The 122,890-nt window shown below is 34.6% G+C and overlaps 1 protein-coding gene across 2 annotated transcripts; it reads right to left on the bottom strand.

Moving 5' to 3' along the window:
- Positions 1 to 10,240: 10,240 nt before the first annotated feature.
- LRRIQ1 (leucine rich repeats and IQ motif containing 1) lies at positions 10,241 to 115,381 on the bottom strand. 2 transcript variants are annotated; one of them, XM_019006833.1, is made up of 27 exons: positions 115,226 to 115,381; positions 114,302 to 114,464; positions 113,011 to 113,122; positions 111,984 to 112,054; positions 110,706 to 110,808; positions 109,835 to 110,043; positions 107,883 to 107,957; positions 106,447 to 107,697; positions 105,528 to 105,680; positions 104,198 to 104,348; positions 100,256 to 100,449; positions 99,241 to 99,368; positions 93,108 to 93,181; positions 92,718 to 92,811; positions 89,824 to 90,000; positions 82,352 to 82,828; positions 80,237 to 80,375; positions 77,676 to 77,795; positions 62,257 to 62,346; positions 61,420 to 61,544; positions 60,668 to 60,763; positions 60,245 to 60,330; positions 50,993 to 51,094; positions 30,562 to 30,685; positions 28,942 to 29,002; positions 23,992 to 24,112; positions 10,241 to 12,268 (listed from the first exon to the last, which is right to left on the bottom strand). In XM_019006833.1, exons 2-27 carry the CDS (start codon positions 114,428 to 114,430, stop codon positions 12,129 to 12,131), a joined length of 4,602 nt encoding a protein of 1,533 aa, XP_018862378.1. In that variant the 5' UTR covers positions 114,431 to 114,464; positions 115,226 to 115,381; the 3' UTR covers positions 10,241 to 12,128. The 2 variants fall into 2 exon arrangements, with proteins under 2 accessions (XP_018862378.1, XP_018862380.1); XM_019006835.1 differs by lacking the exon at positions 62,257 to 62,346.
- Between the last annotated feature and the right edge of the window lie 7,509 nt (positions 115,382 to 122,890).

Here is a 122,890-nt window from a genome sequence, read left to right as displayed (position 1 = left end):
AAGAAGCGAGGCTTTAATGAGTGGTTGAAGTACCGGGGCAACACTGGCCAGCCGGGGCTGCGGAGCGGCTTAGAGACCCTTCCTGTGAACCCAGTCAAAGGTGAAGGGAAGGCCAGTTCGGGTCCAGCATATTTCCCGGCAGGCAGCTCCTCTTCCTTCTTCAGCTGGTCTCTAATTCGTTGTTTTCCCGGAGAAAGGGGTAGAGGGTTATTTTGTTTTTTTCTTTTTTCGGGTATCACTGTCGAGTAGCTGAGGGCACCATCCGCCGCACTCACAGTCTGCCCTTCCCTGGCATCTGTCCGGGCCGGGCTGTGCCGCACGGCTCCGTCCCGATTGCCGGCGTTACCTGCTGCCATCAAGCGAGCTGGGGCTGCGGGAGCCCCGCCGTGACAGAGCGCAGAGGTGGTGCTCGGGGACTTGCGGTGGGACGGGTTTTTTGGGGGATGCCGCTTTGGAGGGGAGGGAGAGGTGGAGGAGGTTTTTGTAATCCCCCGGGAGAAGAGGAATTGAAGGAGGACGAGCGGTGCCCGCGGTGAGCGGCCAGGTGCGGCCGGGCCAGCTCGCTGTCTGCCCCGGGAGAGAGGCTGCAGCCTGCCCCAGGGGCCGCTCCAAGGGCAGCTCCCATCCCCGGATTTCTCATGAAAAACGACACGTTTCCTCCTTGCACCTTCTGGAACAACTCCTGCTCCGGACCCGGGGAAATAGATCCTGTCCCTGCCCCCGCATCTCCGTGCGCTGGCACTTCGGCAGCGTGTTTATAACTGTGCCTTAAAAGCACTAAATGCCTTGGGGAAGGGGAAAAAAAAAAAAAAGAGGGGAGGGCAGGGGGGGAAGAGAGAGACAGAGAAAGGGAGAGAGAGGAAGAGGGGAAAAAATGGAGCTCTGGATGTCTTTTAAATGAAAGACACATGCAAAGTTTTTGCAGCCCGCAATCCACTTTTATCCCAATAAATGTCCCTCTTTAAAGACAACTATTAAACACCGGGAAAGCCGAGGACAAGGAGCATCTCCTATGACCGTAAACCCCCACAAGAGCTGCCAACAGCAGCAGGGCTCTTTCCAAGGAGGCTGGAAGGAGCGCGGTTCCCTCCGCGGGGCTCAGCGTGTCCCGCTGGCCGGAGGAGCCGCCTCGGCGAGGGCAGTCCTCGCTCCCCAGCGATCTGCCCGGCACCACGGCAGCCCCTCCACCCCTTCCCTCCCGGGAGGGTCGGGCCACTCCGGCGGCGGCTGACCCGCGGGGCCGTGGAAGCGCCGGCCTCGCCTGGGGACCGAGCTGGGGACGGGCTGTGGTGTCCTCTGTGCTCTTCACCCCTGCTCCTCTGAGAAAACACGAGCCTCCTGCAGCATCTTCCACCCAGCGGGGACTCCTGTCTCTGAATACCTCGTCTCTGCGAAGCTCTCCCCGCAGAGATTAGCGCCGGCATTTATATATATGAACATATATATTTGCAATATCAAAAGTATTAAACATAGAGCGCGATATAAATTCTAACCGGGTCCTAAAATCCGTCCTTCCTCAACAGGAAATAATAAATGAATAAATAAAAATCAGAGCGATTTCACATCACTGTTAGCTCCAGGGACCAAATTCTACTCTTATTTACCTCTGTGCAACCCAGAGGACTTCAAAGGGAAGGAGAGATGTAACCTAGGGGAGAATTGGCGCCACGTATGGCATCCGTTCTCCTTAAAAGCTTGAAAACAGAAAGCCGACTTTAGCGGGCTAAAACCATTTGAGAGGGCTTGGACACATCCCGGGGGACAAGGCGGCAAAAGGAAAAAAAATTCTGTGCTGAGGTGAGACAGCTTTGAAAAGCATCTTTCTTCAGGGACCTACTCCCTCCGCCAGGCAGCCCCGTTATTAAGAGCTGCGTGCAGATGTGCCGCTGTGTTTCCAGAGATGGAGTATCTCCCAGACCTTCTGTGAAAGGGTGTTACGTGTGATGGAGAGACGTTTCGTGACCAGAGGTGGTGTGAAGGAGCTCACCCCTGCAGTGCATAGGAGCTCCCTGGGGGAAGCCTGCCCGCGGGGACGAGCCGGGCGCGAACACCGCGGGACGCCCCCCGGTACCGCTGAGCTCTTCTGGGCTGCCTTCCCCCCGCCGTCCTGGCATCCCTCCCCGAGATCTGAAGCTACAGACCAAGCGTAGGAACGAGGATCCCGCCTAAATTTCAAACGTCTCGCTGCCGAAGTCAAAGAATTTGGGAAGAAAAATGTGCGTCTGCTGTTCGGACCTCCGTTGCTGGGTCCGCAGCCGCTGCTGCTCGTAATGGCAATTTCCAGCCGAAACACGGCTCCTGCATGTTGAAGGCATCTCCTCACACCCTTGCGTTTGTTTAAATAAAGTGAGAACGGCAGCAATATGGGCGATGATCTCTCTTTCAAATGTCCAGGAATCCCTATCGCCTCCCGTCCCTCCTCCCCATTTCTAATATGATTTTAACTATGGATGATAGCACAGAAAGATTATTAATTTTTAATCTTTTTACACCAACGCTTATCTTCCCTCCAGAAGAGTTAAAGCCCGAAATTTATTTAAGGATTGAAGGGGAGGAAATTCGCGCTACCTGGGACTCGGCTAAACGAATTTTGGGGTTCTATACAATTCCTTCCACATACGCACACTCCAGTTGTCTGGGAAGATGGAAGGCGAAGCTATGGAGATAAGGGCTGGGTGTTCCCGTGGGAGGGCTGGCCCCGCAGTGAGCGGGGCTGAGGGATGGCTATAGGGGAAGAAGGGAAGTGTATATGTTTTCTTGAATGGGATCAAGCACCCCAATAGACGCCGGGGTGGGGGGGCGGGTGGGAGGATGTGTAAAACACGAAGAGAGCTTTCGTGAAAAACAGGTGCTCAAATGGTTCACTACTTCCACAAGACTTCTGTTTTCTTTACTGAGGCTTTACCTAGGCGTCCTTCCATGTTCAGACACAGAGATTTTATTGCATAAGATGGGCGTAGGCTCCAGAGAGACCCTCTGAGAAATTAGCCTCTCGGTCTCTGCCACTCGGTCTGGGAACCGACCTGACGCGCAGAAGCAAAAAAATGTGAAAAATGGCTCTCTGCGACTCGTTCCATAACTCTCTTCCAGCGGAATGTGGCGAATTGCAACTTAAAATCCAAAACCTAGCTTGGCTGAGTAATAATTTTCCAGACGTCGTGTTTGTGAGAAGAATCATGTGAAATATTCTTATTGCCATCAAAAAAAAGTGCATTGCCTCTCAAAGAACACTGAAAGAAGTTGAGTTTTGGGACTGTTTGATTTATTTATTTATTTATTTATTTTTGTGTGTGTGTGTGTGTGTGTTTCATTTTGTATGTGAAGCATCACTATTTTAATCCCTGAAAATAAAGATTGTGTTTCAGATTTCCGCAGCCAGGCTGCAAAAGGTCCCAATCCAAGCCCCCTTTAACGAAGTTTCTTCCTAACAGGCAGGTTTTGTTCACCTGAGCAAACACAAATCTGTTCTGGTGTACGTGGATAGCTTTAAGATTTTCCGTTCGGAGAGGAAATGTTTAATTGACACTGTTTGGAGTGACTTTACCAGAAACCTGTAGGTTCAGAGATCATTGAAAGTGTAGGAGCAAATCAACTACACTTCTACTCGGTAACTTGATGTTAATTCTGCGTGGGCAGCGGACTGGTCTATTGAGCCCGACTCACCTCACACAGGGAAAGTGGTGTCACCTCTCATTAGGCTGGGCCCGAGCCGGGAGCCTTTCCCACTTTCCCAGCCACTCTCGAGGTTCAGACGTTTCCAGGTCTAGTCCACAAAACAGCCCCAAAGTAACGACAGCAACCATTTCACGGTTCCTGCAGTTTGGCGCTTTGACAGTGCCTCAGCTGCTCGGGAGATATCCTGTGTGGCACCTGCACAGATAAAATGAAGATTCCATGTGCCTCAAAGGCATATTCAGGGGACAGGCAAGGAATTTGGTGAATGGGAAAATTACCCCGTTAGGAAAGCAGGATTGCTGTCAGGACTGGATGAACTTCGACTATTTTCTTCTTGCAACAGGTAGTGACATCTCTTCAACTTTTTTTTAATTATTATTATTAATTTTTTTTTTTTAAAGCAGAATGGAATGAGATAATATTTAGTGTGTTGATTTAATCTTAGCCCCATAGGAAATCTCTGCAGAGATGCTCTAGAAAAGCATTAATCTCTTATCTTGATCTAGTTCAAATTATAATGAATCCTACTTACATATGTGTTATAAAAACAAATCCTACATGAAATTAATCTGTGCTTCATCGGACTGCTATTGTAGCCCTTTATCGAGTTTAGAAAGGATTTGAAAGCTGGGTCGTGGGACTCAAAGCCCCGTGCAGTCTGGCACCGCCAGAAAGAGGTTTGCTCCTAAAGATGCTTCTCAGGTCCGATACACATATTTATTCCCCTCCACTTCCCCCCGCAGCGTTCTATTGAGAGTAGGGTCTGGCTTCTCCTCGGGATGCCGGGTAAGGCGAGCACGGAGTTGCTGTGTGTGCAGCCCCGGAGGAGGCGGCTGTCCCTCCGCCCTTCCCGGGGGACAAAGCTTCTGGCGGCTTCGGCCGAGCCGGGCTCCAGCAGCCGGAGCGACACTTCAGAGCCAAATCCTTGCCCCCTCCCCCTCCGCCAAGCTTTCCAACAAATTATAGACATATTCGCAAGGCAAAAGACAAACACCGTTCCTCGTATCACAGAAAAAGACGCCTTAAAAGAAAAATCTAGACGTCGAAAAGCACGCTACTAGGTTTTTGCGGGTGAACATTTGCTTCTCCTCCCATCCTTACCCCTGGAATTTATTTCCAAGGAGCGGGCCGTCCCCCCAAAGGAGCTGATTGCGAGTTTTTGGTGAACAATTCTGTCTAAATTACCTTTTTTTTTTTTTTTTTTTTTTTTTTTTTACCATCGCGAACAGACTCTGGGCTGTAGGGCGCTGAGCATTAGCGTACCTATGCAAGGGAGCAAATTAAAAGCAAAGCCTTCCTTTGCAAGTCACACAGCCTTCCCTGATGGCAGCTTGATTGGTACTGGGACAATTCCGAAAATATAAGGGCTACATTACCGGAGCGACCCGAGGCTCTGAATGTATCGAGAGGCCTGGAGAGTGTGTGGGGGGCTGCCTTGTCATCTCAGATGAATTGATTTCTTCTAAGGCATGAAATATGGGTCGACATTGTGGTTTCTAAGCACGAAGGTAAAGGAAGGTGTGAGACAGAAGGGGCAGGGTCTAAGAAATAGATCCCTGTTCAAGTTGGAGGTACTAACAAATGGATGCATTGAGCTGCTTTGACAAGGACTGCCGGTTTTCAAGGCTACCTCGTTTGAAAGAACCCTTGCTTTTTTTGCATTTTTTTTTTCCCCTAATGCGATGTGTGCTAGATGCGATTAAAAATGTGTAATTCAGCGATGCTGAAAGCCACAGAGCAATTTTATTCCGGTCTTTCAGCACCGCCTCTGTACAGCCTCAGCCTTATTTTGTCATTTGCTGAGAGCTGCCTGTATCTTTTGAAACGCTAGTCTGCATTAAGGAGCATCTATCCCCTGCCCTTCTTACCAGAAACGGCTAGATGGATACAAAAAAGAACTTAGTGGTTAACCGATATGCTGCTAATATTTCATCCACCGACCTCCTTCTCCTCCTTCACCCCTCCACCCCCCCACGGCTTTAAAACTTCAACTCTTGGAAAAACAACATATTTTAAGCTTTCCACGCAAATATTGATATTGGCAAATAAAGCCAGCCCCCAGCCTTTGGTTCGAGACAGTCTTCTTTTTGTTTCTACCCCGGGCAATCCAAATTAATCCACTGTATTACAAATTGCCTCGAAATATTTGACTTTTCCTGACAAAACCCATACCCGGCATATGTCACCACCAGAGACATTTTTCCTAGCCCATCTGTGTGCTGGCTCTTTTTAGAATGTATCAGGCTGCGATGGGCAGCGAGGAGATGACATGACCCAGCAGGAAATTCTCTTATTTCTGTTTGCGTTTGTGCTGTGGCAAGACACAAAACGTTTCATGTTATCAAGTAACCAGGTAAAGCGGAACTGCGCAAGCTTGGATCTTTGCCTCGCCCCCTGTTCGCAGGGCAAGAGGTGCCCACCAGGTGAAAGCAGGTCCCCCACTTGGACCATTTACCAGCACAGCCAGAGCATCTCTCCCGAGCAGGGACAAGTCCTTCCCACATCTCCCTGGCCGAGGCTCTGAGCCTCACCCGGCACTTTACATGAAAAGCAACAGCTTTCCGAGCCATTACCTGAAATTAAATGCGAATGAAAACGGTACAAACGTGAAGGGGCCGTGTAAAAACGCAGCCATTTCCTGTTGGTTTTATTTGTTTGTTTCGTTTTTTGTTTGTTCGATGCTTTTAAAGAATTTATTTTCGGTGAAATGTGGCAGAGAAATCCATGGGGCTGTACCCCCATGCGCTGGAGAGCGGAGCTGTCGCTCGTGGACTGGAAGGCAGGATCTGTGCCGCTGTCCCGGCCACAGCCCCTCGGCGTCGCTCCGGAGCGGGCATAAGCTCCGGCCGCACCTCTCACAGAACCTGCGAATTATAAAGTAAACCGCGAGGCAGCAGAAAAAGCCACCAGAAACGGACACTTCTTGAGACTGCGAGGCCGATATTTTTACTTTCTTATCGCCTAGCCGTGCTTTTCTAATCCCGCAATAATCTTTCTTTTTTCATGTACGTTTACACCATCGTTTAAAAGAAAAACTGCTGGAGAACCTGTATTCAATCGCACAAATAGCAACGTATTAACAAACGAGCCAAGCTTACGGCTGACCTGTGTTCTTGCATAGAATAACCTCTCGAACCTCCCCTAGCCTGAAATGGTAAAAAAAACCCCACACTATTTGGACAGGAGAGCTCTCATCTCATGATCAGAATGTAGCAGGAATATACAACCCATTTTATTTGTGTACGTTCCTTTTTATTTCAGATCACAGCTCACAAGCACAGAAAATTGTGCCGATTTGAAATACAGGCATTTATCCTTTATTAGAATTTAACTAGTTATAGCACTCTCTCCTAAAAAGCTGTCTTCCATCTCGGGATATATGTGGAATATCTTGGCTGTGGCTCAACTACTTGGGTGTGCTTATTTGCATTCAGAATTGAAGTAGTGCTTCGCAAAAAAAAAAATTTTCTAACCTCTGGTTTCTTTGTAAAAGCGTAATTTAACAAATGAATACGTTAGAAATAAAGAAAACCTGACCCTTAGCTATTAACAAATATGTCTTTTATCATTTCTTAACTTTGTGAAATAGGCATTTGTTGTTCCCACATAAAATGCTGTTACCTGCTTTATTAAATAACTATCAATTGCATCTCACTCAGAAGTAATTTTATATCTTCCTAGATATTTGGCTTATTTAGTGTTTTACGGTGTGTGTGTGGGGGGGAGCACTATATAAGTAGCAATCAACCAACTAAGAAGAGGCTACTAATTCCAAAACAAATCTATTTAACCAGGGTCTTTGAATGAAGACCAGGGAAGAATAAATGCTAGTCCTTGTAGCTGGTTAGGTACTAACCTAATGTGTCATCAGCATCTGTCACCAAAATGACAGAGGAAGTGCTCATAAAGGACAATCCACTTGTCTAAATGACCTTTAGATAACCGTGTAGCTCATAGTGTCATTAATTTCAACTTCCAGTCTGTGTAAGGATGGTCAGTCTGGGGAAGTTAGGCAATACTTCCACTAAAAATCTCTTTGGAAATTCAGCCCCTGTTCTTTTGGCATCATGGAACTTCTCTCCAATAGCTATTTTATTGCTAACAAACCTTCAGCACAACTTGACAGCAGCAAGCACCAGAAAGTGTCTTCAGCATGCAGCCAAGGGCATGTGGTCAACATTTTTCTGTCCATCATCTACCTTGAAAACTAGGAGAGCAGTTCTCCACAAGACCCTGCTTTGTTTATGTATACTGTTACTTGCAGGCCATACCTATCTCCTTCCTTACACTTGGCATATTTTCCTGACTTTGTGTGAGAAGAGATTCCCATTCCTATTGAACCATACCTACATCCCTGTCCAGCTGACATCCCAATCTCATATCTGTATAAATACAGATATATGAAAGCATATGCAAAAGTATATATGAAACTTTATATACATGTATAGATAGACATTTCTCATGCAGACTAAAAACTTCAGCGACTGACAGAGTAATATTCAAACAGCTATTTCACAACTGCTATAATAGTTAATTTATTTTTCACTCATGACTGTAGAAAGAAATAAACAAAACACTAAAACCCCAAGTTGCTGGGGCTTGGTTTGTTTGGTTGTTTTTCTTCTCCAGCTAGTACAGCTAAGTACCAACTGCTTGGAACTCAGACGTAACATCAGGCAATTCAATCTTTTTTAATATAATTAAGAGTTCTATTCCTGCATTTTTGGGGCCATGTGGTAATAGCTACTTTTCATATGTGTTTTTCTGACAAAAGAAAAGCATACTAAGATTACACAGTATCCCAGAATATTAGTCTGGCTTCCATGAATGCTATTAGAAGGAATTTCAGTATGTATAAAGGAAAGATTGTACCTTCATAAACACACATTGCCATTATCATAAGAATCCAAAATTAAAATCAAAGAGATATTAATCCAATGTATTGCTCATTGTGCTTTTAACAATTGTAAGGGAAGACCAAGAGACAGTTTTGCAGCCATGTGTCTGAAACCAGATTTGGATGTCACCTGGGGCAAGTTTTTTAAAAATGTAAACACTATGTACAGTGGACATGCCTTTAATGAATGCATGTTCGAATAACAAGATTATCAATAATTAATGATTTATTTACTACATCAAAGTGTAACACCAACGCACCCTGCACCAAAGCAATGTCTATGCTACACATGGGCTATTTGCATATCTGCTAAAACACAAAATGCCTTTGAACAATTATCTTTCTGATCAGCATGGGTACTGTGTCAGAAGTAGGGAAATCTGCCCTTTATTCAGAGAGAAATATTTCATCTCAGACTTTTGTCATTCAGGTGTGGATGATCTGACATTAGCACCTCATTAACATGAATACTACTGCCTTTTGGGGAGGTTATTTTTCTCTTTTCTGTTGTTGCTGGTGTTTTTTTCCTGATGCCCCAGCTGAAACAACAAAGGGCTTAAAGAAGTACTGAGCACACCTTCAGGTAAGTTGCACAGGAAAAGACAGCCCAGGCATCTGTTCAGGAGAGCTGGTAGAAAGCTCCTCAGTTTTCTTTGGTGAGTAACACATTCAACGCTTCAACGCATAAGTGTACCCTGTTGTTTTCCTCTTTGTTTCAAATGAATGCTTTTCTACACCCCAGAGTCTCAAGCTTCATACATGCAAGGAAGATTTTTTTTAAAGGAGCTCATGCATACAAAGGAAGTCCCTCCTTCATGTTAAAGGATCATAATGGAATGGAAAAAAGGATCAAGGAGATGATGCTAGTGAGCCTGGAAGAAATGTGAAGCACTGCAAAGGCAGCAGCACATCCAGGATGCAGTTTCAGGGTTCTGTGATGTAAGTTTTGCTGGACTGTCACTGACTCACAGCCACTCCAAATCAGAACAGATTGACAGAAAACTTTACTTTTAAGAATATGTTCTTGTCCTAAATGGGAGTTACTGCATCAGGGGGTAGGTGTGGAGGGGACAAAGAAAAGTGGAAAAAAAAAAAAAAAGAAAAAGAAGAAAAAAGCCCAAAATAAACAAAATGAAAAAGAGAGAACAAAAATAAAATCCCCAAAAGACACAAAAACCTGATAAAACTTCTTTCAGAGTAGGGCTTGAAAAATTAATGTCATAAATACCCACCAAGTGTATCATTTGTGTTACCTCTGACCTTACCTACTCTAAGATGTGACCATGAACACCAAGGCATGTTGGTTGCTTCACCTTATCTCTGAGTGCAATAAAGGTCTTCTGCTAGCTTGAACAGAAGCTGCACCTTGCATGTTTTCTGCATTTGGTCAGACATACTTTGAACATTGCAATTCTGAGAAAAATTTGCTGGATACAAGAAGACCTCATCTTATTACACATTGCAATGTTATGTAATGAAAACAGCATACTTTATACATTAATTTATCTGGGGCATATTACTTAACTTATGCAGACTAAGCATATTATGAACCTAAAAGGCTTGTCAGTGAATATTGTCACTCCAATTTATAATTTAGTAAACTGTATATTAAATAGCTACCATTTATCTTTGCAAAATAAAAGACAAAAAAAAAAAAATGTTGCCAAACCATTTTATTCAAGCTGGGAGGTATTTCTCATTCAGAAATACCCTGAAAACAAAGAGATTAAGTCTAATAATTTTTATACAGCAGATATTTTTTTTGATATAGATGTAGATACAGACAGATATAGAAAGACCCATAAAATCTGAAAGAGCCTTATTTACAGTTTTGGTGATGTACAGTATATTATGGATACTCTAGACAAATAGAGGGAACAATCTGCAAGGAGTGTTAAGCCATGAACCTCTTGATTTTGCATTTTGATTTCCAGTTAATACCTGTAACAGTGGCTACACAAACTACCAGGTGCAATGTTGAAATAACAAAGTTTTCCATAAAAAATTTAGAACCTTGATGTTAAAAGCAAACCCACAAAAGCTCCACTATTTGCTGATGACAGTTAAAAGTCATTATATTGCAGATCCTGAAATCAAGCTGAGCACTAACTTCATACATTTGGAAACTAACTAGGCGAAATAAACATCTACTGACAATTTATACCCTGTTGCCAACCACAGCATTTCTATAGTCAGGTTAAGCAACCTGACCATAATTCCCCAGAAAGGCAAAGAAATATTTTCTGAAATAGGGTGCACTGACTTTTCATAAGCAAAGTGATAATAAAAACAGGACAGTTGTTCAAACAAGTAAAATTATTTACTGGAGGTTTTCCATGAGGTCAATCATCTTTTTACCTGAAAATGAATGCAAGTATTCACAAAAATGGAGATAAACGCTTTTAACTCATAGTTAGATATACGTTAGCATAAAAAACACTTTACAAAATAACAACACATGTTAATTTAAATAAATTTTAAAAACAGCCACAATGCAAGAATTTATGTTTTTACTGACTGAAGTTTCAAGCCCTATTACCCTTTCCACCTCTTTCTCCATCTACAGGAGGTTGCAGCTTACAAAGACAAGGAAATACCAAAGACAGCCTTTTCTTAGATCCAATTAGCAACTTATACCCTCAAATATTAAAAATATTAAAATAATGTTAGGCTTTGAAATCAAGGAACATTTTCTGTCCTCTATGCTCACGGATAAAGCATTGACTAGAAGTAATGCATTAGAAACCCATGAACAGTTGAAACAGTATTTCTTTTTCTCTAGGTTTCCTTGCACCACAAAACATTTACACACGAGTCTGAAAAAATTAAATTGGGTTAACAGTGACATATAGATCTAATTTTACATTATCCCAGAATGAAATGAGAACCTTTTATTATTTTTTTTTAAATCCTCCAGGAAACAGTATTTGCAAGTATAAAACCATAACAGGTTGCTTTATTATATTATGACAATAATTTATGATGTAAGATCTAGAGGACTACTTATATTCCTAATAAAAGTGCATGCTCCTCATTTGTATACTGGTTCAGTAAAATATTCTAAACAGACTTCTCTAAGAATGGCATTGCCAGCTGTTATAGCTCACAACACAGTTTGCAAGCATGTATTTTATTTTGTGAGAAAATGAGAATTCAGTGTTTCAATATGTGACATACATCACATGAATCCTTATTATATTTGGACTCATCCAGTTCTTATAAGCAAGCTTAGCTTAGCTAAACTTAGTCACTGCACAACAAACCTTGTAAAGTTAATCAGTTCTGCATTCTATACCACATGAACATATAAGCAATTGGAAACACAAACTATGATAACTTACTGACAGGTATAAAATACTTTGACCAAAAAATCCCACAAAACCCAAACCACTGTAACCATGTATAATGAAGTAAGTCAAAAGTAGTTAACTGAAACTGGTTTATTGGTAATAAATGAAATGTACAACAATCCAATTACAACAATACAACAATTGATATTCAGAGGTGTCCATATGTGTGTCTGTGTTTGATTAAATCAACTAGTTATCTCAAATATTCAGCTAGTATTTTTAAGCTTTTGCCTTTTTTTGCCTGCTCCCCATCCTCCACTTAGCTCCACTGGATGGTCTCGAAATGATATCCGTTCTCTATGAGATGGACCCAAACATGATTTTTCTGGAGTAGAAATATTCTTTTCTAAACAGCAAAACAGACATGAAATTAAAAACCAACCAACCAACCAGAACTCCCTAAATTTCACTGTATTATATTCTTTCCGAGGCAATATGATATTCTTTCCAAGGCAATACTATTTCTAGGTCTAATTGACAGCACACAATTTTTATAGTTACGTATGGCTCACCATTTAAAAGAAATACATTTTCACAAATTAGTACTTTAAAAAGCAATAAACTCCTTATCTAAAAGACAGTAAAATTAATAAACAAGATGATCATATTTTTAGAAGTGCCATTATCTCTCCATTCTGAACTTAAACACTTACAGAGATACTCAATGCTTTTGACACAGAAACTCATCCTTCAAGTGGATGAAGAACTAGTTCAGAAGACATAGCTAATTAACAAGTTTTTGTGGCTATATTAGACCAAATAAAAGAGATTTATTTTGTTCAAAGCTCAGGAATACTTAAACTTAGATGCTGGATGGTGCCACAGAAAAATTTAAGAACACATAGGAGTATGTGAAACAATCACTTTCATTGTCATGCATACAGAGGCTTGAGTAATTTAGTTTCTAAAAAATTCTTCAGACAATTATTTAAATAAAATAACCAGTAGGCATGACCAAAGGTATAGTATTTCTTTAACATAAATGAACACCTGATAATATTTTTCTTTGGCATCTATAAGAAAGAAAATATCTGTGGAAGACAATCAAAACTTTGCAAGAGAATGATATGATGTTCACAATGCAGCAGTTCATGTCTGTCAGTATATGTATGTATATAAAATCCTAGCTTATAAAATAATATTTTATGAACTTTTTTCCACTTACCAAAGGAAAATATTATTACATAGTTTCAGTATCTTAGATATTTAAAATTTTTAGTACTTCTCAGTAGAAAAATTAAATTTCTCAGAATACATAGTGACAAAAAAGTAGAACATCATTCTATGTACCAATATATAAAACACACCTACAAATTTCAAAGAGTAAGAGTTTCTTTGTTTTCTCATAGATGCTTCCCTGTAGCCTGCTAGATCTAAATGTCAGGAGGTTTTCCCAGATCATAGTTTCCTTTCTTATGAATCCTTAAATTATTGCAATTGTATTTATTGTATCTATTAAACAGTTGTCTCTTTTGGCAACCAAGAGGTTTCAAGTATTTTTAACATTATCTCCATTCATCTTCTTATGGCTCTACAGATGTAGTAATTTGTTCTTTTTTACTTAAAATGTATAATTTACTCTAGATATATCTCCTAAAGATTTAAAATTCTGATATTTTGCCTTTACAGCATTCCCAGTTTCCTTGCCTTTGGATTATTTTATTTAACACCTCAAATGGTAGCAGATCTCCTTAGTACAGAAAGACTTCTGTTAAAGAGCAAAGAAAATATTTAATTAAGCTGTAAACTTTCCATTAATTATTTTGCCTGGGAACCATAATGTATTCACTGAAATTGAAACCCTCAAATTAGTAAATTAAGTGATTAATTAGTGAAACTTCAAAATAAATCCAACATGGTAATACTGTTTTTTAAATTGGATGCCTTTAATTTCAAGAAATATTTTAGGAAATTGGAAACATTGTTAAACAACAAAAATAATTAAGACTGGAATTTTTTGTTAAAATAAAAACAAAAAGGAAATAGTTATTGCACATTTAAAGCAGAAAACAAAACTGGGGCTAATTTATGCTTTTTCTGTGCCCTCATCTTCAACATGGTATCCACAGCATAGGTAAAAAAGACGTATGAATTCTTTTTTCCTATATTTTGACAAAAAATTAATTACATTATTTGTAAAACAGAGTAAAAACAGAGACTACAAAGAGCCTATCAATAATGAATTTGAAAACTAGTCTAGTAGTGATTGAGTCAATCTAGGAAGACAGTCAGTCAACCTAATCCTAACTGCCTGATCTAGATTATTTGTGGGTGAACTACCTCACTTGTTTATGAACCTCTGTGTACTGCTAAATAGTATTTTCATGGTGGATTTCAGTAATCTGTACATGTAGGGTTTTTCCCTCTCCATTTGTAATTATATACAATGTATTGGAAGGAATATATTGCCCTTACATGAATACGAAATATGTATTGTTCTTCCATTACAAAATCCAAAAGACCTGCTATATGCAGGTTTAACAAATCTCTCCCAATGAGGCTCTCCCAACATCTGACAGTCATGGGTCTCTTTTTTTTTATCTGGTCTCAGACTTCATAGCATCTGCTTTAAACTTTATTATACAATTGTGACCTAGACAAACTGAATTGAAGCACAGACTAACTGTATTCTTTCTTTCCATCCTTTACACAGTTCTCAGCACTATTCAGCCAAAGAAAAGGAAAGCCATTGCAGAGAATGATCAACTGATTTGGAATGAAATATCTACAGAGGGGTTCGTTGTAAATCACTGTAAATCATTCCCTTCATACATCCCATCTTTCCATCTTTGAAATTGGCATAATTATGTTTGCACTTCTGATAAAGCACTTTTGATATCTACTAAATAGATAAGTAGATGGGTATTATTATCAGCTCTGGTCTTACTGAAGTGATGAAAGACAGAGCTGGCATGGAGAACCAACAGACTATTCCCTGAAGAAAAATTCTCAAGGACAGATAAATCACACCAGCACAGTGCAGTTTGCTTACTTCTATTCATGTCACAGCTATTTCTCAGATGTTACACTGGTGGCTATTGTAACTGCTAGTGGCTTTAATATTACTTATGATGTAAAAATTGTGTCCTAAAGCAAAGAAACCTCATTTATAAAGAAAGTATTAATCAAATATGAGAAAGGGTTTTGCTGTAATTCTTTCTCCTAGAGTTTAATGCAAGACCAAATAGAAAGATTAAGGAAAACATTAGAATAGGACCACAGATTCATGCAAGTTGGAAAGGACCTCTCAGATCACGGAGTCCAACCATTAACTCAGCACTGCCAAGTCCACCACTAAACCATGTCTCTAAGCATCACATCCACATGTTTTTTGAACATTTCCAGGGATGGTGATTCCAGCACTTCTCTGGTCAGCCTGCTCTAATGGTTGACCACATCTTCAGTGAAAAAAAAAAAATAATATCTAATCCAATAATGATAATCCAATAATGAATGGAATGCATTGCAAATATAGGATTTACTGATTGATCATACATATGCCCAAAAATGACTGTGCTTTCTTTTACTTCATGTCTTTTTACTACTCTAGTGAAAATCTAGGTATGAGTATTTCATGTATGCTCAAGTAAAAGCAGCTTTGCACTTAAGTGTAAAGTAAGCATCTAGGTAGAATCTTGTAAGAAGTAAAAAGAGTTACATATAAACCAAAAAAAATCCACGACTTGGTTGTTAATATCTGTGTTTACAACAGATTTTCTGATTCTGATTTTCAAACAGGCAATTTTCTTCAGAAATACTCATTAAAGATACCTCAATTAGGAAATGGTTAGAATTTTGTCAAGACCAAGGGAATGAGAGAAGACAAGAGAGTCTGGTAAGGGATGACCATGGCCCTTTGAATTAATAGACTGAACCTATAAATGTTCCTTAAAAACATAGTCTTGTTAAAAAAACAAAACAAAACACAACAAAAAACAAAACAAAAAAACACCCAACACACACACAGAAAACCCAACCAGCAAACCCAATTTCCTGAAAATCCCCAAAACATATCAAAATGAATCCTTATTATATTTTTTCTTATATTTATTGATTTGGGTTTTTCTTTGAGGGACCTTACATACTTCTCTTATAGCATTACTAATGATGTGAACAGTTTTTATGGCATGCTTGCATTTGCAATCTCCCTAAACTGCAATGTGTCCTGCAAATGAATGGTTCACATACTAGCATATGAGTGAATCATATTACTACTATAATAATTTCTTAATTGGTAAAATAAAGGTGACATTTATAGGCATATTTTGCTATAAAGAGGCAAATATTTCATTAATATGCATACATACACACATAGGTATGTACGTGTGAATTTATGATTTATGAATAATTGTAAGCATAATCAATAGTTTTATTTCATGTTATGTTCCTTAAGTGTATTTTTAGTGGGTCTTGCCCAAAGGCAGCAAGAGAAAGAGTCACACAATTTCAAGATACTATCTTGAGTATCTTTACTAAATAGAATTAGATATATATTAAATGTAAACTAACATGTTTACTAAATACAAATTAGAACAATTATATTTGGTTTACTATATACAGTACTGATATTTTTGACAACTATTATTATTACCATTACTTGTACTAGAATTAAATAGAACCTGGCAAGTATATTAAGTATAACTTAACGTGGTACATGGTTATTCTAATACCCACTGATGTGGGAACTAATCTCAGCCAAGAAAAGCAATTTAACTTCTCCTATACTAAAGCAGGCTTTGGAAGACAGGCTTTAACACTTTTTTACTGTACATTCATTTACTTCTAACAATTTAATATATGAAGCTCCAGCACGGTCTGGGAGACTTTCAGATCCCTGTATATATCAAAAAACTATTTTGAGTATGTGTTGAAAGCTTGTCTTGGCATAATGTCACATGCTTCTATTTCCAAGCAGTCACTTTTTGGTTGTTTAATCTGTATTCTGCTATCGATTTGTTCTGGTCTTTTTTTGGTTAAAGCCTGGGTCTTTTAACAAATGTCAAGGTTTACATATCCACTGTTTTGATAAGTAATGCAATATGTAATATGCTTTGAATGAAATTCTTGGTGTCCAAGAAGAAAAGCTTTGTTAAAAAGGTTATGATAGAATTTTATGATGCATAGTAGACGTCATAGGACATTTATCGATCCACCTAACATTGTGTGTCTGGAGATATAATTTATTCCAAAGTCCTTAACATATTGTATTACTTAAAAGCAAATATGGCATAAGAAGGCATGGAGAAAAAAGCCTCAAGATTTTAATGAAAGTGACCAGAACGAATCCTTAGCAGCAAAGCATTTACATCAATTTAAGCTCTGGAAAGACGGTAGGTTCAGCAGGTCTGTGAAAAAGGTAAATGTTACAATATCAGAAAAGTTAACTTTTTAATAATGTTATTTACGGCTATCTTAAAGTTGGATTTTTTTTTTTTTAGTTGCACTGTTTGCATAAAAATATGTATTGTGATGCAATTTTACATTATATTTTTTAAATTTCAAAATTATATTTAAATAGCATTGAAAAGTCTGGGGAACAATTTATATTAAATAAAACACGATATGTAAAAATATATCTCCTTTTTGTATGGAGATCTGCAGAAAAAATATAATCATGATTAATTCTTTTTAGGTAAATGGTGAATTTTGTTTGTAAATCTGCATGATTTCATGCTGCTAGGACTAGAGATTAGTTTTAAAATTTTATAGAAACAATTAATTTAAATTTCTTTGTTTACCAAACAATGATGCTCTTCTAACTAGATCATGCTGACAATTACATACTTGAATAATCTGAACTCTAAAATGTGACTCAGTCACATGGAGTTGAAAGAGATAACCATTTACAAGAATATATTAAAAACATTTATTAATTAACATTCCACACAGTTAAAATAAACATAATAAACATAGTGTTCCAAATACATTCCTGTAAAATACAGTTCTTTTCTAATTAAAAGGAAGACTTTCAGCACCACTGCTTATTAAAGCTCAATATCTATTTTTTGTACCAGCTCATCTATTTCCCCAGTTTTGATCATTTAGGATGAAATTGAGCATCTGCTTGAAATTTTCCGCAAGGTTGGTTACTTCTAAGAAAATATGTAAAATATTTATGTTGTCCTTTGCAAAGGAGATCTGAAACCTACCAAATAAAAGAGCCTTCCTTTTAGGATATGTCCAAATTTGGATCAAGTATATACAAATTGAAGTTTTCCCATGATCAGAGAAGGAATTCTTGATCTTTTGGACTACATTCACTAAAATAACAGTCAGCATGGAAACATTCTTTACCATGATATTACACGGAGCTAAGCAAGGCTATTCCTACAGATAATGTTGAAGATCGTGCTAAGTCAGGGAACTTAAAAGCCTGCTCATTTCATGCTGTCTGTGGCAGATGGAGAATAGCTGCAGGAACCATGAAGAGGGTAAGAATCCAAACTCCTACAGGAAGAAGACTGAGAGAAGAGGCAAAGGGCTGCAACTAAAATCCAAGAAAGAAATGAGACTGACTCAGAATCAAGGTGAGAGAAACTAAAGCTGACTTGGTAAACAGTACCCTGGCACAGCTGGCACAAGAGACTAGAATGACTTGACAAAGAGACTGACACAGAGCAGGGATTAAAACATGGGGAAGAAGAAAATTGTGAATTGGCACAGGAGAGCTGTGTAAGAATAAAGAAGATGGTTCCTAACTCTTGGAATTAACATAACTAAAAGAAGTGAAAATACAGGTAATAATAAGAAAGAACACAAAGGAAAAGTCCATTAAGAGACTGGGCTCAAGATCTGCCTAAACAGTACACTAAACCAGGCCATATTTGGAGGAGGTCTAAACTAGATAATGAATCTGAGGAATACTGTCAAGAATAATCTGGCTTCAAAAGGAAACACAGAGTGAGAGGAAAAAAAGTAATCAGACTGGGATCTGTAGAAACAAACAGAAGACTTGATGGCATGTGTGGGAAGGAAGAGTGGATGGGAGAGGAAGCTTATGCTGCAATAAGCTGGAGGACAGAAACAAGAATCAGTCATAGTAAAAGAAGGAATTACGGAACACAGATGTGGAAAAAACAGCAATGAAAAAGAGACAAATTAGAAGGAAAAGAAACAAGGACAGAAAGAGTGCCTTGGGAAAGAAGATCTTATAGACACATCTTTACCATCCAGTGCAACAATCTGAAGTAGCCCAACATAAATTACTGGATCTTTCAGTGCACTGACTTGAGAAATATTTTTTAATCTACTTAACAAACATCCCACAGCAAAGGAAAAATAAAACTGTTATTATTTACTCAAATCATAAGACATAAGAAATCCTTATCACTGGTCTAATGGGCCCATGGTTCTAAGTGGAAAAGTGAACTATAAACCAGTGTCTCAAAATTGAATTTGTTTGTTAAGCTGATTTCTCTTAAAAAAACCCCCACACTGAAGAACTCCCAAACCTTAGCAGAAGAGTATGAGGCTGTAAAAAACCACTTAAAATTTAGAATGTGTCTCTGTGTATCTGTTCTTGAATTATTTTCATAACTGGAAACACAGATGATGAAAATACATGAGACCATGTATCATTTTTTCTCCCTAGCCTTTTAAATTCAATGAAAGCAAATTCTACATGCCTTTTAAAATTTGCATTTAGGTAATTTTTTAATATGCAACCTCAAAGTGAATTAAGCAGTATTCTGTAAGATGTCATTCTGTAGTGTGTTCAAAAAGATTAGGTATATATTGTTTGATAGTTAACCAATACATAGAAAAATATGTATGCAGGAAAGAAATATGCACAAGAAACCCCTTGGTAAAATATGCGCAAATTCATAGAGAGCTTAAAAATGAGATACTGATTACACAGAGAGTTTTTACAAATCCTGAATGATAGACAACAAAACTAGAATATATAGACAATAGTGATGCTAGGAAGAAAGGAACAGGAAAGAAGGAATTTTGTAAAGTGAATCTGTACCATACATTGCTTATGACAAAGCTGAAGGGTTTCTAACAATACTCATTATGAAAGGGAGGCAAAAAAACCAAAACAAGGTGGGGGTTTCTGTCAAGAGCAAAAAGAATTGAGTAAGATTTGAAAAGAAAGTGAAATAAAAGTTACTGGTTTTTTTTCTGAGATGGAAGACTTTACACTGTAAGAAAGGCATAATTAAACTTCATTAATTCATTTTCACTGACTAGCAGAATGTAAAGTTTTGTTTACTGGAGAGCAAAAACTGACAAATGTTTTTTACCGGAGATATACATGGGCCTACTTTTTGAACTAAGGGTAACAAAGGAATGAGGAGGTTCAGTTTCTAATTAATTGAATTTTTTTTTTCCTGGAAAGCAGTTTTACTGATATCAGAGGCTTCCTGAAAAGCTAGAGTTCAGGTAGGAAAAGAATTAAGAATTCTGAGCAGTATTTTAAGTAGCAGATGCACAGCTCCCATTGCATTTCCCTTTCAAATTTTGGTCAGAAGACTGCAGTTCCCAAGGCAAATATAATGAACATAAAGTTTAAATTTGCAGAGAAAAGAAAACCCCAAAATTGTGATGACAGTTAGACAATGTAAATATGTAGGAGACTCATTTATATGTCCAACATTGGTTGGCCAGAAACAGATTAGGATGATAGAAGGTAGTTGATTATCATAGCCTACTCACAAATTGGATATTAGGATATACAAAGAATCATACTTTCTAGCTGGGTATAAAAATGCTAAACTTCTAACTCTTGCAAAATATTTCTATGCTCATCTTGCAACTTAATAATGACTACAATTCTACTGTTCAGGAAAGTATTAAAACAAAAAATGCAACCAGAAATTCACACCAATGTTTATGAAGTTAATAAAAATGGTAAAGAATGGTCAGACCCGCCTGCCTCCCAACCAGCCTCACCTCAAAAAAGTAACATCAAGAAATAGAAAAGAAAAACTCGTTACAAGGGAGAAAAAAGCAGTCACTATGAAGGAATATTATATTCCTTCTAGAACATAATATAAGTATGTTCTTAGATCATAATGTACTGGCCATTGCCAGAAGCAAAGTCTGAAATTAGACAGATAACTATTTACTCCAGCTGAACAATGGCTACTCTTTCTTTAGGTTATACATTTTTTTTTTTTAAAACATTTGGCCAATTTAATGAACAGTTAGTTTTCCGTTTGAACATGTAACAGGGAAGCAAATCAAATACTTTTAAGTAAACAAACGCTTTCCTTAAACTGAGATATACTATGTTAAAAGCATTCCTTTTATTACTAAATTAATTTATCTTTGTCAAGGCACAGAATTAAGTTAGTTTAGGATTAATCTATCCCATACAAATTTTTCAGAAAAAATAGGAAATTTGGCTTTTAAAAAACTTAAAATTGTTTAATCCAGAATTCAAAGAACCTGCCTTTGGAAAAAGAGATCTACAGAAAAAAAATAAAAGTTGGGAAGTTCACAGAAATATTTCTTAAAATCTTCACTTAACCTTTTTAAAATCCCCTGTGAATTAAAAGTTAATAACTTTTAAGTGTTGTATGTTTTGCCCTAAAAAACACATGATAATTCATATATCCCTATACATATGAAAGGTATTTTATATCAGTATCACACGAATTTGAGAGGGTTTTTTTAGTAAATATATTTAAGAATCCATTATTTTGTATTTCTAGACTTTCCAGCCTGTAAGATCTCAACAATTTATTGATACAATTTCTAAATTACAATTTATATATAAGGAACATGTATGATACACCCAAAAAACAGCTCTTGATCCCTAACAATAATTGAATTCTGAGGAGCAACCACAACCATGGATGTTGGAAAGTGAACTCAGTGACACTTCATTAATTAAAGCTTGTCAAATCATTGAGGTTGAGATCTCCTGAAAACATGGCACAAGAACTTGATTTAAGAATTTATTGAAATGACAGCACATCTAAGGTCACAGCATCTTTATAATAGTCTGCAATACAACTGCAGGTTAAATCAAAGGGAACACGCCTACTAAAGCACTGAAACAGCTCATAGGCATCTTCATTTAATATTTCAGAAGGCAAAACCAAGAGAGACTATAGAACAAGGAAGCATTTAATAACAAATACATTCTCAGTAAAGGTAAATTTATAGTGTTTTCAGATTCAGGATATCATGGGGCTAAATGATTTATTCTGATCATTGAGAAGCAACAGTCTGGCAAACAGAAATAATGTAGTAAACATGTTTCTATACTGCATATGAAATGTACAAAGGTGACAGCAATGTTTGGTTTTATATATCATAAGCAATGCAACTGAATGTATGATCACTGTTGAATTTCTTAAATCCACAATGATAAAAGTTATATATACACATATGCAGAAATATATTTAAAAAGACATAAAATCTGGGCTTTTTTTTTTTCCTTAGTTCCTGGACTACTGAAATAAGAATGAATACATAGGTATGGTGGAGTAGAGGTGTGTTTTTTTAAAGTATACCAATATTAGCAGACATTGTAAACTCTCTCCCTCTCTGTACCCCTGCCCTCCCACATTTATGACTCTGCCTTTTGGTTGTTCTTTCCTGCTCCTTTCCTAATCACTCCTTTTTGAAGGTCTAATGAAATGATACTTTTTTCTTTTCCAAAGAAAAATCTGTTCCCAAGATCCACACAGGCAAGTTCCACATGTCGAAAGAGTTCATATTAATTTATTTTTGAATGGAGTTACAGTATAGATTACAGTCTGAGTTATACACTAATATGAATGAAGTGGATACTATTTAACCCAATTATTCAAGATACCGACACATTCTATTCTGGATGTATGAATATAATGATAATTTTGTCATTGACATCAGTAATTTTGAGTTGTCTCACCTAAATTCAGGATCTCAGAAGTTAGGAATCTCATCTAATTTAAATGTCATCACCAGCCAATGGAGAAAAACAAGAAAACTAAAGACATAATTTTTTCTTTTCTAAGATGGCAGGCACAAAGACAGAATTATGTTCTTTCTCCACTGGTACAATTAAACTATTATGATGAATTTTATGTAATCTAATTTTATGAATGTAAATCAAATGAATAAGCATAAACATATTGAGTCACCATTAATTTTTGCTTGTGGTGAAGTAATGTAAATAAACCTTTATTCTAAAGCCTTTACAAAGTATGTCAGGAAAATAGAGATTTCAGGTATTTTTACATGTTTTTCTTGAATTTTATTTTTTTTTTATTGAAAGTGGAAATTCAGAATATATGAAAACATAATCAAAAAGTAAATCCAGCAATTTATATAAATAAATTATATGAAGTACCCGATTTCTATTTTGACAACATTTCAAGAATGAAGAAACATTACTTAAAAAGTTTTAGGAATTTTGATAATTTTCCAGAAGTTACTTTGTACAATTTATGTTTTCTGTAATGTGCTTATGGGAGGTTTATGTTTTTCCTTATTTGAAAAAAATAGTACATTATATTATCAGAATCAGCATTTCTTCAGTTATATTACACAAAATAGGACATGAAACTCAATATTCTATAATTTTATAACATTCAAGAATTATTTTTTTTTTTTCTCTCTATAGATTCTTTTGTTACCTTCCATGGTATTAGAGTGATAAAACTATAAGGCTTTCAAAGGATCCTCTACTACTGAGTATAATAAGTTCAGTGGGATCATATACTACAGCATAACTGGTAATCAACATGGCAGAAATCTGTGCCGTGATTTGTGATATGTGTTTTGGGGCTCAGGTAACAAAACATGCATTTTCCAAAGCTCTTTTGAAAAAAAAAAATTAGACAAAGATTAAAAAAAAATCTTTTTTCATACTTGAGGGAAAATTTCTCAGGACTCAGATATGAGAGGAGCTACAATACAATCACAAGGAACTTCCAATTAAAATCACAAGAGGAAAGTCTACTGATCTAAAGTTTTTAAACAGAACTCTAGCAAATGTATGAAAAGGCTTTAGATAAAAAAAGAAACAGAAAGATAAGCAGCATGTGTTATTAAGGATTCCAAGCATGTTCAGTTCTACTTAGCATTTTAAAGTGATCTTTAATACTGATATTGAGAAGAACCATAACTTACTTGAGGATCTTGCTGAGTGTCTGTGTGGCGGCTTATTTTTTTCTCTGTTCTCAGTCAAAGCACTTCCACCGGCCATGGAAACAAGGTCTAAATCCATGTCTTCTCTGCTTACAGGGCTTGCCTGGAAGCAGTGGGAGAGAATGTACACAATCATGAAACAAAATATAACATTTTCTGAATGTAGCTCACATTACTCCAAATAAACAAACAGGGTCTGTCAAACAACCTTCTTCAAAATGATACCACAATCCTTTTTTGTTGCCTAGGCTGAACAAATGCACTATGTCAAAGCATTTTTGTAAATAAGAGCCGATCTTAAAATTGTGGTTTGTGATCTGAGTCAATGCAACAACAAAAGAAAACATTTTAGTACAGTAATTTTGAAGAAAATCAATCTAGCAGAGGGCTGATGAAACCTTAAACAGCTTAAGATCATTTACTGACCAGTCTATAATTTAAGTTATAGTTGAATGTCAGAGATGTCATATTGGATTATTTCCTGCAATATTTATGCTTTATCCAGGACACTTCAATCAGTCATGGGCCCAGTGAGTAATTTAATCTTTTAGGTTTTTTGCTAATTAACCATAACCATCAGACAGCATTTTAATTATACTTTAGGCAAGAGTATTATATTAATTATAAACTTCTAACATCCAGCGGTGGCATGTTTTGGCATGAGGCATGTTACCTGCACACAAATATGCCAAAAGAAAAACGAAAATCATATTTCATTTTAGCAATGCTGTTTGGGAACATGTAGGGCAAAGTTTAAAAACTGACCTGGAAGATACCACCCACTGTAAATTGAAGATTGTTATTTTTGCAGAAACAACTTCACATTTACTGAAGAATGTAATGAAAAGCTATTCAGCACCAAAAGCAGCCTCTAACAATAACTAGATACTGAGGGCCAGTAACAATGATGGAGAAAAATCAGACACTGCTGATGAACAATCTACAAAATCCAAACTGTAGAGTCAGACAACTGGAAGTACTTAATGTAAGGGTATACTTCTCTTGTCTCTGGATCTTCAGAAGTGAAGTCCAGAAAAGCAGATTAAGTCTTTCCCCTTGTTGGAGTGAAGAGCTAGGTGTCTTTCAGAAGCTAGGTGTTTAACTGGGTATTTCTTTTTTAACATAAAAACAAACTATAGAAAAGGAAAGACTCTGCTAGTGGTAATGTAACTAAACTTTTGCCTAACATTGTAGTAGCAAGACTGCTCAACCAGGTATCAAGAGACTGGGTCTCAACTCCTTCTTCAGGGGGCTAAAGCCCACAGCTCCCTTTTTCTCAGGAAAGTGCTGTTACCATGAAGTTGTAGGCCATTCTGGAGGAGACAATTTCCAGACTTCCTGTTCAAACTACCTCACTGTACCAAAAGCAGCACTGCACCAGTGCAGACAGGCTTTGTAGTCCAGTCTAACTGAGAGAACTCAGATGAAATGGAGACCTGTTTCATTTCCTTGTCTTTACTCAGTCACTGTTTAATGTAAAATTCATTAAAAAGTCCATGCATTTTCAAACCAAAAACCCTAAAGATACAGAGATTTTACACTCTTCCTTAGTGATTGTATACCCTTTGTGTCTGCACAGAAAGTTTATCCCTTGTTTTCTGATGCTTACTTTTATATGTTTAATGATGAGGAATTTAAAGTTTTGCTTTGCACAGCTAGTCTTTATTATTGCTGTAAACATCAATATTTTATTTTCTCTTCCATAGCAGAGCCAAGAAACTTTGAAAAAAAAAGTTTTACCCTGCCAATTATTTCTCTTTCTTTTGGCCTTAATATTTACAGTTGCTTTAAGCTTGTGAGAGCTTCCTATGTTCAAAATCTTTAAACTAAAAGCTTTTAGTCTTTCACTAGTAGAAATAATCCAATGATTGTGATGCTCAAAGAGATTCAAACCAAGGGAACTGATCATTCTTATTTCTATCTATCATATTTATTTATATCTACTTGTTTCAACACACAAAAGAAGTTTTTTAATGTCCCAATTCCCAAAGACCCAGGAGACCACAGAATTTTATACATCTAGCCTTTCCATGATTTTATTATCCCATCCCTACCATCCTAGAAACTAAGGCTTCATTGTCTTGTAGACAATATTCAGGTTATATGCTAGATTTTAATAAGGCTGTCTTGATCTCTGATGTAAAATATTTGTTATTTTATTTCAAATAAAGATAAGTGTTTTCACTCAATTACAGTCAGAGTAATATTTAAGGTTGTATTAATTACTGAAGCAAACTTAATTCTGGCCTTTTAAGAAGCTGACTGAAAGTCCTCTGAAGTTAATTAAAACCTTCCCAATTTTATTTATGACTTAGAACCAAAATTTGGAAGAAATTTAGGATACTGGCAGTTTTTTGCAGTCCTTAGTATTGGACTTCCATCTGTAGTGATCATCACAGTTAACTCTTCACACTTTTTGCTATTTTTTTTATTACCACAAACCTTTCTTATTAAGTAATTGAAAATTAATATCAATCAGGAGGAATCTTTGCCTTGAAGACAGCTTTGCATTTGTATATTTGTCTAGGTAAAATTATCAAGAAGTTCCGTAACCTTCAGAGATAAAAGATGTTTTGAATTCAATTTGCACCTAAATGATTGGACAGACTGATCAATAGTGAAAGGGTTTAACCCTGTAGGTAACTTAAACTTCATAAAAAAAGAATCAATAAGTCTATCTGACCTGCCATTCCACAAAATCATATTAATTTAAAATAGTTTAAACTGTAAGTCAGCATGCCTTCCTGAGCACTGCTATGGTATTACTAGTGAGAAAAATCACCAAAATGACCAAGATTAACATAATAAGGTATAAGATTTACTGCAGGTTGCTACACAGCAATAATCCCCAGTGAGAAGACTTTACTCTTTTATACAACCATTGAAATCCAATTTTGTATCCATGAAAAAGAAAGACTTAAATTACTGGAATGTGCAAAAATATCATTTAGAAAATTATATGAAGCTTTCAGAATGCAGGGAACACTTATGGAACATATAAAAAGAAGGGATTGTATAGCACATCAGAAAACTTCATGATTGAGCATATGGCATCGGAATAAACTAATGGAAATGCCAAGGAATGCTTTCCTCTTCTTAAACTTGCTCTCTCTCTCTGTCTCTCATTTTGCTTTTAATATATATTTTCCACTTTCAGTTTACAATAACTTTTTTGATAATGATTGCAGCTGTTAACTTGATTTTTATCATGATTTCATAGCTTTTAAATAAGCTACTGTGCCAAAGCAGTAGGAGTATGTTCACATTTCAACCTTTAAGAGAGAACTCATATAAATTTTAAAACCAAAATTCTCCAGCTGTCTGTGTGTACAAACCACATCATTATTTCCTGCCTGTATAGTACTGGTTTCTGCATTAGAGATACATTTTATTCCATTTTCTATTTTCTGAACACTCTATTGCATTTTTCTCTGTATTTCATTCATGTGGAACAGCTATGTTATTATGTGGCACAGGCTGTGACAATTCCATAACTTTGCCAGTTATGTGGGCACACCACATAATACCATTGTGGGATTGCAGCAGTATTTTGTGGACAGAACTGCTTAGTGTAAATAACATACAATCTACCTATGCGCACATATGCTTACCAATAATTACATAATATGTAATTTAGATAACATTATTAAATTATGATTTGCTCAATTTTCTGTTTTAGACTCCACCTAACAAATAACTATTGGTGCTGCTGCAATCAAACCCTACAACAGACATTTGGTTCATGATTTCAGCCATTTAAATTTTAGAAGAACCTAAGAATTGGACACACTTGCCAGAGAAAAATATTTGACAAAATCTGTCTTAAAGAAAACAGCAACAGTAACATGTAGGGCTTAAAAGGATTACATTTTCTTCAAAGGTTAATTTTATGAGAACCATATATTTGAGAATTTTATGGAATCATTTCCAAAAGGTATAAATTGCATGGGTTGTGAAGCTAAAGAGGGAAGAGGGTAGAAAGGGGCAAGATTGCTCAGAGAACAAATGAGGCACATCATCTAACTGGGAAGTACTTCTTATGCAGTATTTTACATCATCTATATGAGTATAAAATACTAATTCTGCCAGGCTTCTAAATTTTTTCCCCATTTTTTAAACTGTACAAAATTTTATCCATAAGAATATTGCTAATTTGCCAAAATGTAAAGTCTATACATATGGAAATGGAGTGAGTATATATTGGCCTGTAGGTATCACAACTGCTTGCTGTTAAAGGAACTTTTGGGCATCTCTGACACAGTCTTTCAATTTCGTAAATCTTCAAACTGTTAAATTGCTCATATTTCCCTTCCTGCCAATTTACTGAACTACCTGTTTCAGAAAATCCCCTTTTTTAAAATACTGCAAAAAGAATGAATCATGAAAAGAGCAGAGACCATTTTAATATCTAAAAAAGTTTTAAAAAGAAATTGTAGGAATAAGTCTGACTTCACACAATGTTTTTAATAATGTCACCATATTAATATACAATTCCAACTCACTGTATTTCAATAAATGACATTGAAGGCATATTAGAATGATTTAGGGATGTTATACACAGAATTGGAGAATATTTAAAGTTGTTCAATTGACAAGAATACATATTTTCAGTAAATAATGTAGCTGGTACTGATTTATTTTTTTAAATCTTTTTTTTGCAAATGCAGATTTAGAAGCTTTAAAAAACATACAGTAGCATTTGATGTCTTAAAAACAAACTCAGTGTCAGATCATGAAGCTAGAACCCAATGCACCTCCACGGGCTTCTGTGCTAAAATATTTTCTTCTTATCTCCATCAGGGGATGGCTTGATTGTCAAACAGACATAACACTACAGAATTATATTAATCCAAAAATTTTTCTGTTTTTACACCTGGTATGGACATGAATTACCTGAATTCTGCAAAATCCCACAAAGAAACAAGTTCTTACCACAAGTTGTACTTGTCTATTGTCACATATCGCAGGATCTATCTTAGGCAAAAAATGACAGCTGGGAAAAATGTAGAACAAAAATTTCAGTAACTCCCACTGTACTGGCCTCACTAAAATACCTGCACAAAATCTTTGCAGGAAAAATCCTGCTTAATTATTTAAAACAATTCCATGATTAAGATGTATCAGAGAAATTAATATTAACTGATAAAGTATCAGAACAATTACTATTAATTTTCTTGTACTTGATTAAAAAAATAATTAACAAGTGTTTATTCAAATAATAGAATATTAAGTTAAACCATTCTAACCAGCATCACTCTTTGTATGTGCTCACATAAATTGTAGAAAAGCCAGGTTTCATGTTACTTTTTGTAGGAATAAAATTGTTTTCAGTTGAATAAGTATGTCAGCTGTTCTAAATTGTCTACCAATGAAGTTTGAATGGAGATCGGTTGGACTTTTGGCACATTAAAAAAATGATATCATGACCCTTAAAAAAGTCAGAACAAATACTACCACATAGCATACACCTGCAGAGGTAGCACAATAATAGTTAAGAAAATTCTTTTATAAATTTCTGTGTCTTACTTTCAAACATCATTTTGTTGAATACATGTTGTATTCCAGTGTTTTCATTCAAATTAAAAGTCATGGAAGTTATCTTAAACAAACACTTTGAGTATTTCTCTACAATGGACCATGGCTGAAAGATAAATATTTCTGCAAAGTCAGATAGATATTTCCTAAGGAATATATCTGTCATATAGTTTCTACAGTCATTGATACAAGCAGGATATGTGCCATATTTTTCTGCACAAGACAGAAAAATTTGCAGCCCATTTAATTATAAATACATTTTAAATGAAAACAATAATAAAATTAATATACTAAACCCATTGCTTGCTTACTGACACTTTGTTTGGTTTTCTTAGAGATGCTTGGCATTGTGTCTACTAATGACTTCATTAAGATACTAATGCCTTATATTGAATTTATGACCAAAATTTACCTACAATGTTCTTCATGTTAGTTTAGGCAACATGAACCTTTCCTTTAACTGTATTGACATTTTACCTGTTTAATAACCAAAACTGAACATAGAAGGAACATGTTTACAATGTTTTAGTACAATGTAGTATAAAGATGTAAACACCAGGTTTATATTTTGAAGACAAAATATAAATACCCATTATTTAGCTAAAAAGAAAAGTATTTTTTTTAACTTTCTTAATCAAATCTAACAATATAGCTAATGTTACAGTTGATTTAATTACATAAAACCATAATGTATATCAATAACATTATAAAATATATGATGAATAAGCACCTTTTTCTACACTCTTTGCAGTCAAAAACCCACTGCATTGCTAAAGTAAAACTAAGTAGTTATTTGTTATAAGATTCTGAACATTTTATAATTTCAATTTCTATGTGGAAGAAGTATCTATACAATGACTGCCAGTTCTAAAGGGTGCCATATTTGGGACCTGGAAATATGGTGCATTGTCTGCTAGCTGCAAAGTCATGTTTATTTTAGAACCATTAACTTAGGTTTCACTTTACAAGACAAATTTAAAATAAAAAAAAAATCTAATTTAAAGGCGATGACCTCACCACTTCGTATTTCTGGAACTGGCTGCTTCATAATCCAAAAGCTGTGCATGAAGCCATTGATATGTGAAGCCTTTACTCTGTAATTTCTCATCTAAAGTAGTATCCAGCTGAGAAATTTCTTTACCTGGGGAAGAAGAGAGATACTTCTGTCTTTCATCATTATTTTAAAATATATTTTCTTTAAGATTTCCTAGATAAACTTGGAACCTATGGCTTCTTGGAAAAGAAAAAAGGCAATTACTTCACTTTCATGAAGAGTACTACTATTCAAAATGTCTTCAGATATATTTAAGAAATAATTTTGTATTAGTTTTAACTTTATGGTTTGTTTTTTCTTTTGGGATGTAATATCAGCCTTCTGAAAAAATTTATTTTATTGGGAAATAAATCTATCCTTTGTGACGAAATTCATGTTGAAGTATATATTATGCATAAATTGCTTGTTATGGCTGCCACGAATGTTGCTTATTGTGCTATCTCCATAATTAAAAATATGCAATCATTTATACTTACAATTCTAATTAGCAATCTATAAGGTTAAAAAAACAAATCACCATTATATGCAAGAGTCGACACACGGAAATCTTATTACCCTTATCTGTCTTTTACTGATATTATCTATTAAAACATTTAGGACATCTTAATGGCAATTTCTGATTTGGATTCCAAAGCAGTTGAATCTATGATATTATTTTTCAGAAAATACTACCTACTTCTGGATCACAGAAGACATCTAAAGATAGAGAATAAAACAGTGGCATTATGGGAAAAAAATAAAACGTACAGTTCTGGAGATCCTTCAGTTTTGGGACCATACTGCTGAATAACAAACCCGGTTAGAAGCATCAGGAAGAGGATGCCAGAATTGGAAGAGTGGCCAGAGGCACCATCATTGTTGCATGGTGATGTTCATGGATTAGAATAATTTTTTATTTTCTACCCTCATACATCAACTTTTAAAGTTGTATTTTTTTAGCATCTTCAACTCAGGGCTTTTATGAGACATTTGAAAGCTTTTTTCTTTTTTTTTTGGTACAAATATTTTTTGTTTTTCTCTTTGAAATTTCAGATAACACTGATAACATATCAGTTATCAAATAATTTATTAACATAATTTCAGATAACACTGAGTTATCACCTCTGTTACTAATTATTCCCTTATTTTTTTTTTTCTTTCAAAGATTCTTCTTTCATCACTGACAGGAGAATATGGTAGGTGCTAGAAGGTTTTTAGTAAACTGCAGGAACGTTTGAACCAGCAAAGACCACTTAACATCAAGTCCATTTGCTCGCTGTGGATGATTTAACTTTCAGTAACTGCAAAGGGATGGCAGGGGATGGGGACAGAGATATCAAAAGTGACATAATTTTCATTCATGTTTTGACTTTATAAACTGAAATTATAGGATAATCACCAATTCACCTTTTAAGGGGTTTGGTACATTACCTGTAGTATTTTTTAAACTTATAATTTACTTTGCATAAACTGCAAAATATAGCTCCTCACTGGCATTTTACCTAGCTTTGCCACGAGCTCATTGCTTTCTAATTTTATCTCTAAGTCAAAGTATCAAAGCTGCTTATTTCATAGTCTGAAATACAAATGTTTTTCGTTTATTTGTCTTAATATAGGGAATCTCTATTCAAACCAAATCCACTTCTTAGGCTGAATGTGTTCAAGGCAAGGTCCTGGTCAAGAATATAAAGTCACATATGTCTTGCTAGCCACCCACAGACTAGAATGCAGGCAGAATTGATCCTTATTTGATGTAAAGAACTCTCATTTAGCTCCCTAAGAAGCCAGAAAATTAAAATCTTGGATGGACAGCCACTATATCTATGCAAATGAGGGTGTGAGGGCTGACTAAAAAACTTAAGCAGTGAATTACTTAATCGGTGCCAAATATTAAAAGACTGATAATTACACTGTTCATCAGCTTCCTTTATTAAAGCAGGAACAACTTATTTTTATCTAAATTTATGATATTACCTTCCTGGTTCAAGAGTACAGTTATCTAACCTTTACATTTTGTAAATGTATAGGTTCCAAGTCCACAGCTACACTGCTATCCTTACAGCCCTTCATTCAAAGACAGATGCTGATTTATTACTAGAGTAAGACACATTGTGAGTGACCTCATAAGAGCACTTCATCTGGAGAATAAACCTTCCACATATGTTCTCCAATGAGAAACAATTTCCCAAGAAAGCATATTTAGTTTTATTCTTATCTGTATTTCCAGAAAAGTTGCCCCAGTGTTACTATATTTCTAAGGATAAATATGACTTGCAATTAAAATGATTTGCATTATTTATGTATTCACTAAAGTGTTTTTATCTTTTTCTCTATTAGAAGGAAAATCAATATAGAGGATAAACCACTATTAGAAGCTCATGTCTGAGTCTGTGTGTCAGCAATGGTTGAAAGAAGATGAACGTACAATAAGCCATAATAAAGATTGCAAAGAATATGAATACTTTTAATTCAGTCTTTTATTTTCCAAAATTATTTTTAATAATTTTCATCAGTTGCAGTTTCTATTTTTGATTTATTTATGTTTGAAACACAATTGGTTTTATTAAAAAACATTTTAATTTATTTTTTATTTTTTCATCTTTATTGAAACATGACTGAAACAAAAATTTTGCCAAGATAAAACTGCAAACAATAAGGTTTTCCTCCTTATACTTACATATTCTATTAGACAGAATATTCTTCTTCATATTAGTGTTAATAGTGCCTTTTTCAAATGGGCAGATGATCTTCAATAATTCGTTTATAATGTTCCAGAAAACTGTATTCTATTTTCTTATTTGGAACATACTCATATCCTTGCTTTTTAAAAGTAATATCTAGGTTTTTAATTCTTACAAAAAAAAAAAAAATCTGTGTTATGAATTAAAACACTGCATTATCACTTTTCTATTCCACTTATGAACATCATGTGCTCAAGAATATCGTGTACCAGTATCATTAACATGCATTTGCTTGGTAGCTTTGTTAAATTAGAGCTATGTGTTTTGGAAAAACCTGGACCTGATTTTGTGGGAGTATTAGCACTCATAGAAGTTCCAAAGAGCTGTAAGCTTTCTGCATCTTTGAAATGGATCAGACCCATAATCTTTAATTGTTAAATGTGGACAACTCCAAGACTATCAAAGAAAACAGAAATACATCAAAGAAGGCATCAAAACCCAAATTAATTACAGAGGTATTTAAAGTATCATACCGTCATTAGATTATCACTCTAAGACTTCAATCTTTTTGAGCTTTCATTTTTTAATTTTTGTATGACACACATGTTAATAATTTAAGGTTGGAATTGTCAATATTAATGCCAATACACTTGGCATTAATACAGTAATGATTTTTAGGTGTTGCCAAATAATCATCCACACAGATACAGCGCACTTAGGCCAGATACATGCAGTAGTCAGGGCCACCTACTGGCAATTTCCTACAAAATTAGAGCATCCAAATAGGGAGAATTTAGAAAAGCCCTGGCATATGAAAAATCTTTGGAACTGCATATTATAGGAAAGTAACAAATTCTTTTCTGGGTTGCCAAATCCACATGTAAACCTAAGGACCTGAACTTTGGTATCCAGAAAAATGTCATCCTTAATCAGTCAAATTTGTTTCCTGAGTTTGCTCTGAGAGAGTATGACTCATGTTCAGTTTAAAAAATGGATCCTACGATGTACTTTAAATTACACTACCTCTGGGTAACCCGTTAAGTGAACTAAAGGAAACAGGCAAAGAATCTATGAACTACTTCAGGTGAAGTGCCCTAAATTCTACATGGAGTCAGTTTTCTTTCTCTCCTTCAAGATATCTGGATATTGTGCCCTCAGCTCTAACTGTCACTGCTAAAAGAGGACTGAAACACAGCCAAAGGAACAGCTTGGCATGTGGAAGCTGGAGATTCAAATCTCATCAGGGTAAGGGGTACTTGAAACCCATGTTCCCCAGTGCTAGGACAAGCATTGTTAACATACCAGCATACAAAAGGAAGGAGGATGGTTACACAATGTCTGCATTCAGGGAGAGCCCAAGTTCTGAGCCTGGAAAACACCAATCCTGGTTGCTGTAAATAACAGTTATTCCACTCTTCATCAATTCTTATGTCAGAGGATTAAAGAACCTGATTCAACACAGTAATGTTTTTTCCAAATTTACTTGTTGATGATGGGAAGATAAAAGGTCGAACTTTAGTATGTCATACTTGATTAATATATGGAGAAGCTTGCCCTGTATTGAACCTTTCAAATCTTGTGTTTAGAAAGTGATTGAAATAATTTCAAACCTTGCTTCATAGGGAGTACAATACAAATAAAAGACTAAGAAACCTAAGACCTACAATGTGAAGGAAGGGCTTGAAAATTCTTCAGCATTCTAAGTTTTCCTCTCTTAATTAAAAAATCTGTGACCAGAGTTAATTTTCTCAATAGGTATTCTGGAATTGGTGTTCTTAATACAGGAATTAGGTAGCTGAACTTGGGCATAAAATTATTGTCTATGCTATTAATACATTATATTTTTCTTCTCTGTCAGTATTGTGGCATAAAGTACTGCTCAAAAATACATAATATGAGGGCATATGTGTGCAAGTATGTGTATGAATGCACAAAATCTAAAAAAAAACCAATATTCTTATTGAAAATTGAAATTATCTACCCTGTGAGGATTTATAATTTCTACTGTTTTCTATACAGTTATATAATGTGTGTATTAGGCATTTATAAATTACCTTGAAATCTCAGATCTAAAATCCAACTTTTTTATCTCATTTTTTTTCATGTTAAAACAACAATTACATAAAAGCCTTATTTTTGACACAATCTGTATAATATACACAGAACAGAAAGATGGATGAGTTGTTCCTGCTATTAAGGCAAAAAAGTGAAGTATTTGGAAACAGATAAGAAAACAACAAGAATTAAAAAATTACAAGCCTCACTGCCCTTCACACCCAAAATCCACCTATATAGTAGAATGTAAGAGAAATGAGAGGAATTTTTTTTCCCACAGAGCACTTAAAACATTTGTCAGAAGTGTACTTTGTCAGGAGTCACTAAATACTGCCATCCCTTACACAGCAATCACAACAGGCCCCAAATTGTTTTGGAAGAAGAATGGTATTTAGAGTGGTCTTTAGCAGCATGCTTACAGGTATTCCGTGAACAATTTTATAGTAGAAACATAAACGTGACTTCCAGACAGTTGGCAGCATCATGTGGCAGAAATTGGCACAGAGTTCTTGCTGAACCTTATAGCATCCCTAGATAATGTTTATCTACAACTCAGGTCTGGAATTTTCAGATAATGGGGTAGATACATTTTTACCTTGAAAACATTTTCTTTTGACACATTAGTTAATTTTAGAAAGTGTTTTTTCATCTGAGTGACTTCTGACTATATAGACTTCCATCTCTAGGACCAGAATGAATGAAATAAAAGTATTTATAGTAGTGTCTGAGTCAGTTCACAGATGAGCAAAAAATGAAATAGAATTTCAACACAATAATACTATCACAGGTTATGACCTATGTAATTTTTGATGCCTAAAAATGCTTTATCAAGTTCTTTATCAATTATCAATCAATAAGGAGTCTTGAACATGGGAGTGCTGATCAATGTACAAGAGAATGTCTTTCATACATTATAAAAGTAGCTACTGAAAGGAAAAAAAAAACCCAGAGTTTTTCCTAAAACTTGAGTCCTTTTCCTCTTTTTACCAGGTATTTTGGGTTTTTTCCAAACTACAAATAAGGCCTACTATATTATTATTTGATCTGCAAACCTCCTCTTCTTGTCTAATGTCTTCACCAAATAGTCAATTCCGTTTCAACAGTTATCATATTTCAGACTGTGCTTTCTGTGTTCTCTCTTTGATGTCTCATAATTAGATTATGCAAAATCTGAGTCCTTTAGCTGAGATTTCTAAACCACTGAAAAAGTACAAATTTCAGCTTCTGAATTCAAGGAAAACAGGATTTCATACTTGCACTTTTTCATTATTTTCTATTTTGCTACTTGTTCCTGCCCCTGCAGAATATACCACTACTATTTATCTGTCCCTAGCTTTCTGTTTAAACTCCATGTTTTCTTTTTCCCACACTGAGGCAAATCTAAGTCTTATTTCATCCTCAATGGTGTACTTTTAAAACACATCATTTATTTATCTCTATTTATATCCCAGTAGTATCAAAGAATTTCTTCCAGTATCTCATAATTACTTAGCTTCTTCTATTGCAACCCTCTGATCATACAAATACATTGCAAACTACCACTCTATATTAAAAATTTCCCATCTTCTACTCTTGTAACATAGTACATTTCCACTTGAACTGCTTCATAAGGTTCATTTTCCTAGTACTGACATCAAGGCATCATTAAACACTGTTCCTTACAATTTGATCAGCTCTTGAAAATTTTATGGGTTGTTATCTCTTCCTGTACTATTCAATTTACATTAAATACCCTTTCTAATTTATCTTCTATAATTTTCTTCGTAACAAGCAGCAGTTTCATATTGTGATATTTCCTAAGACATATGACATTTTTCTGCATTGATGTATAAACCAAAACAACTATTTCACCTAGTATGTACAGGAAGCTGTAACACAATCAACTGTTCATCTCAATTTTTTTTGCTAATTAATTACTGTTTGAATATTGAATTGCTTTATGTTTGAAATACTGAGCTGATTCTTAAAAAAAACCAAACAAACCCTGCCAAACCAAAAAAGAAGAAACTACAGAGGTGATACTCCATCCACATGGAGAGAAAGAGAAGAGTTCCTGATGTAAACTACTTCTACCTGCAGTCAGCATGCTTCAGGATCCGCTCGGAGGTTTACAAATTCAAAAAGAACATGAAATACTTTACAGTGCTATACCACACTTTCTCATTATTCTTTTGTGCAGTCTTCTACGAACACAGTGTTCTGGAGTCTATACAGTACCCGCTTCAGCCATTCTGCACAGGCAAATTTCATCAACAGCACTGCTGAGAAATGAATCTGGAGTACAGCCAAGAGTTACCAAGAGTTCTTTGCATAGTCAAGACTCTTGAAGAACTGAAGAAATCAACAGGAGTAAAAAAAGTATTTTGGAATAGTATGTTCAGCATTTCAATGCTTATTTATTCATCAGTAAATGTAAGGTATAAGATGGAGATAGACTGAACCTGTTTTGTTTACCCTTGGTGCCTACAGTCTCACATAGTTTCTTGTCTCAAATTTCAAATCTGCCTAGTACACACTCTATCTCTAGTTTTTCTCATAAACTTTGGAAATTAATAAACCCCTTAATGATGGATGTTCTGTACTGAATAGAGGATATTTTACTGTCGAGGAGAAAAATAAGAGATGCATAACATAAACCACCCTTTTTTTACAGAATATTTTGATAGATTTTATTTCTATCCATTCCCACTTCTTAAAATGATATGACAGAAAAAATCAGAATTTCAATACAAGTGATTAGTTGCTCAGTGATGAAATGGTATTTCCAAGCAAGAAGAGACACCACTTTATATGTAGTCCAAACCAGAAGAATAGCTTTCTCTAAATTCAATAAACCGAGTAAAATTATTTAAGACATAAGATCTTCCAAAGGAATTCTCAAAATAGCAAGTACAAAGGAACATTTTGTAGGAGTGCAGGAGGTCTAACTACTATGTTGTTCCCTATAAAGAGGGCAAAACCTACACAATACAACCAATTTTGAGTGTAACAAAAGTTAAGGTAGGTTTTGCTTGTAGTGAAGAACTTGAAAGTATAAGAAAGGGACAGAAAAATTCAAACCAAATAAAACTTTTGCTCAAAATAAAAATTGGAGGCTTCCAATTGGCAAGATGATACATATATCAAGTGTTAAAAGAAACAAAAGAACCATCATTACTCAGGAGCAGAATGAATTTAATCAGTAAAGCAGACTTGTATCACATTAATAATCATCTTATACTTTCTACGAATAATTAAAGCATGTAATTTTGTGTCACAGCTTCAGAATTTTAATTTCAAAAAAGTCTTTTTTATGTTTACTCTTAAGAATATACAATTTTTCCAGAAAGTTATCTGAATAATAGAAGAACTTGTTTTAAGATCTCATGCTCATCAATACATATGATGTGCCCAAGTACCATGCATGATCTTAATGTACTTAATGCAGAGTAACACTGTAAGTGAAATAATGAAATTATTGTACTAATGTCAATACATAGTTTAGTTGTGAATGCCTCTGGATTTATTATCCATTCTACTTATATAATATACTTAATATATATATGATAGATCAATATATATTTTTCAATTTAAAAGTGTTTTCTTTTGTTTGAGAACAGAACTTTTTCTGGCTTAATTTCTGATGTTGACTTGAAATACCTATTGGTATTCAAGTTGATGAACACACCATGACAACAATTCACAGCTCTGTCAGCACAGTAATGTGTAACAGCAGAACTATTCTCCATTGTCAAATACACACACAAAGTCTACACTGAGTGCAAGGCTGCTGTTTCATTTACCTCATAGCAAAACCAAGAGGTAGCACGGAAGATCAGGCCTATCATTATGCCAAACATTGTATAAACAAGACTTGATTTTATGTTCATTGAATTAAATGGAAAAAAAGTCTCAGACTGAGAGTCTTTTCTTTTTCTTAAGAATACATCTAAAATTAGTTAATCCCCAATTGTGTGTAATTTTTATATATTTATATCCAGCTTAAAAACAACCATAAACACTAAACTTATCAGTGTCTATAAATAAATACAGTCATAAAAGGACTAATTATTCTTATTGAGTTATATTTAATTGGTTGATACATCATGGAAGACAATAAACAATATGAAATTCCAGGGTCTTGTAGATATATTTAATAAAAACCAAAAACCTTCCATTTGTAAAGAAGGTCAGGCAAGAAAGCAAAAGAAAACCACAATTTGTCTACGAGTTGCCCCAGGATAATTCTCAATACATATGTCTCCAGGAGCTTAGTATCCATATAGATTTCTTCACTAATTAAACTGTGATTTTCAGCTGGTAAACACAGGAAAACAAAAAAGAATCAAAACACTGCATATATTTATAGAGAAACCAAAATATATTCAATTGTATCCTCAGGTATGGAACTGACTTAATTATATTGATTTTGGATCAGTTATAGTTGCAATGGCACAGGTTTTCTCTATCCATGCAAAGATGGTTTGAATGATTTACCTACTGAATGAAGAAATCAGTTAAAAAAGGAATAAATTACCCCTGACTCCTCCTGTTCTTTTACAAAATTTTGTTTAGAACTTTATTCAAATTCTTTTTTAGCAGGAAGATGAACACAAACCCCTCAGTTCTATTTGTGAATAATTTAACTGTTCCCTAATCTTGAGTTTAAACAGTTTATGCTTATTTTAGGTGTATTTAAATTAGTTTATTTTTACTGCACTTTTCATCTAAACTTGCTATCAAACTCTCCTACTCACTGGCTTTACATATGTATTTCTATTTACATATATATACAATTTGTTTGAAAGGGAGGGAACAACCTAAATACCATGATGATTCCAAATAGGTGAAGTTACCTCATATGCATTCTGTTTATATTTGCAATAGCTTTTAACACAGCCATAACTAATGAATTTAAAAGTGTAATTTGTTTTACCAGTTGTCTAACAACAGGTTAAAACAGTTGTTCACTTATAACTTTGCTTGTTTGCAGCTGATGATCTAATCTCCTGCCAATAGCACAGGAATTTACAGAGCATTAAGGTCTGATCCAGAGAGGAGTGAAATCCCATAAATTTCAATTAGGTAGGCAAACTTTCACTTAAAATTAAGGAAATTTAGCAACTTATCTTATACTATTTACTCCAGAAGAAGGAAACAGATGATTATACTATGACTTTTAAAAGCTTAGAGACTAAATTGAGTTATTAAAATTCCATAATCTTACATGAGAATTTGTCTACCAAAAAAAAAAAAAAAAAAAAAAAAAAAAAAAAGAAAAACCTGGCCGAAAACAAGATTTTACTTGATTTTACTTCACTGTAAACAGTCACTGCTGTCATGAAGAAAGAATAGAATTTCATTGCCAGGTTTGAGTGTAACAAGAAAATACCCACTTTCTGCCTTATACAGAACTTGTTTCATAAGATCCTGATATAGTTTTAATACAAAATAAACAATTTTAATAAAAATCAATCTGATTGAAAAGGTCAAATTAATTCCTTAAAGCACTTAAAGAAATAAAGAATAATTAAATGGTAATATTTACAGGAAAAATTAATGTAACTACAAAAGTAAGCCCAAAGCATTATTTTGTTTAGCAATATTTTTCTGCTCTTCTGAAACAGTAATTCTTTTAGAAGCACTAAGTTACAGGTACTGATACAGAGGCTAGAAAATTGGGTACATATCTGCAATGAGAATACAGAAAATGCATGTAAGTAAATACAGAAACTCATCTGTAACTTGTACCACAGTTCTTGAAACTTTCAATCTTTAAACTTCTCCATATTCTGGTTCAGTGAGTGCAAAAATTTGGAGAAATAGCTGAACAGCATCATCACCCCCAAGGCATCCAGGTCTCAGAACAGACTCTTCTTCAGCATTCTGGCTAGATGAGGAGGAAAACGGGAGAAAAGAATGCAATGATGTAGAAAAATTGTCACTAAACCAAATATAACTTATTTTCAATGGCATTTAAAATGTCTTAATTCTACTCACCTTCTCCTGGATTCCAAACAGATTCTTCAGCTTTCACGTGACTGGTCCTGGGTCACTACATCTTACAATGCTCTGGATGCTTATCAGTAATGTCCTGTTGTGTGACTGTACCAATTATACAATGAGAAAAAGGGATTTGCCCCTAATATTTCTATAATGAACAAACATACTGTATGGGAAGTCATAAAAATATACAACACTCTCATAGAGGAAATAAAATTTGGATGCAAGAAATTAGTATGATGCATGGATAACACACATGCTTAGTGATTTAGTGGAAGAGTAGTATCTGCACAAAGGTATAAAACCCAAAAATCCCAAGCAGCCATAAATGTGAAAGAAACAACTTCGAAAATTTATTCCAAGAAAGATTTTATAAACATTTGCATTTGCAATAAATGAAAGATGTTCGAAAGAGAATTTTGAATACGGTACACACAACTCACATAGCATGATGACAGCCTATGCAGTGTTTTAGCATATGTAGACCAGACTACAAGTAGAGTCTGACAAAACCTAAGAAGGCAGACCTGGCTAAGAGTCAGGAGTCACGCTTATTAAATTGAACTCTCAGGGGTATCGTGCAATCAGAGGTCACAATCGAGGCAACAGAAGCAATGTCACGATATCAGAGAAAGGGCCAATTCAGACCTGCTCCCCGACAGGCAGTGAGGTCACGGCTTGCGGCAAATAACTGTATTAAAAGGGAATATTCTCTGCACACTTTTAGAACTGTCATCTGAACAAACAAAGCCAGGTCATTGGTAGGTTAAATCAGAACTTTCTGGCTTACTGGCACATAGCTTCCTTTCTTCTTACACTGACTGCTAATTTCTCAATTACAAAATATACATCAGGTACTAAAGCAAATACTCAGCAAATTTAACTTAAAAATACACAGTGGAGTTTAAATTCCTCCTTTTTGAAAGTCACATTCTATCTTTCACAAGAGATATCACCGGTCTCCTCATAAAGTGAAAACTGCTGAGCTTGCTTCTTATCAGAAAACAAAAAACATACATGTGTTTGAGAGAAAAGTCTTTCCAACAGTCAGGGTCTTAGTAAGCCTGATACTCAATATGCATTTAGAAACCATTAAAAAAATACAGTTATTCATAATGTACTTGCTTAATGATGACTGTGAAAGTGAAGTTCTTTTGTTTGGGTCCTTGGATTTCTTTATCTCATTGCCTGGTCTGGGTTATCTACAACATTCTATAAATGTGCTAATTTATGAAGTTATAACGATGTTGGATTGGGAACCAGACAATAAACCTGCCAAGACAGAACAATTCTAGAATGTCATGTAAACAAAATTGTATTCAAAAATATTATCTTAAAATGAAGCCTTTCTTACCAACATGAAAAAAAAATATGTAACTGCAAAATTCGGTATTTCTACCTTTTTTATACTCACAAGCCAGATAAAAAATCTGCAGTGCATGCATCAAACTAGCACAAACCTACAAATTTCCAGAAACTGCTGACATGTTTCGATAAGAATTGAACTGCAGAGTTATGAAGTAGGAAGATTTACATTACGGAAATAACACATCATAAAAGTTACATAGGTATCACTGCATGATTGTACATTTTCAGTAAAATATTTGAGTTACTTGGAATTCCTTCTAAAATTATGTAGGTCCACCAAACATTCAATTCTAGATTACATGAAACCTACAAAAGCTATAGAACTTTGCTGTAAGAGTTATAATTGAACAGCAAAAGATTTTAGGTTCCTCTATTTAAATTTTTAGTGTTATTTTGATATTTTGCTTGAAAAATGTATCTGAACAACAAAGTTATTAGTTATAAAAACAGAAAGCTAATTCAATGTGTGTTTAATATTAAACTTGCAAAAATGGCCTCTTTGGAATGCTGTAGATCTCTGACCTCATTGATAAGACTAATTCTCCATAACACCATTACAGAATAGAAAAAAAAAAAAAAAAGACATTTCTTTAAAGCAAACTTTTAATAAATTGCATTTTAAAATTAATTAACAGCTCCAGTGTGAAGGCCTTTTACTTCATCTCTGAAAGTACTTAGAATAATGCAATTATTAAAATCTATAGCTACAGGAAACATTCCTTTAATTGTGATTTAAAATGTGCCATGGATTCCAATTGAAGTAAGATTTATACCTATAAAATATTTCTAAGACTACATTATAGTCCTTATTCATATCATCATACCAAATGGAAATTCTTTTGCAAGAAGAGCATTTGTGTGATGTAACATTCGTGGCACTTTTACAGACACCGAGTCTGCGGCCTATGTTTAAAAACCATTCTCATACTAATATGATTTTAGTGCTTGAAACACTCATTTTGGAAAGCACTTTGAATATATCTGAATATGCCCTTTTGATGACCACTTCTTTAGCAATTGTTTTTTGAAGTGTAAAAAAATGTATTGGGTACTATTCAGTGAAAGCAAAGCAAATAAACAAACCACTCCAATATTGACCACTGTCCCCTGGCAGCCAAACAAGACAGCAACAAATTCAACAAACACTTTTAACAGGACATGCTAAATACAAGTTTTGTAACACTTTATTTTAAAGGAAATTAACCAAACCTATTCTCCTTTACCCCCTCCAACCAAATCCATTTGGATTTAACTTGTTGCTAAAATTATCTGTCTTTTGCACTCTAAGACCTGGGTCATGACCTTTCTTAGGGACAGGAAATAGTTATCAGGTCACTGAATGGTCAAATGAAAAAGGATTTGAAATGCTTCGGTACTCAGGCATCTATTCATCTAAAATGATTGCCTTATGCAGTATTAAAACCTGTGGATCTGAATGTGGAATCACCTTGTTTACTTTGACACTGGCTGAGATAGCACATATAGTGCATATAGTGCAGAGAGCACGCTACAAAGATTTTGAACATAAAAGATCAAGAAAAGGAGGAAAAAGAAATGCAAAATTGAAGGGCATGCAAGTAAAACTACCTGAACTATTATATCATCTTATTCAACAATGAGAAAAAGTAGTTTCTCAATCTCTGATGACATTTTAGATGAGAGCTCCCTTCTACTGAAGTCATCACTGGGTCCTTATTAGCAAAAGAACAGTAAATATTTGTGTGTGTGTGTGCAGTTCCTTTTAGGTTGATAAAAACTGGTAAATACGTATGTTATGAAAGCACAGGTAACCACCTATACATTGTATGAAATCCTAGTTTTGGAAGTTTATTGGAACAAACAAACACACTCTCTAGCTCAGAGACCACATTCATATCTGAAGCACTAATAAAATCCTTATGCCACCACAAATTACAACAGTCTGCAAAATAGCAGAGTCAGGAACAAAGAGAAAGTACAGAGGCAGGTGAAATATTTGGCCAGAAACCTTGAATATATGAATACAGAAACCCTGAAGACTAGAACCATAAAAAGAATTCATAAATTAGTTGGTATTTATCTAGGGCAAGTACCTCCTGTTCACAAACTTCAGGCAAATAGAATTTTTTTTTTGGTAGTTGAATGTGAAAACCAAGAATATTAATAAAAATGTCACATGTCTAAATAATTTATAAATATTCAGACACTGAAGTGCACAGCATAAATGCACAAAAATTATGTTTTACATATTTATTTTTAAACATAATTTCAGGATTGCTTCATCCCATGAATACTGAAAAAATCCTACGCTATTATTGACAGACGGGAGGCTAGAAAATTAGGCACAGATTTTATTTTTCAGTTTTATTTTATAATAAGAAACTGGACCAGTAGAACTATGTAACTGAAGCTTGAGTGCGTGCACTGTAAGGCCCCTGCAGTCCTTTACAAGTTTTCAGCGTACCGCTGTTGTGAACTGGGTTTGCACTCTGCCAGCAGAGCAGCTCTGACCCATGGAGAGCACTCCTTCAGATCAACACTGCCTCAGGCTTTACTGCTTTCTCCAAGAAGTCTTACATTTCAGGCATCAAGTTGAATTTCTTCTGGAGATGATTAACCCAAACCCATGACAGATTTTTTCCAAGATATCCAACTCCTTATGTTTATTTTATCCTGGCTCTTTTTGGATGTACTGGACACAAGTAACCTACTCATTTTACATGTTGAAGGGCTGGTGGAGAGCCATTAATTCCTTAAAATGAGAAAATATTTCAATGCAAGGGTTCTGTTGTGTGAGCTCAAACTAAATAATAAGAATCAAAGCCATAGAATTATGATTTTAAAAGATAGACCCCCTTCTGCAATGCAAGTTTCTGTAACACATAACATAAATTTTCTTTACATTTCAGGACAGATGTTACATTCTCTGAAAATGAAGTATTTTGTCATTTTTGTCAGTGCTGTATGGATTAGAAACTGCTTCCCCAATGTGGCACTACAAATTTAGAGCCTGGGAGATATGCAATAGTTACATTTTACTGTAAACATGGCAATTCAACTCAGAATTGCAGCAAGGCCAGATTTCAAATGTGGTTATTAATCCTTTTAAGACAACAGATTCAATAAAAGATGACTTGCTTTAGAAATTAATGTTTACAAACACTGTGATTCTTGAGAGTTGATGCCATTTTCTCCATCAAAAATAGCTAATTTCTAAAAGATGAAATACAACACAAATTATCACTTATAGTTCAGTATAATTTAAAATGCTCATAAATAACAAACAACAAAATATTTAAAGCCGATATAAAGATGAATATTAGCATTTCAGCTCAGTAACTGTCATGTAAATGTGATTTGTCAAGCATCAGTGATTTGAATCAATATAAATTCTATTAAATATCACACACAGTCTTTTAAAAATGTATTCATATTTTATAATACAGATAATCTAAGTTGATCAAGTGAAACAATATTTTAATAAACTCACAGAATTAACTAATAGCTAATCTTAAATTTCAACTTTCCTAAGTCTTACATTTGCACTTTCAATTATCACTAGTAATAATCTATAAGAATGTTCTACAATAATCTTCACTTGAGATTATAAGGAGTTTCATAATTAGCAGAAAGTTGGAAAACAGTTGACTAAATGAGTCCCTTGATATTTATCTTCCAATCATATGACATAATCACAAGCTCACTTTACTTCTTATTCTTGAAAAATAAATATTATTTCTACTGACAATTTCAAGAGAAATAAATAAATATTGGCAAAATTAAAAGTCACCTGAGAAAGCATAATCGACTCATTATCAAATTTGTATTGGTGTACTCAGTCTTAACACTATAGCCATTACATTTTCCTTGGTCACCATGAGCACAAAATGACAGGAAATACAGTACTGCCAGTTAGAACTACAGGTTCCCAAACTGCAGCAAACATGTCTTGTCAACACAGCCCAGTGCACTTTTAATATAGTTAAACTTTCAGACATAAATCATTGTTCACACTTTTAGGTGAAGTCACATTGCACTGTTTTCACTTTGAAGTGCATGGTATAGATGTGTTGGTGATGGATATGACTAAAATAATATACTATATATGCCAATAAATTATGTAGCCTGCAAAATTAAATAGATCATAGTCTATGAAATTCTGCGAACTAAAGTGAATCATATCCAAATAATACTTGGATAGTTTGAATGGATTTTCAGCTGATCTACTGCATTCTTCCAACTTGCTCTACAGATTGGAATTCACTTCCCATTCCACTGAACAAAAATTATTTGGATAACCCACCAAAACCGTTGAGGAAACTGGATTAAAGAGGACCCAAAAAGACACACACTGTTTGCAAAGCTTGTAGCAAAAAAATGTGCTTGGCCTTAGGGCTCATTCTTTAGTTTTCAGCTGCTGTACTGGGACTAAGTATTCACACTGTTGGCTAGAAAAGTATCCTTCCTCTATGTAAATGAAATTACAGATCCTGTAATTACAGACCCACAGATGGCAGAGATGGTCTGTTACACGTTCAGCCAGGACTAATTGGAACTTCCCAAGAGGAGTCAAGGATAGATTTTTCCTCCAGTTCCTGATATACTTTACCCAAAGCAGTCAAGACTATTTTACATTAAATTAACAACTGAAATAGTCTCAGACAAAAAGAGGATAAGAAGTCATAAAGCTTTCTAAAAAATATGCTTTGATGCAAAATAGGAAATTATGACAATTATCTGTGTGCCTTATAAAGTTTCCAAAATTTTGAGATCTTTGAAATTTCACTATCTACAAACCACAAAAATACCTCCAAGAATATTCATTGAACCAGAATATTCATTAAAAAAGGCATATTTTTTTTGTCAGCTACCTGACCCTAAATGAAACTCAACAACCATGATGGAAGCATAACCTTATCTCACTAAAGAAAGCAGTGTAAGATACATAGTCCAAGAAAACATCCAGCAGATCATCAGGAGTACATCAAGTCAGGCTTTCATCTGTCTTCAGGCTTTTGATCAGGTTATAATTTATTACGAGAATCAATAAATACATATTTATATCTCCATATTCAAATTCTATGGCTTACTTTATGAGCTACTCAAGTTACTGTCAGAATAACGATTCAAACATATTTTTATTTAACTAATAGTTTTTATATATCTCTAATACAATGACTACATGCACTAAACTAATTTTAAAGAAACTGAAACTGTCTGACAGAAAGTGTTAGGATTACAAAATGCATGTTGATACTAGCAATTATACCAGAGAGTAATTGTTCATAATTGATTTTCCTTTCAAAATATATAAATAAAAAGTCATAAGCAGTACATTTGTTATTATACATTCTTAGGGTATATGCTTATATATTTGTGTGACTATAGACACATGTATGTAAATGTATTAACACATAAAGATACATATACAGAAATGCACAGAATTACATTCCCATGGTTTGTGCCCTCACATGCTGCTTGTATTTTTAAATGGTAAGATCTTCTCTGTGAGATTAATATCTCCTCATGCTGTTGTCATGGTGTGTGTATTACAAAGAGGTTTATTTCTGACTAACTTCTGTGTGCTGCTGTGATTCAAATGTTAAATAATGGTCCCTTGTGGGTATTTGTCTAATATCAGTGAGTAAAGCATGATGACTCATCCAAAATTTAATAAAAATTATTAATACATTTTGAATATTTATGAATAAGCAAGTTTTGAAAATGTATTTTCCTACATGTATGTCAATTTAGAGATGTGTGCATTATCCTATGGGATTAAAATTATACACAAGTTTTCAAAATTTGTTATCAGCATATTGCATATCAGCTTATCAAAATTTTTGTAACAGGAAAACAGGAAGGCAAATTATGACAGAACAATAATCTCAGGAAAACAAAAGCATCAGATATTAACCTCATTTTTTTTCATTATTTTTATATCCCTTATGCTTTTATTCATTTTTGCCTTCTTTGTACTCTCACACACAAAACCACAAGGAAGACAAAAGACATTCAACATACATTTTAACTAGATTTCTTCTTAAATATTCATTAGCATGATGTGTTCCAGTTTGAAAATCTAAAACTATTCTAATTGTTTCACTTCCTAGGGCATCCCCTTTCAAAAGTAGTGATTCTGTTATTTAACAGATAACACGTGTGTACTTGCTGTTTTGCTATTGATGTTGACTTCTCCACTCCATTTCCCAATGTAAAGAAATAAAGAAGGAATATATAGAATGTGGGTTGTTGGTTTTTGTTTTTTTTTTTATTTAGTTGTTTATGAAGAAGATGGTTTGGAGCTCAGATTTTCTACCCAAGGACTCGCAAGTCTGTGAAAGTAAAAGGATTTGAATGGAGGAAGTTTATTTTCACCACGCAAAGGACAGGTCTGGGTTCTATCGACTTAAAATACAATGACCACAAGATTTATGGATACAGAGTGAAAACATTCCACCTTCTTGTTACAGAAAGAACTCCAATGACAGAACAGACCAAAAGAGATCTATTGTAGGCAAAAGAGGAAGAAAGCCTTAAAAGGTAAGAGGGGAGATGGGAAAAGAGAAGACATGTCTGATAACACAGCTCTGTGAAGTTATTATGCAGGTGCAAAGCGTTACTAATTCTAAATTCAGAAATTCCTAGTTCTGTCTGATGATACCTCACATACCTATAAATAAATGCTCTGTGTTGCACTCTCTAATTCGTAACCTACAATTTTCTGGACATAACGTCTGAAGTAGCAGTGCCTCTGGCAGAAGGACAAATTTATATTCTGGTCAAGCAGAAAAGTATTGCTTGTCTTCTTGAAGGCTCAGCAGATTGCATGTAGGCAGCCACAAGTGGTAAAAAAGTTTCTTTTTATTAGCCTGCTAGAGGAGTAAAACTGTTCTTGAAATGAAAGATAATTAAGAGAGCCATCACTACGCTTGCCTTTTGATATCCAATCTGCCTTGGTACCTTCTCTCCATAAATTCAAAAAGTAATTTCAGTAATATTTAGAATGTGTTCATCTGCTTTCCAAAACAAAGGGAAATGTTTTCAGGCAGGAGCAAATAAAGCGGTGGCAGGAAAGCTAGGCTAAACCTATACTGACTTTAGGGTACAGAACTTGTAATCAGGCTTATCTCTAACATGGTTTTGAACACTCCTACTGTTTTTTCTTTCACTGGACATTCACTTTTTCACAGGCAGCCTGCATGGCCTGTTTCCTCAGCATATGATACATTCTGACCTAAATAAGCATAGGCCACAGAAACATATATGAGGTAATGAGAATGTTCAATCAAGTGCAGTACACACAGACTTTCTACAGTCAAGGTAAATTCATGCTTGGATCCAAGGCAAATTATAGTGCAAAAATATTTCCTTTTCAGAATTCACCAGGAATTGTTTAAAAACAAATTTGAGCATGGACTCATGAATGTGAGGCAAATTGAGGCTTTCATACAGCTAATTGATTGAATTGCAATTCACGTACACTCAAATTTATTTCACACCTGTTTCAGACGTTACAGTTTTTAACCTCATACAGAGAATGTTAATACAGTGTCATTTGTAATTTTACTTTGTGAAACCGGGAATAGATCAGATAGCATATGACTATGTCTTTGAAATAGATAAAAAGTTAGAAGTGAGAACTTTCTGAGTACACTATTGAACTGCAAAAAGAATCAAAACAATATAAAAACAATGTGTCTGGAGATGATTGTTGTCTTACAACAAGGGCATTTTAAATAGACTTGGCCTTATTTTAATTGTACGGAAACCAAGGAGTGTTTTAAAATGAATTTCAACAGTAAAAGAGCTACATCAATATTTAAGTATTTGTGAAATAATGAAAAATAATTCCATATTTACATATTGAATGTTCTTTCCTTGCCTTCTGTCAAATGGTGGATTTCTGGGGAATATTTATGGAAGTACTTTCCAAAAACATGTTAAGAATTTTTAGGAGTTAATGTCTAGCTTCAGAAAAGATGGCAATTAAATGAAGAGTTTGAAGTGATATTTCATTTATGAAGTTTTATTCTAGTACTTTCTATTTTATATCTCTCTGACATGCTCTGACATTTTTCATTATGAAGATTTAATAATAAAACAATAAATAAATAAATTAGGCTCCATCTCTCTATGAATCAAGCTCTAGGAGCACCTCCTTCTCTCCACAATGAATTGAAATTGAAATGTTTCACTGCTGTAACTTGAGATACCCAGGAACAGATTAGGTCCTTAAACTTCTGCCTTTTTTATTTGTGCATATTGTTTTATACTTAGAGTAGGCCTGTTTAAAAGACATTGCAAGATATATATGCTTATATGCATAAAATGAAATACTTGTTCATACCTTCAAAGTATTCAGCATTTATAGGCTGTGTCTTCCCTGGTGGTTTCACAGAAAGATGTTTATTTTCATTGTTTTTGAACAACGCCAGGCGCACAGCTGGGTCTAGATGACAAGAACAAGTTAAAATCAAAGGTCAGACCTGGCTCATTCATTCCTTCAAGCAGTTTTTCACCTTTTTGCCACTTAATAAGTGAAAATACCTTTAAAAGAAGGTTTTATATTCACAAAGGATTACACTTTCTAAAATAAAGCCATATAAATACACATGTAACTGAGAATCAAAGTCATTGTTCTGCAGTTTTAATACTGTTGATCTTTCAGCTCAACCATCTACAAATTAAAAATAAACTCTGAAGCATGTATTTGCAGAAAATATTTTTTTCAAAATCTGGATTTTAAGCTAGAAATTAAAGCAGAAATATTAACAGGATACATATCAAGCATATCTAAAAGCTTTTGGTCAGAATTATTCAGCAGTCCAAATCAAGACATTCACACCTAAAAAATGTTAACAGGAGGCAGTTAATTTTTGAGGCTACAATTGTAGATAATAAGCTAGTTTTCCTCTATCTTCCATCTTACCTGAACTTAAAAATACCCCAGAAGTCTGTATGCTGAAGTATGAAATCTTGAATAGTTTCTTAACTGTTACTTTTAAAGGTTTGCAAAGAAGTTTGCAAAGATGAGCAGATAATTTTATATAAATCTATATAAGCCATGTTCCTAGACTGGCAAAAAAAAAGTTTAATTAACAAAAGCTAAATTGATGCAAAAAACACACAAGTCAGGAGAGGTAATTTTCCCATGTTATTTACAATGTGAAGGAAGAATTTTTTGCTTGGCACAGGAGGAAAGTAAGAGTTTGAGGGAAACTGCATTAGAAGAAATGTGAAAATTCTGGGCACAATGCAGAATAAACCATCAGTGATACTAAAAAAAACCAATATGGACTTAAAAGAATGAAGAAACAAAAGCAGATACACTATGATGAGCAAAGTATAAAGAGTTTTGTAGGTATGCCATGGAGCAAGGCAACATGAGTAACAGAATGCCCAACAGAAAATAAAAGAAATATGTTTGACACGGTTAAAAGAACACAGTAGCCCAAGCAGATATATCCACTCTCGGGAATATATGAGAAACAATGAGGCAGAATGAAGCTTGTCTACAAAGAGATGAAAAACTGTCTGAAAAGTGTAGAAATTAGTAACAAGGAGAAAAAAAAAGCAATGGAGCTTATCAAGAAAGTAGAAATGGCTAGTGACGGATCTAAATTTTCTCAAAGAATGTGCGTGTAGCAAAAATGAATATGTGAGACACTGCCAGAAGAGTCAGAGCAGGAAAACAGGTTATGGAAAGACTCCAAGAGCATTCAGAATACATTGAAATTGCTATTTATGTCTGCTGCTTCATTCTGAGTCCGTTACTTGATCTCATTAGTGTTTACTGAGAGACTTTATAAGACTATGATAATACTGAAGCAATGTAAATAGCTTTTTTGTTTGTCAGTTTTCTTATTTCAGAATGATCAGAACATCCTGTTAAGATGGTGGGCAACTTGTAATGAATTTTAACAATTTGTAAAGTTGGTTTTGACTAGCCCTCTACAGGTGTAGTAGACACTTCATTTACAAATGAATGGAACATAAAGGCATCCTAAGAGCTCAGCTTTTTCCCAGAGAATGGGAAAATCAACTACAAGCCTGGAGAAGATCTCTGATGGGGTGTGGCACTCTAAGAGATAATGTATTAGCAAAGCACATCAAGATGTACAGTGTTCTTGGTCACCTCACACTGCAGCAGCATGTGGTTGACAGAACGTTCAACCTCTCACAAAGCAGCAAACTTGACACATAAAGGAATCCTAGCAAGTGGGGAGGGAGTGAATTAGGCCATGCCTTCTTCACAAGGCAGAATCAGTGATACCTTACAGTTTGTTATCTCAAATTGGCTAAGAGTCTCTCTCATGTGGTTGTAGGATGATTATGGCTTTCAGATTAATTCAGAGGATGTCGTATTTTAAGTAATTTTAACTCGCTTTTACTTATCCAAGAAGCAAAGTAAATAATGATCAGCTCCATTAGTTTCAAAGGCAGGTTACTATAATTATTATGATAATGGGATAATTTTATTCACAAACTGTATTGCCAGGTTTATAGATTTTTTTTCACTCTGTATAAATGGATAACAAAGCCTTCCAACTAAAAAAAATATTGTATCAGACTAATGTTTGTTAGGGTAGCAAATATTTGGGACAGTGAATCACAGTAAGACTTGTGATCAAAATACCTTAAAATTGTATTACATTATACTTAAAAAATTCTCTTTGAAATTTTAGATAATAGAAGCTATAAAAGATATTTTAAGTATGAATTATTGTTGTCTGTTGTATAGTTCTAAGACACATGGCATACAAGTCCTCCACATGGATAAAAATGGACAAATAAAATTTTTTATCGTTGTAGTTTTTCCAATATCTAGCATACAGACAAAAAGACTTCTAATTTCTAACTTCTTCCAGCTTTATGCTAATTACAAAAAACAGTGTTTTTGTTCAATAGAAGACAAAGTGACAAAATCAAATAAAACATCTTAAGGCAAAATGTAATTGAAAATTTCCAAAGTAATTTTGATTAATTTAACAAAATTCCTTAAATAATATAATTTTTCCTAAGTGGGTCTATTAACCTTGTTCCAAAATATTTTAAAAATATAATCTTTCCTTAATTCAACCTCCCACCCAATTCTGTGAAAACACCAAGTCCAAAGTTAGACTACACTAAAGATTTTTGATGAAGTTACTCAGTTATTAGTCCCAAGTTAGATTTCTCAAACATTTACTTGTGCACAAAGATATCAGCAGCAAACTCTTCCATGGACTGAGAAGAAGAGCAAATAATGAAAATTGCTCCTCTATGAGATTTCCATCAGAAGATTTATCTTTGAATCTTTGTAAAATAACTTAAAGAATCTACATGGATTTAACACAGTGCCAGACTACTTGAATTTGTACCTACCTGGATCACCTCAACCATTGCCTACAGCTCTTCTGTTATTAAAAATGAGTCCTTTCCTTTATCTAGTCCCAAATGTAAGCAATATTACATAGATTACTTCATAATACTAGTGCTTTTCAGTCTCCGAGTGAGCTAGGGAAATGAACTGCATGTATGCTTTGATGACAAGCAATCAAATGTTTTAGATTTCACACAGAGAACTGTGAAAGAGTCCAATAGTTCAAAATCATAGAAATATCTTCCTGGATTCTGGCATACTCATTTAAATGTGGCTTATCAGATGATGATCTGTGCTCTCAGTCCAGAAACCAGGAAGGTAATTTAATGTACATTCCTTGGCTGCCTCCAAATATAGAAGTTAAGTTGGACAAACACAAGATATGTTATAGAAACAATATGGAATGAGTAGTTATTGCCTGATCTGGTGACACATTCCTAAGCTTCTCGTTAATATGTGAAACTGAAAAATTAAACTGTTTGCCATCCATTTTTGTTGTGCAATACCTGTAATTAGGAAAACATAAACATAACGTGACAGCTTTAAAGAGATGATAAGACAAAATTGAACACAGCAACAGATGCTTATCTATAATGTAAATTCATTTGGAAGAAAAACCAGATGTTCCATAACAGCATAGCAACTCATCCATGGCTGGAGTTCCCAGAAGATACTTCTGCACAGAATTGACAATCACAACAAAAGCAGATTTTTTCCCGTTACTAAGAAAATATAGATCAACGATCATTCATGTAATGTGTAATAAGGAATAATAACACACCTCGAATTTTCATTCTATTAAGACGGATTATGTTTTGTGGTTGTGCATTTGAGAAAGGTGGGTTGAATTTTTTACTAGTGGTTTTTTTTTCATTTTCTTACTAGTATTGCATTGCTGTCTAAAATTCTAAACTCAAACTAAAAATCTTTGCTGACCTCTAAGAAATATCTTTATCATTGTGTTCTGGTTCTAGTGATCAAGGTCCACTTCAGCTGCATTTTACCTTTTAAAATTTCTTTTCCTACCTATGTTGCATCAAGTATTTCCATAGAATCATAGAACCATTAAGGTTGGAAAAGACCTCCAACACCATTAAGTACAATGTTTGCCCAAACACCACCATGTCAACTAAAGCATAATACTAAGTGTCACATCCAGTCATTTTCTGAATACTTCCAGGGAAGGTGACTCCACCATCTCCCTAGGCAGCCTGTTCCAATGCTTAAATACACTTTCAACAAAAAAAATTCTTCCTGATGTCAAATGTGAACCTCCCCTGGTACTCTGGCTTGAGGCTATTTCTTCTTGTCCTGTCACTGGTTGCCTGGGAGAAGAGACCAACCCTCACTTGGCTACAGCCTCCTTTTAGGGAGCTGTACAGAGCAAGATCTCCCCTAAGGTTCCTCTCCTCCTGGCTAAACAACCCCAGCTCCCTCAGACACTCTTCATAGGACCTGTACTCCTGACCCTTCCCCAGCCTTGCTGCCCTTCTCTGGGCATTCCCAGCACTTCGATGTCTTTCCTGCAGTCATGGGCCCAGAACTGGACACAGCACCCAAGGACTCAGTCTCACCAGTGCCAAATACAAGGGGACAATCCCTGCCCTGCTCCTGCTGGCCTCACCATTGCTGATCCAGGCCAGGATGCCATTGGCCTTGGCCATGTGGGCACACTCTGGCTCATCAGCTGCTGTCAACCAGCATCCCCAGCTTCTTTTCCTTTGCACTGCTCTCCAGTCACTGTTTCCTAAACCTGCAGCACTGCCTGGAGCTTTTTCTGATCCAAGTGCAGGACCCAGCACTTCACCTTGTAGAACCTCATGCAATTGGCCTTGACCCATCAATCCAGCCTGTCCAGATCCCCCTACAGAGCCTTTCTGCTCTCCAGCAGATCAAATCAGTGGCATCTGCAAATTTACTGAGAGTAAATTTCAATTCTGCCCCCATCCCCATCATCAATTAGGAGATGGAACAGGCCCAGCCCCCATACTGAGCTCTGGGGAAGCCCACTAATCACCAGTTGCCAATGGGATTGAGCACAATTCACTACCACTCTGTGGGCCTGGCCATCCAGACAGTTTTTAATCCAGTAAAGAGTACACCTGTCCAAGTCAGCTTCTCCAGGACAATGCTGTGGGAGGAAGTATCAAAGGCTTCACCAAAGTCCAGGTAGACAACATCCACAACCTTTCCCTCCTCCACCAGGTGAGTCACCTGGTCATAAAATGAGATCAGGTTGGTCAAAGCAGGACCTGCTTTTTCTGAACCCATGCTGGCTGGGCCTGATCCACTGACACAATAACTTTTTTTGGAGATTAAAAGGTTAAACAAGTAATACACTAGTGTAGGAGAGACAAGTTTTCAGCTATCTTGAAAGAAAAATAAGTTAACTGAGAGGCTAATATAAAATCCACAGGATGAGGGAAATTCCAAGTTAAGCAAGAAACTTGGTACTATTGTGCCAAGACATTTTTAGGAAGCTAAGATTGTTATGAGTCACAGCCACTTAAGCACAGTGAGGCGCAATCATGTCTACTGTATTTAGATTTTGAATTAGAATTCTTATAGAATATTATTCATCCAGGTTAAAAGAATATTTTTGACATTATGCCAGTTTTACTTGGCTGCAAATTTTCTGGTTTCTTGCCCACACTTTTTGTATTATCTTACTGTATAGTACAAATATATAGAAGCAGACACAGCATACATTTAGTATCATTAAAATGCAGGCCACAACTTTTTTTAACTATATCAACAAGCATACATAATAGCAGTGGATTAGGGCATACAGGCCTTAAGGCCATTAGCTGTTGGGACTGGTCTGCTGCAATATAAGCCTTTCTTGAATCACTCCCTGTTATAAGGTTATGCTACTTTAAGTTCTCTCTGCCTTGCAATACAAACCACAGGATTCGGTGCACTTGCTAGTATTTTCCATCTTTTTTTCTTTACTGAGAAAATATGTGGCTAGACATATGAGGTAAGATACTTCTCAGTTACTTCTACATATCTAGAGTTTAACTTTGTATTTCAGCAAGTCACTCCAGCTTTTGTGTCTAGGCAATGGAGAACTATAAGTGCTTTTACAGTGAGACTCAAGTAGCCTGTTTTTGAATTATGTTTTAAGAAGAAATTTCTTTCCATAAAACAATGCAGATGACTAACTCAGACGTGGACTTCTATAATTATCAAATGGATACCATCACTGTTGCACCTGTAGAAGGCAAATCTTTTATATGGAAAATAAAAAGGAATAAATTTCCAGACCTGAATATATTAAGGATCACAGCTGTTCAGAGCTGTCCAGTCCAGGTTCCAACCCAGCAGACATCTTGACAATATTAAAGAGCAACTGTATAACTCTCTGAATGTAAGCTGGTTTAACACTTTGCATTTGTGAATCACAGGTGTAAGGCAAAGGACTTTGACAGTATATGGAATGAGAAAACAAACTCTGACAGCTAGTTTGTTCCGAGAAGATCCATCAATGCCTGCAAGTAATTAGGTAATTATCATTACCTGCAAGTAATGAGATCCTTACATGGAATGATCAATAGTATATAAAAGATGTTTGGGATTATACTGCAATCTCAATATAAAAACTATAGGTTTAAGGCGAAGAGGTTACAATTTATTTGTATATAGAATCTCTAGAGTTGTTGTTGCTTTACATTTTCTCAAAGCTTTAAGTTTTGCTTCTAAGTCAGAGGTGTAAGTAGATATAACATCAAAAATTGCTTCTTTAGACCTTAAAATTTCCACTTCTAAGTGGCTGCTGATTACTTACTGTCTGGTGGGTATGAATGTTTATCACAAACAAAATTATTTTCTTCTAGTTGGCACTTCCACTACTTTAAATTAGAAAGCTAAAAAGGAAACAGTTGCAATTGTAACACTGAAGACCTGGAAATCCAAAAGAACGAACAGAAATTGTATTGCTAAAACTAAATCCTACAACTTTCCACATGCAGCATCACAAAGCACAAGATAGATGAACATCATTTCAGTGGAGATGAAGGCAATGGGATGGTAATTTCTATGGGAGCATTAAAAGACAATGTTGACATCTACTTATTCAGATGAATTTCAGTCTGCTCTTGAATACTACAAGGAATAAAATCTCTCTTGTAATTCCTGCTTCAGTAGGGTTAAACTCAAAGCAATTGCAGAAGAGTGTGAACTGTCTCTCCATGGTTACACTGAAATTGCTATGAGTAACCTAACATGGGCTGTACTACACAGAGATCTGGGAAAGATACTCGCAGCCTAATGGATCTGGTTTCCTGATCTGGAACTGGCTAGCCTCAGGATAAGGTGTATCCACTCTAATTTAAATGCTGAAAAGTCCCTCTGTTCTAGCAGACCCTCAAAAAGACCATGATTTACTTTCACCACTTTCAGAGGATGTACCTGATGGAAAACATAATTATATATGTGGAAATTCTTTCCACATAGAGAATATTTTATCAGGATCTTTTTTTTTTTTAGTGTAAGATCAGAGCTTTAAGATCAATTAAATATAAAAATACTTGTTTTGATTGATAATTTCCATTATCAATTTCCATTATTAATTTCCATACTGACCAAGGAAGGACTGACTGTCAGTGTGTTGTATGAGACAGAATATTCAGCTTGATAACCTTTTTACTGAAAAGGGATGGAGTGAAATATTTTCAGTCAATTTTTTTTTGGTATTGGAAACTATGCTTTCTGTTCATCTAAAAAAAAACCCTCTGATTTTAATGACTGACAAAGAAACCCATACAGGAAAATTATATACACAGGTTATTTTTGTGTTTGATGTAATAGTCAGAAAGACAAAAAAATTCTATATGAGGTAGTGTCAAGAGGAGAAAATTTGAAACTATAAAAACATTAGGCAAAAGTTTTTTCAATGTACTTTTTAGCAATGTACTTTGAGAATATTCCAAGCACTACATTAAAAAGCTCAACATCCATACATCATATTGAATAATCTGAACAAAGTGAACATAAACATATCCAAGGAATCCATTAGAACTACAACAAAAATGGGATAGCAAATTTGATATGCTCAATCAGACATCTATGACTGGATTAATTACTAACATAAGACAGACAGCATATGGATAAAAGAAGATATAACCTACTAAGTTTTATTCATTGAAAAATTATACAAAGGACAGAAAATGGAATATATATAAAAAATGTCAGCTGCACACCAGACACTTTTTTTTTTTAATAAGGTAACATGCTAGGGCACCATGGAATGCTATGAAGAGTTCAATATAATAGCCTCTTATCCATATACTCCTTTCCACAAAGCATGGTTTGCTGATTATATGTCTTTCTGTTGCCTACCCCTTTTATTATTTTTTTAACTATAGATCATTTTGTCATATTTAGTCTTACTCATGGGCATGGTATTTAGAGCAGAAAAAAATATACATAAAAAAACTTTGCCTAAAAATATCTGTAGGCTGATTCCCTTCAAAGAGGAAGACTTCTTTTGATATTTTCAACACTTAATATAGAACACTTAATATAGAATTTGCAAAGCGATGCAGAAGAGCGTAACTTGTGATACAAATTAGAAGTAAATAAAGGTGCATTTTCTAAAGATCATTTAGTGTTAGGTCTTACTGTCAACTAAATTAAATGTTTAAATGGTTTTTGTATTATCAGTATTTGACTAATATGTTTATTAATATATGCCAGCAACATTTCTATTAGCATATCATATTCACAATTAATGATTCTAAGAAAGGTTCATTGACATTAGAAGTACCTGAGAACCAGAACACAACTGGATGAGAAGCTGGATAAGCTTTACCTATTTCCAGAGTTACTATATAATTTAAAAAAATTAATGATTTACTTTCATGCATATCAAACTGTTGTCTTCATGAATAGATCTTGCATAAGTCAAAATTTTTAACCTAAGATTTTCCAAAGAAGAAAATAAGAAGCACAACATGCAGAAATACCAATTCCACAGATAGAAAAAGAGATACATGAAGAGGGAGAAATAAAATTTCTGTTTTCCATAGCTGTCAAATATTCAATTTCAAAATCCAGTAAAATGGTTTTTAAAATCTAAATATGTTGATTTAAACTGAGTTGTTTTTACTGAATCACACTTCACCTTTATTCAAATTAATGTTTAATGCTGTACAAGCAAAGTTTTTAAAAGAGAAACACTATTTTAAGAATGGAAAAACTATATCAACATAACTATTATTTTAATTGTTGACTTACCTAAACTTTTATTACTGTATTTTTTAGGTTTCATTCTATGGGCCCTCTTCAGCATTAGCTGCACAGTAGAAATATTCTTAAAACCCCTAAGGGAAGAAAATAACTTACTAAATATTTCACATGTATTATGTTACACCAGCTGCATATTATTGTATAATACACTTTTCAAAAAGAATACTGGTGTGTAGTACTGATCCACAGTATGAAACTTTCTGAGTTACAGAGATAGCTGCAATTCTTTTCTTAATATTACATTATTGCAACTTATTAAGATAGTTTCTCAGACACTTAAAAAAATAATTACAATAATTTTTACTTTGGTAGAAAACAGAGATTGTTCAAAAGTGAAACTTACAAAAAGCAAGCAACAACAGCCAACCATGCTATACCTATTCTTGGAATATCACAGTGTAAATAACATACCATTCTTCTGATATTTTCTTTTCTTTTTCAGACATAAATAAAAATTCCTTTTTTTCTTTACAGTTAGAAAGCTCTGACATTATTTCCTTCCCTGACCTGGAAACAAAGTAAAAGAGATGTTCTGAAAAGCAAGTAAATAAAAAAAGGTCTGGAGTTACACTATTTTGCAGCCTTTGTTATTCTGCAACTTGTTTGTGCCTTTTTAAAGCACTTTTAAAGCTTGGAAATGATACAAAAACAAAAAAATCCATTTTAATACTCCATGAAGGTTTTATCTTGGAAAGTAATAAAATCTGCCATCAATTTGAAATGTTTACATTTCAATTACTTGAAGCATATTTCAGTTCTTTCACAGAATGCAGCTGTTTAAGAAATCTCTTTTAATCTTTATCTAGTCTTAAAGATCTCAATTTCAACATCTATTTAATAACATATGAAAAAATAGAAGTTCTATGATTTATAGTCAAACCTAAATAAATAAAACTACACATATATATTCTTATATTCCTAATTATGAAGGTAGTCAATGAAAAAATAACAAATAAACTTAATATTTTTATTTTTAGTTTATTTATTTATAATTTATTATTATATTATTTATAATAGTTTTAGAAAGTAAATACATTTTAACTCCAGTAATATCACACTAATCAAAAGTAGCAAAAGCATAAGAAAATAGTCTCTTCTTTTTTTTATTTTTTGTCAAATCCAAATGAACTAAATACAATTTAAAACAATATCATTTAACTTACCTGCTATGAAAATGGATTTTTTCTGCTGAATATGAATGTGGCCTATTAGCACACTGCCAAATCTCTTGTGGTGTTAATGGCAAACTATTTGAATGTCCACTGGAATCTGAAGGCCTAGAAAACTTCTTAGAGAAAGAAAAGGAATGCAGCTGATTATCCCCATAAGTTTGAGTTTAAAATGTGCAGAAAAACCTGCACCAGGGTTTGCAGAGTTTATCACTATAACTGAAAGGAGTCTTAATGGTGATATGCTCATTCCATTACAGACATTACTTTCAACCAACTAAATAGGACAAAAAGGTGACTTTAGTTACACTTAACATCCCCAAATATAATTGTATATTTATAAGACTCCTTTCTCTTAATTGTAGGAAACAAAACATTAGTAATACAATGCTCGAAAAAAGAATACAAAACCCTACAAAAACAAAAAGCCAAAACTTCAAAGTTTATCAAATATCTAGTAGACATTACAGTTCGATGACCTTTAGCTGTTTTGAAAACATTCAGCTGTTGTCATATAATGCAGATCTTAGTATTTTTAGTTTGTCAACTAGCAATTTTTAATCCATTGCCAAATGTGCAGATGAAGCACATCATCTTTTTTTCTGCTACTGTGAAGTAAAGTGTTGAAATAAATCCAAAATAAAGAAAAAAATAAGCAAATGAAAGAAAATTTAAAAGAAAAATTGCATCTGGAGATGAGGAGGAAGTCTGAGACTTCTGAAAGTAATTGTGTTTTTAAGTCACTAAATTGTCATATTAATCACCCCAGAATAGCATATCCTTAAGGAATGAATAAAGACTGAAGACTAAGTTGTTTCTGTGACATGTTACCTTTGGCCAGTGCAGCTGGTTTGAGAGCAGGAGTGTTTTTGAAGGGAAACGGGTGGAATCTAGAGTTAGCCATTCCTTCTCTAATGCAGCCTGCATGAATGAGCAAAGTCAAATAGTGCACTGATAAAATCAGTTCAGTTTTGATAACTCTTGCAAAGTCTCTTTTAAATTGTCTTACATACTTTGTGCATCTTTTCAAGTTGTATATAAGAACAGCCACCTGCAGAACAATGACACTCAAAGCACCTTTGGAGATGCTGTATTGTTTTATTTTAAACAAATCAGATCAACAATATTTGTGGGTTGGGAAGGTCCTTTCTGGGTTTTGGTTTTGCAAAAGATGCAACCCCTGTTTCTCAAATTCCTGCGACTTTATTCAAACATTGTTAGTAAACCCAAGTTACTATAAAATACTGATAAACTTTGAAAAAATACAGACCTAAGATATTTGAAGGCATAAAGAACATGAAGAGCTTTGTGTGCTGTTTTTAGTAACTATTTTATGTCCAGATGTAGGTGCCCGATTCTGTCAAACTTGTTTCTGTTAAACTGAATTGCTTAACAATTTTCATTGAAATTTGGGGTCAAAATAATAAATTCTATATAATGCTATATGCTTCAATTACATAGTTTTATTTCTGATGTAATGGATTAAATAGGAAATTAAAATAATGGTTGGAATGAGGAAGGGTTACAGAATTAGTTGCTAACAAGTGTCCTTAGCACTTTGAGGCAGAATTCAGTTGTCTTTCATAAAAACAAACTCTAGACTTTGCTTCCAACCCAAACTTGCTTTTCTTATAGGTCCTTGAGGTTTTTACCACACCTTTTCAAAATATTCTGATAAATGAGAGAATCAAATCACTCCCACACAGTAAGTAAATACCACTGAAGAATTTGGCTTGTCTTACAGTCATTCAGGTTCTTCTTACTTCAATAGCAAAGAGCCTGGGGTTCAATCTTTTGAAAATGTTTGTTTTAAAAAACTGGGCTTTCTTTCTCCCATTCATAAAAGATTTCGGATTGTACTCTTTACTGACCCTGAGAAATGATCCTAAGTTTGGATGCTTTACTGTGTAGTTTGTGTAAACAGGACTTTGTACAGCCTTAGACAGGTGAACAAGATTTTGCAAGACCTTTGAAATTCACAGAGACAAAAGAATCATATTCCAGGTATTTTGAAAGGTTAGTCTAGGTACTGGTCAAAGGACTTGGTGGCTCTAAGATCAATCTTTTTGCATACATACTGACCAAACTTTGAAAAATAATGTTTGATTTTTATGTCTTAAGAAGAATGAATTCCTACATCTGATTGTTTTCCTGCTTCTGGAATTCCTTGTTATTTGATTACAGTATGTTTTGGGTTTCATTCCCTTATTTAATAAATCTAGAAAAATTCTATGTCCTCATTATTAACAGATAGCCACTCTTCCCCTCCTCAACATTTCAATTCATGATAAATATATAACCTTATCCATTTTATCATACCTCCTCTTTTGGGTAGTTGTATATGTTAAGAAATCTATGTAAATGAACTGCAGAGGCATGCGAAAAATAAAATGTATCACATTATTTAACTTTTACAGTTATTGACAACCCACAATTTATCTCTCCTCAGTGATGTGATTTCTGTTATGCTGATAACCACTGAGTGGTTGATTCACACCATTTTTATTAAAAAAAAATCCATTCCATAAAGCAAACTGTAAATCAAATCCCAAAGATGATCAATTAAATATGTGACATTGGTACAATTTGAACATAGAAGACTGACAAGTTCATATCTCAGCAGAGATGAAGTTACAACAATTCAAGATTTACAATTGCCTGGGTGCTATGAGTAGAATGGTCAAAAGTAAAAGCTATGAAAAAGTTACATCTGACTGAAAACTTCCTGTAAAAGTAGTTATTATTCATCCTTGTGCTCTTTAAATTTACTTCTCAATTGCACTATACAAATAATATTTTTATTTTGTCAGATGAGAATTTTTCACTTATTTTTCAGGACGGGGCATACAATCCAGTCGAAAGTTCTGGTATATACAAGTATATGAAAATAGCAAATTTTGGAAATTTTTCTTCGTCTATTTGCAAAGAATCAGTAAGATGGGAGAGAGAGGTAGATTTCCACTTGTACAATTTGAATGTCAATTAACTTAATTGGTGTGTACAATGATGTGTCCATTATTTACCTGAGTACTTAAATATTTTACAGTAGCAGGGAATGTTATCCAAGCTCTAATGGCAGATTTCAGGCCAAGTGTCCACACTGGCTAGTTGAATTTTTACCTCTCTGATGAAACAGTATGTAAAAGAAAAAAAAAAACCAACCAAACAAAACAAACAATTCCCTCAAACAAACAAACAAAAAGCCAAACCAAACCAAAAATCCCCATGAGAAATAACACTGCAAAGGTGTAGCAAATTTTTTGGAGCAAGAATCACTTAAAAGTATACTGACTGAATCCTTTTGCTTCATAGTTGTACCATAATCCAATTAAAGTTCTCTACTCTTAATATTCATGTTGAAACTTTTCTCACTAACATTCTGTTAGCCCAGCATTTGACATTTATTAACTTAGTACTACTAGTGGTTTTATTTCTTTTAGTCTATAAAATATATTTCAGTGTCCTAAATGTTGAAAAGAAATATCAGTAAAAATATAAAAGTATGAATCAAAGGTATAAATATGCACAACAATGAAAAAATGACAACTAATTAACCATTAAGTAAATCTTTTACTCCTATGAAGGTACAGCATATCAGAAAAATATACCACACTAATGTTTGCTTTGTCCACAAAAATAAACACATAATTGATTTTCAAACACTCTCACTACGTTTTCCCTGGACATTTTCACAGCACTAAGCTCAAGAAATCTCTGTCCACACCTTCCCTGTAAACAGCCCTAATGAAAAGTTTATGTCAGATTTACCAACACCTAAGGCTTAAAACTAGATCTGTTTGTACTAATATTGTTCACTATGATTAAAAAACAACAATCTGATGACTTACAAAGCAAATAAAATTAAGAGGTTTTGATTGTATGGTCTACACAAACAGCTAAAACAGCTATAGGGGTGGTGTATTTGTATTTATTTCTAAAGCCAAATTAAGCAGTTACCTAAACACTGAGGCTTTACACATATGTGCAAATCACATACAGTTGATTTAATACATATTAGCTCATCTGAAGATATCTTTTATGCTTTTGTATGCTCTATACTTTATTTCCAGTGTTTGTTTCAAAAAAGTCTGTATTAAATAAGTCAAGTTTCACAAACACACAAAACATACATAGAGCTTTTTATTTTTTGTTGCACCTATTTTTTTGTTACCCCATTTGAAACAGTTTTTTAGATTTTTAAACCCAATACAATTACCCATGATAGCACTCATCAGGAAGGAGGAGGTGTGAATCTATTTGATATTAGGGTTTTCTTACTGAATTTTAAGAATGAAACTTTCATATTATTAGCTATTTTCATTTATCCATTAGGATCAAGAACTTTTTATCCTGATTCACTACACATTTTTTATCTTTTGAGACAGTACTACTACAGGGTTCCTCCTTTGATTGTGCAGCTCATTAACAAACATTGGAGGCTTAGGGATTTTTTTTTTTCATGGCATATTATACATATTTCATTTTGTTCCTCCTTCATTTTTCAAGTATTGACTCAATTGCTTCCTTTGCAAAATGTAATAACTATTCACATCAAGCAATGAACTTCTGCAGTTTCAGAAACGTAATTCAATCCTACAGTGAGCAGAGTGAGAATGGTTCTGCTAACTTTAATTGGGTCTGAATGAGCTGCTGAGAAGTCGAGTTTAAGTGCAAATATTATTTACACAATCTAATCCTAAGCATTTTTTATATGCTCTGGATTACATTCTGGATCTAAATAATCTTTTAAAATATATCATGACTATACATGTAATTAGGGCTGCTCTGAGTCATATTTACACCATGAACAAAAAGTAGCTCTCAGGACAGTGTCAAACTTACACTCAGCTTTGAAGCACTTCTACAAGTCTCTGTCCAAACTGTGAATAATGCCATCACATATTGCCTTTCATCTCTCTGAGATCAAGGAGGATCACAAGAGCATAATAAAAACCAAACCAATTCCTGAAACTGTACTGTGGTTTGAAGCAGAGGATGCAAAAAAGCATTAACAATACAGGCTGAAAAGAAAGGCCAGCATCTGACATCTAACAACTCTGTTAAGGTCAGAGCAGATATCCATCTACATCAGTACTCTGCTTCCAGAAGAGTTCAGTAGCAGTTGCTTATGGAAAGAATGAAAAAAGCTGGACATGATGAGGACAATCCTTCCTTTAATACTTTATTTTAGACCTTGGAAACTGGTGATTAAGGACTTTCTGCTAAAATCTAGGGAAATATGCCTCACCCTAAAATAGTAATCTAATTCCTAATGACAAATGTAACTATATAGTCAGCATGTTTGCAATGACATGCCTACGTCAACCTACAAAGAATGCAAATCATGTATACAGCTCATAGGATGTAACTGCTGAAGTGGTGTGGATTAACTTTGAAAGGGCATCATGTTGGGTGCCACGGGAGCTGAAACTACCTCAGGTTTCCAAGCACGGTGGACCTCAGAGTCACTACCTAAGAAAAAAGTGAAACTATCTTTGAAAATAAGGGAATATTAACTCTTTATACCTTTTTTCCTTTCCTTTTTCATCTCTTCATTGAATCATTCAGTGTTTTGAGGACAGCAATGGTTTAGTCAGAAAAGAATTATTTACTGGTATTTATGTAGTGCATTTATTTATATGGTATTTTAAGATCAAAACAAGTAAATGACCCAACAATATAGACAAGCAGAAGAAAGCTAACATCCAAAACACACCATGAACTGAGTAATGACTGGCTCCTGATCATTACAACCTAACAGGAAGAGAGGCAAGTAAAAAAGAAAAAGGGTCTTCTATTAGAAACAGTATTTCCACATTAGAATTTCATAGAAATACTGGGCGAAATCCTGTGCTTTGAAAAAAGATTCACACTTCAAAAAAAAGATGCAGTTCACCTGCCTGGTTTTATCCAACATGTTTTTTCTGTACTTCTGTTCTCCTCTGTGAGGTAGGTCATTAATATCATCCAAAGAAGGAATGACCCCTTTTCAACTAGATGCTACAAAGTATCTGCCCTCTCCACATTCAAATTTGTTTTAAATAATAATACTATGTAATTAAAATAAACAAATAAATTAATCAAAATTAAGCTTTCCATTAGTCTTCTCTATATAACAGAAATTTGAATTAAGTTCTTCAGGCTGGTGATGTCCTTAATTTCTAGTTTATGGTGAGCATATTTGAATAGTGCACTTAAAGTCTTGTTCACTGAAAGACAATAAAATGGGTAAAAACAAAGACAAATGAAAGGCAGAACCTTCAACATCATTCTATGACCATTTTAAACAATTAAAATATTTATTTTAATTCCTCATGAAGAACTACTTTTCCTAATGTTAAACATCCTGTAGGTTAAATACTTGCTTAGACTGGGAGGGGGTGTGGCGAGGCAGAAGTATCTTATGCTGAAGGTTAACCCTCTGATACTCACAGCCAGCCCACTGAATTGTCTTTCATCTGGCAGAAAGCTGTAACTTTCTCTCTTGGCTCCTGGCAAACATATTTCACTCTGTAGGTTATTTCATTTAAATATCATGCTAGTCCAGGACAACATATTTAATTTCTTTTTAAACTAAACTTATTTCTGCCAAGGCCTGAGTATTTGCTGGGAATTTCTTCTCTTAAATACTAAGTAAGTTTTAACAAATCTCTTAAGAAATCATGATTTTTTAGCTCTTATAGCTAAACAGAAGAACCAGATCACTTTTCTATGCTCTTTTGTATAATGTTGATAGACTGTGATTGAAAACTTCCTTTGAAATTAAAGAACTGAATATATTTGTGTATTTAGCCTTTTCTTTCATCCAGTCCTTTGAGGAATCAGATTACTCTATAGACTAGTTTTTCTGTGGAACTCCAGTTCATGTGTAAAGCTTAGTTCAATGTTAGGAAGTTGAACATCAGTTCAGATCCAGACTTTATAAATAACTTCCAAAAGCTAAGAAAATGTCAGGCACGAACACCCTCAGCTGAATCTTCTATTAGCTGTAATATTATTCCACTTAAAGTACTACACAAATTCAGTCTAAACTCTGCCATTTTAAATCAGTTATGTAAACGCATTTAACAGTGTTATAAAAAAAACGTGGACAATCTTTAATTACATAGCTTAGAGGATACATATTTTACAGAAAATATATATCTGAACTTCAAGCAGTATGAAAAATAGTCCTTTTCTCTGAGTTTGTCTTCCAGTATTTTTCACATATTTTATGCGCTGAAGATAAATTGATTAGCACCCTAACAAAGGTTATTTTAACCTTTGGCAATGGTTCTTTTCCAATCCTGTCTTTATATAAGACAATATATGTACATTAGAAATCTGGGTACAACTGCAATCTTATGGCTGCAAAAACCAAACAGTTTCAAGACAAAAAAGTAGTGAGAATCACATGAATTCCAGAGAAACACTGCAATGATTAATTGACCTCAAGAGATTTTATAGACTTATAAAAACTGGTTAATTATTAGAATACATTCTTGTAGGAAAATAAGAGGACAAGGAGATTTGTCCATTTCTAAGAAAGATATATTGATGATTACTGGAAAAATCACATTCTGTTAAGAAAAAAAATTAAGAAAATTTTATTGTAGAATGTCTTCTCCAAATGTAGTATTTTCTAACTTTTTATTAAGTTTGGAAAACTAGCTGTTCTCTAAAATTCAAATGCATATATATATATATATATATATTTACATTTAATACATGTACCAATGTGTTTGCACTACACAAATGCAAATAAAATGAGAAGAATTTATTGTGGAAAAGTAAATGAACAATGAAAATTTCAAGGACAACGGAAGTTTTCTTTCAAATAAAAGGTTGAATGTCTTCATACATAATTAACTCTCCAAAAGTCTGAATCTTATTGCAGTTCATGTCAGTTATTCATGACCTATAAGACCAAAAATTTTCTAAAAATTAATTTTCGCCTTATGTCTGACAGAGTTCAAAAGAAGCTCTGTGTCCTTTCTTTGAATACAGGAATAAAAAATACAGACTACCACAGATGGGTAAATGGTAGCCTCAACTTCAGAGCTTAGACATGATTCAAGTAAGCACCAGGAAGGTATGCCTGAAAAATCTTTTGAGATATAAACCCCCACCCATCTCAATAAACATCATGTTCCTGGAACCTTCAAGGAACCCCTCAAAATGTTCTAAGACCCTAGATATCATTTTTCCCCATTAAAATGACAAAAATCTTCAGGACTTACCCTCTCTGACTCTGGCACATGACACAAATTTTTTGCTGCAATGTCTCTATAAACCTTTTCCCAAGTTTTTCTACTTTCATGAAAACATAGAAACAAAGCTTTCAAGGGAAAATGAGTTAAAAACTTAAAAAAACAAAACAGACAAGGAACCCCCCCTCAGCCCTACCCCTTAAATACTGGGCATTCAAAGAACTTTGAAGGAACATAACCCAAAATGTTCTACCCAGCTTAGATAATGGATACTAAAATACTATAGAAAAGAAAACTGTGCTTCAGCTTGCAGTTTTGTCTAAAGAAAAGTCATGCAGAAGCACAGCGTAATAAAAAATAGACTAGTCATAAGTTTATAGTCATTTAACCTTTAACATGTTTCAAAGTTCAGGTCACATGAAAGATTAGATTCAATTTCAAGACAACTTTTCCTTTTTGCTTAAAAGTCCCTATTTCAGAAACAAGGACAAAAATAAAAGGATTTTCAAGATAAAGAGCAAAGAAAGGCTAAGTTATAAACATAGTTTTAGATGGAATTTATGTTAACAAACCTCTAATTGCACTACAAAATCCTTAATTCTAAAGAGGTATGTCTAAATCATCTCTCAGCTTCACTTTTACTGTCTTCCTTATATGTCTTTAGCACTGTCTCTTCTATTTGAAATAAATTATCCACAAATGAATCTGCAAGTTGAAATTTGTTCATTCACACCTGTATTCTCAACACCTTAAATCTTTTGGGACATGTAATGATACTCAAGAAAGAAGCTGATTCTTTGGGATGTTTTCCTGGTTTATGAAATGATCAATAGCTACTCCTATATCCATATGAAAAAAAAGGTTTTAAGTATTTTTCATGCCAAAATAATACTAGACTGAGTAGTAGGACAGTATTTAGCATTTAAGATTCCTTAGCCCACTCTATTCTAAGACAACCTAGACATAAACTTAAATAGATTTTAGCTAAATTAAGACTGTATTTTAGCATATGAGGTGTTTGGGGTCTTTCATCATTCTTTGTTTACACTGTTAGAAACTAAAACATTGCATGAAAATCCGTTATGACTACACATCCTTTTCTGTGGGACTGCTTCCCAGCAAGTCAGACCCTGACCAACAGTATTGCCCATATATTGGACTTTGCACTTGCTCTTGGCAAGCATTACGAGGCTCTGGTCAGCCTGTCTATCTAGCCTGTGCAGGCTGCTCTGAAGAACTCCCTGATCCTCCAAGCATGCCAGCCACTGCCCTCAATACAGCACCATCTGCACACTTGAGACTGCATTCTGCTCCATCATACAGGTAGCTAATAATTTTTTTTACTATTTTGGTCTCCCTACCATCCATGAAGGGCTCCATTAATTATTGTCCACCAGTAATTATGACTCTGAAATTTTCCCCCACAAAATGCAACTATTTGAGCCTGGTACTGCAGCCAATTTGCCAATGACCTTATTGTCTACTTTCCCAGCCCATATCTCAATAAATTTTGGGGATAAGACTCTAGGAGATAGTCAACAGCCTTCCTAAAATAAAGGCATGCCATATGCACTGCACTCCCCTTACTCATAGTGCCAGTCACCTTGTGACAGAAAACAATCAAGGTGACGAGTCCTTGGTAAACCCACGCTAGATTCTCACAATCACTTTTTTTCATGGATTTAAAATTGGCTTCTGAATACATTTACTCCAAGCATTCCCAGAAAATGAGATAATGTTAATGGCTTCTAGTTCCCTGGATTTTCTTCAATTTTCTGAAGATGGGTGTGATGTCTGCCCTTTTCCAGTCAGCTCCCCAGTTGCTGTGATTTTTCAAAGATGATAGAGAGTAAACTCAAAATTATTTCAGACAACTTGTTCAACCTCCTTGGATGCATCCTATCTGTTCCCTTGGACTTGCATATGTTCAGGGGAGTTAAGATGTGCTGCAATTGGATAGCATCTGCTTTCCTCTAAACCCAAAGGATTTCAAGCTCCAGGCAATAAGACAAGGAGAGATTTAAGTGCAGAGCATCACATAAGCTGACATCTCATGTTCCTCTTCAGTTCCTCCATAAGAACTGCAATTTAACTCAATAACAATATTCACAGAATCAATGGCTTCTTCTCACAGAGTACAGACAAATCAAATAGGTTAGCTCCTGAAATTTGTAAATAGGGACTACTAAAAAATCTTTTTTAATGGAAATCTATGTATGTGGACATGCGTAATATTAGACATTTAACTACATATTTTAACCACAACCTATCTATCTATCTATCTATCTATCTATCTATCTATCTATCTATCTATCTATCCCAAAACATCAGTTTCAACATTACACAAGAATTAAAGAACTTAGAGAAGATATATTCAATGATTAGAGATCCCTCTAAAAGCTCAGCTTTCAAAAGACTCCAGATGGAGATGTAGTCATTGAGAAGAATCTGTGACTGTATTATTGCTTCCATTTATAATGATGCTTTTGGCTTAGAACAATTTTCCTTTGAGGCTACAGTAGTGAATAGAAACTTTAAAAAATTAAAGTTTTTTTTTCCACTTACATACATTTTTCCATTGCTTGCTTTGCTTATTCAATTTTGACGCTTTACTTTGTCTTTAGAGATATAATAAGAATTATAATTAATGATATAGCTATCCTTTGCTATATGTTATATAGCTATCCTATGCTATATGTATATATGGAACAAAATGTAACTTAGAAAAATACTACACCATTTGCTCCATATACGCTCCAAATTTGCAGTGCTATGCATCAGTAGTAGGCTTTCCTTTGGGAAATATTTGTTTGAATCTGACTATTTAACCAAGAACTGGATAGAGGCAAGTGATGAAAATAGGTTTTGTTAGCAGCATTTCAGGAGGTAGGAAGAATCAAGATGTCATGGTGGAAAGCCAGAAAACAACCAGAGCACATCCTGCCTGAGCTGTGAAGCTGGAGTGCTAGTGACAGCCTTTAGTAGCTGTGCTTGTGTTTATTTTTTCAGGTACTGACTGCAACAACCCACTTCCAAGTCCAGAACACCTGAGACAACTAGAAAATGAGATAAGCAGTACTGCTGAAAAACGTAGAAGTTTTATGCATCTGCAGATGCCACAAACTATGAATGGCATGCAATCCACTAACACAGCAGCTAAAGCAACAGGAACATATCAAAAGATTATTGATAAACACTCACTGAAAAAAGATTGATCCTCCAATATATTGCCTAGGAGAGAGTTTTTTCCTCCTTTTTAAAAGAAGAGTGTGGATCTAATGAAATTTTCAACAGGCACTTTTTTGCTTTTCTACAACACTGTAACTTTACCTGAAATTTGATGAAAAAAGGATCATATTCTTTCCAGCAAATAATGCAGAAAAGCTGGATGCTAATCTGACATTTATAAGCAATTAAAGGAATTAGACATATATAAGAATGTCAAGATGCAACAAATGTTATGGGGACCTTCTAATCCATGGGCAACATTTATTTCCTGGCACTAGCCAGAAAACAGCAATCACTGTCACAAACTCACAATCACAATCCCAGTCTGAGACAAACCACATTATGAAGGATTATCAGAAAAGAAAACAAAACACATCATATGGGTCTAGTTTGGACATGTGATAAGAAAATTAAAGATGGGAGACATGAGGAAATGCTTTTTCTAATTACCATTTACTTATTAACAGTTAGCACACATGAGCTAGTTCTTATTCTTTCCAGCCCTCAGAAAAGAAAAAATGAGAAGAAAAATAAAACTGCTACCTACCCTATTTGGAAGGTTAGCAAAAAAATTGGGAATGGCTATGTGTCTGAGTGTGGATATGGAAAAAAAAAAAAAAAAAGAGAGAGAAGGAAATTCCTGAACAATAATTTCAAAAGCTGTCAAAAACCCTGGAATTTAAAAAATTTACATAAACAAGCTCAGAACAAGAACAACACTCTGTCTCAGGGCAACAGTTCATCTTCTTTGATGAACAAAGCAGTGATGGATTTCTTTTTAACTCGATTGCAACTTATAAAGTGATTTTCTTTATGAAAAAGAATGACTAAAGTGATTTAAATTAAATTTAAAATGCAGTTAAATACAGTTTTAAAATAGAGTACTTTGTGCGCCATTTAATCATAAATATTGATATTTCTCTTGATGAAAATAAGATGGGTCCATATACTTATTCAGTGGTCATTGCTCAGGGTAAACAATTGTCTAAAAACTCATCATATTTAACTTATGCAGCTTTCTATGACCTTGGCCAGTTTAGACATTTTGCATTTGGCTCACATCATATTTACATCAAGAAAACAACAATACTGATATTTAGATGGTACAGAAGTAAGAGCTATGTCAAGCAAATGTGCTGTCAGATTTCATCCACCAGAGGTAAAGTGAGCTCTGCCTTGTAGATAATTTGCTACATGGATGGACTGCTGATGAATGGTTGCCTTAAGATCAGCCTTCTGGCGCATGTAGGCTGGAATTCTCCAAAGTCCACATGAAAGACGTGAAGATATCACTAAATACCAGGCTCATACTTTGTGAAACATCTGCTGGCCAGATCTTTCATGTCATCTGGGACAGCCTGTTTGACATCGCACAACCAGACACAAAACACTACTGCCACCAGTCGCCTCTGAATGGCTTTGGCAATGGATGGGAGCTGATATGGATACAAGAAGGTATCAGCAATGGTTCAGGTGAAATGACTACTTTTCATGCTATTGTTAGATAAAGCCCATTCCTCTAGCCCAATCACATGCAATCCTTTTTTCATGTAATAAGGTGTTTAACTTGTACTAAAAATATACTACTGTTCAATGGGAATAAACAAAGTTAAGATCTTTGTCAAAGACTAGGGTTTCCCTCCCCATGCTGTTTCAAGTCTCACCTTCCACGGAACACTGGGTACACAGAGCTTATAATGAAGATATAAAACATTTTTTTGTTAAGACTGGTGCCTAATGACTTATTGCACAGTGATATTTACAAATGGTTTAGATAGGTGCTTGCACGGTAGTGATTTTGTAGAATGTTAGATAGCACCAAATAAAATCATAATGACTCAAACCTACATAACAGTATAAGAAAAAAACAAAACCACCACAACACAAAATAGTGAACTATTCAAAAAGCTTTTAGACAAGATTTAAGACATTTGTATCAGTTTCCAATAAGGAAAGATTTTTCTTCCCTTCTCTCTCATTTCACTCACCCTATACAACAAAATACTGAAATCTGCAGTACAAAATTGTATCCAAATATTTTCCTCTTCCTTGAAACCCTAGCATATGGGATCTCTTAGCCAAGCAATATGTACTCCTCCCTACACACTTGTTTGAGACACAACAGATAGCCACTGATACCATGTGTCATTATTTGGCTCTGCTTCAGCACTTTGCTATAAAACACTGAGACCAGAAAAGAAGGAATAGGAAGTATAGACTGTTCCAAGTTTCTGATGCTTGTTTCTCCAGGAGTAGGAAGTCCACATGATTTGGTATTACCAACTGCAGAGAAAGACACAGCTACAGACATATGGAAACAGACAGCCTAGTAGTGAGTAGCCAGTCTGGGCTAGACAGAGCAGAGTGTATGCCTAGTATAGTTTTGCCACACATTTCTCAAAATCAACAGCATGGACAACATATATATACTTGAAAAAAAAAACAAATATTGCAGGTTATCATTCTAGTTACAGTCATCAACGTTAAACATAGAAATATTCATTTACTGAAAAAAAATATCCTTCACAGACATATAAACTATAAATTTATCATATACACTGCTCTGTAGAAAACAGATGTTATATTTTTCAACACAAGAAGTTATGGGCTTGAGTAACTTATTTGACATCAGTTCACAGTTCAGCCTTTGAGCCTGCTGTGCAAATTTAAAATGTCAGCTCGTGGTTCACCTGTCATCATCTGAACCTAAACACTTCCTGAGAATTTTTCCCAAAATCCATGTTTTACTTCATTCCTGATAAACTCATTAATAATTTGTGAAAAAGAAATAAAAAAGAAAAAAAATAAATAAATAGTTGTGTGGCAACACCAGAAGGTGATACGCTACAAATCTGTCTGAAATCAGCTGGGTTTCTTTCTCCTGCCTTCTCCATCCCTTCCTTTTCTCCCTGGCCTCAGGAACACCTGCCCAAATATGATTGTCTTGTTGACAGAAAGGTGGAACAAAATTGTCTGTGTAGTTTTCAGTTAAGCAATTAAAAACCGCAAAACCAAACATGACAGGGTTATTTGGGCCAGACAGAAAGAAACAAGAATGGTTCAACTGAATTATTGTGTGTAAAACTCCAGCCTACTGGCTGACTAGTTCAAGACAGGGTATTTTCCTTCTTTAATATACGAACAGACACTTCCTTCCTGTGTGAAGAAATAAAACCTTCAATGTTCTGCTTTTTATTATTTTAGAAAGAAGCCAGGGATCAGAGAACATCAACTAATGAAACTGTTTTGTATATGTATTTCAAATTAAAATGAAAAAAAATCCTAAAATTTAATCCAGATCTCTGTGTTTACACACACACATTTCCTGTCTACCAAATGATTCTTGGAACTTCTGCCTCAAACCTTTTGCATGCTCTTAAATAAAGCAGTAATTCTGAAAATATACCTTAAAATAGTTGCTAAAAAGGAGAAGAAAAAAATAAAATTACCCTAAGTCATCAACTCATTGGTAATAATTTCACAGAAAGCCCAGCTATTTTCTTTGAGGAGGACTTGGAAAAATAAGGCTGGTATCAGATGAACTGATCAACTGTAAACTGCACCACACCAACCAACAGCATACTTGGTTTCATAACTCCATGATCCACACGAACACCTACTTATAAATGGGACTATGTCCTGCCAGTAGCAGGGCTATTGCATCAATCTCCTTTGCAACATTACAGTGGAATATTGATAAATGGCTCTTGCAAAGACACAGCAGCTGAATAAGCACATTCAGAGACAAGGATTCATGAAAACAATCTTAGTTATATCCTCTTAGGTCTCAAAAGGCTAAAGTGCTGTTAGTTGGGTTGTTTTTTTTTTGCTTTACCTGAAAGGATTAATAAAAAATAAAAAAAAAGAAAAGCGGCCAATGAATGTGAACAATTAGAGAAAGAGTCCTCCAGACAAGTACATAGGTGACTCATCAATTACTACTATTTAATATGCATACTAGGTCTAGGACTTCCCATATAGATTATCTTTTGAGGCTATAAAGAAAAAAATATTCTTTTTCTTGTTTACTGAATAACAATATTGATCCCATAGACATTTTTTATTTTTTACCTACATATAGCTAAATTCAGTTTTGAATGTCATGTTATTCCTCATATTCCTCTGGAGCCACTTTTATTTCTTAGAATGGAAGCTTCTCATCCAATTTCAACCCTTTTGAAACTGAAAGAGTATTTCTAACTCTATATAACTTGTAAAAATAAGCAGTAATTTCTGGTTATAAGGCATAACAGAATTGCTAAGTGTGGGTTTTATTTTTTTCTGATTTAAGCGTACTCCTCTTCATAATTTACTACTGTATTTAAACTTCTGATCTTTTTAGCACACTACATATAAGAGAATAAACCTGCTTCACTTTTTGCTTTGGGGATATGTTATTTTTACTGGAATATAGCTGACATTCAGTGTTGCAGTATTTTCTAATTTGGTCTCATTCTACCATAAAAATGAACAAAATACACATTAAAATATTACTGAAATTATAATTTGTTATTAAAATACTGAAAATATAAATATTTGGACTAAAAGAAACTGTTTCCTTACTCTCATTTGATTGCCCTTTAGCTGTAAAAATATATGGCATTCTACAGTGGGTGTGACATTAATAGATCAGTAAGTACCAGAGCATCTCAAATAGCAGGAATCCAAGAAAAATACATCTAAATCAGCTATAAATAAGAAATGCTTCTTTATTTCTGGACATCCAACATGTTAATCCCAGCCTTGGTAGTGATTTCTATTTTTCTTATTTCCAACACCTTCATGATAGCTTATGAAGAATAGTGAAGACTTTATGCTAATTACTGTGCTTACTTCAGAAAGCGTGAAAGCATCCACATTTATTTCTTCATATTCATCTTCCACTTCATCACTTTTAACATCTGCAAGAGCACTGGCCAGTTTCTTTCGCAAAAGAAAACCCTTCCAAAATGCCTAAACAAAATATTTAAAGCATGTTATACACAGCCATAGATCAAGCCCAAATCCAGATTCTCTAAGTTATCCCATTAGGAAGATAAAACATCTTGGGCCTTTGTTTAATAGCTCAATGATCTGTTTTTTGAACTTTATGTGACATTTAAAACTACAAGACAAATTAAATGCCAGCATATGTCTAAAGCATAGAGTACTCAAGAGGCTCTCCACAAGTAAGCAGAAAGGAATCCTGCAACTCCCTCAACTACAAACCTGGGTCAACTAATTAATTATTTGACAATTCCTTCAGGGACTATTTTAAACTGAAAGGAAAGGCTACATAGGGAAAGCCTGAGTGCCAACTTTCAAACTACTGAGAATAAAAATACAGATGTACTAAATGTCTTCAGGTTTATAAGCAGCAATTCTTGGAAACATCTCTTGTATTTCACCTAGGTCAATAACTCTTTCTTAACTGTCTAAGATCTTTATTTTAAAAAAATATTACCAGTAAGCATAATCATCTCTAAGAAAAATAAGCACATTAAAATTAAAGTGCTAGAAAACTAGAAAGGGTGTCAGAAAGATATGCCAAGCATAGAATCATGTCCAGAAAAAACACTTCAGAGATCAAAATGAGTTAGATGAAATTAAGAAAACTACATACAACACAGCAACTTCCCCCCAAATCAGTATTTGACATCATTAGAATTCAAGATGCCCCAAGTGTTTGAAACACCATGCAAAATATTGTCACTGTCATAAAAGAAGAGGTGGTGCACACCTTTAATGACTCTGCAATGAAAACACTAAAACAGAAAGGGTAAATCTCATATTCTGGCTTAACATTTAGATTATTAATTTTTAGAAAAGGTTTTTCTAATCACATAAATTATTGGAAATGTTACTATTTTACACACATATTTCCTGATTATTACAAAATGATTAAATGCTTTAGAGTTGCTTTCTTATAACTTCATTGTTGTTATTTTTCTGCAGGCCTTCATAAGCATCAAGATAAAATATCCTGATATTAATGAGTTATCAAATGACAAATATATTTCATTCAAGAAAGACAATTAGTTTTGACAGATTTAAAGGAGAAAACTAATCCTAATGATATACGCAGAAGCCTAAATTTTGAGGCAGCTGCTAATAGAAACCTATGAAAGCACCAGGTCTGTGCTCAGTCATGATCAAAAAGAAAAATTACATGTAGTAGTTTTTAAGAAATAAAATAAAAACTTTCTTACTGTACAAATTCATTCATATGGAATTCAGATCTTGTTGCTCCTTTAAAAAAGATTGTAACAGATTGTGGCAAAGGTTCAGAGAGGAACAAAAAGATAAAGAGAATTACAGAGAAATGTGAAAATAGACCAAACAGACTAAAATTTTATTTACAAAAAGTGGTTATAAGGATGGGTGTATGAGAGATCTAAGTATCTGTAATATGCACAGAAGATAAATAATAAATTACTTCTATTTTCATACTCATTTTGGGAGTTACCATGTTTGAAACAAATGAAAGGAAGCGCATATTAATCACTATATAGATTTGTTAAAAGCACTACTTTAATATACGGTAGAGGCTAAATAACTAAGTCAAAAAATGGATTAAATAAGTTTATGGAAATCAATTGTTAATATGCTAGCTCCACATTATACTCCAAAAAGAAATTTTTACTTCTAAATCACTTTGTCATTTTTGAAATTTGTGTATAAGACTTTATGGAATGTTTCCAAGTAAACTTGAAAATATAAAAAAATTATGAAATTGACAGCACTGACTTGCTTCAAAATGTAAAAAATACCCCCATGAACCTTGTCAACTTGGCAGGCAAATGCTGGTTACCAAACTAAACAGAGTCAAGGTATGGACTTCAACTCCTGCCTGTGGTAATCCATTCTGTTTAACTGTTATTAGCTCAGTACCTACCATAGGACAGCCTAGGCCATGGTCTGTTCCCAAGGACAATATGGATAAAGCAATCCTGGGTTTTGGAGATGGGAACAGAAGGAAAGAAATGGAAAGGTAGAATAGAAGAGACAGGAAGATTATTTAGTCACATAGATATCTGACACAACAGATTAGTTACACAGCATCCATCAGTTTCATAGCACAGACAGGCCCCAGTAAGAGCACAGGCACAGTATCTCTTAAGCATGATATTAGAATTAAATCAAGTAAAAATAATTCTGAGAAATACTTGGTGAAAAAGGGAAAATATTTTCATGTATAAAAAATATATGTATCATATTCTATAATGGTTTTTTTTGGTAATGAAGTATCTGTTTAAGAAACAAGAAGCTTATGCTGATTAAATAAAACAAAAATGTTTAATTATGAAACTTAAAATGATAATAAGCAAAAATAGATTAAAGATGACAATTACAGAAAACTAGAAAGATTTTTTTTGTTATTAAACTGACAAAATAAGAAAATATCATCAACCAACCTGGATTACTGTGGCAGCTTCATGCTTCTGTCTCAAAGCTCCTACAAACTGATGATTTTCTGTTCTACTGCAATCATTTTTCCTCTGAGCATGGTACTGCCGCCAAAAGGACTGGATCAAGGATGCTGCTGTATGTAGTCTCATGGAGAAATAAATACATTTATGACTCACATATCCTCACCAAAACATCTGGATCACCATATCTGCCAAACTTCAGCCATAAAATATAGGACTGTGCTTTAAGAAAAATGTAAAGTTGTGCCACTAAACAAGAAATTACAATCCAGATATGACATATATGTTCAGAAACACTGGAGGATATTCACATCATCTAACTTCTGAATCCAATTATCTAAGGACTAATCTCCACTGGGTTCTATTCTGCAAATAATCTCAGTAGAGGAAAAGTCCTCAAAGGAAGGATTAGGAGCAGAAGTGGTGTGAAAATGACCAAATAAAGTCATTGAATAAGTACTGATTAAGTACTGAATAAATGTACAAATAAACAACAACAAACAAATAAATAAACAAAACAAATAATTAAAAAAAAAACACCTACCAAAAAACAAACACCAAGCACTAAAGAGGAATAAGTACTCAAAATATGAGACACCTATTTTTAATGGAACAGACAGGAAAAACACAGAAAGTGCAACTTCATCTTTTGCCTGAGTTTAAGACTTCTTTAGACTTTAAGACTTCTGACCACTGATTATATGAGTACATTTTCTAACCTGCTTATTTTTTAAGAAGCACTAAGTACAGAATATTTAGATCTGTTCAGTGACTCATATTTCTAAATATATGTTCAAATAATTCATACTGATGGAGAAAAAGTATAATGTCAGCTCTGCATTGTGACTTTACTATATTTATTATCTTGGAATTCTTTTCTCCACAAAATACTCATTTCAATTGGACAGTGTATTAAAGAAAAGACATCTAAATTTCCCATCTCTACATAATTCCTTTCCTTGTGTAGTGCATCTATTTAAATAGAGGACTACTAGTCAGCAAAAAATAAAAAAATAATCACACTTCAGAGGTCAAGACAAATACAAAAAAATGGTTTGCATTCTGTTTTGAAGAGAACTCTCCAAAATCACATTTACAGAATTAATTCAAAACATTAATGAAAAACTAAAGGAACCATTTCAGAAAAAATTTTGAAGTATTCATCTCATGCAAGAGACTAATGTATTCTTGCTCTCAGCTTGCTGATGCATGGTCTTCCTTAATCATAAATTTTATGAAAAATTATTAGTGTCTTAAGTACCTACTGTCCTATTTACCATAAACCTAAACAGCTCAAAGAAGCACATCCACCATGCTTGCTTTCCATACTGTTCTCAATACATGTTTTTGAAACTGAATTCTTATGAAATTTCAACTCAATTCTTGAGTATTTACTGCAAAAAAAATCAGCTTCTGTTTTCCTCGTATGTACATCCAGAACTATACAAATCAGCAGCAAACACATTTCAAAGAGTTAATAAACCAGCCTTTTTCATGCAGGATAAAATTTGGGGACACATAAGTTGAACTGTCCTCTCACCCCTGCCTCTAATTTTAAGAAGAAGGTTAAGGCGTTTTGGAGGAGTATTGAAAGCAGGGCAGGCCATTAGCTCTTCAGTCATCACAACAGCACAAGACTGGCCTAAATCAAGGGATTAGGATTGTAGATTTAAGCAATTTTCCCTCTTGCTTTTTTAATGGTACTGACTGTAAAGTTTACACAGATGAATCTTGAATGTCTAATTAATAATTCTGGCAAAAAAACCTTATACTAGTTTCTAGTTAATCTCCTCCAAACTTTCTACAAAACATTTGGCATTTGTATTCCTAACTCTGCATGTGTCATTAAATTGGTGTCTTAACCTTATTTGAAGTATGTAAATATCTATATCCTAATATACCAACTGGGAGAATACCACAGAGGATTCTTACTTGTTAATATATAAAAATAGTGTGCAACACTTGAATATAACTCTTTCTTGTCTAATAAACTTAAAAATATTATCTTACAAGTTCTGTGCCTCTGTTTTAAACAAAAAATCCTCACTCCTATTATCTCTCTATATAATCAACTTGAAAGCAACACGACATCCATCTCACCTTTCTGTATCATCACCAAAGTGCTGGAGATTTCTTCCCGTATCACTTGCTACTATCACTGACTTTTGCAATGTGAGTTGGCTTGACATGTTATTGTTGCCTTTTCTCTCCCCACTGTAATTAAGACAAGATTCAGTACTCTCCTGCTTCACTCTCTGATCTCCTCTATTTTCCTTCTGATGCACAGGTATGGAGGAGTTAATGAATGTGGCCTGAATATCACCAGTAGTAATCCATCTTTTGGAAGGATCCAACAAGACCTGTTTATTTTCTGTCACACCCATGATAAAGAGGTTATTTTCCTGTAGGCAGCCAGTGGATGTTTGTTTTAAATAATTTTGAAGTGCTTCTGGTCCATCTCTTTCAGTAATGTTCCGTTCACCATACTCGTGTACATATCGATGTTTAATACTTAGTTTCATCAACTGATTAAAATACCAGCATTGTCCCAGTGCAGAATCAATAGAAGAAGCAATTCTGGGAAAAAAAAAAATAAAAAAAAAAAAATGTTGGCATGTCTGTTAGAATGCTTTAAAAAGAAAAAATCCGTCTATTATTTCCTAAAATAGCTTGTATTTTCAAGTATTTTTACATGTTTCCATATTCTTACAACAAATAGCAATTACTCTGATTGGAAATCCAGTTTCAGTAATTATAAATTTTAATAGCTTTTGTCTTTCTTTGGACATATTTAAAATACAATCACACAGATTTTTTATTTTACTCTGAGTTTTTCTAAAAGAGAAAGTTTTCAGTCCTTTTAAAATAGCCATTACAGCATACATTTCACTATTAACTTTCTGTGTGGTTAGTGGCATGTGAAGCACAAATTTTTAGAGGGTTTGAGGCAATTTTGCCTTAATCAATCTTATCTGGCAACTATGAAAGCTCATATAAAAATAACAGTAATTTTAAATTTTAGATAGCACAGCAACAAACCCCAAACTTAGATTCAAACCAATAAATTACAATATCTAAATAAAATTCAGGATAACAAACTTTCAAGTACAGATCTTTTTATCAATATAAGGCAAAGTGCTAGATTGAAGCGACTGTAGCCTATGAAGTCTGGCTCTCATTAGTTCTTTGTGTTAAACTATCTAAATGATGAGGTTAAGTAAGAGTAAATATGAACTAATTGTTACAGATTCAGACAGATGTCTGTACTTTGAATGGTGTTTGTTCATTTTATTAGGTAGCAGGTACTTCTGGAATCATGAAAACATTTTTCTTTAATAGAACAGATAAATGCAGAGATCTGTAATCTGGTGCTAATTCCAAAGGAGTAAAAAGTCAATTTCAGGTCAGCAATCCAAGAGAAAAAGTAGAAATAAGACAAATTTTCTTGTTAGTCTGGAAAAATTAGGTCCTAAAATTATAGTTAGAATAACAGAAATTTCCTTCCTGTTCATCATTCTGGAAAGGTAAAATTTTTAAAAGGTTTTACTGGGGACTCTTTACCATTATAATTATATTCTCAGTGAAGTTCAACTAAGAACATTTTAGATTTTCAAGAACATAATCAATCAGACCCTAGAAGAGTAAAAAGTATCCCAACTCTCCCTCTGCTAATGCAACTTCAGTGCTATTGGACAAAATCTGAATGGGTAAATTGATCCACACAATTTAACTCATTGTGCAATAGCTGTACATTTAATTGTCCACTACAAAACATTATTCCTACTCCTGTTAATTCCATACATATGACAAGCTTTAAAAATATTTAAACCAATTTTATTTGCTTAAGGATCTAATTCACTACATAGTAAGAATAACAACTTCTTTAACATAAAATACTTAAAGCATTAGTGAAATTTTTTAGTTAAATATATAGAATTGTGTTAATGTTAAAATATTAAAAAAACATAAATCTGGTAAAAGATCATTACCGAATTTCTACATACAATAATATAGTGAGAAGACAAAAACAAAAAACAAAAAAAAAGGAAAAATTGTTTTCCTTTTCTTTGCTTTATTTTGTTGGTTTATTTGTTTATAAAAATTAAAATATTGCAGAAAACCCCAGAATGTTTTATATATTGAACAAAAAAAATTACCTGTGAAAACCATATGCTAAGTATCCTTGCTCATGGTAAAAAAAACCAGAAAGAAAGAAAAACTAACCACCATAAGAAAGAAAAACTAACCACCATAACAGTGAATCCTCTCCTTTGACAGGTGCAGGGGTATCTCAAGCAGCTATTTCACCCTTCCAGTGGCTATGAATAAGTCAAGCAGAAATGGAAAGGGAGATTGAGGAAGCTAAAATTCAGGCAGGGAATAATTTTGTGGTCATCAGGGAATGTGTGCTCGTTTTTTTTTTTTATAGAGGCTGGTTTTTGGGCAGTTTTTCCAAGCAGTGGCTGCAAAATATCATCTTGTCATTGTGGACATGCATTCTCTCCCATACCTTCCCCAGCAATCCACCATTATACTTTGATTTTGCAGGATTTTTAGGCTGCCCTCTGTACCAACAAGTTTTTGATTTAGGCAGTCACAGTAGCCTAAATTTAAAGAAACTACAAAGGAAGCTGAAGTGATATCAGAGGCTATGAAGTGGCAGGGTATGTCTGAGGCTCTCCAGTGCACAGACACCAAAGGTCACAATGGGACCTAGTACTAACATGGCAGTCAGCTTGGTGCTTCCCTTCAGTGAACAGGGATTTCAGGCATCCTATCAACACACTGCAACTTTCTCAGTGTCTCAGTAGCACTGCACTCTTGATACCAGAGATGTGCTCCTGAAGATTGCTTATTCAAACCACAGAAAAGAAATTGCTGTAATGGAAAATAGGCAGGACTGGTTTACTTCTTTAATGATAAAAGAAAAAACAAAACAAAAAACGTACAAGGAAAGAGAGAAGACACAGTAAAAATTATGTCAATATAAAGACTTTTGATACCACAATATTTACTTTTCAATTAATGGAAATTCATCGCCTTTCAGACCTTTTGCAGTGTTATTTGTCACACTTAACCTGGAATTGCTTCTTGGTTAAGATCTGACCAAGATTTTAAGTATAAACTAGCATTGAGACAAAACAAGAAATTAAATTATCCTATGGAAACACCAGTATCCATAGTGTCTGGCTGCTTAGTATGCAATGAAATATAAATATGGTGGCCTTGCAACAGCAAATTTTTTATGGCTTTCAGCTTTGACCAGCACATTCCTTCATGCTTAGTTGCTGCCAGGCTACCCACAGCTTTATTTTGATCATAACAAGTGAAAGTGATTTATGCCATATGCAAATTTTAGCATAACCACAAAGCATAACCACTGCTTTTGCCGTGGGAGAAAGGGGTAAGAAGCCAGAAGAACAAGGGATGAGTCTTGCAGTACTGCACAAATATGCTAAACTAGCAGCCTTGATACTAAAGACCAAGATATTATTTTTACAAAAAAAATACTAAGAGCAAAAAGCTGCTTGTAGGTTGTTTTGGTTTGGTTTTTTTTTTTTGTTTGTTTGTTTGTTGGTTTTTTTGTTGCTGTCACCAGATACCTCTCTATTTGTGCCAGCATTTTCCAGGGGCTTTGAGGTAAGATAAAAGCATTAGAAACAGATTTTAATCTATTTGGAAATTTAAGTCAGGCATTTATTAAGGACTGTTACAACTTCAGTCCTCACATCAATTCACAAAGAGTATCCATGACTGTCCTGGTTAATTTAGACCAAACCCTGCTCAATTCCCATGCAATGGAGGAGTAGAGGGAGGAGGAATAAACCCCACTGGCAGCACCTAGGAAGCCTAAGGATCCATGCACAGATTGACTTAACAGATATAGAAAAGGACAGATTATTCATGCTTAAAGGTCTTCCAGTGGAGTTCAAATCAACGAAAATGTTGCAACTTAAGAAATTTAAAGAGGTGGCAGAGGCTTGCTTAGAGAGCTAAACACATTTTGTATAGAATTTTCTACTGCAATCACACCTGCAATGGCTGCCTGGTTATTCAAAGAGCATAATTTTGTCAGAATGAGCCAGTAAATCTGGAAAAGTCAGCAGAGCAAATGCCTAAGAGGCAAAAGGGACAGGCTTGGAAAAAACAAGCCCATTCTGATCATGAATGGCAGTTTTCTCCTGGTCCTTGCAGTTAAATCATAATATTCTACCCCTTCATATGTTAGTGTTTGCTAGTTAAAACCTCACTTAGTATCATGTTTTTCCCATCTCTTTCATAATTATAATACATGGAATATTCAAATAGTAAACCTCTGTTTATGTGAGCTTTTGTTTGCAATGGAGTGGGATAAAATCTAATGTCTTCAGAAAAACTTCAATAAGCATCATTACTGATGTTCAACTGCACTTTACCAAAGTCCCTTACAAACATGAAATAGGTCACTGTTGGCATAGTCTCTCCTTGCAACACCATTTATGAAATTCCTATCATTTTCACTGTAATATAGATACACTAAAGTTTGTAAAGTTCAAGCTCCACTAGCCAGAAAACTGCACATTTGATGGCTGAAAACAAATTGCTGCAGCACAGGTATCATATTATTTCTTTACATGATTACTTATTACAAGTCATCTAGAGGTTATGTGACAGAAAACATTTTGTATAATTGATAAATTCAATTGAAAAGTAATTTTTATTCTTAAGCATGGCAACAACAGAGAAGTTTCATGAAGAAACAGCACAGAGAATTTAACTGGGCAGCAGTGGTGTATGAAACAGATTAGGGAAGCAAGCAGTGATTACTTTTGGCAGCTTACATACTTGAGGTCGCACCTACAGGGGCTCATAACTTAGCAACATGTGAAACAGATAGAAGCTTGATCTATTGTTGGCCTGTTGTTTAGCAATGTCACATTAATTCAGTCAAAGTATTGCAATATGTACATATAATAGCTATGCTGTTAAGGCTTATATACAAACAAGTTGTTTAGAGTTCCTTTTATGAACTGCAGTTTGCAATGGTTTTCAAGTCATCCATAAATTTTACTTCAGTCAAAATAAAAGATAGATGGCTTTAACACACAAGAAATTAATTTTAAGACCAAATTTGATACATGCCATGGTTACTGATTTAAAAAATCATGAATGAATTCTCAAAAGCTTAAAAACTCCACAACCCTCCCTCCTCTGCATTCCCCACCTTCCCTCCACCCAAACCAGACATTCAGCAAAGAGATGTTTACATAATCACCTCTTTCCACTACTGTTCTCAAACATCTGCAGGCTCTTTCAAACATTTATCTTTCAAAATTTACATAGAATCATAATAAAATTCTCAATTGAAGGAACCTCAGGAGGTCTCTGGTCCAACCTTCTGCTTCAAAGCTGGGTTAGCTCTCAAATCAGACCAGTTTGCTCAGGTTTTCATCCAGTCAGGTCTTGCAAATCTCCACAAACAAGACTGCACAACTACTCCAGGCAGCCTATTGCAATTCATCACTGTCCCACACTGAAAAGGTTTCTCCTTATGTCCAGTTGTACTACTTCTGGCTGGAATGAATTAACTCTCACTACAGTTTCCCATTTAATGCCATGATTTAGATTTGTAACCGAAACTATATCAATCAAACACTAATGTTTTGCTGAACAGTGCTTGGACAGAGTCAAGGCCTCCTCTCTTCCACTCAGCAAGTAGCCTGGGAGTGGGCAGAAGGCCTCCTGTCTTTACCTCCTTCCTAGATAAAGGACTTTGCACTTGTCCTTGTTGAATCTACAAAGCTCCTGGTGATCTGTCCTCCCATCTTGCCTGTGGTCTGATTGGTAGCCCTCCCCTCAACAACTGCCTTTGAATACTTGTGGTCTGCAAGCACAGTAAGCCTGCGCTCCGTCTCCTGCTCCCAGTCTTTGATAAGACATTAGAAGTACAAGTCAGCTTCCAGAAAGTAGTGTGAGCCACATGCTCCTCATAATTAATGGATGGTCTGAGCCTGATGACCCAACAATATATTTCTTATTTATCTTTCTTCTGTTCATTCATACAGAATTAAAAAACCCTAAATTTTAGGAATATCTTCTTTTCCTCTCATTTTTTACCATCCTGCAGGAATGTATATGAAAGGTCTCTAGATTCTGCTACAGCTTGCTCATGAGTCATATCCTAATTACAAACCGGCTTTTTTTCTGCAAAAGGATAATGATGAAATATCTAAATATCAGACATGGAGAATTTTCTCAGTCATGGAAAAGGAGAGCTTTACTTTCCTTTAAGGAAAATGAAGGTGAGAACACCATTTCAGGATGGTAAACAGATTAGGAAATATCAGCTTCCCACCTGCAAACCAGAAGCCAAAAATCACAAAAGTGGAGAAGACATATCTTGATGGTGTAATGGAGAAACATATAACTTTTAGAAGCCACTTACACATTACATCTGCCATAGAACAATGCACTATATAATTTCTCCCAACTAATTTCAATCTAATTCTTAATACAAACCTCTTTTCAAGTTAATCTGATTCTAAGCTATGAAGATTTTATTGCACCTTAGTAAAAACTGCAATAATACAACAATGTAATAAACTGTTAGCTAGTAACAAGATACCAAGGATATACAGGCTTACATGGAAACACAAAATAGCTAGATTCTGAAAAAAAACTGCATGCTTTTCCTGAACCAACAAAGTATGCAAGGCAAACTTCAAACTAAAATAATGTAAAACATTACGTGCTTTACCTGCTCTGGGGTAATGTTCAGTACCTGGTAGAATCAAGAAAACTAGTTTTCCAAAAATTAAAACATTAGTTGGATATTCAAAGGACTATAAGGATTTTCTGAACCTGCTAGGAAATTAAAAGGAACTACGCAAGAAAAAACCATGCAGTATTACTAAGTGCAGAAATGAGAAGTTTGAGATAGTTAGATATTTTAAAACAATTAAAACATAGCATGTGTAAGTGATAAATAACCACTTGCATGGTCTAAGCTGAAGCTACTGGACAACAAACCACGGTAACAGTGATAGAGGTAGCAAGTATGACAAAATTAAAGACCTGTACATAGATTCATCTAACTCACTACCTTAAGAGAAAAGAGGTCAAATTTTTTCAATTATTTAGAATGTGAATAATTTACACATGGAAAATAAATGCAGAAATGCAAATAGAGCATATTGTACCAAATTAGAGCAGAATTAGAGCTGATTAAGCTAAAGTTGGAAATCATGTTAATATGTTTATATGTTGTTAATATGATTATACAACTTTCAGGATTTAAACTACAATTCCTGCATAGCACTGTACTATGTTGTGTGCATAAATTCATTTAACTACTTCTAACTGCAGGTTTTTGAACCATTTGTTTTCTCAAAGAAACAAAACTCAAGGCATTCATAACTTAATATCTGTCTAAAACAGACTTTGCTCTGAAGTCAGTGATTCTAATCACTTTCTTATTCTAATACATTTCCAGGCAAAAAACCCTAAGTAAAATTCATATGCCAGCCAGAACTTCAGTAATAATACGTAAAAAAATATTTCTGAATATAATTTATATTCACATAAATACGTACTCCAATTCAGCGGCCTTTTTTTTCAGTTGAATAGTTTCTGCAATTTGAACTTGACAAAGTTCCAGAAAACTTCCCAATTCTGATGCTTTGATTTTTTCAGTTGTGGGTAAAGTATGATGGATTAAGACTTCACCATTAAGCAACTGTAAACTAGGAAGGATCTCCAACATGGAAGACCTTAAGAAAAAAAAAAACATAATTAGTTTTTGAAAAAATCCTTATGCTAAAACACCCATTTTATTGATACAATTATGTAGCAATACAGAACATGAAGACAGCTCTCTAAATTTTTGCATACATTTCTCCTTATTTCATATGTTAACATATTAACTAAGAATTTATACTTAAACTAAAGAATAATATAAAGAATAAAACACAGAATGTAGCAAGACTTAGTACTTAATTGGTATAAAGAACACTGATGAAATACTGACACCAAGAAAGTCAATGGCAATAGTCTCAATTCACTAGAGCTAGAATTTTACCTGTACAAACCTTAATGGGAAAATATGACACACTTGTGCATAGGCACCTGTAATTCATTTGATTAGTAGGCAACACAGCAAAATAAAACATAGGATTATGATACAGAGCTGATTATGTTGACACATTAAAAAACTTAAATTTTTAAACTGCACAAAATACTAAACCTTGCCAATTCTAGTCCCTTTATCATTTGCATATACCACATATAATGACTGACAAGTATGCAGTATGCCTGACAAGAAAAAAACAAACTACTTTAGAAATACTGAAATCAAGGCAGTGAAAAGAATGAGAGCAAAGATGAAATTTCCTTGCTATAAAAAGGACAGTAATGGCCACTGATGTAAGAAAAGATATGTATGAGAAATTTACCTAATCAAAGAGAAGAAAACACAAAAAAACCCCAAAAAACATTAAAAAAATGTACCACCCATGCGGTTTCGTTTAGGCTATTGAGAGATGTAAGCTGCTACTGCAATCTTGTTTCACATATTTCTTGTACCAGAACAATTTGTTGAAAGTTTGAAGACTGCAAAATTATATCAACTCACAATATTTTCATTAACTCAGTTTTAAGTAACACTAACTCTTGAAAGAATACTAATTGTATGCTGTAAATCCCCTTATTATTAAAAAAGAGTATTGTTTTCAAAATTTTGGAGCTCCCTGACTAATCCCAGTGAAGGTAAAGGACTACTACTCAGTTCAAACAACATACACTAAGTTGAAAATCAGAGTTTTTATGACCGTGTTATAATATTCCAAAAAACAGAACAGAACATCAGTTTTTGCAAGTAGAAAACATTCCTTCTCTACTGCCCATTAAGGAAGGCTAAGACCATCTGAAGTACATTTGGAATAAAATTATGGATTTAGATCAACAATTCCTGAACACATAGAGAGAAATTACCAACGTTGATGTTGAACAGAAATACACCAAAACAGTGACATATCAAAGTTGATCAATGATGGAAGTTTTGTCTCTTAGAGCTGTGGGCTCTCGACACTCATTTTTCCAGCTGGGTTCCTCCTGGTGAAGGGCTGAGTCAATATTTCATTTAGTGAAAACTTCCTGGTGAATATTCTGTCACTTAAGAGGCTCTATTAATCATTTCAGCATTGAAACATATTCCCCTAGGAGTAGTCAGACTGATCCCAGGGTTTAATTTTTAGAAAGAGATTTCTTACTACTTCACTTTTGTTGGTGTTATCGCTGGCTGGACATGAAAGTACAAAACTGATTGGGAAATTTTACAACTAATTCCTTTGTTGGTATCAAGGGGTTATGTAAAGTTCACTGGAACATATTGTCTGAAGTTACAGTCAATGCTATATTCACCAAATCCATACTTCATAGTATCCCATACTTTAAATCCTTTAGAAAAATTCATCTCTTGTCTAACCATAAAAACTCTATTAGTTTAGCAATCTGAAGTGTCAGTTCTCATAGTTAAACTGAAATTCAGAAACCTTTTCCCTCCAGATTACTAGTGAAATAACAGTTTTGTAAAATAGTGGGAATTCAAACAATGGAAATGGAAATTCAAAACATTCTGTCACAATCACAGAATTTTATGAATGAAATTACCTGCAGGAATCATGAGGTGCAAATAAGTCTGTTTATGAAAAAAATCAAACAAATCAATCAAGAATGTACTTGCATAGCTATCTTTTAAACTACTCAAACACTTCTAATGAAAAGTTAGAAATAGTTGAGTATTTTCTTTTGATCAACAATCCTAAATTTGTACAAGAATCTTCAAATGGAAGATATAAATGTAATGTAAGGGTGATTTTGTTTTTTTTAGATTCTAATGAGGCCAGCAGGAGTAGGGTAGTGATCATACCCCTAGGCTTAGCACTAGTGAGGCCACACCTCAAGTACTATGTCTAATATGCAAAATCATACAAAAAAACTATTCATTTGGAATTTTACTCCTATGGCTTACAAACCCATTTAACTACTTATTTCAGGAATCATGGTAACAGCATATAATTTTGTATGTCAAGTTTCTTTTCTACCCTACTCATTTTTTATATAGGGACATATATAATCTCTAGGACTAGCTCTTTGATTTTTCAGATCATTATTCCAGTATTACACACCACTGAGGGGCAAATAACAGCATTACACTTACATCTCTTTCATAATCATAAGACATTAATTTTTGATGTAGAGATAACGAAATTGAAGAAGGATAAAAAACGCTCATTTTTAACTACTAAGGAAAAATTAAACATTCATCCTGACTTTTTCTTCTAACAGACACTACTCCTTCACTAGCTATGTGCAATGTGAACCTGTCACAGCAGAGATAGTGTTCAGACTATAGTGGGAGTGTTTCTACTGTTTAACTAAGATATATACAACAATCTGTTGTCTGATTCTGATTTTTGATTTAGCTTACCTCCAGTTCTTTTCTTGGAGAAGAGGATTCCCACTCAATGATAACTCCTTTAGTTTATGACAGCCACTAAACCAGGTATGGACATCTTTAAGATCTGTAATATAGCAGAAAGAAGCCTAAATATGTCCAAATGCAGAACCATTTTATTTCCCAAAAACTCTTACAAGAAAGTAAAATGTACCAACATCATGCAGTCCTAAAAGCAAGACTGCTATCTATACAGTATAGTTTTAATTAATATCTATAACATTCGTGTTTGGAAAATATTTATATATTTTCCATATAAATATCTGTTATAAATACATGAGAATAATCCCATTCAATTCAGTCTATAATTTAACTAAGATGTTCTTATTTGAATGGGGCTTTTATTTTTTCAACACAACTCACCTGACAAGCAGTTATTTTTGATATCAAGCTTTTCCAGAAACACAAATGAATTTAAAGGCACAAGGTCAATTAATCTAAGAACAAAACAGAAAAGAATTTTTTAAAAATTTAACAGCGGTTCAACAGAAAGGCACCGGAATAATTTCCAGGTATGAAAATTTACTTATTTATATAAGTAAATGCACATTTATCTATCCAAGATGTTAGGACTAATTACTGAAATCTTAACTTGAAAGTATTTCTTAGTTTTCTCAGCACCTCGGTTTTTAATATTTTCTCATTAATGGTTTTTTATCTGATAAATATCTAATTCTGTTCCCTGCATTTTGTGGCGAAGATCTGAAGTCTTAAAAAATTTACACAACTCAGCTGGCTTTCCTTTAGGCACCATAACTAGAACGGTACTAATAGAAGGTCCTGATTCTGGAGAAAAAATAAAATTTTCTTGGTCTCTGTTGTCTTTCCTCATTGCTCAAACTTCTTAACAGGTTGTTTCTCTTCTCCAATCAGCACATTACTTCCTAGACCCTAAAACTAGCATAACTGTTGTCATGGATGTGTTTTTCAACAGGTCAAGGCTGCACTATCCTGCAATATATTTTTATGCTTCATCTGTCTTACTACTTCTGTTCGACTGTATCAAATAGGTGCTGATTACTGAGACAGTTATGGAATTGGCTATGGAATGGCTCCTCTTGCATTATCAGAGCTTTTCGTGAGCAATAGTGCAGTAAAGCAGTACTAAAGACAGGACAGAATTCTTGTCTGCAGTATTAAAGAGTAAATGTAAAGAAACTGAGCTGACATTCAACGAAATGGGATTGAGACTGTAAGATGTGTGTTATTGCTACTACTAAAGGACTGAAGCTCAGTGTTATTTCTTTGCTTAAAAACTTCCATTGATGTAAGAATGAATATTGAATGTTTTGTTCAGCTGCCAGGCTATTGCCTAATATTTTCAGATTAAAGTTAATCTTTATTTATGTTAAGTATGAGAGGCAGGAAAAGGTAAAAATCAAGATACAAAGAATCACAATTGTCAACTAAAACTAGAATGTTTAAGCATATAGTACACCAACTATAAATTTTTTAAAGAAATACATGTTTAGGTAACATGTTTCATCCTTGTAGGGGCAAGGCCCTATCATTACAAGAGAATGGTACATAAATGGCACTGTATGTGGTCAGCTTGTAAATGCTAGTCACAGAAAGTAGTATTTTCTCAGGGTGTAGTGCCCTTGAAAGGTATAAATCAGAATTATTTTTGCCTGAAATATGACCCTACAAAAAAATGAAATGTACTCAAAATTATTGAGAGACAAAAATGCGTCTTTGTTGCTGAAATGTATGACTGTTGTGTTTCCAGCACAGGCTTTACAATGGAAAGGCAGAGCTGAATTTTACTCTGGTGCAGTAATTATGGACTAAATGTTGGTTTTAGATTATTTAATCTTATTGAAAAAACAACCAAATTTAAAGCAAAAAAAAATAATTTCCACATTCAGTTGGAAAGTATTTCTATATGACAACATAACATTTTAAGAGTAAATTCAGAGAAAGAGATATAAAGCCAACTGAGTACATGCCACTATAGTTCCATTTCTTTCTCAAACTACATTGTAAAGCCATCCTGGTTCTAATCCTATTTAGATCTATTTTCTTCATGCTATGGAAGTTTTCCAAGGAATCAAATAACTATGAAAAAGTATTGACTCTATAAAGCATTAAGCCTTATATGAATATGTGTATATAGTACTAAAAATTTCAGCATTTTAGTTTCTCATCATCAGTCAATAGTAGATAAATATATTTAATATTTGTAGCAAATATCATCATAGATATTACTGGCTAGTATTATGGCTGCAAAAACCTGAAAATTCATGATCATATATATATATATATATACACACAGAAAAAAAGTAATATTTTGCATAAGGTTCAAAAGATAATGCAGGGTTTTTATATATCATGAGTTCTCTGGATGTTTATCAGCATATACTGTGGTGAATTAGAAATTGTCCACTGGACTGTCCTTGCCTGCCGTTGGCATTATGAGAGTTAAAACATTTCTCTGTCATTCTATAGCTTTCCCTTTACCGACATTCTTTGTTAATTTTTTTCCTAAGAAAATTCAAACCAGAAAGACAAAGGACATTACTGAAAACTTAATACTACTTGACCTTGTCACATTAGCCCTGGGCATAAGAGAGATATAAATTACAAAGAAGACACAAAAGTAAAAGATATTCACAAAAAAGAAAGCTATAGCTTCCTTTTTCTGCTCCCATTTAAGGCGCTAGCAGAACAGGTCAGAGATAGAGTTTATGTTCTTTATGTTCTTTAACTATATCAAAAAACAAGACTTAAGAATTGTTGCAAGTATATATCAGGGAAAATGAAGATTGTGTTTCTGAACATGAATAACAGTTACTGCTAAAGATGGTCTAAATCCTACCATGCAACTGCTTTTCCCCAGAAAAATTAGCATTGATGTTACTAAGCAATTAGCAGGAAGCAAGGCAAAATAACTAAAATAAATTTCTCATAATCTAGATCTTCATGTGAAGACCAGATTTCTTTTTCATTCCTTAAATTAAAGACAATTCAGTTTGCAATAATCACCATATTTATAAGTGGCAAATTCACAGAATATAGGAAATCAGTCAGGCAGCCACTTCATAAATACTCTAGTAGGCAGTACTTCAAGTACATTACCCATGATGCCACATACTTAGAGATAAACCTATCACCAGCAAAGAATTGCTAAAAATTATTTTAAAAATCTAGGGTGATAAGGATAGGATGAAGAAAAGCACTATATATCAGTATAGCTTTTCTCATTAATGACTTATTTCAACATCCAATGACATTTAGATTTGTCACAATAATTCTGGAAAAGCAGTCAAATTCTCAAAACAGCACGGCTTGCAAGGAACTCAACTCTCACATCTGAGAAATTCAGTTAAAATACAGATGATATATATTTGAGAGAACAATGCATGCTAAGAAAGAACTTGACCAAATTTTTATCACTTCCAATATAAGCCTTTTAGGAATACCATTCATCTAGATGCAAAAACATGGGAGCAACATGTTCACAACAAATTTGATTGTGGCCAAACCATTTTCCCAAAATAAAAAAAGAACTTTTTCAGGTGACTGCATTAAATTTTTATCCATCTCACTTAGGTTATCTTACTGAAAGGCAAAAGATAGCAAAAAACATAACTTTGTCTTATTAATACCACATTAAAACAGAAATCTCAGGAGGGATTTTGTCAATTTTGAAGTTGAAAAAGAATGTCTACCTGAACAGCACATTTAGCATCTCACTGTAAAACTTTTAAGTTAAAAAGACATTAACTAGTAAGTTACATAGTTAAATGGGATTACATGTAAATGTAAATGCTACATGAACTCTTAACACATATTAAAAATTTATTAACCTTATACACGGACGAGGTTGCTTTCTCCTACACCTAAATCTTTATCCACCACAAAAGAAAAAAGAATATGTCTCTTTTTAAAACTAACTTAACAATTGTCTCCTCAGCTGCTACAAAATAGAGCATGGATTTTCATAGTCCCAGCTCTGCAGAAACCAAGTCAAGAAGAAATTCATCATTGTCTTTGGTCGATCGTGCATTAATCAAGAATATGCTTCGTATGTAAAAGCCACAATAAAACACTTAATAAAAGCAGCAGTGGTGAAATAGCTGTCTTTTTTCTATTTGAGGGAGTTAACCACTACCTGTTTCACTTCCTTGTTACACTGTAGGTTTAAAACAATTTAAAAAAAATATTTTTTTGAGTTTTACCTTTGATAATTTCTGATTTATGATGCAGACAAAGCATCTCAGGAATAAAAATGTCTTGTAAATTAGTGTAAGAATTTTCTTTTCACAGTACCTCACTTTCAGAAAGAATACAGATTCATAGCATTATCATTATATTGGCTTCCTGCAGTCAGTAAAGAGGAAATGGCACTCAGTGCACACTTGGAAAAAATTCACAAAATTGCACTGGCTGTAGGATAAAAGCAAAGAAACAGCTTTTCTTTCAACAGCTTACTCCATTACATTCACTGTTTCTATAGAACATCGAGTTACTTATGCTATAGCACACACATATGGAGCTGCTTATAAGTGTACATAAAGTGAGTGTAACAGAGCAGGCTACTGAAATGTCAGGAATTTTGAGGCTTTTAATATGAATTTAAGGCTATCTTGTCCTGTTTGTCTGAAAGATTTGATGTAAGCTACAGACACATCATGGAAATAAGGGGAATTGTTTGGGGGCAAAATGTATACTTATTTTTAGTACATCCAGCCTGTTGATCCAAAAATATGTCCTTTCTCACAGCCCAGCAAAAGGAACTCAGCAGACCAAACACTGCTTGGCTACTGGAAAACAGAGCAAGCGCTAAAAGGGATATTAAAAACTGTAAGACAATGGGTTAAGCAAGTGACTTAAGGTACATCTACACGGCCAGTCCAGCACAACCTAAATCCAGAGGCTGCATTCAAGATGAGACTGTCCTCACAAGTCTCTAACAGGCATATGAGATCTTCAACGAGTTTTGCAAACACTTTATTACACACAGGATAGTACACTAGAGGAAAAAGAGGAACGTACAAGAATATAGAGCCACATTATTGTGCGTTCCACGAAAAAAGCTAAACAGGACAAAGAAAAAAAATAGCTAAGAACAAGAATTAAATCAAGCAGTGTGACTCAAAATCTAATGCTTAACATACAATGGTCTTGCTTAATCACAGGCAGGAAGCACTTTCTCCAAACTCCAGAAGAATTAATAAGGGAACAAAAAATCCAAAACCCTAGAAGCATGAGCAAGAACTTGAAGATTAGAGTCTGTAGATATTTTATTTACATCCAAGAGTCTCCGTGAATAGTACTTCACTAGAGATGTTATGAAAACAATCTGAAAAGTTATATAAAAATATAGGTTGTATATACTTAAATAATATTCAATTTCCATTAAGGACATAGCTTATAATAACAGGACTCAGTCTCACACATCCTTTTTCCCACAGGCTCCCAGACACAATTGGCTCTGCTGAACTAATGTCACATAGGATGGGATTCTCCTGTTCCGATGCCGACACCTACACATGAGGTGGTTGTTTTGATTTTTTTTCTAGTCAATGAAGATGAACGGGCACTTTTAGGCTATGATTAGTCTCAAAGCAAGCAGCTAAAAATGGAAGATGAATCACCATTTAAAAACATCTATTCACTAACAGGAGAGTGAAGTAATCAGTTGAGAGTGCATTTCTATATATGGTACGTAGTATTATGTTTGTTAAGCTGAGATCAGTCTTATTCAGAACAAAATGATCATAGAATAGAAAAATAATGGATATTAATTTAATATTAATTTTCCTATTAACATATTGAAAGTTCTAATAAATGTTATATATATATATATTTATAGCAGAATTTAAATTGAGAAAAAGGGGGGTGTGGAACATAAAGATTTTTAATTCAGGATATCTGGTCATTCTACCACTAAAGATGCATAGATTATCTTAGAAAACAAACAGAAAACTAATGACAGAGGACTTGAATGCATGATACAGTTTTATGCTGCTTGTCTTGATCCTTCTTGGTTTTATACCTTTTAAACAGAACCATAAGAGTGAAAAAGTAAAGCAAATATACTTGTTTTGGAGGGTATTATTTTATTATGTAAAATAAAAAACATTCTTATTTTTCCTTTCTAACTCTAGTACTTGCCCTTAACATAGTCTTCAAAGTCTGTTTTGAATAAGCTAGCTGTGAAGTATGAAGTTTGACAGACATATTCTAGAAACAATTGCTAAAGAAAGAAAGAAACCCACCATGGTTTTAATAATGCCACAATGCTCAAGAATTATTTTCACATAACATCTAAAAGAAAAAAATTAATTTACATAGTTAATGCTGTTCCAAATTTTCTTAGATAGAGGTAGCCAATATAATTACATACTAACCACATATTTTTATTTTTAAAGAATATCCCAAAAAGATAGTGAAATTTGAACCATACTGAGAATTATACTTTTCAGACAAGTGTTATGTTAGTAAATTCCTCTGGATCAATTCTGTAAGCGGAAGAATATTTCTTACTTACCTATTTTGAGACAGCAAAAGAATCTGCAATAGAGGCAACCAATATAAAGAAAGCATTCTCAGAGAAGAAATGCTATTGTCATCCAAATATAGTTCTCTTAAGAGAACATGATTTTCCAGTCTTGGAAGCTAAATAGAAAGGAGATGGTTATTTAAGATTAATATAAATTAGAGAAAGAACAATGGAATGCTTACCAGATGCTTTTCATAAATCATTACTAAATACAAGCAACATTTTGAATATATGTATCATTTCCTTATTAAGTAAGTACCAGCTGCCACACATAATCTCTAGATATCAGGTGGTAAATACTTTTTCATTTTTTCTATCACATCTGAATAGCCAATATAAAAAATGAAAGAAAAAAATAATCAAGAGCCCAAGAGTCACAGCCTCACTTATTCATGCAGTTATTTGCTGCTTATTGAAAATGCTTTTCATCTCTTGAATTCATAGGAGAATAACTGTTAGAAAATACGATTAAGCATAGAGTTGCCAAACAACTTTCCTATTTTAAATGCTGCAGCACAAATTTCAAGTTTTGGAGAATCAACATACATTAAATAAGCATGATTATCATCAGGGGGACAATAATGATACTATCATTACATAAAAGTAACAGTAAGAAGTAATTACTTATATGTAATGAAAATGGTATAATTATTACCAGACTGATATAATTATTTTACTATTATAACAGGACCTATAAGGAAAAATAATCGTTTGTTACATTTTCAACAAAATCAGAACTACATAATACAAACCAAAAAACTAGATGCTATAAATGAAGGAGGAACCAGAATCACTGAGAGTTAAGGCCTTGCGAGTAAGAAAACAATTAACTGCTAGCCATTTGTATCTTTGAAAAATCACTCTCTGATAAGGGAAAAAAAAAAATCTTACCCCAGAGCCTGAAACATCCCACGCCAATCAAAGAGCACATACTCAGAATGCTGAAAAATATGACTGTTAGCAAAGATGTATGCACAACAGCCACTAAATTCAAAGCTTTTACCTCCTGGAGATTATTGCCTTGCAACTTCAGAACTTGAAGTAGGCCACAATTCTCAATGCCTTCAACTTGTGTGAGATGATTGAAAGAGCAGTCTAGGTGAATGAGAGTAGGTACCTCACAAAGACCTTTTGTGCTGATTAACTGATTATGGTCCACAATTAATTGTTGGAGATTTTTCAGTGACTCCAGACCACCTGAAAATTCAAGATTTAAGACACAGTGAAATAAAATCTCTTGTTAGTCAAGTAGTAAGAAAACTCTGAAATTTCTGTACATTCTCTGACGTAAAAATTAATATTACTTCTGTATAGGGTTTAAAAAGAATTACTGTATTTTGACCCTATCACATATATGGGGCATAAGGTTCACGAATTTTTGATCCTGTTAATCAAGCAATAATAACAGTTCATACTCTCTTTGGTACTTCTGTTAGAGAACATTCTTTAAATGATAAACTGTACTTACTATGCTTTAACCACTTTACAACTGCTCTGAACTCTGTGAAAAGCTAACAGACCTCTTAAAATCATCCATCAGAATGAAAACACTATGTTTAAAGGTTAATTTTTATTATTTCATTTTTTTAAAGTTTTGTTGTTAATGTATCAGCAAGGATAGAAAAAACTGTATTAAAACTTAGGCCAGTACTACCAGTATTATTTAAATTAGTCTTCTTTAAGGAATTATGACCCAATATTTTTAATGAAGAAATTTATAAAGAAAATGTAGTGCCTTTGAGAACAAAGCTATACTACTATAGCCATTCCACTCTCAACAAACTTACTCATTCCATCTACATTAAAAAGCATGCAATCTCTATGCAGAAAAGAAATGCAAAGCAATTCCCATCAGCATCTGTTTCTTTCACAGAATGTAACCCAAGTAATCCTTACAACAGCAAAAATTACATTGTCTTTCCATAGTATTACACATGCAATGGCACTGATCCATCTAACTCGCTACAGGTCCGAGCAGCTTTTCTGTATCTCTGTAGTAAAAAATTCCTTTGAGGGCACACCCTTCATTAAATGTAGCTAAAATAAGGAATTTCTGATTTTACTTCTGTTTCACGTATCCTTAGATGACTTAGTTAATTTAGGATTATTTGAGGGAACACTTTGTCTCATCTTTACCTGACCCAAAATTTCACAAGTTCCCCAAAGGAAGCTAGATGAGCTTTACAGCAGTGAATCTCTTTGTGACTATCCTCTGAAAACATACTAGATTATGAAACCAGAGATCATTTTGCAATCCATAGACTATTGATAATACAGAAGCAGACTTAAAAATGAAAACAAACTATAAGAAGAAAACTGAAGCAATTAAAATTAAATAGCAAAACAGCAGTAAATTAAAAAAAAAAAAATCCCAATATAAGCATTCCAATAATTTTAATTTAAAAATGGAAAGCATAGTGAAAAGAATGCAATTGTCTGACATTAAAGTGATATTATCTTAAATATAACACCCATGTCTTATAATGTAACTTCAAAACTGTGCTTTATAAAATAAATATACAAATCTTTAATTATTCTGAAAAATTTCAAACATGCCCATGACATACTACCCTGATTACAAGAGCCTGTATTTTATTTTCGTGCTTGGATACAAATAAAAAAGGAACCAGCACCATCTAGTGGTCTCAGAAACACTCGTGTTTTCGTGTGTTGGTTCCCAAGATTTTCTCACAAGAGCAGCTCTTAAATCTCCACTTTTCAGTTACCAGCTTAGCAGTACTGGAAACTTTAAAAGCACTCTTTGAGCCTGGAGTGGGACCGAGAAGAGAGACTGCATACACAATAAGAAAAGGCAAGGAGGTGAAAAAGAATCTGGAAATTTCCTTCTCTGCATGCCGCACAAAGCATCTCTTTTTTACTCCTCCTCACCCGCTCGGCATTCAGAACATTCTGGAATTATCAAATGCAGTTCAACAGAAAATACACAAGAGAGAATAATGCAATACAAGCAGATGGTATTTTACTGGTTCTTCTGCCCACATGCAAAATTAAATATAAACATGAAAATCTTCTGCACATTTCCAGAAGATACTGTGCATTTTACATATGTTGCAACAAACATAAGTTATAGCAGTCACAGGAAAAGCATTTTGTTGACAAATACATGGTTTTAGCAAGATTCAAGGAGAAGTTTTAGGTAAGTTCTCAGCAATTTGCAAAGTGCAGCCGAAGTCTGTTAGCTAGGGACTCTGTGAGCTATTGATGCAGTTCTGAAGTCACTTCTGTCTTAAAAATAGTATATTGAAAGTAGCATTTATGACCATGACCATCCATGGTTATGCATTGCTATTCTTAGAGCTGCCAGGATTTTACCTAGCATTTTATGGCAATATAGACACCCTACAGAAGTATATTCAAGGATTTGAGTTAAAATGCTACTTTTTGTGCATGAAAATTTTTAAACAAGGCATTCATCCTCAAAATACAAACATATGCACTCAACTTTGGTGTGTTGCTGTCACAATTACTTAATTTGTGATCATGCATTCCTAAGGGAAAAAGCATAATTGACACTATTTCTCTTCCTGCTATTTTTAAGGGGTTTTTGGTAAATCTAATTTTTCCCCTACCAATGCTATATTTCAATGACAAGAGAAAAAAGTAAGAAGAGAATTAATAGTATGCCAGAAATTTCCTACAATAAGTCATTAGCACTTAAATATTACAAACGTAAATAAGCTTTACTACACCGTACTGGGGCTTCCAAAATTGCTAAGGGACATCCTGCAAGATTTACAGATGGAAGGGATATGCTAACCCACAAATCCATTTTTATGCATTCTGTGCAACTATTCCATATGTTATGATATGAAATATATCCTGTTTTATGCATCTGTTTTAACCTAAAATACTCAAAGTAATTCCAGAGTGGAAAAAAAACCACATTTGAAGATGAGTTTTGTGAACGTTTATTTACCCACTTTAAATTCATTAGAGACTCAGTCATTGTAGCAGTGCACTGCACTAAAGAGAAAGTACCAGAGGATTTTCCTCCACTTGGCCTGTATGAAGTTACCACACTCCACACAGATGTCACATTCTTAAATGTCATCCACTGTAACGATGTTATACATGATTCTTACAGTAGTCTTGCAGACATTTTTATCAAATGAGATCAATCTGAATAAGGATCTTATCAAGCACTATTTGCCACAGCAATACAGATGAAACTTTTTAACCATTTTATTTTACCATTCCTCCTTAGAGTACTGATACACTTTTACAGTAAACATTGACTTCCCAGCACTTCTATTCTCACTTAATAAAGATTTTCTTCATAAGTACTAACATTTACACATAGTAGCAAAAATATTGATAATATCTTCATCAAAGTCTCTACATCTACAGATTTTTTTTTAAGCTTTCCCATTTTCTCTTTGCTACACCCTTGCTGTTTATCATGGAACTGTATTATCCATGTTCATAGTTTATTTAACAATCTTTTTTAACATTGGAGATACACTTTATTTGCAAGTCTTACATGCATGTGTTTCATCTACAAGCTTAATCATTGTTTTTAATTATTTTCCTATTGTCCAGAAGACTCAAGACAGACAACACAATTTCTATATAAATACTTACTGTGTCAGTCAGGAACACTGGAATTCCCTGCAGTTGCATGGCTAGGCTTTGCTTTCATTATGTCTGTAGATAAGTTGAACTCAGACTACTCACATTTTCCAGCTGACTTAGTGCAGATAAAGTTAGTGGCCTTTTCAGAACAATTTTAATTCTCTTTGGCTGACAATAGTTACATACCTGCTAGTTAAATACATGGCAGTAGCTAAGCCATGCTTTAAGATGCAGGTTTTTTCTCAAGTCTGTCTCCTTAGGTTTAGCAGCTGACTCTCTGAATCCAAGTGGTGTATAATTCAGAATGAAAACTGCATAAATATTGTTATACAAATTGGAATAATTTTCTTACCAATTCGAGTGATTCTATTGTAGGAGAGTTCAAGATTTTGGAGATTTTTGCATCCATCTAATCCACAAACTGATGAAAGACTGTTCTTATTCAGAATGAGAATACAGAGATTTTCCAGATTTTCACAGTCAATTACCTGAATGTTGTTCTCCTGCAATAAAAGAAAATGAAAATATTAAATAGAATTGGAAGTGAAGTATCAGAACTAAAAAAAATATAGCAGATTGTCTTAATTGCTTATTGTTTTATCCTAAACTCTTAGCTAGGAGTAAGGGCATCCCTATTTTTCCATTAATTAAAAAAAAAAAAAAAAATGTCCTAGAAATGACCTTTTTGTGTCCTGCTGAAATAGAACAAGAATATATCTTGAACTTCATTCTGGCTCTGAAAATGCCCAAAGCTGGGAAAAAAAAGCACAAAAAGAAGTTAAGAACAAAGCAGTCTCTTCCACATATATTTTTCTCCCTCTCAAAGCCCTGGGAGAATGAAATAAAAACTCCATAGAAACATCATATGTACTAGATGCTAATGAAGACAGCTGTAATTTTGCTGGAATCCTACTTACTAATAGCAAAAGTCTGCATTTAGAGGTACTTTGGTCAGAAACATTAACATTGTTCTAAGCTAATATTCTTCCTCCAAGGGATCCTGCTTCTTAAACGTCCCCTTCCCCAGGCCATTTTAATAATGCTTCCTCAGATTTCTCTTTCACTATTTGCTGTGCTTTGTCTTTTCATCTGGGAAATGGTGTTGTTGAAACACATTAAAAGAAAAGTGTGAACAAAGCTGTTTTATGTAAATTTCCAAGTTCTGAAACAAATATGTATTACAAAGAAAAGATTTTCTTTAGTCATTAAACAGGGCCATGTAAGACACTGTGCAGAATACCTAAACATTAGGCCTCTAGGATAACCCACTATAAGTACTATTCCTTGAGCATATATGCTACTAATTTTAATTAATATACAGGGTGTATGTTGCAAAGACTCTTTCTTGTACCTATTCTTGCTCAAGCTGAGCACCTGCTATGGTGAACAGCACCTGCCCACTCATCAATCAGACACTGAGGTAATGAAGACCTGTACTTATGCTAATTTAGACTAATATTTTCTTAGTATAGGTTGAATCATTTGCAGTGTGTTGTTTTGGGTTATTTTCACTGTAAATCTGCTGGTATAACTATGTTCACATTTGGGAGTATTTCACTGCTATTCCTATGCTCTTAAGGCTAAAAGTTATATATTCAGTTGGACACAATTACACAATCAACTAAGGAGCAAAACTGCCAGTTCTCCCCATGTTATAACAAAGAATCAAAAATGCTTGGTACCTCCACATTGATATACTTCAGGTCTTTGCAGTTACTTAGTCCTTCCAGTGCAATCAGTCCACAGCGCCTCAGAGTCAAAACTTGAAGATTTGAACACTCAGATAAGGTTGAGAGGCTACAAGCTGGCAAATCTTCGAGTGTAAGCGTTGTGACCTACATGCATTTATTGACAAATAAAACTAATATTTGTATATTGAACATTCATTGCACAACATCATATTATGGTAATTTTCCTTAAGATGAAAAAAGAGAATGAAACTACAGTCTACTAATTCTGCATAAAATGCAAGCAACTAATGGTAATCTTTTAATATAGAAAAGAATGGCAATGATAGGTTTGATCTGTTCTATGGGAGAAACTAACATGAAAACAATAGTCACAGTCTCATAAATAACGAGTGTAGCACAGACAAAACTAGTTCAGCCTAGAAGTGTGTCTAGCCTAGTAAGCCATCTCAGAATGGATATCAAGACAAGAGCACAGAGCAACCATACAAAGGTAAGTTATTCAGTGGAAAGAAAAATAAGTCCTGGCAACCAGGAGATGTCCCTTATGGCAAAACACTATCTCTAAGCTGATCAGTAATGTCTTGTTTCTAGAAGAGATTATTCCACTCAAAACTCTGAAGGGGCTAGTTGAGCAGGAGCTCAAATGTGGGCCTTTATACAAAGGCAAAACCTTGTTAATTTAGCAGAAAGTAAGAGCCCTTGCCTTTTAATAATTTATATTATATATAAATAATATAATATTTATAAAAATATTATATTTTATTTATATGTTCCTGGGCATAGGAACTGTAACGATACATATTTTCTGCTCAACAATAAATAGCATTCTGCCAACATACCAAAACAGAAAATAACAAAAAAAAGTGATAGCATGTCTTCCCATTTAATTCTCAAACTTTCATATAGTTACCTGCTGCAACGTACTCCAAGGGCCACTATGAATTATCTTTTCTGTACTTATTGGAGGCATCTTGCTAATTGAACTTTTCCTTAGTCTTTTTCTTATAGTTGCTTGCTTTCTTTGGTTTTCATCATATATTTTAAACCAAGACTTGCATGTGTTCATCCAGTTTATTCTCTTCTTTTCAATATCATCAGGAAAAATTACTTTACTAGAAGAATCTGCTACATCTTTACTACTGTCCCAGGTGTCTCTGATTTCCTGACTAGCATTTTCCATCAGAAATAAAGTTTTCTTCATAGTTTCACACTGAGAAAATCTATCTTTAATTTCTCTGTTATTAGCATTTGGCTGGACATTTGGTGGGCTGCTGCATATGCAGTTTGCCTTATTTTCTACCATGTCACTAGCACCGAAGTTAAGAGATTCATCTTTTGAAATGTGACCATTTGAAGCTTTATCAGAGTTAAGAGATTCATCTTTTGAAATGTGACCATTTGAAGCTTTATCAAGATAACTTGTTTGTGAGTAATTTTCTTCTACTTGTGTTACTGAATTTATGTGTAAGTTCTCATTATTCACTTGAGAAGAGTGTTCCTTCTCAGAGCCTAGCACACTTGGTGTCAAATTTCTTTCTGCTGGAATCATCCAATTATTTGTTTCATCCGTCATTTCAGCGTGTTTTTCTTTTGGTTTCTCTACTTGTTTATTTAGTTCCTCCTTGTCTTCTCTTATTACTTTCATATTTTCTGTCTTTTTATCCTTTTTTATGTTTTCTGTGTTATTCTTTGCATTTTCACTCATCACAGCTTTTGCTCTTTTTTGTTCTAATTTTCTTTGTTCTTCTCTTATTTGCAATTGTTTTTCTCTTTCCAATCTCAGGCTTTCTTTCTTTTTCTCATATTCTTCATGCCTCCTCACTTGCTTCAAATATTCTTGTCTTTCAAGTTCTTCTTGTCTCTTTCTTTCCTCTTTTCTCTTTAACCTGTTTTCTTCCATTTGCCTGTTCAGTTTTTCCTCTCTTTCTTTCATTTCTCTCTCTACTTCCTCTAGCATTTTCTGCTTCTTTCTCATTTCATATTTCCATTGTTTTAAAATGGGACCGTATTTTTTACGGACTAAAAATGCTCTAAATCTAGCTTGGATTTTCACAGCTGCTATATTCTGTTGTTCAGCCAGTTGTTGTCTTTCTTTTGCTTTCTGATCTTCCAAGGCCTTTTTCTCCTCTTCCATTTGCAACTGTAGCTTCATGATCAATTCCTAGGCCAAAACAATTAGGATAGACTTCAACCACTTTTAAAATGGGACAGGTATTGGCACATATTTATCATTAAAAAACACAATCTGGTATATTAACAGTTCCATGATAACAGGGTAACATTAATTCTCAAATATATAACAGTAACCTCAGAGCCTTTTGACAAAAGCTCATTGTACAACCTTACCTCATGTTGCCTCATTTTGTTTCTCCAAGCTTCCTCTTCTTTCTGTAACTCATCTTCTATTGCAGCCTGGCGTTTCTGCACAACAAATTAACTTAAATGAATATTGTACAAAACCCAGAACAACACAAAACACCCTCTCTCCAATCTCACCCATCTTCTTGACTTTCCAACAATCCAATTTTGTGAATGCCTAAATTTAAATGAGAAACTGAGCCATGTCTGGATCAAAATAAACAACAAGACACTTGCATGAGTAATGTAGATTTGGCCACATACTAAGAGATGCATACCTTCAGAAAGTCAGTATCTTGGTACTGACCCAAACAGCTGCCACCTTCCTCTCCAAGATCCGTACTACTATCAAAGATGAAAATTAGTTATGAAACCATTCAAAGTACAGGCAGAAAACAGAAACATAGCTGAACAATAGCATGAACAATCTCCCTTTAATTGCACTGGTATGTACTCATAATATTAAAATCGTTCCAAGGGGAATTTTGTTCAGTAAAGCTAAAGAATTTTTTTCTGACTGAAATTGCTTCTCAGTCGAGAAAGTTCAAGTCTGCTTTTTCACTATTTACAAATAAATAGTACTTCCCTCCTTGCCCAACAAAACCTCAGTCAGAAAAAAAGTGTCAGACTGTAAGTTAGCATCCAGAAAGTTAGTTACATAAGTAACTAAAAAAACAAGCTGATCCAAAACCACATAACTCCTGGTAGAACCAAGATATATTAACCAAATCAAATATGGAGGATATGAAGGAAGTAGAATAAGCAACCACTTTCAACTTGGAGCATAAAGTCTCACAGGTGTCTAAGTACTGTTTTTCATGGGCATTCAGAAGCATGCTGTTCAGACAACAGGAGACCAGACAACTAGATCCTTCTGCAATGAGGAAAGTTAGATTCTATATCTCACCTCCAAAAAAATGATTTCTGCAACAGCAGTACCAAAGGGCATAAACGTGGCCGTGCCCCTCTTTCTCTAGAGAAAGCCATCCTACATCAAAAAATTATTTGCAACAGCAAAGAGCCAAGAGGGCCTATCAGTTTTGCTGACCTTTTAAAAAGAGAGCTATAGCAGACACTGAACTGGCCTTCAGAGATCAAAGATCTTTTCATTTACTAAGCCCTTCCTTCCTACTGGTGACTTGAATTACCCTGCTGGTGCCAAGGTGCCCACCTCTTCAGAAAGCCACAAAGTAGTTAGCTGAAAAATGTAGTGTTAATGCACTTTTCAAAACACACCTATTTAGGCTGAATAATAAAATTCTGTGGCCTCACAAGCATAATATCAGAGAATTACATTTCTTCATGTTCTTATGCTCTTTTATCTTTTATGATGCTCCACCCACTATAGCAAAACATGACTAAATAGTCTGAGAGTGCAACCAGTCAATGTGTTGAGTCATCATCTGTTATGGCCAAACTCAGTAGCTGAAGCCTGAGTAAGTTTCCCAGACGAAGATAGGGAAAGCAGATATTGTAACTTTTACCTAGATGAAGAACAGCACCAGCATTACTGAACTGAATATTTTTGGTTCTGATTACATCCATTAAGATTTTTAACATTGAAATGTGAAATTGGGGTGGGAAGTCCAAACTAGCTATGTATTTTCTATTAGGGAGCAGTGACTATTTTTCATTTGTGTTTAATTTCAGCACTACTCCCATTTCCAGTAATTTGGCTGTTTTCACAATATAAGAACTTTGTAAAGGCAAAGCTTAAGGAATAATTTAAAATTTAGCATAGCAAATTCATTGGCTATTGATTAAAATGGTAAACACATAAAAACCCATGGACTATACTTAAATATGTTTTACTCACTGGTAACACAAGTAGACAAGGTGTAGGACTGTCATACAGTTTGAGATAGTAGTCTCTTTTTCACATTAAAGTCTGAATTCAGATAGTCTAGAGTGGAACACATTAGCTTAATATAATTCCTTACCTTATGAAGAAGATCTAACTTTATTCTTTCAGCCCCAAATTGCTCCAGATGCTGCATCCTTCTTGCATGTTCCTCTTCAATCTGTTTTTCCCTTGATTCTCTCTCAGCTTTCCACTTTTTCATCTTCTCATCTTCAAGCTCAAGTGCTGTTCTACACTTTTCCTCTACTTCACAATGGGCAAGACTTATGCTCATTCCAAGGCCAGCTACTAATCAACCAAGAAAACATTTTATTTAATTTTCTAATAAGCACTGGGGAAGATTAAACAGTCTTAAGGTATTTGGCAAGAAAAAGTGCCTATGATGATATAGCCAGCAATATATATCCCCAAGGAAATCAGAATTGCAGCACAAGTCCTATCCAGAGATGTCTTACTGCTATTCTGCACACTTACTGACTCTGCAACTACTATGCTTATTCTAAAAACATACACTGCAGGATTGCAGAGGATGTCTTCAGTGGCTATTAGTGGGGCCTTTAGCACTGGTATGCTCCAGCCCAACTCATCCAAAGGCCATGGCAAAGGAACATTCCCACACAAGGTGACTACAATAAAACCCCCCCAAACCAAACCATAAAAAAAAAGAAAGAAAAAGCTGTGGCCAAAGCAGAACCTGCTTAGTGCCTCTGTGCAGCTTTCATTTTTGAGTGGTATTTTCTGATACTAATTTCTATGATGATTTTGTAATCTTGAAATGAGATAAAAGCAAATGTGTTTGGTTATGTCCAATTCAGAAAGTATCGAGCCTTGTTGTATACTACAATATGAAATCCTTTAAAAATAATTCTGATACTTTTGACAAAAGAAAAGCATGAAATAGTGATATGTTAAAGATCAACTCAAACCAAATGAAAAATGTGCTTGCTTACCTGTAAGAAAGTGGTCATCAGTGACCACTTCATCACTGATAGACTGACTATAATCAGGTGTTGTAGCAAGCTGCAAGTCTTCATTTTCTCCTCCAAGCAGTATCTAACATAGTTTAAAATTGTTATTAAAAAACAAGAAACAAAATTTAAAGGCAGAACATTAAAAAAAGCTTCCAGAACTTTATACCATATGACAAGTACAACGGCATTAAGCTTACTACTGACTGGAATCCTTACACATTGAATACTGCAAACACATCAGCCAAAATATTGTTTTCTAGAGTAAGAAATATTGTAGTATTCATCAAAATACATAATATTTCTATTTGGTTTTTAAATACAATTAATCTTTTGACTTGGAAAAATGAATGTCTTGCATTTGGGATTTATTTTACTTTCTGTGAAACCAAGCACTACATGCGTGAATACTGTTATGCACACTGGGGAAGAACTAGTTACAGAGCAAAATTTTCAGAAGACTATTTCAAAATAATACTATGGGCAAAAGGATTGTTATATTTATTTCATTGTTCTTTACTGGCAAGTAATCTATTTCTGCTCATTTATCATCTGTTCATCACATGCTTCGGGCCTATATTAATATTTGCAATGTAGCTGAAGTCGCATGAAGTAATTGTGCTGTTTTAAACAATGGTCTGAGAACAAAAATCATGTTTGCAAGAGTGTTCACTAATAAAAGCCAGGCAGCAAATTAAAAGTGATTATAGTAAACACAGTTTTATATTTTTCTAAGAAAACTTCAGTAAATTATTCAGTTAAATCCTATGAAAATATAGAAACACCCATGTTCATAACTTTTGATTTGTCTTTGAAAGGTACATAGATTACTATTTAAAAATTTTCTATAAAATAACGGAATACATTAGGAGCAAAATTAATAGTAGCACATCTTCCTGATCATCATAAAAAAATAGGATTAGAGAAGCTTAAAAGTGCTATCATAATATTAATATTCTGCAAATAATTACCAATACAGCATTATTCAGTTTTGCTTAATTTTGCTGATTTTTGTGCTCAATATTTCAGATAATTTATTTAAAATTTGAAAGCTTATAGACATGTTCATATTACAGTTGATGTCCTAATTCTCAAGAATTGTATACAGAAACTCATCTTAATATTTATGGATAGTTTGACAGGAAAAAACCTGAATACATTTATACATCTCCTTAGAAGGCCACCAAAGCAAGTGTAAATTATCTAGATTACTTAATAGAATCTTTTTTCACAATAAATACTGTATAAATTAAAAAATACCTTTTCATTAAATTGTTTTGAATCTTCGTTTGATTCAGAAGCATGGCTAGAAACTACTTCATAAATGTCACCTAAAGGAAAAATAAATAAAAAAATTAGTTCACTGAGAGAAAACCCCTTACCAATGCTCAGTTTTGTTCTATACTGTTTATCTATTCAATTTGTTTAAGCAAAATAAAGGGTTTTTTTTTTCCTTTCCTTCTCCCCCAGTTTTACTTAAATATGTATGGGAATCATTATCTACATTAAAAGCAGAAAATGTGTGTACCAGAAACAAACACAATGATACTGTAAGAATACAGTGATAGCAAATATGAAAGAGCAATCCCCATCATAAAACACAGCAGAACATTTTCTGTGCAGAAAAATACAGTAGCACTTGTATCAGATAGGTCAAAAGTTGACAAAGAACTATAAAAACAATGAAAAAGAGTGAGATTGTATTACAAAAGAAAGAATAAATAAGGATATTCCTCAGATATCAAAATTCGTAGTCAATATTGAACTTCTGGTCACCAAGCCTGTTGCACTCATGGAAAAGACAGTGCCAGCTCTCTGGCATATAAACTATGAGCTTGGCTTCAGTCACAGAGCTGAAAGCAATATTTTTTTTGCCAATTAACAGTGATTTCATCCAATGTGAGCTTGGGCATCTCTCAAGACAGACTAAACATATCCTGTGAGTGTCAATTGTATCTGAATTCTGCATTTCAGCTCCTACTGACTTCATTTTAGATTTTGCTGAAGAGTCTGGCCTGGGCCCTGTCTCAGAGAGTAATCTTGCAGCTTGCCTTCTTTAGCACTGATGAGCTTTCAGAAAAGTTTAATTTCTGCCCAGATGTTAATTCAAGAAGATAGCATTGCATGGATTTATTCCTAGAGATTTTCATCATGCATTCAGAAGCTAATGGAATAGGTTTCACTGCTTGTTCTACTTAAAGTTTGTATTATTTTACTGACAGTTGTTAGTCTAGCTTCCACTGGCAATATGAGGTGTACAAACATTTTAACTGTGATTGATGCTTACTTGTACTTTGCTCATCTTCTAAGTCCTGCAGTATAACCTTTGCAGCATCTTGATTGCTGCTCTTGATAAAATTTAAATAGGATAGAATTGATTCTGGCAAGTCATCTGAAATCTAAAAAAAACACAGCCTCTGACATATATTCCATATTTTCATCTCACAGGCTTGAAAAGAGGAAAATACTTGACATGAGAAAATAAAGACTTGTTTTGGCTTCACCTATAAAGCATTCACGGAGATTTAGCAGCAATATCCACCAAAATTTTTCCAAATTCCTACACTCTTCTCATTGTCTTACCACCCACTGAACAATTAATAATTCTAATTTTAATTACATTCTAATCAAATTTTGTAATGTATCTTTCACTATCTTCAGAAACACATTTCAATAAAATGTTGTATTTATAACTGTGCTAGACCAAGAAATTAAAGAAAAAGGATAAGATAAAAATTAGCAAATACCTATGAGGCACAGGATGTTTTTGTTTAAAATTTTTACACTCCTTACAAAATAAATCAATTTTAAATTTATTAATGTTTAGAGTACGCACGTAGAACCAATCCTTCAAGTTTCTTTATTACATATAAACTTTCTGTTCAAAAGACTGTCTTCAATGTCAAGATTTTGGGGAAAACAGACAGCTTGCTCTCAGATGTGCAAATTGTGGTAGACATTGCTAACATTCAGTATGTGAGTGCATACACAATTATCACTGATGCCTTTGTCTATATCCATATGAAACATGATTTATGATCAATATTATCTACCCTAATATCCTACAAACCAATCCCTTTGCCATGAATCTGAAAGATTAAAATGGCAGAAAAGGACACAAATAATCAATTTCATTTCAGAGGAAAGCTGCTTCCCAAAATAAGTAATCCAAGAAAGAGGACTTGAAGAATCTATTTATATGAAATTTGTATCTGGAAATTTTATAAGGAATCTCCTAAACCATTCTCTTATTAGAGAAAAATACAGATTTCAGTGAAGAATCGTCAGTTTATTCATCTAGATTTAATCTACCTCATCAAGTCTTCCAGTTTCAGAGGATTCTGAAACAAAATCTCCAGGTCTGATCTTCTCAAGCAGAATGCTGATACTCATCTTTCTTATTGTCTTGTCACCACTGGAGGTTACATTTTTCATCAAGCAATACTACCAAGACTACTTTTCAGAAGAAATACTCAGGTGTGTTGGGAAAATGTTCCTTCATCAAACGTGCTTTCCAGTGCCAGCACTACTTTCATACTACACACCACAGAAGCAGTTTTAGCTCACTGAATACTTACTGTCTCATTGTCACTCCAGGGTTCATCTGATACCTCTGTCTCAGCATCATCTGTTCCAAACGAAGAAACACTGATTCTGCCTAATTCAATTTCTACTTCTTTTTCAATTCCTTCAATATCTTCCGACATTCTACTTCCCACAGCGTCTTATCTGTTTTGTAATCTACACAAAATAAAATACCTTTCAGCACAGCATGAGCCAAAATAAAGAGAGTGCTCATTTAGCCTAAGTTCATTCAGATGTGTTTATTGAACAGTTGGCTTAAAACATGAAAACCTCATTCCATACCAACAAGCAAAAACTAAGAAAAAATTACCCTGTGGTAAGAGAATCCCTCTCAGGATACCCCTTATAATTTTGCAAATGTTAATAAATTTTAAAACCTCCACCTGCACTCTACTCCCTCACAAGGATTTTTTTCTTCCAGCCCTAATAGTTACAAAGGGGGGGGAAAAACCGTTTGAACAATAAATAAATATTAACAATTACAAAATAAGACTAAGACTATAGAGAGCACTCGATGAAGTTTTAATGATAGAGAGAAAGCAGTGAGAAATGATGTAACCCAGAGAAGTAAAAAACTTGAGGATGGATGTAGGCAGGGAGAAACCGGGTACCCTGGCAACGCCCTCCCTCCATCCTTTCGCAACCTGTAATCAGGGGAAGGAGAGGCAGCGAGCAGCTCCTCGCCGGCTCCTACAGAGGGAGACCGAGCACACGGAGCGCATTTCTGCCGGGAAGGCGAGGAGCAGATCCCGGCTGAGAGAAAACTACACCTCCCGAAAGGCACCGCGCCCGGAGGCAGCACCGCCGCTTCCTGACAGCCCCGCGGCACCGCCCCTTTCCATGCTGGGAGCTGTAGTCCAGTGCTCAGAACACCAGCAGTCCTCCTGTCCCCCCGTCTACTTCATGTACCCACTCACCTGTCGTTCAGTCAAACTCTTCACGGAGCCTCCGCCTTTCTGGCCGCCTCTGGAGACCGGGCGCCCCTCCTCCCTGAAATTCCTCATCCGCCAACAGCGGACGGCCGGGAGCTCCAGGGAGAGGACGAGAGCCCCACACCGCGCTGCTACCGCGGCAGTGTCACCACGGCAACGGGAAACAGCGGCTCGAACGGGCAGCGAGAGGAGGCAAACTTCACCAGGAGCTGTTTTCGCGTTCTTGGGGCGCTGGGCGGTGTCCCCCTACGTGAGGCGGAGCACCTCGCAGCACATATTTTTTTGTGATTTTGTTTGGTTTTGTGTTTTCTATTTATTTATTTCTATTTTTTTAATATTAAGGTTTGGTGTTTCTTTCTTTGATTTGATTTTTGACGGTATTTTTATTTTGGTTTTGGATTCTTTTTTTGGTTTTGATTTTGGCTTGTGTTTGGGGTTTTTTTTTAAGTCATAGACAATAATTTAGTGTTCACAATAAATTGCAAGAGGCAATTAACCGGAGGGAAAAAACACTAATAAAGGCATACCAAAACCACAGTAAAGGTGGAATAAAACACTGTGGGTTTGCTTCCATTCTTGTTTGCCCAGAGAACTCTACAGTAATGAAAAATGGGAACACAGCAGACGTCCCTTCTGTCCTGCCATGTTGGACTCAGTCATGGCTCAGAAGGGCTGGCTGGTGCTGGGGCACTGGGTTCTGGCACGGCTCACAGGTGCAGGGGGACCAGGTGCACCAGGCAATGCCGGTGCTGCAGGCAGGGAGCAAATAATAGGAGTTTAAAAAAAAATATATTGTGAGAAAGGTAAATACAAATACAAATTCATAGAGTCATAGAATGGTTTGGGTTGGAAGGAAACTTCCACATCATCTTTTCCCAACGACTGGCTGTGGGCAGGGACAACTTCCACTGGATCAGGTTGGGCAGGGACAACTTCCACTGGATCAGGTTGCCCAGTGCCCCATCCAGCCTGGCCTTGAACGCAGGGATGGGGCACCCACAGCTCCTCTGGGCAACCTGTTTGCAAGCCTCACCACCCTTTCTGGTGTAAAGAATTTCCTTGTAGCATCTAATATAAATCTCCCTCTTCTAGTTTAAAATCTGTCCCCCTTGTCCTATCACATCTGTCTGTGTAAAAGTCAGTTGCTGGTTATTAAAAGCTGGAGAAGATGTCCAGTTGGAGAATTAGAGACTAAACAGAATTCAGCCTAGGAAAAGTCACACAGATCAGGCAGGGTTCAGATAGTAACATTTTTGTGTGTTTGTAGGGAGCACATTTAACCCTGAGTCTGATGAGGAATACCAAGATGCAAAACCAGGTATAACAAAAATTAAAAGCCCAAAGATAATTTTAGGTTTTACTTTGCATTTTTGGAGCACTTAGAAGGATCTTCCAAAAATGGTAGGGCTTTTCCCATCTGCCGTCCTTAGAATAAGCTGAGTACCTTTCTAAAAGTTTTAGGAGCATTAAGCAAAAAAAAAAATTTCTTCAAGGGCAACTGCTTACAGTTTTCTCACATGTTATGGATAAGCAGGGTATTTAAATACTAAAAAAAATGGAATCTTATCCATTTGAAATCCACCTTTTTATATGATCATATCACTGGTGAACTTTTCTATGTGATCAACTCTTTATTCACTGATTGAATGTGCAGTTAATGGTTCTTTTGTAGTGGAGTTATGCTGTGCAAGTACTGAATAAAGACCATGTCCTGTGCTTAGCAAAAACTGCCAATAATAGAGATGTTTCATAGGAGTCATAGAAAGATTTAATTTCATTTCACAAAATGAGGAATTTTGAAATCACTACTCACTCAACCCTAACTGAAGGACAACTTTACACTAACCCTTACCCTAGCCCTAATCCTAAACATAACCATAAACTTAACCCTTACAATAAAACCCTCATCCATATGGGTGGTCAAGTTTAGAAAGAAGTAGGAGCAGCAATATTGAGGCCCTACCAGGACCACATTCATGTTATGGCCATATTGTTCCTGGAGTGTAGGCTCTTTTACTCAACCCTAACCTTAACCCTAAACATTTCCCTAACCCTTAGACTAACCCTAAAATCCCAATCCACATGGGTGCTTGATTTTAGAAGGATGTAGGAGCAGCAAAGCTGGGCTGTGCCGTGATCACCTTGGCATGCCATTTCCAGCCCTAGTGCTCCTGGAGCTCTTTGACTCACTCAGCACCAGCCCCAATTCTAGCACTGATCCTAATGACATCTTGGGACTGTCAGAGATCCCAAGATGTCTCATTGCCATAGGTTACACAGCTGAAAATGTGTGGATTTATCAGTTGTGGCACCTTGACCTGATGACCTTGCAATGCATTTTAGATTGCCAGTGTCCCTGAAGCTGTAGGTTCTGCAGCTCTCTGAAGCCTCACACAAACCTTAAATGTAGCTTGTTGTTGCTGCTGAGATCCCCATCACCATTGTTGGCACTGATTCAAAAATTGTAGAGTGAACAGTCTTGGAGCTGTGCTGTAATGAAAATTCTTCATTTCAAAAATTTGGAAATAAGGGAAAACAATTGCATGGCATAGAATGACAGGAAGTGCATCAAAATGAGCTGAAACTTTTTTTTTTTTTTTTTGTCATTGAAAACTTTCATGCAGTGATATGGAAAGATCTTCAGTTGTGTTGAGATTTCATTTGAGCCAGGACTTTATGTCTTTCTATCAACAGTGTAAGGAAAAAAGCCCACAAAGTATGACCTCTAAAAGGACTGTATTGGCCAGAAATGTATATATCAATTAGAAATTATTAAAAAAAAAAAAATCTCATTTAGTAAAGGATTTATTTTTCAGGATCTGCTGCTATTGGCACATTCCTTGCTGTTATATGGGTCACTATTGAAGAGATAAAGCTCTTGAAGAACTCCTGATTTCATGTAGGAACAGAGGGTTCTGATCACTGACAGCTGAAAAAATTCCTGCAGCTGAAAAAACTGATGGGAGTCCTGGTATTTTTAACAGTAAAACACTTGATCTCGAGGGTGATGTGAACCAAGCAGAGATGTTATGAGGTCCAAGTAGAGCTCCTCCTGTGAGAAAATTTGAATAGGTTTTGCATTGCGACTCGCAGAAATAGTGCTTGAGGTCTAAAATGACCTTGCAAATTAGTACTCTCAGTACACATGCTTACTTATTACTCAAAATATTTCCTGTGGCCTGGCAGCAGGTAATTTGTTTACTTCTTTAGCAAAGTCCTTTAAAACGTTTAGATGGTGTCAATTATTTTGGAAGTCAGGAAAGGTTTTGACCAGTAGTCTGCTATCCACCTTTGAAATTAATTCTGCATTATGATCTTTTAATTACAATCACTACAGTGATTATTAACAGCTTAATATAGTTTATTATGCTTCTATAGATAAGCTGTGAGTCTTTTAATATGACTTCTCCCAGAGGTAAGTTACATCATTGTTAATGAGTGCTGAAGATAATTGATGATTCTAGATAACTCACAAAGCATGTATGTCTAGTCTCAAAATTACAAATGCATTTGCAATGTACTTTAAAAATCTGCTCTTCGAAAATCCATTCATTGCATTCATGATTTCTCAAGTGATTAATGGTGACCCCATTATGTCATTGGTGCAGCTTGGCTATGTGCTGGTATACTTGACAGCAGTTTTATTGAACTGTTGTAGGAGCACAGACTCACCACCTACCCAGCTACTGAAATCACTGGCATCTGCTATGAGAAAAACAGCAACAAATAAAAGAAAATCGATTTTATATATTCTTGGTGATATTCAATGTACTGCTTAAAACTGGTGACCATTTTAACTAAAGCCATGAAGTTGCTGAAATGCAATATTTATACAGAGAAAGGACAGCTTTTGCCAAGTTATCTAATTTTCAAAATTTAGAAGCAGTAGATCTTGAACTGACCCTTCAATATATGAAAATGACATGTTGTTGTTTAGCATCTCTGAGCTAAAATATGGAAAATTTTCATCCCACAAAACAATTCAAATATTTCTGAAGATCTGTCCTGATTCAGAATGAGAATCTCCTGGAGTTTTCTACATAAAAAAATTCCATTCTCCAAGCTGTTTGATAGTTTAGTTTGCTTTTGTTTCACTGTTATTGAAGTAGGTTATTGGGAAGAGCTATTTGATAATTATTTGAACACAGCATAGTGTTTGTTTTGTCCTCCAAGTTTGAGCTATGTGTTGAAGAGAGATCAATTGCTACTAAAATGAGTTGGAAAAAGGAGGCTGCTAAAGATCTCAGAGAGAAGAATTTTTGCCAATTAAACGGAACAAAGAAATAAATAAATATTCTCAAAATTTGGTCCATATTGAAGTTTCTACATCCAAGTTACCATGGTTTTTATTTTTATTTGTTATGTTTTATAAAATTTTTCCCCCTTGCACTCATTATGAAAGCACATTTATTGTGCTTTTTCTAATATTATTTATCTATCGTCTCTTACTGCTTACACAAAATTTCTACACTGAAAATACTTAGTGCAGCTAAAGGTTATAGTCAAAATGCTTTACTTTAACCTGGATTTATAATTATTTTCTTTTTCTATTTAGATGTGTTCAGAAGGTCCTGAGTTTGGAAGAGACTTTTAACATCATCTAGTTCCAACCCCTTTGCCGTGGGCAGGTACACTTTCCACTGGACCAAACTGCTCAGAGTTCCATCCAAACTGGCCTTGAACACTTCCAGGGATGGGGCATCCAGAACTTCTCTGGGAAACCTGTTTCACTGCCTCACCAGCCTCAAAGTAAAGGATCTAATCTAATGTAATGTTAGCATTTATGTGTCTTAATATCAAGGGATCTGTTTGCGTAGGAACACCTGAGCTGGAGCAAGATGATACGTATTACCCTCTTCTAAAAACCATGCAGTGTTACAAGGACCAGCTGATGAGGACAAAAATGCAGTGGTTGCTTCTTGACAGTGCAGAACAGCAAATAATGGGAAGTTGTCCAGTGGCATCTGCTATTTTCTTGTTTTGCTCATCAGTTCTGAATTTCTGTTTCTACAAACCCTTGTCACTATTAAAAAAAATCACTTCCAAGTATAGAAAACATTTATGTATCTGTTTTATTGTACTTGTACCTATTTTAATCTACATAATAATTTGACAATTGTTTTAAAAAACAATATAATAAATATACATTTTAGCCTGGAAGGTACTCACATCCATTTCAGCATGCATAATTGAAGGAAGGGCAGAAGTCAGGAAGAAGGATTTTTAATAATATCTAAAATTCTCAGGTTGAATATGAAATAAGTGCATTTTTACTCAGAAAATTAAAAGCATGGCCTATTTTACCTCTTCCATATGTCATACATCCATAGATGTAGGTAGTAAAAATATTCTGGCTATGAAATGAGCCAGTTCAATAATTAAAAAGTTTCTTTTTCATACTCACCTAATCCTCACTAGCACAGATCATGACTGTCTCATCACCCTCAATATATTATCACTGACACATTCTTGTCAGATGGCAAAGAACTATTATCCCCATTCAAGAGCTAAGACCAAGAATCATAGAATCATTTAGTTTGGAAAAGACCTTTAAGGTCATTGAATTCAACCACATTTGGATTTATAGGGTACTGAAGCCTTTAACACTTAACCCCGAATTGTGTGTCACTTGAAATAGATTTCAAGATACTTCTGTGAATGTGGACCCAAGTGACTTGCTGGACATCACACAACAGTTCTGTACTTATGCAGGAAATTCACTTTGTGTCTTTAGACATCCTGATCATTCTCCTTTATATCCTCTGCATTATCATTATAGGAGCCCAGTTAGCAGTCAGATTGGCTCAGTTGTGAGTTTGAACACTTTCTTTATTATTTTTATCTCATCCTTTTTCCTTTCCCAGAGTTTTTTGATTGCACTCACCGGCTATTTAGAAAAGTCAGGAGGAATAATATTTGGCCAAATGAATCATGAACTCTCCTGAGTATTGCTGTGATGCAAGAATTCTCTGATCTGTCCTTATGACAGTTTATGAAATTACTTCCACTTAAATTTTGATCAGCCTCTACTTGTTGTAATCATGATAACATTAACTTTTGGGATTTAATATGTTTGGGTTTTGCTCGTGGTTATGGTTATGGTAGTATGCTACAAAATTTTGTGTGTTAAAGTTTGAAGTACTATGTCATTTACTAGCTGGTTTACAAATCTTCCTGATTAGCTGAATATTAGCTTCATGAGTGCCTGGATCAAAGTGATGTAAATAGTACTATATAGTACATTGCACTTTGAAACAGAAGATGCCTTTTATCAGATTTGGTCAAGAAAAAAAATTTGCTAAATGTTGCTTCCTGAGGTCTTTACATTTCCTTCCAGTCCTTCTCTGTTTTGTCCTTATCTGTTGTGTAATTTAACCTCAAGAAATTTCACTGTGTCTGATAAATATTGGAGTCCTCAGGTCTTTTCTAAGGAATGTTGTTGTTGACATCTTTTTTTCTCACTCAATATCTCTTACCAATAATTTAATCAAATGGTTTTAGTGGTTCAGAGTGGAGGGATCTTGAAACCTTAAAACATGCTTTATCCTCTGATCTATGAGGTGACCTGAAACATCTTGGGAACAGAGGAAGGTGTAGTATTGCAAGCATATGTAGTGCCATTTTTTATTTTTTCTCTAAAACTTCCCTTTCAGTAATCAATTTTCTGATCCTTATACATTTGGTATCTTCTTTTTATTTAGAATGAAAATAATTCCACTTCAAGTGCTTTCCACAGGCTGAATTTTTTACTTAGAGGACTTCAGATTCAGGGGAGCACCACCTTCCCTCCAAGAGTTTTGGGAAGTATACAGTGGTTCAGTCAGTATGAAGTAGCTTCTGCAAATGTACAGATTCTTCTATTCAGTCCACATGGGAGGTTCTTCACTATTCTAGCACAGTAAATTACATCCAAATCTAATAAATATCTATTCATGTCTCAGTGGTTTGTTACACCTAAAATAATTAATCATGTCCCCTGTTTCAAAAGGGTATTGAGGATGAGACTAGCTGGAGAAGTACAGCCATGTAAACCTGGACAAGTGTTCTGGTGAATATGAAGTGTAAGGTATTCCTGTAGAGTAGCAATTCATCTTTTTTTCCTTGGTAAATATTATAGAATGACATCCTCTTAGAAGTACCATTATTCTGCTGGTTTGAGTAGGAGCCTATTTGCCCTAACTTATAGCTTTTAGAACTTGAAATGGTTAACACTATATCAACTGATTAATAATATATGGTTGAGAATTCAGAAAAATTTATATTATTACAATATTACAATATTATAGAACAATTGTCAGTTATGTGCTCATATATTGGCTTTTCACAGTAGGCTGAAATCCAAATTCTTTAAAAATCTACTGTGGTTTGTACACAAATATTATTTTAGGATAGACTGAAACAACTTCTAATGTCCTAAGGAAAAACTTGTCATGCCCAAGTGACAGAGGAATGTGACTCTGTATGTAAGGAAATGCTCCACAATACCTAATAAGACTTGTTTATATTTATATATATATTTAGCACAATTTACAATGGATGCTAAAATTTCCATCAAGCACACAGATAACTAGACGATAGACAAATGTGTGTTTGCAAGAAGATTATATACAAAATTGTCAATACTGACACATATACTGCTGATCCTTACCA

Source organism: Parus major, chromosome 1A (assembly GCF_001522545.3).
Source record: "Parus major isolate Abel chromosome 1A, Parus_major1.1, whole genome shotgun sequence".
Classification (NCBI taxonomy): Eukaryota; Metazoa; Chordata; class Aves; order Passeriformes; family Paridae; genus Parus; species Parus major.
The sequence above is the reverse complement of the archived record's forward strand: the minus strand, read 5'-3'. Positions and strand labels throughout refer to the sequence as shown.

What these genes read in the sequence shown, in the direction of transcription:
- LRRIQ1 (XM_019006833.1), bottom strand. Translation starts at nt 114,430, where the DNA reads ATGTCGGAAGATATTGAAGGAATTGAAAAAGAAGTAGAAATTGAATTA. An exon ending in AGTTAGATCTTCTTCATAAG is followed by an intron (nt 107,958 to 109,834) that starts GTAAGGAATTAT and finishes TTTGTTGTGCAG; the next exon opens with AAACGCCAGGCTGCAATAGA. An exon ending in AAGGCAATAATCTCCAGGAG is followed by an intron (nt 99,369 to 100,255) that starts GTAAAAGCTTTG and finishes CTTTCTATTTAG; the next exon opens with CTTCCAAGACTGGAAAATCA.